The sequence below is a fragment of the Schistocerca piceifrons genome, chromosome 5, assembly GCF_021461385.2.
Source record: "Schistocerca piceifrons isolate TAMUIC-IGC-003096 chromosome 5, iqSchPice1.1, whole genome shotgun sequence".
Taxonomy (NCBI): Eukaryota; Metazoa; Arthropoda; class Insecta; order Orthoptera; family Acrididae; genus Schistocerca; species Schistocerca piceifrons.
The window spans coordinates 220310527-220454705 of record NC_060142.1 but is presented as its reverse complement, the minus strand read 5'-3'; positions in this window follow the sequence as shown (position 1 = coordinate 220454705).

Genomic DNA, 144179 nt, shown 5'->3' with positions numbered 1-144179 from the left:
CTTATTTGGTATGTGCCACCCTCTAGAAATGGTAAGTGTAACCCGACCTTCCTCCGGCGCCGGATGCTGAGGAGGGTGGATCAGGTGGAGCGTGTCCACGGCCACGGTCGTAAAACAATTCCGCCGGCGATGGTCCATCTCGTGGGTGCGAACGATATGAGGCGAGAAACAGATGCAATGCTTGATCCCTGGTGTGTGCGGAGCGAAGTTTAGCCAACTGCTGCTTGAAGGTTCTGACAAAACGTTCCGCTTCCCCGTCTGACTGTGCGTGGAACGGTGCACTAGTTAGATGCTGCATACCATTTTCAAATTCATTTGACATGAACTAAGGGCCGTTGTCCGACACCGTAATTTCAGATAAACTTTCGTGGCAAAAAATAGAGGACAACGCCTGAATTGTGGTACTTGACGTTGTTGAGTTCATTGGCACAGCAAAAGGAAACTTGCTATATGAGTCAACCACAATCAACGAAAGACTGTTCCAGAAAGGTCCCGCAATGTCTATGTGCACACGTTGCCATGGTGATTGCGACTTAAGCCAAGCAGAGAATATTTGTGGTGGAGCAGACTGATTTTCCGCACATGCGTGACACTGTGACGTCATCTCTCCTATTTGCGTGTCCATATCCTGCCAAGTACAGTGTCAACGCCCTAACTGTTTCGTACGAACAAACCCCCAGCGTTCTTGGTGAACTGTAACACTTCTTTTTCCAAAGCTTTAGGGATCAACACACGTGACTGTCCACTATGATATTGAACAAGAATCACACCTTTCTGTACAGCGAGGCTAAAAAGTTCTTTATGCTATGCAAGAAACGAGGCCAAGATGTGCGAACGTATTTTAGCAAATTGCTCAAATCTGAATCAGCTTCCGCGGCCTGTGCAATTTTCCTATACTTCAGCGGAAAAGATTGAAGCAATTCAGAATCCTGAGCATCGGTGTGACAACAAGATGCAGCAGAAGTGTCAAAGTCTGTAACAGGACCCATCAGCAGACGTGATAGTGCGTCCTCATTAACATGTTTAGCCGTCGGACGATACACAATCTCGAACTGGTATTGAGACAACAACAAAGCCCATCTTTGCAATTTTTGGGCAGTTCATCGGATGAAACAAGGACTGCAGTGGCTTGTGATCCGTTACTAAGTAGAATTTTCTGTAGTGCAAATAGTGGTGGAATTTGGTGACACCATATACAATAGCAAAAGCCTCTTTTTCAATGAATAGTTACACTGAGCTTTGGACACTTTTGATGCAGAAGCAATAGGCCTGTCTTCATCACCAATTCTGTGCAAAAACACTGCACCAATTCCGTAAGAGGAGGCGTCAACTTGCAATACAACTGGTTTTTCAGGATCAAAGTGAACCAAACGTCGATCACTAAGCAAGTCATCTGTAAAATTGTGAAAAACTACTTGGCACTCATCTGTACAAACAATGGGGTCATTCTTGCGACGCAAGCGATTCAATGGAGCTGCAATTTGTGCAGTATTCAGTATGAACCGAATATAATAGTCCATTTTCCCTAAAACTGAGTGCAATTCTGTGACACTGCAAGGAACTGGCAAATCACGTATGGCTAGCAAATGTGACTGAAGAGGATGCACACCTTGACTGTTGATGACTTGACCAAGATACTACAAATCATGTTTAAAAAAATCACAGTTGTCCAGTCTAACGCTTTAGTCCTGCATCAGATAACACACGAAACAAGGCACGCAAATTTGCAATGTGATGTTCAGGTGTTCGACCAGCTACGACCATATCGTCCAAATAGTATGAATAGTTTGGCACTTGAGCAGTCAGATGTTCCAAATACAGCTGAAAAATGGAGTGTGCGGAAGCACTGCCAAAAGGCAAACGCAAATATTTAAACGAGCCCAAATGAACATTCAATACACACACTTTCTGAGATTCTTCGCCGAGCGGTATTTGAAGATACGCATCGCGCAAATCAATTTTTGAAAAGTAGCGACAAGCACCTAATCTGTCCGTGAGATCGTCTGGGCGTGACAGTGGGTAAGTATCAATCACAATTTTTGGATTGACCGTAGATTGAAGTCAACACAGAGGCAAATGCGACCTGAAGGTTTGAGGAGCAAAACCAGTGGACTTGCCCATTGACTAGCGCGTATGGGCGCAATAGCTCTGCTATCTTGCAAGTTCAGCAGTGAACAGTTCTGGCCCGGTAAAATTTCAGTTGAGCATTGTCTTTCATGGTAATATGAGCAACAAAATTATTAGCCATGCCTAAACTTTCAGAAAAAAGTCTTCTACATGGAACGCAGAAGTGACAACACATTGTCTTGAATGTTAAAGTCAAACAAATCAAATGAATCAAGACCAAATATGTTCTCACAATTGCGGGATTGTAGCAGCGTAAAAGTCACTCTCTGCGAATGTGAGCGATACAAAGCAGGCAAAGTACATTTTTCGGGAACGGGAATGTCTTGTCCATTATAAGCCGTCAGGTGGGTGCTAGTTTCAGACAGGTGTGGGGAGCCTAACAGTTCATATGTGTTACGATTCAGCAATGTAACAGAGGCACCCATGTCCAACTGAAATTTCACACATTTTCCACAAAGAAGCAAATGAACAAGTTTATAGGACTGGCGTAGCACTGAAGAAACTATTTTCTTGCTGTTTTGCTAATGCTTGCAACAGGCTTTGAATACACTGCATTTATGACATGGGCCTTGTCAACAGAATTTTGTGACTGGACAGAATTCCTATACACGCTCCATTGCAAACAGACGGGTTGTACATGCTCTGCCTTGCCACAAGTGTAACACTGCGCTTGTCGGCACGGGTAGCCTTGGCGTTTGTGCCGAGAATAACACCGAGGGCATGACTTAATTCTGTTCGCCTGTGTAGCCGCCTATTTAGCGAGCTGCTTACGTGGCGTGGAAAATTGTTTACGTGGCGTGGTACACGCAAGCTCTTGCTTAATGGGCCAATCGCTACCAAGGTACGCCTCAAACTGACAAATTGCTGGCTGCTCAAATTTGTTGGCCAACAGGGCACTTGAATCGTACTGATCTAGTATTTGCAATACATGTTGAACTGATGGATTGGACTGTTTCAAAATCTGTTCTCTGAGTTTAAAATCCGTTACATTGTAGTCGATCGCTTTACGCAACATAACATATGAGTATAAAGCACCACAAACACATCTGAATTTGCATTTCCTGATCATATCCTGCAAATATGTTACCCATTAGCGATAAGTTTGTTCTGACCATTTCTTGCAATTAAAGAATTGGTACCTGGCTACTAACACATTCACTTGTTGGTCATAATAGTTAGCGAATCCACAACCTCATCATACGAAAATTCACCTGGAGTGGCCTAAGGAAAGAGTTTTTGAATGAGATGGAACACTGCACTTCCTATCATGGACAATAGATAAGGCAATTTCACAGTACCTGGTACGTTGTGAGCAAGTACATGGGCTTCAAAATGTTGCAACCACTCGAGCCATTCCTCTTCCTGTTCCTGAAACTGGCGGAAAGGCGGTATAGCATCGGAGCTACTGTAGGTGCTTGGTCTGTTGGGCGCACAGCGTTGGCCAATAGCTGCTGCACAAAGCTTAGCAGTATAGATATTTGCTTGGTCTGGAACTTAAACACATACGTGGCGCCTGAGAAATGAGTGAAATAGGTGGGGTGGGTATGTTGGAAGAGACAATTGCAATAAACAGACAAGGCAAGCAAGAAAAATAAGTACAAAAAGAAAGAAAATTTTTGCAAAGCTCACCTGAAAATACTGATTAGCAAAAACACGATAAGAGACTGTTAAAGCAAGTAACACCCCTGCAAGGAAAAGACAAGAAAGAATTAAGGCACCAGAAAAATAGTAGCACATGAAAAGTCAAAACAGGGAAGCAGTGGTGGCTGTCGGCTCGTGGTTCGTGACACACTTCGTCGCCAATGTTGTGTTCTGCCCACTCGTCTAATATTGCGTGCCTAGGAAGTCTGCTTTCTCGGATCGCTAGACAGCAACTCAAGCAAATAGTATTAACAGATTTTTATTACAGTTGGGTAAATGACTATACTTAACTTTGTGTATTCACAAAAGTGTGTCGCAAGCAAATGGCGACATGTAGATAATCAATGTGCTTCGATATATACAATTCCATTGCAAGCAAAACAATACAGTTCATAAGTCACTGCTGTAGCGTCCGGAGGACGGCTCGTCTTCAACTCGATCGCGGCTAGGAGGTGCGGCGCTTACATTCTCTTTGTGTAGAGGCCACTCCTGTCTCGGTGTCGTCCTAGACACGGATCCGTCGGCGTCCTATTGGCTGACGTCGTCTCACAGCCCTCTCTACTCTTCCGTTCTTGATCGTCGTGCCGGTGCTTGACGTTACGCCGGAACAGTAAGTGAGGTAATAGTGATCACCCTCACAGCATACCACAGGAGAGCGAAGGCCCTCAAAGTCAGAATATCCAACTTTGAGCACATGCACCTCGTGATCAAATTTCTTAAATTTTAAGAACCTTTTTACCTCAGCAGACGTATCCTGGTTCCTAATCCAGCAGTTACATAGCTCATCGCTCACTCATAGAAAATGGATTCAGGCATCTAGGGCTGATGGGATATGCACCATGATGTTTTGAAAATTGGGAGGAAATTAGGTGAGGCATGTTCTTTCCCTGAGGGGATAGCAACATATCTACATGCTGGGGACACTGACCAGCGAAATTAGAAAAGTAAAGGCGTCCAACGGCGTTGTGTGCAACAACACCATCATTTGACTTACTGGGATTCCATCTCACAAATTTAGGTATATCCTTGAGGTTCATAGGGTACCATCAGAGCTATAATGTCCACAAACATAATCCATTTGGTGTATACTTGTACGCTGTGCATGTTTTCTGTAATTTCTTTCAGAAGTGAAAAGTGACAAATCAAAGCAAAAGTTGTCATCTTTATTTATTTTGGACATTAGTAATGCCACACTTTATAGCTGTATCATCTGGAGGAAAGATATCAAAATCCTCACATTTAATGGGTCAAAAAAGTGTGAGTATATGTCAGGATTGAGTGCTCGGCTCAGGATCTTAGCAGACACTATTTCGTGCATTTCTTAAAACTGGCCCTCAATGACACACCAAGTGCAATCTTGGAACCATCCAGAAAATTAGGTACCAGTGATATCACGCTATTTTCCCTCCAAATTTCCCTCCAAATTTGAACAATGTTTTTTTGTTCACCATCACCATCCTGTCTAGGTGGGTACGTGAGTTCACAGCAAACAACTGCGCTGCATTTGATCGTGAGATACCAGAAATTTTGGGAAAGCTACCTTTCCAAACGGTTAGGCATGCATTTTGGAAACAATTTGTATCTCGGTAGATTAAAAGAGAGTTATCAATGTTGGCTTGTGAGATCCTGTCGCAAACGCCCTTCAGATTACTGGGTAATTTAGGTCCGGTACGCTAGTAACATAGAGGTGACCTCCACTACTATGATGGGTATTGAAACTGCTACTGGTCGGTTGATATTATAAATAGCCGACAGTCTAGGCTAAGGGAAATGTAACTGTGTGAGCTGATGTGAACGTGAAGATGTCGACGATTCAGGCTAAGGTGTTGTTGTTGCAAGACAGTCTCCTGATGGTTCCGACATTTCAGTGGGAAAAAAACAACGGCACAGGTAAGTATCATGATGATTCTAAACAAGAATGTATGCAGGCGTAAGGAAAAATTTTTCTTGTATCTTCATATGCCATACTCCCTGTGAGTGTAAGTCTATTTCCAGTGCATCTCTACATCAAGAGATTGAATGGTTGTCAATATACAGTGTGTCCCATTTATCTTGACCACCCTATATAACTGTTTGTTCAGATGCAAATTACAAAATGTTTCAGAGCAAATGTTCTTTAGCCGTCAGAGGGACATCAGCATTATTGCCTTCGTTGTAGATTTGTTTTTTACAAACATATGAGCATCGGTATGGCTTTTTTAAATGGTACCCTGCATTTTTTATTCGGTAATTCATTTCCTCTCCTAAAGACCTATTCAAAAATATATCACATTGTACCATTCACTGAAACACAACGTTTTTAATTACATAACACAACAATGGTGTTGACGCTCCCAGCGCTTAATGCAGGGTACTCTGGGTAATGGAACACATCCACTTGTTGATGTTGACAGATGACAAATGCAAACGTAAGTAGAATGCACACCCGTCATTCCATCAACCATCGTAAGTTGAAGTGTTGTGTGAGAAGAATTTACACCAACGAAGAGAAGGTAGAAATCCTACTCATCAATGGGGAATGTAAGTTAGCAGAACAGTAATTCCAATACTGTTTTCTTTGTACGGGTACATTTAGTACAGTAGATTAGTCCTTTTAAATGCTGTTGTGTAGAGAAGGCATACGGTAAAGGCTATCCATCCTACAAACTGCATCGACATAACGTTTCTTTTGTTGTTGAAGGTAGGCGAAATGCTATGCAGTCAGCGGAACAGTACAGAGAGCGATATCCTGACAAGAACCCACCTTCGCGACGGATATTTTGTCGTCTTGTTGCGACGTTTCAGGAAACGGGAAGTTTCAACCCACGACAACGCAATCGTCGTAGCACTCGCACAGACGAAACAGCACAAGTTACTGTTCTCGCTTCCGTTGCTATGAATCCACATGTGAGCACACGACAGTTTGAACACGAGACTGACATTCCTAAAACCAGTCTACATCCTATTCTTACACGTCACTGGTTACATCCTTACCATGTAGACCTACATCAAGAATTGCATGGGAATGATTTCCAGAATCGTGTACAGTTCTGTTAGTGGGCACAGCAGCAAATCCTCGCCAACCCTAACTTATTTTCCAGTGTTCTGTTTAACGATGAATTTTCCTTCTCAAACAAAGGACAGGTTCAAATGGTTCAAATGGCTCTGAGCACTATGGGACTTAACAACTGTGGTCATCAGTCCCCTAGAACTTAGAACTACTTAAACCTAACTAATCTAAGGACATCACACACATCCATGCCCGAGGCAGGATTCGAACCTGCGACCGTAGCAGTCCCGCGGTTCCGGACTGAGCGCCTGAACCGCTAGACCACCGCGGCCGGCCAAAGGACAGGCAAATACAAGTAACATGCATTACTGGTCCAGCGACAACCCACGATGGCTTATATAGGTGGAACATCGGTGTCAGTGGAGGGTTTACGTCTGGTGTGGGATGCTTGGTACTAAAATTATTGGCCCTTATTTCATCTATAGTAGTCTAAATGGCACAGTGTATGTCAACTTCCTTAGACGAACTCTTCTTCCTCTTCTGGATGAAATGCCACCAAGAACCAGAATGCTTATGTGGTATCAACACGATGGATGTCCAGCACATAATGCCTTGCATGCACATGGTGTTCTGAACCGAAGGTATCCTGTCAGATGGATTGGTCGAGGAGGTGCAGTTACTTGGCCTGCTAGGTCTCTTGATTTAAATCCTCTGGACTTTTTCTTTGGGCATGCATTAAAAACGTTGTCTATCGCGATATTCCAACAACTCCAGAGGACCTGCAGGAACATATCGTTCTTGCTTGTAATTCTCTGCAGCAGGCAACACTGGAAAAAAAAATGGTTCAAATGGCTCTGAGCACTATGGGACTTAACTATAGTGGTCATCAGTCCCCTAGAACATAGAACTACTTAAACCTAACTAACCTAAGGACATCACACACATCCATGCCCGAGGCAGGATTCGAACCTGCGACCGTAGCAGTCGCGCGGTTCCGGACTGCGCGCCTAAAACCGCTAGACCACCGCGTCCGGCCCAACACTGGAAGCACTAAATAACTCTTTCATTCAACGAGTGCACCAGCGTATCGGTGTCCAGGGTCACCGCTTTGAGCACCTTTGAATGTTCTGCTCCTGGGCAATGGTACTGGAGATTTAAAGTCAATTTTGAGTTATGTTTCTACTTGGTTGTTTTCTGACAACACCAACTAGTGGACGAGTTTGTAATCCTGAGCTCAAAGTTAATGTTGTGTTATGTAATTAATAACGTTGTGTTTCAATGAAGGGTACACTGTAATACATTTTTGAATAGGTCCTTAGGAGAGGAAATGAATTACCGAATAAAAAATACAGGGTGCCATATAAAAAAAAGATACGGCTTTTAATATCTTTGTAAAAAACAAAGCTACAACGAAGGCAATCATGCTGATTGATGTCTCCCTGAGGGCTACAGAATATTTGCTTGAAACATTTTGTAATTTGCATGTGGACAAACAGTTATTTAGGGTGGTCAAGATAAATGGGACCCATGTATAATTCAGCTTAGCATATTATGTAATCGACATATTCCAGCGTCACCTAAAAAAAGCATCTCATTAGCATTGTGTCCAAGCATAAATTATTATTATTGCAGAAATACGAATTATCACTTATGCATTCAGTCATCTATGAGTCCATTCCTGTGAGCGTGTCGTGGAGAATGACGTCATAAGTTGTGCTGGAAAATACTCATCAGCAGTCTTGCTAACTATCAGTGTTTCTAGAAAACAAAAGACCATCATGTGTAAATTTTTATTTGTATACACACTTACACAAACAGCTGGACAGAGTAATGTCACTTACATAGATCTGCAGTTGGCAGTCTGGTTTCATTTCGGATAGGTATGTGCACAGTAAATGGTGTGGGATCAGCCATAACACACTCATCCACGTCTCTATGACAAAAATGATTCTAAAATCCCAGGGAGGAAAAAAATCATAGTTTCAGACACCTATTGTGAATTTATTCACATTATTCACACACAAACACACACACACCCACACACACCCACACACCCACACACCCACACACACACCCACACACCCACACACCCACACACACACACACACACCCACACACACACACGCACACACACACACACGTGCAGGCACGCCCGCCCACCTGCCCGCCCGCCCACCCGCAGGCCCACACGCCCGCACACACACACACACACACACACACACACAGCACGCATATATATATATATATATATATATATATATATATATATATATATATATATATATATTCTGGCTGGCTTGATGTGGCCCACCGCAAATATCTGTCCTCCCCCAAACTCTTCACCTCAATGTAGCGCTTGCACCCTATGTCCTCAATTATTTGCTGGATCTATTCATACCTCTTTTCTCCCTTATAATTTTACCCTCTACAGCCCACTCGAACAAGGGGGTTTTCCCTGATATCTTAAACACAGCTTATCAACCTGCCCTTCTTCTGGTCATTGTTTTCATATAATTCAAACACATTTCACCATTTCTCAATACTTCAGTATCCCACTTCCTTCCACATTAAGTTTTCAGGATGATTCTCTTTAACTTCAATCTGGTCTTCATCATTACGAAATTGTGATCTGAATTCATGTCTGCTCCTGGGCATGCCTCAAGGTGCAAATCTAATTTCTAAATCTTTGTTTGCCCATGATGGAATCCAGCTAGAGTCTTCTTCCGTCTCTGACCTTCTTCCAAGTATATCTCCTTCTCTTGTGATTCTTTGACAGAGTATTCGCTGTTACCATCTTAAATATATTGCAGAACTCTATTAGTATTCTCCTCTCTCATTCCTGCTGCTAAGCCCACATTGTCCCTGATCCTTTTTTCTATTACTTCACCTATAACTGGGTTCCAGTCCCCCATGACTGTTATATTTTCATTTTCCTTTACATACTGAATTATTTGCTTATTATCATCATATATTTCCCCTATCTCTTCATGTTCTACTTGCCACATCGTTACTTATACCTGAACTGTTGTTGTCGTTGGTAGTTTGCTGCCGAATCTCATGAGAACAACCTTATCACTGAGCTGATCACAGTATTTCACTCTCTGCCCTACTTTCCTATCCATATTGAATCCTACTCCTGTTATACAATTTTCTACTGCTATTTATATTACGCTACATTCATCTGACCAAAAATCATTATTTTCTTTCCATTTAACTTCAGTGACCCCCCCCCCCTCCCACTTCAACTACATCTAGATTTAGCCTTTTCATTGCCCTTTTCCAATTTTCTACCTTTTCTACGAAGTTCAAGCTTATGACATTCCGTGTTATCTCTTCGTTGGTTATTCCCTCGTTTTCTCATGGTCATCTCTCCCCTATCATTCCCCTAAGGGGGGATTAATCAGGAATCCTTTTCCCGTGGAGGGAAGGGGTCCTCACGATACTTTTTTCAATCATAGGATATATATATATATATATATATATATATATATATATATATTTGTGTGTGTGTGTGTGTGTGTGTGTGTGTGTGTGTGTGTGCGTGTGTATTTTGTAACAAAGACGTCTGGGTCATGGTTGAGCAAGAGCACACACATATCAAATGTTTCAGATACGTTCCTGCTATGTAATCACAGTCTGAACAAGGACGCCTGCTCCATTCATCATTGTCACCAGATGTAGCACATGAAAGCTTCATATCTGATGCTGTAGTGATCAGAGTACCACTGAAGTGAATGCAAGATGTAGGATGTCCCCTATTTTTACATGTGGTGTCTTGGGTGCAGGGGGAGTGAGCTAGGATGCGCACACAACCAGTCCATCCATCCAGCCCATGAGATAACTTCCCGCCATTTTCTCAGCTGATAAGAACAGAGAGAGGATGCTGATGCAACCATCGTAAAGGATTTTGAGTGATACTGTATATATAGACCGTTTAGATCCATTGCATATGCCCTCCAGGAAGTTGTAAACTTAGCATGACATGTATGCACTGAATGAACCCGTTCTCTTCGTCATTATATGGAACATACATGCGTTGCAGCAAGTTATAAATTTTCCAAGTCGAAACCTTTGTGCATAAAGACTGAACCGAAAGTTTGATTAAATTATATAACACTCAAATAACCTGCAAGAAGTTAGAAATTTGTTTACGTCTCTCAGGGCATTGTTTGAGGGCCACTTTTCACGTATAGCATGCAGACATCATCTGTTTACTCAAGAGCACTGCACTTGTAAAATACTAAAACAGATGGCGTCTGGCTTGTATTATTATTATTATTATTATTATTCTGGCTGTAGCTGCTGCTGTGTGAGGAGTTAGAATTTCTCTATACAAAGACCAGGATCTGATATTTAAGATAAGATAAGAACAATCAGTGTGTGTGTAGGAACAAGTGAGTGTGAAGCTTCAGGGTAGCATTTGTGGTGAGTTGGCCACTGGTGCCTGGGGATGCACTTCACTTACTTTAAATGCAGTGGCGGCACTTACTAAGCTATACCACAATGAGGCATCTGTATGCAGCGCATTACCCCTATTCCTGCTACACTACTTTGATCGTGTCACAAGAAGCGCTGGAGGTGCCAGTTGTTGCACAACCATTTGTAAATATTGTGGTGGGCAGGCACTGCGTAAGACAGGAGACCACTTGATGAAAGGCATTGTGTGGTGCCAGGTGTAGCGAGTATCATATTTCTCAGTGCACTGTGATCATCTCGTGTCTCATATACAGTGTCAGCATCCCTGTGAAATGAAGAATTTGACTTTCGCTCCTTATAGTGACTGTATTTGCTGATTTGTCACTGACATTAAAAAGTAGTAACACATCACTAAGTGCAGTGCAAAGTATTCTAACATTAAGCAAAACAACTGATAATGGAAAAACAAGTTCCTTATAGTGACTACATTTTTCCTGTAACATTTTAACACGTCAGTAATTGTGCCTTCTATACTTAGCACAATCCTGGCTGTATATGCAGCACATTTCTGAACTTAATGCTGGTCATAGACCCTACTACATCATTTGGATTTTCTTAATATACCGCCGTTTTTATACGGTCACTGTAATGCCATGCTGTTCGACTTACCTTTCACAGCTTGATGGTGACATCATAGAGCGACAGTTTAAGTGTGGCGTAAATTATAGTAATTATTGTATTGGATTGTAAATATACTAGTTAAGATGAGGGTGACATAAATAGAGACACATCATGTTACAAATCCAGTGGACATTTTTGTGTCATAAATTATAGTAATAAAGCTAAAGATGCTTTGGAAAATCGTTCTGGATCATACATTATATTAATAAACATAAGACAGGTCATAAATTACAACCATTAAGATAACTGAAAATGTGATAACCTTAGCGGTGCGCTAATATACCCCAGCCAACAGAATAACAGCCCATCCCCTATTTTTCAATTTCCCGCAACTAGAACGGCACCTAATTGGCTTAGAAGGGCGGGAGAGGGGAAGGGGGATGGGAATGGGGTGAGCTTCACCTGGCGACAGTGCATCATGTGATTAAATGTACTTTGCCCCCCCCCCTTACACACACCAAATCTACATTGGTAGATTGGAGCTGCGCCAGAATGTAACAAGGAGGGCAGAGTCATCAGCAAGGGCTGGGCCCAATAAGGTGACAGGAGACATAGCTGCGTTTTGTAAGTATTTTCCTAATGAGAAACAGGTAATGAAAGTGAGAGTGGCTAGGAGTAGCCTTGGAAGGGACTGGGTTTAGGAAAAAAGGCAGTTACTTTGGCAGAATTGCTACTCAAACCTAGAACCAGTAATGTTCGCTTTGTGTGACTGTTCCAGAATTGCGATCAGCCCCCATCTTGTCGGTGCTGTGAGGCGAGTTAACATGGGACTGGAAATGGCGTTAATGACTGCTGACTGAGTACACGTTTCGGAGGTGCCAGCTGAAGGCATGCATAAGTTGGGGTATACTAGGCAGTCAGTCGGATAGGTCACTTGTGACGGTACAGTAGGTGAATGTGGACTGAGTCGACGCCATGTTACATGGATGGCGTGTCGAAGGGCTACATCTTTTTAAAGATGAATTCAATTAGAAGAAATTCCTTCCCAAAGAACGTTCCTTTTATAGTCGAAGTTGGTTAAAGAAATGGGGAATACAGACCGGAAGGTGCGGTAAATTTATTTGTCAAAATATTAGGTGGATTAAAGATAAAGTAGATTAATTGGTAACAGAGCTTTAGATTGGCATTATTTGTGTCTTATCACTTCCAGCATGCTAGATGACAAAAGACAACTGATTCAAAGAAATTACGAACCCATTAAAGTTGCACAGGAGTTTGTTTTTGTTTTAATGACTACCAGTTTCGGACCTTAGTCCATTATCAAGCCATTCCCATAAGTGCTGCCATAATGTATGACCCTGGCCACACTGCTTGTGTGAGAGGCTAAGGGGAGTGTACTATTTGCATACGACAGTCCAGTGGACCTTGTGCTTAGCCACCCACAGAAGCAATATGGTCATGATACACAGATTAGGGCAGGCACTTACATGGATGGATTGGTAATGGGCTAAGGTCCAAAACTGGTCGCCATTAAAATAAAAACACTTTTCTATGCAACTTTCATGGTTTCGTAATTTCACTAAATTATTTGTATCTCACAGTATCATTTACACAGCAAAGAAATACTAAGGCTTCCTTTAGAGGCTTACATCTTGCGCGATTTCTTTGCAAGGAGCTCATTACATGTGGGCGGAGTGGACATATATGCCAAATGTAATGTTTATTCCAAAAGAGTCGACAAACAAAACACTGTAAAGACCAAATATTTGAGGGGTGTGCCGGCCGGAGTGGCCGTGCGGTTCTAGGCGCTACAGTCTGGAGCCGAGCGACTGCTACGGTCGCAGGTTCGAATCCTGCCTCGGACGTGGATGTGTGTGATGTCCTTAGGTTAGTTAGGTTTAATTAGCTCTACGTTCTAGGCGACTGATGATCTCAGAAGTTAAGTCGCATAGTGCTCAGAACCATTTGAACCATTTTTTTGAGTGGTGTGCAGGAAAGTTTGAATTTTAGACCTCTACAGATCTCTAGTTCAGAATGCACGGTTTTCCTTTTGACTTAGTGCTATGGTGGGCTTGTGAAAGAAATGACGCTGATTTGGTATGGGGATTTCAGTGTAAGAGATATGACTAACTCATGCTATTGTGTAAAGGAGATACTCTCAGTAGATGAGAACTTTTCTGTGTAAAATGTTGTTTATCCTCCCGCAACTTTTTCGTGTTTTATTAGTTCTTTGATTCTTTCGTTTATGTATTTTTTTATCGGCGTTCTTTAATGTACTGACTCGTTCCAGGACCAAGTTGCTTTATCTCGCGTGGTCCCACTGAAAGTGATACATAAAACAAATAATAATATAAGAATATATTCCGATTCTGTCGAAAGGGCTACGGAGTCGGGTAGTCGGGTATCTGCCGGTAGCGGCCAACCAGTCCCCCTACTAACGCCACCCATGTATGCTCAGCTCTTTCATACACTGTCTGATTAAAAATATGCGACATCTACTAGAGGACTTTAATATGGAATGTGTGGCCATACTTCGGCTCTGTAGCAGTCTGAATTCTGAAGGGGACACTGTAAATTAGTTGTCTGAATGTCCGTGGAGGAATAGCAGCCCATTCTTCCCCCACAGCTGAAACCAAAGAAGGTAGTGATGTTGGGCGCTGGGGTCTGGAGCTAAGTTTACGTTCTAACTCATCACAAGAGTATTCCATCTGCTTCAGGTCGAGACTCTGAATACGTCAGTCCATTTCAGGAATGTTTTACCCATGAACCACTGCCTCACAGAAGTTGTTTTGTGATAGGGTGTATTGTCACACTGACAGACATCGTCTATTACCTATTGCTCTACATTACACAATATACAACGCTGTAAAATGTGTTCGTATCCTTCCCCATTTAACGCCTTCTTAAGCATAATAAGGGACAACGCTCTAACTACGGAAAGCACTTCACCTCCGTACTTCACTGTTGGTACTTGGCATGATGGCAAATAACTTTTACCAGGCATTCGCCAAACCCAAAGCCTTCCAGCGGATTTGCAGATTATATACCGCGACTGATCACTCAAAAGCACGCGTTTCCAGTCCTCCACTGTCAAGTGGCTTCGCACTTTACACCACATCAAGCATTGCTCCGCACTGACGACAGAAATGTGTGGCTTACAAGGAGCTGCTCGACCATTCTACGCCATTCTTTTTAACTACAAACGAACATTGTGATTGCTGGACTGTAGATAGCACTTCGCACCACACGAGTGTCTCTTCCAGATGATTTCATGCGATTTTTTACAACTACCCGTCGCAATGATCTACGAACCCAGTCCGTAACTACATGAGGTGCGTTTGGTCTTGGTTGTTCCTTCTCGTTTCCTCTTCACTGTCACATCACCTCCCAGGCGACTTGGACAACTTTAATGACTAGTTCACTTTCGAAGTCACTGAGCTCTACTGACCTCTGGTACCGCGCGCCGCGGAATTTGAATCCGCACCAGACGTCGAAGACCCCTAGAGGTCTCTGCACCATAAGCTGTGGCGGCGCGCGCCTCCTGGCCCGCTTTTAGCGTGAGGGCGCCACAGTGGAACACATGGTTCCAGCGGCCAATAGCGGCGCATGCCTCTCGCTCAGCCAGCCAGTCTAATCTCGCGTACGTCTGTGGACACATCGTCTCTCGTTAGACAGCTTACTTACTTTCTTGTTCTGTGTACGAGTGGACGTGTTTGTTAGGTTTCCTTATGACTCCGTTGTTCGTTCTGTCCTCCGTTGGTCGTGTCCGTCCTCTCCCGTTGTGTTGTTGTTCGCGGGCTCTCCGCGGGTCCCGCCGCCCTTTCCGTCACTTCAACCCCGCGACCGTCCCGGTCACAGTTACAACATGACCAACCTATTCTGCTGCTCTTGTTTCTCTGCTGACAACACAATGCTCCCCGCCTCCTTTTACACTACCGGACGTCTAGTGATCAATTCCATTTTACACAGCTGTGTCAGGATACTTCTCGTCGGATAGTGCCCATGTGTCACCCACACGATGTGCATCGTATGCACTTTGCAGTGCGTCCGTATCGGAGGGCTCATATTCCTCGTAGTGGAAGCAAACTTAACAACTAGGATTGAAAGAGAACGTAATCACCCTCCATTGAATGTACACCAACGGTACGTACTGTATCTTGCCTAGATGTAAAATCTGCAGGTATTCACAAAAAGTCAAGATTGTGACTGTCCTCCTCACCTGCAGCGAACTTCTCCCCATGAGGGGCGGGTAGACCGCTAGAGCGCTGAACGTGTTCCATTGTTCCCGTCGGAGGCGCCCTGGTCCGCTGCGCTAGCCGAGCCGGCCGCCAGCCAAGTTTCTGAGCGCTGCCCAGCCGGACGAGTGTTTCAATTAAGCCGCTGTTTGTGTGGCCCGCAGCGGCGGCGGCCCGGACCAAGTTCCCGCAAATTAAATACAGACCGCGCCGTGCCGGGCCGGGGCAGACCGCGAGAATATCTCCGTGTTGCCAAATGCCGAGATTACAACTATAAATCACGGTCGCAGATTAAGTTGCAGCGGCGAGTTAACTAATCCATCACGCCGCTGTTATCGGGGCGGCGGCCGCCCCGCGTGGCCGGCGATTTGTCTCGGCTCGGCTGCCTCCGCGCACGCAATGCCGGCCACGCCACACCGGACTAGACTAGACTAGACTAGGCCCTCTCCGGAATCTGGGGCACGCGGCACCGGTCGGCAACCGCACAGACCGAAACGGTGGCGGGAAAGGCACGCCCTGTCTGCTACTGTTCAAGATTAGCAAAGCACCTGTTTGACCTGTCTGTGTGAAGTATGAGCGGTAATCATCTTGGGGCGGAGACTTGTCACGCCTTACAGTTGTTCATCTGTGTCCGCACAATGGCACACACACACACACACACACACACATATACATAGGTTGCCCAGTCATTTTAATGTGCCCACCGCCTATGTTCCATGACAATGTGCAATAACCACTGACAGACGGCGACATGGCAGCACTAGCAGTGAAGGATATACAGGGTGTTACAAAAAGGTACGGCCAAACTTTCAGGAAACATTCCTCACACAAATAAAGAAAAGATGTTACGTGGACATGTGTTCGGAAACGCTTAATTTCCATGATAGAGCTCATTTTAGTTTCGTCAGTATGTACTGTACTTCCTCGATTCAACGCCAGTTGGCCCAATTGAAGGAAGGTAATGTTGACTTCGGTGCTTGTGTTGAAATGCGACTCATTGCTCTACAGTACTAGCATCAAGCACATCAGTACGTAGCATCAACAGGTTTGTGTTCATCACGAACGTGCTTTTCCAGTCAGTGCAATGTTTACAACTGCGGAGTTGGCAGATGCCCATTTGACGTATGGATTAGCACGGGGCAATAGCCGTGGCGCGGTACGTTTGTATCGAGACAGATTTCCAGAATGAAGGTGTCCCGACAGGAAGACGTTCGAAGCAATTGATCGGCGTCTTAGGGAGCACGGAACATTCCAGCCAATGGCTCGCGACTGGGGAAGACCTAGAACGACAAGGACATCTGCAATGGACGAGGCAATTCTTCGTGCAGTTGACGATAACCCTAATGTCAGCGTCAGAGAAGTTGCTGCTGTACAAGGTAATGTTGACCACGTCACTGTACGGAGAGTGCTACGGGAGAACCAGTTGCTTCCGTACCATGTACAGCGTGTGCAGGCACTATCAGCAGCTGATTGACCTACACAGGTACACTTCTGCGAATGGTTCATCGAACAATGTGTCAATCCTCATTTCAGTGCAAATGTTCTCTTTACGGATGAGGCTTCATTCCACCGTGATCAAATTGTAAATTTTCACAAACAACATGTCTGGGCTGACGAGAATTCGCACGCAATTGTGCAATCACGTCATCAACACAGATTTTCTGTGAACGTTTGGGCAGACATTGTTGGTGATGTCTTGATTGGGCCCCATGTTCTTCCACCTACGCTCAATGGAGCACGTTATCATGATTTCATAAGGGATACACTACCTGTGCTGCTAGAACATGTGCCTTTACAAGTACGACACAACATGTGGTTCATGCACGGTGGAGCTCCTGCAAATTTCAGTCGAAGTGTTCGTACGCTTCTCAACAACAGATTCGATGACCGATGGATTGGTAGAGGCGGACCAATTCCATGGCCTCCACGCTGTCCTGACCTCAGCACTGTTGGTTCAAATGGCTCTGAGCACTATGGGACTTAACTTCTAAGGTCATTAGTCCTCTAGAACTTAGAACTACTTAAACATAACTAACCTAAGAACATCACACACATCCATGCCCGAGGCAGGATTCGAATCTGCGACGGTAGCGGTCGCGCGGTTCCAGACTGTAGTGCCTAGAACCGCTCGGCCACTCCGCCCGCCTCAGAACTCTTGACTTTCATTTATGGGGGCATTTGAAAGCTCTCGTCTACGCAACCCCGGTACCAAATGTAGAGACTCTTTGTGCTCGTATTGTGGACGGCTGTGATACAATACGCCATTCTCCAGGGCTGCACCAGCGGATCAGGGATTCCATGCGACGGAGAGTGGATGTATGTATCCTCGCTAGCGGAGGACATTTTGAACATTTCCTGTAACAAAGTGTTTGAAGTCACGCTGGTACGTTCTGTTGCTGTGTGTTTCCATTCCATGAGTAATGTAATTCGAAGAGAAGTAATAAAATGAGCTCGAACATGGAAAGTAAGCGTTTCCGGCCACATGTCCACATAACATATTTTCTTTCTTTGTGTGTGAGGAATGTTTCCTGAAAGTTTGGCCGTACCTTTTTATAACACCCTGTATAAAGCGTTTTGGGAGGATGCATAACACATGGCAATCCTTGCCGTAAAGCAGCAACTATATACCTAACGTCCAAAAGGGCATGATCAATGGCTTTCAGCCAAGGGTGGATACGTTTCCGAAGGGCTAAGGTTATAAATTGTTCGTGTGCTGCTGTGGTTAAAGTAGTTAAAGTATACAGTCCGTCGCAAAATGGCACTACCCAAGACCAGCGACGAGACAACTGTGATGCACCAAGGTTCATAGACGATAGGGGTGAATGGCGGCTGCGGGGATGTGTACGGGCGAACAAAAAAATGGTTCTGAGCACTATGGGACTTAACATCTGAGGTCATAAGTCCCCAAGAACTTAGAACTACTTAAACCTAACTATTCTAAGGACGTCACACACATCCATGCCCGAGGCAGGACTCGAACCTGCGACCGTGGCGGTCGCGCGATTCCAGACTGAAGCACGTGGAACCGCTCCGCCACACTGGCCGGCACGGGCGAACAGATGAACAGTGGGGCTACCAACAGTGTCTCCTCAACGATCTTTCAGAGAAAGTTGCCGCATTTTGGCCTGCTTCATGTACCCATGGTGACTCCATCGGTGATGAAGGCTCCAACTTCACGCCAATACCGCAACTGCGCGTTCACTGAGTCGTGACAAGCGCTCTTTTCATATGAGTCACGTTTTATTCTTCTTCGGACGGGTGGCCCCTGGCGTGTACAGCCTTGCAACAGTCGTCGAAAGGGTCTAGACCAGAGGAGTCTTATAGTGTGGCGAAATGTTTTTGTGGCATTCCCTGTGTGATCTTGTCATTCTGTAAGGCACAACAGATAAACACAAATATGCGTCTATCCTTGTTGAGCACGTGCAAACGTACATGCAGTTTGTTTTCCTTGAGTGTCATGGCATCTACGAGTAGGACAATGCGATGTATCACGCAGATCATGGTGTACATGCATGGTTCGAAGAGCACCAGGATATGTTTACCATACTCCAATGGCCACCAAACTCCTCAAATTTAAAGCCAGTCGAAAATCTGTGGGACCATTTCGATCGGTATGTTTGCACCAGGGATGCTCAATGGATAAACCTAGCGTAGCTGGCCACGGTATTGGAATCACCGTCGCTACCTTCCAGAATCTCAGTGACTCTCTTGCTGCAATTGCATACTGCAAAAAAGTGGTGTATATATGTAGGGTGGTCCATTGATAGTGACCGGGACAAATATCTCACAAAATAACTATCGAACGAAAAAACTACAAAGAACGAAGCTCGTCTGGCTTGAAGGGGGAAACCAGCTGGCGCTATGGTTGACCCGCTAGATGGCGCTGCCATAGGTCAAACAGATATGAACTGCGTTTTTTAAAAATAGGAATCCCCATTTTTTATTACATATCATGCAGTACGTATAGAAATATGAACGTTTTAGTTGGACCACTTTTTTTGCTTTGTGATAGATGGCACTATAATAGTCACAAACGTTAAGTACGTGGTACCACGTAACATTCCGCCAGTGCGGACGCTATTTGCTTCGTGATGCATTACCAGTGTCAAAATGGACCGTTTACCAACTGCGGAAAAGGTCGATATCGTGTTCATGTATGGCTATTGTGATCAAAATACCCAACGGGCGTGTGCTATGTATGCTGCTCGGTATCCTGGACGACATCATCCAAGTGTCCGGACCGTTCGTCGGATAGTTACGTTATTTAAGGAAATAGGAAGTGTTCAGTCACATGTGAATTGTCAATCACGACCTGCATCAAATGATGATTCCCAAGTAGGTGTTTTAGCTGCTGTCGCGGCTAATCCGCACGTCAGTAGCAGACAAATTGCGGGAGAATCAGGAATCTCAAAAATGTCAGTGTTGAGAATGCTACATCAACATCGACTGCACACGTACGGTATTTCTATGCACCAGGAATTGCATGGCGACGACTTTGAACGTCATGTACAGTTCTGCCAATGGGTGCAAGAGAAATTACGGGACGATGACAGATTTTTTGCACGCGTGCTATTTAGCGACGAAGCGTCATTCACCAACAGCGGTAACGTAAACCGGCATAATATGCACTTTTGGGCAACAGAAAATCCACGATGGCTGCGACAAGTGCAACATCAGCGACCTTGGCGGGTTAATGTATGGTGCGGCATTATGGGAGGAAGGATAATTGGCCCCCATTTTATCGATGGCAATCTAAATGGTGCAATGTATGCTGATTTCCTACTCAATGTTCTACCGATGTTACTACAAGATGTTTCACTTCATGACAGAATGACAATGTACTTCCAACATGATGGATGTCCGGCACATAGCTCGCGTGCGGTTGAAGCGGTATTGAATAGCTTATTTCATGACAGGTGGATTGGTCGTCGAAGCACCATACCATGGCCCGCACGTTCACCGGATCTGACGTCCCCGGATTTCTTTCTGTGGGGAAAGTTGAAGGATATTTGCTATCGTGATCCATCGACAACGCCTGACAACATGCGTCAACGCATTGTCAATGCATGTGCGAACATTACGGAAGGCGAACTACTCGCCGTTGAGAGAAATGTCGTTACACGTATTGCCAAATGCATTGAGGTTGACGGACATCATTTTGAACATTTAGTGCATTAATGTGGTACTTACAGGTAATCACGCTGCAACAGCATGCGTTCTCAGAAATGGTAAGTTCACAAAGGTACATGTATCACATTGTATCAACCGAAATAAAATGTTCAAACGTACCTACGTTCTGTATTTTAATTTTAAATACCTACCTGTTACCAACTGTACGTCTAAAATTGTGAGCCATATGTTTGTGACTATTACAGCGCCGTCTATCACAAAGCGAAAAAAGTGGTCCAACTAAAACGTTCATATTTCTTCACGTACTACACGAATATGTAATAAAAAATGGGTGTTCCTATTTTAAAAAACGCCGTTGATATCCGTTTGACCTATGGCAGCGCCATCTAGTGGCCCAACCATGGCGCCATCTGGTTTCCCCCTTCAAGCTAGACAAGTTTCGTTCTTTGTAGTTTTTCCGTTTGACGCTTATTTCGTGAGATATTTGGCCCGGTCACGATCAATGGACCACCCTGTACATATATTGTCAGTGTGTGATTAGTTTCCGTGGGGAGCCCTCAAATCTAAGGTGCACAGTCTTCAAGAACTGCAGCAGAACATTTTGGATGCACGATACATAGAAATAACTGCTACAGTATAATATGTAAGGTAACTGAAAGACTTATCCTGTCCGGCCCCAACCTCTCCTTAACAATCCTGCCGAGCATCTCACCCTCAGCCTCTTCTTCCCCGCCCTTACCATCACCTGTGCCACCATTTATGTCCGCCCTCGCACCCCCATCCCGTATGATTTCCTGGCCCACATTGACCGCACCTTCTCCACCTACGTGATTGCCGCCGACCTCAATATCCACAGCCGCGATCCTGCCGACCTCCGGCGGTGGCATCAGTTTCTCACCACTCTCCAGGGAGACCTGGTTCCCCTGCCCCAGCACACCCGGCCCGAATCCAACACCACTCCTGATGTAGTCCTTGCCTCTCCCAACCTCCTTGGGCGCATCACCGCGGATGTCCTTGACCTCATTGGCAGTGACCATGCTCCTGTCCTCCTCACTATCTCTAACGGTCGCCATCCCCGCCACGCTCCTCGCCCTGACGTCCCTCCTAAACTTGTCCATGATTACTCCCGTGCCAACTGGGATGCCTACCGGGATTCCATTCACACCCAGGTTGACAGCCACGACCTTACCCTCCAGTCTCCTGATGACATCTCTCGCACTGCTGCCTTCCTGCACCAGACCTTGTCTGACGCCGTCGCCACCCATATCCCCACCAAAGCCGTCCACCCTCACCGCCCCGCCCTGCCTCCACAGGCCGTCCTTCTCCTTCGGGAGTCCCGCCGCCTCTACCGCTCTTTTCTCCGCACTCGTGACCGGGATACACTTACCCGCCACCGGCAATTACAGCGACACATCCGCAACCTGCTTGTTGCGAAGAAACGCCGAGCCTGGCGCCAGACATGTACCCACCTCAACACCACGCTCCCCATCAACTCTTCCAAGTATTGGTCTGCTTTCCACCGCCTTACTGGGAACCGCCCCACCCCCCAGTACCCTCTCCTCCTTAATGACCGTCCCTTTCCTGACAACCTCAGTAAGGCCAACCACTTTGCCTCCCACCTCTCTGATGTTTTTTCCATCCCAGATGATCCCCACTTTGATTATTCCCTCTTCCCTGATGTCATGGACCGTACGAATACCTCTGTTCCTCCCCTTGCTCCTAGCTTCCAGTACTTGGGCCACACCCCACCATCTGCACTTAACACTCCCATCACTACACAGGACATCAGCCTCACACTCCGCACTAAATGCAACACTGCTCCCGGCCACGACTGCGTTACCTACCGCCACCTCAAACACTGCCCTCCCTCCTTCCTTTCCCTCCTTGCCGCCCTCTACAATGTCATCCTTGCCACTGGCTTCTATCCCGACCTGTGGAAAACCTCCCGTATCCTGATGTTCTCCAAACCCAATAAGCCTCCATCTGATGCCTCTTCCTATCGTCCTATCTGTCTCACGTCGGTGTTCAGCAAGCTCTTGGAATCCATCCTTTCCCGGCGCATCCATCTCCACCTCCACCAAAACCACCTCCTCCCAAACACCCAATGTGGCTTTCGACCTTCCTTCTCTGCTGATGACCAACTCCTCCGCCTCACTCATCTCCTCTCCCTCCAGCTTAACTCCCGTCGCTCCGCCATTTTTGTCTCACTTGACCTTGAAAAGGCCTACGACCGTGTCTGGCATCCCGGTCTCCTGTTTAAACTCCAAACCTACGCCCTTCCTATCAACTACATCCGTCTGGTGGCCTCCTTCCTCTCCCGCCGCCCCTCCTACGTTACCATCCATCATGCCAATTCCCGCACCTTCTACCCCTCTGCCGGTGTGCCCCAGGGCTCTGTCCTCTCCCCTCTCCTCTACCTCCTGTACACAGCAGATATGCCCCAACCCCCCCCTCCAGTGCACCTCTTGCAATATGCTGATGACACCGCATTCCTCGCCCTCGCTCCTTCCCTCCAACGGTCCCAACGCCTTCTCCAGAATCACCTTGACCTTTTTGCTGCATGGTGTAACCAATGGCTCCTGAAACTCAATCCTTCCAAGACCCAGGCAATCATCGTAGGTCGTACCACTCGCTCCTTCCGGCTCCTGGATTTCTCCCTTACTGTCTGCGCACGTCCTGTCCGTCTCACCCCCACCCTCACCTACCTTGGCCTCACCATTGACCGTCACCTCACCTGGACCCCTCATCTCCGATCCATCCAATCCAAAGCCCACAACCGCCTCCGCCTCCTCAAACTCCTCTCTGGCCGGACATGGGGGTTGCACCCCTCTACCATCCTCCACACCTACAAATCCTTAATCCGTCCCATCCTCTGTTATGCCAGTCCTTCCTGGATATCTGCCCCCCCCAAATTCTATCAGTCCCTCCAGATCCTTGAGTGTCATGCACTCCGCCTCGCCTTCCGTATCCGCCTCCCGTCCCCCACACGGCTCCTCTATGATCTCATTCCTTTCCCCCATCTGCTCCTCTTCCTCGAACATATCCGCATCCTCTACACCTCCCGCCGTCTTGAACCCCCTCACCCCCTGGTTGCTCCTCTCCTCTCCCATCCTCGCCCCCTGCCCCGTCTTCACCGTTGTGTCCCCCCTACCCTCCATCTCTACACCCTCCATCTCCTTTCCCAAGGTGGCTTCCGTCAACTCCCCCTCCCGGATGATGCCCTCTCTCCCTCCATTTATCCTTCCTATCAACTCTGATCCTCCCTCCCCCTCCTTTCCTCTGTCCTTTCCCTGGGCTCCCTCTTCCCCCCCCCCTTCCGTCCTGTTTCCTCCCCACTACACATCTCCCTACCTCCCTTCTCCCCCCCAGTCCTTTTGTATTCCCCTCCTCTGCCTACCCCCCTCCCTGTCGCGTCTGCCCCCCACCCCTCTTATGGGTCCTCATCCTCCATCAGCTCCTTTCCCGGTTCCCCCCCCCCCCTTCGCTTTTACTCTCCTTTCCCCCCCTTTTTGTTTTCCCATCTCCTGTTCAGTTTCCCCCCACCTGCTCTCGACTGTGGTGTCACCTTTGCCGACTTTTTCGTGCTGTGTTCTAGTGACTATTCAGTGTTGTGTTGCGAACAGAAACCATGCTGTCGCTGGGTGTGCGTTTTATATACTTTGCGAACAGAATCCAGACTGTCGCCGTGTTTTTTTTTAATTGTCTATTGTTTCCCTGTCTGCTCCGTATGTATTTTTATTCGCTTCATCATCCCTCTGTTGTTTGTTTTCATTTCCCCATTTTCTTTTCACCTTGTTACTCAATGAGTCCCCGATTTTATCGCCTGTTTTTTATTATTATTTATTCTCCTGCTCTTTGTCAGAAAACCTGTAGGCTGCAGAGCGGCGTCCTAAGCTGCTGCCAGCCCGCCCCCTTCGGGGGGAATTGAAATTCAATAAAGGAAAAAAAAAAAAAAAAAAAAAAAAAAAAGACTTATGTAACAAGACGAAAAGAAATGGCCCTTAAATTCAAAGACAATAACGTTACACTCAAGTTATGGCGATTCGCGATGCATTCCTGGACTCTTCGAAGCGCAGGATGTGGTTCTTAATAGTGTGTTACCACCAGAGATGGTAATGCATGCTCCGCAAAGTGTTCCCAAGCTTACGACAAGGTTGGTAAGGTGCTCTTGCTGTTGAGCGTTCCTCTCTTCATTAGCACACTTGACAACTGCTAGTTCGTCAGAGCGTGGACACACTACAATATGTCTCTCCATCACATCCTGCATGTCACGTGGGGGACAGGGGCAGACTAGTCCATTTGATTAATCTCCTTTCGTTCAAGAGCTCCTACATCTGTGCAGTTTAATGCAGTCACATGCTGCCATCCATAAAAGTGAAGTCATAGCCAAGTGCTCCCCCAGAAAGACTTATATCGGGAAGGAGTACAGTGTCACAGTAATATTGACTGGTGAGTGTACCATATTCAAAGATTCGCTCAACCAACAAGGAGTGGTTTTGTGTTCTAATTTGATACCAGATTCAGTCTGCATAGTGGTTCTAGACAAACCCACCCATGGTTAGGGTTGGTAACACATAATGTGCCCAGTTACGTTGTAAAACATGAACGTTTTGGTGGTCCAGGTGTTATGGTGTGGGAGGCACATTGTTGCTGCGGCAGACTATCCTTCAAATCTTTGGACATGGTACTCTCATTGCTCAACGTTTTTGTGACACCGTACTCATTCCCCACGTGCATCTTTCCAGGGGTGCTGTCACTCTTAATGGCCAAAATGCGCGACCACATGGTACAGCATAAATGAAGGAGGTACCGTTATTAAATGATGAAAAGTGCAGTTCCGTGATTATCAGGTCTACGTTAACATCGTAAATTGCCTACTAGAGATACTGTCTGCGTGTCTGTGTGTTGTGTGAAAGCATTAATGAAAGCTATGCTAAATTTCGCTCTTTCATTTCTAGGCCTGTATGCCCGTTGCATCAAAGTGAGAAAACAGAACGCAGTTTCTGACGCATAGATTTTCTATTCATTTAGCAGCCAGAGAGAGACCTGGCCATGTTAACTCAATTCCATAGAACCAAATAGTTAAATACATCTACGCATCGCGTTTACGCTTGTAGTGGAGCCAATTTCTTCAGCTTTTGTTAGCCGGGAACATAATATGTGACTACAGGGCAGACCCTGTTCCGGCAGAACCCACTACGCTACTTTCGATGTTAAAAGACACAACTTGGCGCAACTTGTTTCAACTGAGAACGTAAAACGCAATGTAATTGCTGTCTCAGAGAGACCCCTACCTGTAACCACAGGAACTGACGAATTACAATTGCCATCAAGTTTTAGTTTCGATGCGTAAGGAAAAATCCACTTCAAGTTTCTATCTTTATTATTGCTGAAATTCTAGTCTTGAGAAATTGGGTGAATTCATTTGAAACACCCTACATTATGTTAACAAAGCGAACGTTAAATCACGTTGGACAGCCCGTGCTGCATTAATGAAATGCTGAGGAAACCCAGTACATCTTTTTCTAGGTCACTGGTCTTCCGACTTGTCTGGTGCAGGCCGCCACCCACCTGCATCACCCTCTCAGTCTCTCGTCAGCACTTGTGCAAAATGTGTGTTTCTTAATTACAGTCCAAGTTCACCTTCACCTACAGTTTTCACCCTATACAGCTCCCTCAAGTACTACAGAAGTTATTCCTTAATGCGTTAACACATGTATCATCCTGTCACTTCTACTTATCAGTGTTTTCCACATGTTGCTCTCCTCCCCAGTTTTACAAACTTTGTGTTATCAATTGCTGACTAGTTTGATAAGGCACGCCACCAATTCCTCTCCTCTACCAACATATTCACTTCAAAGTAGCATTTGCACCCAAAGTTGTTAATCATAATCCTGTCCATTTGTTTATCACCGTGTTCAAAATGTGATTCATACGTCCCACGCCTCACTGATAGTTCGGTGAAACTCTTACACTCTATGATCGCTGTTTGTGGCGTCTCCAGACACGTCTTCGGCCTGGAATCTCATTGGCTGGAGTAGAATTGTCCTCCGTGAGAGTCCCGCTTCGAACTGAACTCCGATGACCAGGGAACACATGTCTTGAGATCACCCAGACAGCACTGGATTACCAACCTGACTCTCTGACATACGGCTGGCAATCAGGGGTGACTGTCTGGGGTGCCATTTCTTTACATAGCAGTACCACTTTGGTTGTCATGCGCGGCATCCTCACAGTACACCGGTACGTCGACAATATTGTACGCACCGTTCTGTTGCCCTTCGTGGCAAGCCATCGTGCGCTCACATTTGAGCAAGATAATGCCTGCCCGCAGACAGCGAGAGTTTGTACTGCTTGTCTTAGTGCTTGCCAAACCCTTCCTTGGCCGGCAAGGTCACCGGATCTCTCCCCAATTGAGAACGTTTGGAGCATTATGGGCAGGACCCTCCTATCAACTCGAAATTTTGACGATCTAACGCGTCAGTTGGACAGAATTTGCCACGATATCCCTCTGGAGGAACTCGCAGAGCCTTATCAATTAATGCCAAGCTGCTTATATAAGGGCTAGAAGTGAATCATCGCTTTCCTGACTTGCTCGAATTACGAAGGTCTTTCTCTTGAACAAATTATCCATTTTTTCTGAAACTTTAAACATTTGTTTGTCTGCACATGAATACCATATCTACCGATTCCTGTTCCAGTCAGATTGTTCCTTTGCAGTATTTCGCTTTTTTACTTGTTTTTATTTTTGATTGTAATTTATTATCTTGTCAGTCCACCAAATTTCCTACATCTTTCTAAAGCACCATACCCAAAACCTTTTGATTCTCTTCGTATCCGGCTTTCCCACGGTGAATGATTCACTTTCGTACAATGGTGTGCTCTAGCCGTACATTCTTAGAAATTTCGTCTCAAGACTGGTGTATGATACTAATAGACTTCTTTTCGCCATACGTGCCTTCTTCGCCTGCGCTGGTCTGCTTTATATGACCTACTTGTTACGTCCATTATTGGCTTTCGCTACCTAGATAGAAGAATTCCTTCACTTCACCTACTTCGTGGACACCAGTTGGGTCATTCCATGTCAGTTCAACAAGGGGCTCCAACTCAGTCTCCGATTTAACTGAAATTCAGTACATTAATTCTACCATGTGTGGAACACTCGTACACAAAGTATTAGTTTCCCCTGACAGTTAGTTCCAGAATTATGACTTGTAAAAGAAGGTGGCGTGACCCGGAAATTGCAACCTACATCTGGCAATCTATCTTCAGACCCAACTTCAGGTCTTAATAACTTTCGAACTATTCCACACAGTTCAGTGAAATTCTTACAACCGAGTAACATCCACTTAGAGGACGCACTCCATGAATCAAAACACCAACAAAATATTTCTGAGGGAAAATAAAAAATTCCAAAATGTGATTAAAAAAATGTAATACTTTAAAAGGTACATATTGTAGGTGCCCTCTATGCAAAATATAATTCACCCAAAAAGGGTATAGGGCCTAAATTTTTTTGTGGTAAGCTTAATGTGGCCTAAACACACACAGAATTCCTCATGCCCATATCAGTCACAAAAACTGAGTTACATGCACACGAAAATAGAAAAATTTGAAAAATTGCCTGAAAAACATGGAATTTCTAAGTGTAGTAGCACAAAAGGGACAAGTGGCATCCAAGCCAAATTTCTCACACTGCTTAAGTAAACCATAATGATATATATCGCAAAATTTCAGCATGTTATTCCAAGACATTTGTGTATAATGGAAGTTGACAGATGTATTTGGTGATGTGGCCATTGTTCCACAACACAATTTTTGTAAAAACATATCGTAAACTGCCTTCTTGTCCTCTCCCACCACTGTTTAATCGCTAAGTAACAACATATAGACATATTAACACAACCTATCATTAATGTTTACTGCACGTTAACTGCTAAAAACCAGTCGATTGTGCTTCGAACAGTTCTCCCACACTTAAGCTACTTACTGTGTACATTGAGTGGCAAATTGTGGTAGGAACTGGAACTGACATAAGAATATGTTCAAAAGGAATCCAACACCCGTCTGCCAAACGTGGCCAAAGAAATGATCTTGCTGGTACTGCTGGTGCCATGAAGTTCACAAATACATCACCTTCTGCTTCACAGCACTCTGCAACACATCCTAAGTACCATTTGTCATCATAAACAGCAATAACATAGCAACCTAGTTGTATGTTATTGCTTTTGCTTCTGATTCTGAATCCTGAGTCAGACACACTGTGAAGACACATGTTGTGGATGAACCTATAGTTATAACCGGACAGTCTGCTCATCTGCACATTGTCAGAGTCCGCTGGAGAGAAGTGATGATTGCTCCTTGTGCCTGCAACAGTTTTAACGTGTTCTAGTCTGCTTTTTAGCAACTCTTCGACTGATTTCACCTCATCTTTCGAAACATAGAATGATTGTATGCCACAGATATTTTTCTGTACCCAGGTAAATAATTGAAGAGGTGTTAGAATGTGACCTTCTGTAGGGTGCTGCAGACTAACTCGTGATGCCATGCGCTTAATGGCAGCACCAATACCATCACAGATATTTTTACCATGACTTATTGCGAAAAAATTCCATTCTGCGTGAATCTGAAAATCATGGTAATGCATGCATAAATTTTTGAGATTTTTACAGTTTTTGTACAGACTAGCTGCCCCATCACTGAAGTATTTCGCAAAATGTATGTGAGGCAGCTTGTTTTCCACATATGCCATGACAGTGTGAATGTGGGCATGAACTGAAATGGCATCATGAATTAAACAGTCACCAAAAACGCATAGGTTGATGATAGGCACATCACCTGATTCACCTCTATAGTAAATCGCAAATGGCTGGAGAGTTGTTCCAATGATATCCTTGGATGGCATCTTGAATTATAAATGCATAATTTTCAGAGAAGTCTAGTATTACTGTAATTTCATCTTGTTTCAAATTATCCTTAAAAAACTGGAGATAAGCCGATTGTGCAGTTGCTGTGAAGCTGTGTGTGGTCAGTTTGTCCGTTTTTTGGCAACACATTTCAACTAAATCTTCCACTGTACTTCGCTTTGTTTCAAGACTTGTGCAATTCATGTGTGTCCATTGTTTATATGAAACAAGTTCATCGTCATCCATAAGGAGTTCATAATAGAGTTTGCCAGTTCATGTGTTCTGCAAAATTCGCCTTACCAGGACAGTTTTCACACCTGTTTATCATGCACTGACAGGAACTGATGTCACACACTAGCAGCTTCATTGCACCTTTGTAATCCAGACCAGAATCCTTTATAGCAGCAAACATCAGCTTAGCATTTTGATGGGTCTCACATACATAAACATTGTGTGTGCCCCTTGCACTTACAGGCACAACCCATTTTGGCCGAAGACTGAAAAAAGATCATAAACCTACTTTGGTATTGGGACACTTTTCCTTGATTTCTGCATATAGTTCTGATATGTTGCATAGCAACAGTCTTTTTTGCATCTGTACACGTACATTTCCCATTTTCACCGTTACATAATCTTTTTCTCCAGGCATTATTTGGTAGTAGTCATTATTTTCATAAAACTCCGACATTAGCACCTTTTTTCTGAACACGATTGCTTACCCTGAGCCTGTTGAAGTTGTGGAAGCACTCCTTGGGTTGCTTTCTTTTCCTAGCTTTCTTTACCATGTATGTAGAAACATTGAATTCCTTTGCAGTGTAGTCAATAGACCAGCTGGAAGGTGCAAGAGTAAGAATAGCTACTTTTTTCTGGTATGTGGATATGGCACATTTTTCTTTCAAATCATGCACAATTTTGTCCAAATCAGAGCACTTCTGCCATGATTTCTGTTCCTTTGGAGCAGATAGTTCTTCCTCTTCCACCATTAGTGAGTCAGCTATTTTGTGTTTTAATTACATTTGAGCTTCTTGTAGTTTTCTTCTACCATAGCTCAGCCTATCTTTTTTCCCAACTTTGTGTGTCTTGATGGGAGACAAACCAAGAGCAGTCACTGAAGTATTTAATTGCTCATCCGTTGTGGTTGTAGGTGGCTGATACTCTTCGTCACTGTCATGTAAATTATCAGAATATTTTTCATTTTTTAGCAGTGTAACACACTTGGAACATAACTTTTGTCCAGGTTTCATGTTAAGCCCCATGCACTGATTCACTTTCAATACTGATTTTATATCAATTTCTCTGAGGCTACACTTCAGTGTCTTCTCATGAATCCGAAATGGATCAAAACAACTTCTTTGCAGGAAAGAATACTTATCCAGAAAACTTTCATATGATGGTAACAAACACTTAAGTTTCCTGGAACTGTACTTCTTGTGCCCACAGGGTGTATCCCAGATCTCCATAGCAACAAATCTTGGTCCGATTCATCCAGATCACACAGTACAAAGCGAATGCCACATTTTGTTCCATATGTTGTTTTATGACATTCAGATGCTTGTGCTCTACCAATACTGTAACTTGTGTGAACAAAAGCACCACTAGTACACTCTTCTGCCTCCATACTGACTTTCCACAACAGTACTGACCAGTGTGAACAAGAATCTAAAAACATGAGTAACCTGTAATTGTTGCTTGTTTCCTTTGTTGTTCCTGCCTAACAATGACTCATTCTGTCCCTGAAAACTACCATTGTTTAACTTTTTGTTGCCTAATGGTTCCCAACAATTGCTGCAGCTTTATCTGAAACAAGCTGTTTGCATCATCACTATTACTTGCTAAATCGTATTAAAAAGAAACGTAACCAAATACATCTCTGTCAACTTTTATTGTACACAAATTCCTTGCAATAACAAGTTGAAATTTTGCCACATATTATATTATGGTCTACTTATGCAGTGTTTGAAATTTGGCTTGGATATCACTTGTTCCTTTTGTGCTACCACACTTAGAAAATCCATGTTTTTCAGGCAATTTTTCAAATTTTTGTATTTTCGTGTGCAAGTAACTCAGCTTGTGTGACTGATATGAGCAAAATGAGTTCTGTGTGTGTTTAGGCTACATTAAGCTTACCACAAAAAATTTATGTCCTTTTTGGGTGAATTATATTTGGCATAGAGGACACCTACGATATGTACCTTTTAAAGTATTACATTTTTTTAATCACATTTTGGAATTTTTTATTTTCCCTCAGAAATATGTTGTTGGTGTTTTGATTCATAGAGTGTGTTCTCTAAGTGGATGTTACTGGGTTGTAAAAATTTCACTGGACTGTGCGGAATATTTCCAAAGTTATTAAGACCTGAAGTTGGGTCTGAAGATAGATTGCCAGATGTGGGTTGCAATTTCTGGGTCACGCCACCTTCTTTCACAAGCCATAATTCTGGAACTAATTGGCAGGGGAACTTAAAATTTTGTACATGCATGTCCCACACTTGGTAGCATTGGTGTGCTAAATTTCAGCCAACTCTGAGACTATCAGGTGGAACATTTTCTCAAATTGGTTGAATTGACATGGAATGACCCTGTTATTAAGTTCATCGCTAATCTCATTTGCTTTGATCAATACTCTCGTCGCGCTTGAGTGTGTGCTCAGATTGTTCATTCCATTCGGCAACACTAGCAGTTTTACCTCACTTTCACTAGGATAACTATATTTTCATAAGCATGCATAAAATATTAACATGGACATGAAAAGTATAAAACTAGCCGTAACAACGTGTTAATTTTAACTGTATGGAAATAACAACCTGCGCTGCCAGCTGACTTTTAGCATGTTCTTGCTGCTCTAAGCTAGCGCCGTCAAGCTGCGGCTGGAGGATGAGGGATATCCATTACTGGCGGGTCCGCCGTGGGGTGACCTCTCGGTGTCGGAGCATAGGGCCCGCCGGCCTCTTGGCCAAAGCGGAGGACGTTTAAGGAGAATTGACTCTTGAGTTCGATTCCGGATGAAGACGGATGGACACCGGCTGGCCATTAGGGCGGCACAGCCTTGTATCGAACAAGGGTTTCCACTTTGCAAGGCGGCGCGGGGCGTGGGAGCGCTTTAGGGCGCACACAAAAGCGCGCTCGCACGGACACACGCACAGATACTCACGCGCACACACACTCACACATAAAACATAACACCCTCCTGTAATACTGAAGCAGGTATAAGACGGAAATGAAGGCAATTTCTGGACTCTCTCTCTGAAGGGAAAAATGTGCAGCATGCCTCAAGAAAGTTAGATATGACCGCCAGTGTTCACGACGTCTCTGTACATGCCAAGGTGTGTAGCGTCCGTAGTTTGTTATTTAATGGGATGAAGGTTGGTGGTTCAGAAGAGAAGACTGATGATAAACCTGTTAAATCTCTTTCAAGTGCGGCGGAAATTGTTAGTGTACCGTCAGAGTTACACAAATATTTACTAATAGCGTCCTGTGAACAGGTGCCCAATTTCAAAGCAGATAAAAAACTCATTATAAAGGGTGACAGAAGGAATGCTCAGTATTGAACTAAATGGCAGGAACGATCATTCGAAGCGAAAAGTCTAGTAAAAAATGATTTGAAGTGCAAAGAGTCTGGTAAACAAAGCTTTAAAGTACTATGAGAACATTTTCTGTAGATGAGATGTATATCACATTAGCGAAGCTCTTAAGGTATGTTTACTGGACATTTTTTCCCTTGCTTTGGCCCACACCACCATCTGTCAAAGTACGGAAATCAAAGAGCCTGCAGTAGAAGAGATATGCTCCACAGTATCGAAGATGAACAAGTGCTCACAGCTCGCCGGCCGCTGTGGCCAAGCGGTTCTAGGCGCTTCAGTCCGGAACCGCGCGACTGCTACGGTCGCAGGTTCGAATCCTGCCTCGGGCATGGATGTTTGTGGTGTCCTTAGGTTAGTTTGGTTTAATTAGTTCTAAGTTCTAGGGGACTGATGACCTCAGATGTTAAGTCCCATAGTGCTCAGAGTCATTTGAACCATTTTTTTTTTCACAGCTCTTGGGGGATGCATCTTAGATCTCAAGCTTACTGGACATTTTTGCTTCGAAGAATGATCGTTCCTGTCGTATCCCTGAATATTGACCATTCCTTCTGTGATACCCTGTAAGATGGGAAAGAGACTTCTTTATTTTTTTGTAATCGGTTTCCTGACTGGAGTGCCTCGCGCATTAAACTTCTGTAGGACGCCGCTACAAGAAATCAGTTTTCTGTTAACAACAGCAATGAATAAACACTCAGACAGTTAAATTACTATTTTTGCTTGTCAATCTTATGACTGATTTGATGCGAATCACCACGAATTCCTTTCTTGAATTAATATCTTCGTCTCAGAGTAGCACTTAAACTCTGCGTCGTCAATTATTTTTTGGATATATTACAATCCCTTTCTTCCCGTACAGCTTTCCCCCTTTACAGCCCTCTCCAGTACCATGGACCTTATTCCTAAACGTCTCAACACATGCCCTGTCATCCTGTCCTTTCTTATTGTACCTGTTTCTCGTATACCTTTCCTGGCCAGTTCTGTAGAAAAAGCCACCATATCTCAAGAGATCTTTAAATTTTAAACTTGTTTCTGCAACGCCACATCTCATACACTTCGTTTCTTTCCTTTTCCGGTGCTCCAACATACATTCTCAGAAATTTCTTCCTCAAATTGAGATCTGTTTTCACTGGTAGGCTTCTATTGGAAAGGAAATAGAAATCCCGCGGCTGTTTAAAAAATTTAATTCCCATGTTTAAAACAATTTCAAATTTCTGTTTGCTTTAAAAGTGAGTTAAAGCGTTAAATATTTGACTCTAAGCATATAAGCGAGAAAAGGGTTAAGAAAGCTTTGAAATTATGTTTAGAGTTTGCTTAAGTCACTAAGTGCTCTCATTATCGAACACTGGATGTGTGTATGAGTATTTTTTTTAACCAATAGCTGTTTTTGATTCATCCCAATGTTTATGGCATCATATGCCTAGCCATATGTTCTAGAATGATATAATTTTGGAGGTACATTCAGTGCTATATGTTAATAACGTCCGCCGAATGTGATGCGAACAGAATCAGTAATAAGGAATAAATAAATTACAGCGTCACGCCTGATGCAGCAGTTTTATTGCATGAACAACGAAAATACAGTAAGCTATAAATTATTTGTCTTTTAGTCGTTTTGTGGGTGGTGTCTGCGAGAAAAAGTTTCGCGAGGGTCTGAATTATTTGTACAGTTTGTTACAAATCAATAAGTGCTCTTACTCTCAAGTACTGGATAATTATACACTGGGTATTTGCGCCGCCTTCAGACATATAAACAGTTTATAACTGTAACACTTTCTCACTGTGTTGAGTCCTTCACGTTATGTTATACATCTTAATGAGGAGAGTATGTCAGCGTTTTAAGTTCGGTCGCTATTTATGTAAAATATTGGAAGCTTTCGATAGGCAACCTGCAAATGTGCCCAGTTTGCTTGTTGTGAGATAGGCGTTTAGATGCTGTCTTTGCCTGTGATAGGCTGCTCCTTACATCCTCCTACCTTACTCGGCTATGGGTAATTTTCCTACTAAGTTAGCAGAATTTCTTCAGTGGCTCGTGGTCCCCGATTTAAATTCTCCGTTTAACGCAACTCTTATTTCTAATACTCTCCATTGTATCCCTTCCTTTGGCTGACTCTCAGTCCACGTTCTGTGCAGCATTACACTCTTCATTACACTCTATAGGAACTGTAATAATTATTTTCATTTTCACTGAAAGCAGCAATGGCATGAGCGAATATTATCATTGATATCCACTCACCCCACGCTGTTTACCTACTCTTGAACCTGTATTTTATTTCCCTCACTGTTATCTACTGTAATGTGTGTAGTTCCTGTGTATAGTCAAGTTAAACAAGTGGGGTTCTATTAAGTACGTTTCGCACGTGTCTGAAAGAATTAGTTGACTGGACTAGTTGTGAACGACTGTACTTATGAGTACATTTATTCCGTAGACTCCAAAATGATGTTGGCTGTTCATTCTGTGTGTGATGATGTCTAAAAAATTTACTTTGACGTCTGATTCTGTCTCAAGAGTGAATATATTTTTAGGCCGAACTGTTTGTGTCACTGTGCTTCTGTAGTATCCGTGTGTCTGTTTCATCAGTTAAAAAATGATGCCACATTCGTTCTTATCTCCATTGCGTCTAGCTTTACGACACTTTTTATTTTGTTATTTTCTCTCTCATTTAGGGGTATTAGAGAACGCGTCAACTAACTATAAAAAACTTTTGGACAACCCTATGACAGAGATTTCAAATAAAAGTATAGGATTTTCGTTAACTTTGAGTTATTATTGTGTCTCAAATACATACAAATTTACATAGTCTAATCCAGTAAAGTCTTATGAAACACGTGCTGCCCTACCACACCCATACAAATGTCAGTTCTTCAACATGGACTGGAAAATAATGTTAGACACACAACCTGTTTGGTGAAAGAAATACCGACCTGTTCAATCCGATTGCTAGGTAACTGTAGTTCTTAATGGTTCAAATGGCTCTGAGCACTATGGGACTTCACTGCTGACACACAACCTATTTGGTGAAAGAAATACCGACCCGTTCAATCCGATTGCTAGGTAACTGTAGTTCTTAATGGTTCAAATGGCTCTGAGCACTATGGGACTGCACTGCTGGGGTCATCAGTCCCATAGACCTTAGAACTACTTAAACCTAACTAACCTAAGGACATCACACACATCCATGCCCAAGGCAGGATTCGAACCTGCGACCGAATTATTTCCAAACAGTATTTAGGGATGTAGCTATGCATTTGTATGACTTTCTATTATTTTGGCATAATAATTTATCCAAAACATCATTACACTTCTACCCACTCTTTTATACAATTAACACATTGTCAACATATATGGCCATCCTCGTTTTTAAATCTAGTGGAAGAATGCTGTTGAAGCCTATGACATTTGCACGTGAACTGACAGTCAGCTGAAAGGCTGAACTGACAGTCAGCTGAAAGGCTAAATTGCAAAACTTGTAGCAACAGACATGGTATAATAATGCTATGATGGATGTAGCTCAATCCTGAAAGTTTTGTAGTAACTCCTCTAATGTCAATGGTCTATTGATTTTGCTACAGCTATTGTATTAATTTGCGGGGAATACTGCACCAGCCTAATTTCATCTTCTTTCTTCGGCACAACTAGCAAACAACTATTGTAGAAGTTAACCAAAGATTTTATGTTTCTTTGCATGTACAGTCGCGCCACACGTTGACTTCAGTTAAAGCTTTTGAGTTATCAGTCCGCGTATCCGACTGCGGGAAACATCATCTGAGATGCAACGGTAACCACAACGAGGGCTCAAGGGAGCTCCGAATTTATTGAGCGGCATACAGGGTATCACCATTCGTCACGTGATGCCGATTGCGTGAGTATCCCTGGCTAGCGCCATCGATCTCAGTCAAAAGAAATGGATCGCCATTCTTTTGGAGCAGAATTGATAGCTATATTTTATCCAGCTTAACAACTTCTACGTTTCTGTTAAAATTATTGAGCTTTTCGTGTTATGCCCTCTGCATAAGTGAACGCGTGATAATGTGTTGCCTTTGCTAAAACACTCATCTCGTTCAATTTTATTTTGTAGTTTCCATCTCGGACGACACGTTCTGCTATGGCCAATTTGTCGATATGTGTCAGAAGGCAGTTCTCTTTATGTTCGGTTGAGCTTGTGTTTATATTTCTTAACCCGCCAAGAAATAAGAGACTGCTTAGAACTTATAGCATCCACTAGCGACACCTGTAGTTGTTGGCAAGTAGACATTGGCACCGCGAAAGGAAGTGTTGAAACCCGCTCAGCCGAACACAAGAGGAACTACCATCTGGGACACCCTGACAAATCGGCCTTAGCAGCCTATGGCTCCCTAGATGAAAACCAAGAAATAAAATTCAGTGCTACAAGCGGTTTAGCAAAGACAAATTATCATCAACCGCACATCTGTAGAGAGGCCATAGAGAAAAAAACTTCATAATTATTACAACAAAAAAGAAGAAGGCGTTAAGTTGGATACTTTCTAAAATCATTGGGGGAAGTGACAACACAACGACTATTAACGTTGTGCGTAGAATGTGTGAGTCTGGCGACATACCATGTGCCGCCTTTCGGGAAAATATCATCCACATAATTCTAAAGACTGCGAGAACTGACAAGTGAAGGAATTACCGCAATATCAGCTTAATAGCTCATGCATCCCAGTCGCTGACAGTAATAATATGCAGAGGAATGGAAAAGAAAACTGAGGCTGCGTTAGATGACGATTAATTTGGCTTCGGGAAAGGTAGAGGTACAAGAGAGGCAATTCTGACTGTGTGGTTGATAATGGAAGCAAGTTTAAAGAAACATCAAGACACGTTCGTAGGACTTGTCGACCTGGAAAAAGCGTTCGAGAATGTAAAATTGTGCAAAATGTTCGAACTTCTGAGAAAAATAGGGGCAGGCTATAGGAAGAGACATGTAAAATACAACATGTGCAAGAACTGAGTGGGAATAATAAGTGTGGACAACCAAGAATGAAGTGTTCGGATTTAAAAGGGAGTAAGACAGGAATCTAGTCATTCGCCTCTACAGTTCAATCCGCACATCGAAGAAGCTATAGTGCAAATAAAATAAACGTTCAGGAGTGGGATTAAAATTCAAGGTGACAGGATATCAATGATACGATTCGCTAAGTGAAGGTGAAAAAGAATTACATTATTTGCTGAATGGAATGAACAATATAATGAGAGCAGAATATAGATTGAGAGCAAATCGAAGAAAGACGAAAGTAATGAGAAGTAGCAGAAATTAGAACAGCGAGAAACTCAACATTAGGATTGATGATCACAAAGTAGATGAAATTCTGCTATCTAGGCAGCAAAATAACCAATGACGGACAGAGAAAGGAGGACGTTAAAAGCGGAGTAGCACTGGCAAAACGCCATTCCTAGCCAAGAGAAGTCTACTAGTATCAAACATATGTCTTAACTTGAGGAAGAAATTTCTGAGAATGTACGTTTGGAGCATAGCATTGTATGATAGTGAAACATGTACTGTGGGAAAACCGGTACAGATGAGAATCGAAGAATTTGAGACGTGATGCTACAGACAACTGTTGAAAATTAGGTGGACTGATTAGTGAAGGAATGAGGAAGCCCTACGCAGAATCGGGGATGGAAGTAATATATGGAAAGTGTAAGTAGGCTGTTTAGGTTTTTTTATTGGTAACGCCACCTCTGAATGAAAATCACTGGCTGTGCTGTGTGCAGTCTGTGGCTGCTTTGCATTGTTGTAATACTCGCCATTGTAGTGTTAGGCAGCTGGCTGTGAACAGCGCGTAGCGTTGCGCAGTTGGAGGTGAGCCGCCAGCAGTGGTGGATGTGGGGAGAGAGATGGCGGAGATTTGTAATTTGTCATGAACTGCTATATTTATATATGATGATATCAAGGTAAATACATTGTTTGTTCTCTACTAATATCTTTCATTTGCTAACTATCCCTATCAGTAGTTAGTGCCTTCCAAGGTCTGAATCTTTTATTTAGCTGGCAGTAGTGGCGCTCGCTGTATTGCAGTAGCTTGAGCAGCGAAGATTTTTGTGAGGTAAGTGATTTGTGAAAGGTATAGTTTAATGTTAGTCAGGGCCATTCTTTAGTAGGGAATTTTGAAAGTCAGATTGCGTTGCGCTAAAAACATTGTGTGTCAGTATAAGCACAGTCTTGTATAAATTGTTCAAAGGGGACGTTTCAAAAGCACTGACAAGGAGAATGGACAGTATGACAGGACGTTTCTTAAGACATGAGGAAATGACTTCTACGGTACTAGAGGTAGGTATAGAGGGCAAAAACTGTAGAAGAAGACAGAGATTGGAATACATCCATCAAACAGTTGAGGACGTAGGTTGCAAGTCCTACTCTGAGATGAAGGAGTTGGCACAGGAGAGGAATTCCTGGCGGGCCGCATCAAACCAGTCAGAAGATTGAAGACGCACAAAAAAAGATAATCATGCAGTCAGCATCACGAGGCGAATGGTAGTGTGCTTACGCTGTTCTACAAATTCGGGGACTTCTCGAGACCTGCGTACAGTTGCCCTTTTACCCACAAAGATATCTCTTGCAGTTGGTGACGAAAGGGAATAATTTTATATACTGACCACGGCGTCCTACCTCAGACTGTTCAAGTGAAATTCATAACCAAATTTATAAATAATTTTGAATGCTTGCTCAAATACTATGCAGATTATCACTTTTAAACTCAGTGAGTTCGCGAATATGACTGCACAGCACGCCACTTGGAATTTATTCTCCTCCAGAAGAATCTCAATTTTCGTTAAGAAAATTCAATATTTTCATATGCGTCGGTCAGGAATGATCACTAACTACTACTGATAAATCATGTTTCTTCAAAGAATTAATATTACCTAATTTCCACGAAAATGTGTAGAGATCCAAGCTACATATCTCGTGTAAAGAGCTGACCACGGTCTCTTTTTCGACTCGTCCACAAAGTTGCACTCCTACCACACAGCATATGAAAGCTCTCTGATTTTCACAGTAGGAAATCAAGTTCCCTATTTTGATTCACGTAACCCACTATTCTCCATCTCTGAGTCGGTCCCCGTTCCGAAATCAGTTTAGGTGAAATTATGTAATAAATTTCTAGAAAGGCGAGAACCAGCTGCGTTATTACTATGTTTTCCCCCTGCCTGTGACTCACACCATGGCTGTACTATCGTATTCCCATACCCATAAACAGTTATTAACAACTTGAATAATTCCTATTTCATATACACGCTGGATTAATTCCCTCTTTCACTCAGACAGCATAATATACCAAAATAACAATAAGAAACACACAAAAAAATTACTTTTTTGGAAAATGGGAACATAACTAAGCTATACTCTTGCACAAAATATTGTTTAGTCAGTTGGTTTGGTTATTACTGAGTTCAAGCCAACGTCTGATCTATTTACAAAAACATATGAAAGTTAATGATGTTGAATTTAACGAGGAGGTACAAATTTTCCCCCCCCCATGAACCATGGACCTTGCCGTTGGTGGGGAGGCTTGCGTGCCTCAGCGATACAGATAGCCGTACCGTAGGTGCAACCACAACGGAGGGGTATTTGCTGAGAGGCCAGACAAACGTGTGGTTCCTGAAGAGGGGCAGCAGCCTTTTCAGTAGTTGCAAGGGCAACAGTCTGGATGATTGACTGATCTGGCCTTGTAACAATAACCAAAACGGCCTTGCTGTGCTGGTACTGCGAACGGCTGAAAGCAAGGGGAAACTACAGCCGTAATTTTTCCCAAGGGCATGCAGCTTTACTGTATGATTACATGATGATGGCGTCCTCTTGGGTAAAATATTCCGGAGGTAAAATAGTCCCCCATTCGGATCTCCGGGCGGGGACTACTCAAGAGGATGTCGTTATCAGGAGAAACAAAACTGGCGTTCTACGGATCGGAACGTGGAATGTCAGATCCCTTAATCGGGCAGGTAGGTTAGAAAATTTAAAAAGGGAAATGGATAGGTTGAAGTTAGATATAGTGGGAATTAGTGAAGTTCGGTGGCAGGAGGAACAAGACTTCTGGTCAGGTGACTACAGGGTTATAAACACAAAATCAAATAGGAGTAATGCAGGAGTAGGTTTAATAATGAATAGGAAAATAGGAATGCGGGTAAGCTACTACAAACAGCATAGTGAACGCATTATTGTGGCCAAGATAGATACGAAGCCCACGCCTACTACAGTAGTACAAGTTTATATGCCAACTAGCTCTGCAGATGACGAAGAAATTGAAGAAATGTATGATGAAATAAAAGAAATTATTCAGATTGTGAAGGGAGACGAAAATTTAATAGTCATGGGTGACTGGAATTCGAGTGTAGGAAAAGGGAGAGAAGGAAACATAGTAGGTGAATATGGATTGGGGCTAAGAAATGAAAGAGGAAGCCGCCTGGTCGAATTTTGCACAGAGCACAACATAATCATAACTAACACTTGGTTTAAGAATCATGAAAGCAGGTTGTATACATGGAAGAAGCCTGGAGATACTAAAAGGTATCAGATAGATTATATAATGGTAAGACAGAGATTTAGGAACCAGGTTTTAAATTGTAAGACATTTCCAGGGGCAGATGTGGACTCTGACCACAATCTATTGGTTATGACCTGTAGATTAAAACTGAAGAAACTGCAAAAAGGTGGGAATTTAGGGAGATGGGACCTGGATAAACCAAAAGAACCAGAGGTGGTACAGAGATTCAGGGAGAGGATAAGGGAGCAATTGACAGGAGTGGGGGAAAGAAATACAGTAGAAGAATAATGGGTAGCTTTGAGGGATGAAGTAGTGAAGGCAGCAGAGAATCAAGTAGGTAAAAAGACGAGGGCTAGTAAAAATCCTTGGGTAACAGAAGAAATATTGAATTTAATTGATGAAAGGAGAAAATATAAAAATGCAGTAAGTGAAACAGGCAAAAAGGAATACAAACGTCTCAAAAATGAGATCGACAGGAAGTGCAAAATGGCTAAGCAGGGATGGCTAGAGGACAAATGTAAGGATGTAGAGGCCTATCTCACTAGGGGTAAGATAGATACCGCCTACAGGAAAATTAAAGAGACCTTTGGAGATAAGAGAACCACTTGTATGAATATCAAGAGCTCAGATGGAAACCCAGTTCTAAGCAAAGAAGGGAAAGCAGAAAGGTGGAAGGAATATATAGAGGGTCTATACAAGGGCGATGTACTTGAGGACAATATTATGAAAATGGAAGAGGATGTAGATGAAGATGAAATGGGAGATATGATACTGCGTGAAGAGTTTGACAGAGCACTGAAAGACCTGAGTCGAAACAAGGCCCCCGGAGTAGACAATATTCCATTGGAACTACTGACGGCCGTGGGAGAGCCAGTCCTGACAAAACTCTACCATCTGGTGAGCAAGATGTATGAAAGAGGCGAAATACCCTCAGACTTCAAGAAGAATATAATAATTCCAATCCCAAAGAAAGCAGGTGTTGACAGATATGAAAATTACCGAACTATCAGCTTAATATGTCACAGCTGCAAAACACTAACACGAATTCTTTACAGACGAATGGAAAAACTAGTAGAAGCCAACCTCGGGGAAGATCAGTTTGGATTCTGTAGAAACACTGGAACACGTGAGGCAATACTGACCTTACGACTTATCTTAGAAGAAAGATTAAGGAAAGGCAAACCTACGTTTCTAGCATTTGTAGACTTAGAGAAAGCTTTTGACAATGTTGACTGTAATACTCTCTTTCAAATTCTAAAGGTGGCAGGGGTAAAATACAGAGAGCGAAAGGCTATTTACAATTTGTACAGAAACCAGATGGCAGTTATAAGAGTCGAGGGACATGAAAGGGAAGCAGTGGTTGGGAAGGGAGTAAGACAGGGTTGTAGCCTCTCCCCGATGTTGTTCAATCTGTATATTGAGCAGGCAGTAAAGGAAACAAAAGAAAAATTCGGAGTAGGTATTAAAATTCATGGAGAAGAAATAAAAACTTTGAGGTTCGCCGATGACATTGTAATTCTGTCAGAGACAGCAAAGGACTTGGAAGAGCAGTTGAATGGAATGGACAGTGTCTTGAAAGGAGGATATAAGATGAACATCAACAAAAGCAAAACAAGGATAATGGAATGTAGTCTAATTAAGTCTGGTGATTCTGAGGGAATTAGATTAGGAAATGAGGCACTTAAAGTAGTAAAGGAGTTTTGCTATTTGGGGAGCAAAATAACTGATGATGGTCGAAGTAGAGAGGATATAAAATGTAGGCTGACAATGGCAAGGAAAGCGTTTCTGAAGAAGAGAAATTTGTTAACATCCAGTATTGATTTAAGTGTCAGGAAGTCATTTCTGAACGTATTCGTATGGAGTGTGGCCATGTATGGAAGTGAAACATGGACGATAAATAGTTTGGACAAGAAGAGAATAGAAGCTTTCGAAATGTGGTGCTACAGAAGAATGCTGAAGATTAGATGGGTAGATCACATAACTAATGAGGAAGTATTGAATAGGATTGGGGAGAAGAGAAGTTTGTGGCACAACTTGACCAGAAGAAGGGATCGGTTGGTAGGACATGTTCTGAGGCATCAAGGGATCACCAATTTAGTATTGGAGGGCAGCGTGGAGGGTAAAAATCGTAGAGGGAGACCAAGAGATGAATACACTAAGCAGATTCAGAAGGATGTGGGTTGCAGTAGGTACTGGGAGATGAAAAGGCTTGCACAGGATAGAGTAGCATGGAGGGCTGCATCAAACCAGTCTCAGGAATGAAGACCACAACAACAACAACAGTACAAATTTTGGTCTTAAGTAAGTTTACATGTATCGAAAGTTACATCAAATGTGAAACAGATCCTCCTAAAACAGTTTTCTTTTCTTTTTTTTAATTTCATGTCGATCAATGACAGAAGGCATGCTCTCCAGCGTGGGAATACATTCCACATGGCATCACAACTATAGAAACAAATTTATAGTTTTCTAAGTGTCAGTTCATTTCGCTACCCCGCACACTTTGCTATTCTTAAATATCTGTAGTAGCTTTTTAAATTTATATAAAAGACGCATATCAACAACATCTTAAAATTCGTACATGGAAATTGTTTACAACCACTACCTACACTTTCGAACTGTGCAGCTCCACAAATTAGCAAGGCACGTACTATACAAATATTTTTTGTTGAAATTGTTAATTTATTACAAAAACAAGTTCTACTGACATAAATGTTTTCTTTCTAGTAACAATCTTTTTCATAGGTGAGTTCAAATTATTTATTTTAATTTCCCCTTCCCTATTCCTGTTTCAACGTAGTTCATCCCTTATTCCTGTGCAATACTTCCCAAGTCTATGAAATTTTTCTTTCTAGCTCGCCCTTACCCTGAGTGTACAAATACTATTTACTTCTGCCGTCTCCTCTTCCTCTTTAAACACAATATTTGCCGTTTCCCAATATTTTTATGTTTGGTGTCCACAAAATTCTTTTTCTTTTGGATTACATCCGGGATTCTTTCATTCACTGCATGTTGCATGGCACATTTCGTTTTGTTAACAATTCAAATCCTAGGCCCTTACATACTTTTCCTGCAAACACAGTGCTATCTAAGACTACAATTTTTTATTACATGACCTGTAAAGATGGAACAAATTTTCTCTTTAAAAATATCCTTCTACAATTTGTAGCTTCAAAATTAAAACTTCTATTATTTTTCCACAGTGAAAAGGTTTTAACAGCGAATCTCATTCACTCGTGCTCTGAAGTGGCACGCAAAACTGAAGTTACTTGGAAAATATTAGTCTCAGAGCAACAGTACAAATAACTTTAGCAAACATTAGGTTGCTAATGAAAGCATTTTTTAAACTTATTCAGATAGTTCAGAATATTTGCTTTATGCTTTTTATATAATTCTGCACAAGCACTGAGTCGAAGAAAAATCATACTTTGACGTACATAAACCATAACACAGTTATCACTGCCTCAACTTAATACAGTAATGTATACAGTGAGGAAACAACAATGTCTCAAAAACATTTACGTATTTCTGAACTGGGATGTATGACAAAAATACATTATACATACAAAAAATATTATTTACAAAGCTTCTCAGAGTATTCTTTCATTCTTCACGTGGTTCACATCGTCCAGGTGAGTCACTCAAAAATTTCTTTGTCCTGTCTGTATTCTTACTGGCGCCCCCTAAGTCCGCATTCTTTAGTACAAATGTGAATCTTCCATTATTATGGCAACATCTTATTACGTTCCTACGCCATAAATCACTTACAAAAAGCCTTGGTTATTTCTTTTTCAAGTCAAATCTAGGTATCTTGAACCACTTATTTCAAGAATTGCTACACATTTCCACACAATGTTGTATTTCTCAGCACCAAGTGTTTTAACAGTTTTATTATGCCACCAATAACTATTTTTCCGATAAAACCATTCTTACTTGATTCAGAAAATCTTCTGCACTTTCTTATATTTGTTCGTAAATTACACTCTGTAGCTCATTTCCTGCAAACATACTCTACTGTAGTGAAGGATATTAAAGATGATCTATATAGTTCCAAATGACAGAAGAGGAAGATTGGCAACACGAAAAGAAAGTGGCACTGGCAATAACTTCGGCACCTGGCGATCATTGGTCACCTGACACTGTAAAGAGTGTAAGTCCACTGAGGTGTTTACATCTACATGGATACTCTGCAAATCACTCTTAAGCGCCTGGTAGAGGATTCACTGAACCACTTTCACAACAGTTCTCTATTATTTCACTGTCGAACAGCGCGGGAAAAACGAAGACATATCTTTCCGTGCGAGCTCTAATTTCCCTCATTTTATTTGATGATAGTTTCTTCCTACGTATGTCAATGCCAACAAAATATTTTCACTTCCGGAGGTTAAATCTGGTGCTTGAAATTTCGCGCCTTCTATTCCCGATGCCCGTACTTTTTTCCATTTACTTCATGAAGGACTACTTATAATTCCTCTTCATCCACTACCGTGTTATCCCACACTCATTATACGTTTCAATTATTTGTTTTTCCCTGCAGTATCTTATTGTATTGCCACCAATTTCTTTCTCTCCGAAAACGCTGCAATTAATTTCCTCCCATTTACATCTAAAATCAAAGATTTGTCACCAGACACATATCAACATTTCAACACTTAAACATAGAAGTATGAGAAATTAAAATGCAGCTGTATACTATTTATGCCAATAGGCAAGATTGCTTCATACTTTCATATTTTCTTGTGATGATAATTATTTGAATTCCAAAAACAGGAATTATTACTCTTGATTTGTTGTCAAGTAGAACCTCCATCTATTTTTTGTCCACTGTAAATAGATCACTCCCACTGTCAGCTAAACACTGCACCTCTTCTCCTGTACTAACAAATTAATAACCAGTTGTCCTGTCTTCGCCTTACAACTACACTGACGGGAAAAAACCAGAGCATCATAAAGGAGTTGTCAGACATAAACGAAAGTCGCTAGGTGTGTTTCTACGTATGGAAGATGTTCTCTGTTCAGATTTCCCTCCAGTCGCATTCGAGTGGCCCTAGTAGTGACACTATGAAAAGCAAATTACGTTTGCTTTAAATACAGGCTGTAACGGTCGTGAGCGTTAGTTACGTTTGAGACTGGACATGGTGAGTTGATATTAGCAAAGAATGCCTTTAAGGTGACAAAGGCGCCATTATCAACAACTTTCTGAATTTGAACTAGGTCATGTATTGAGCTGCGAGAAACTGCGAAACTGAGAAAGATTTTGCAGGAATACAGCCTCCGTACATGATGGCTGGCGGCAGTGGTCACAGGAATGTACGGCAGCAGGAAGACCAGTAAGACCAGTAAGACGGGTATCTGGATGACCAAACGGCGTTACAGAGAGGAAAGACCAATATGTCCGACGTATGGTTTTCTCACATTGTACTTCATCTGCATCAGCGTCCTGAGTGGCAGTTAGCACTAGAGTGACACAACGAACTGTCACAAATCGGTTACTTCAAGGACATCTCCGAGCCAGACGCCGTGTAATGTGCATTCCGCAGATCCCAAGCCACCACCATCTGTGACTTCAGCGGTGTCAAGCGAGAGCTCATTGGAAAGCAGTGTGGAGGTTTGTTTTGTGTCTGATGAAAGCTGCTTTTGCCTCGGGCCAGTGATGGCCGTGTGTTGGCTAGAAAGACGTCAGTTGAGGACCTGCATCCAGCCTGTCTGCATGTTACACACATTAGACCTACACCTGGTGTTATGGTCTGAGGTACGATTTCATGTGACAGCAAAAGCATTCTCGTAGTTATACCACGCATCCTGTCTGCAAAGTTGTACATCTATCTGGTGATTCGGCTTGTGATGCTATTCATGAACAATGTTCCATAGGGTTATTTCCAACAGGATAACGCCTGCCCAATTACTGCTTTTGTAACCCCACACACTCTACAGAGACTCAACTTATTGCTTTGGCCTGCTCGATTACCAGATCTGTCTCCAATCCAGCACATATTGGACATCATCGGACGACAACGTCAACGTCATCCAAAAACAGCATTAAGCCTCCCTATATTGACCGACTAAGTGGAACAAGCATAAACACCATACCACATACTAACCCACAGCCCTTCTCTATTTGTGCTCTCCCGTTCTTCCCAAGATTTCTCACCTGTTCCATTGTGCATACATCCTTATTTATCTCATTTTTAGTTTTGTTCAGAAGTCTCATCTGACTATGTATTGGAGTGTTTATACTACCATTTCTATTCAAAGAATCTCCCAAGTTGCCATTATTAAACATACATGATTTAATTTCACTAGTCTTGTTTGCCTCATTTGTAGTTTTGCATCATTTGTATGTATTCCCTTCCCATAACTTCTATTCTCAAAAGGTGTAGCTATCACTTTCAAGTTACTGCTTCTCATTCTGGAAACACTAGCAATTTCGTAGGTAGGATATAGTTTCCTATACCCTATGCTTCTGCATCAGTTTCAATTTGTAACCCCTTCTACTGCCCAGGATGTAGATTTGTATTGTCACTTATTGGTAATCACATCTGTTTTCTTAGTGGTGGATTACAGCAACAACTTATTGCCCCATTATTGCTATAGTTCTTCCAGAACACACACTCATTCTATTAACATTAACATTTTTTCTAATATATACATTATTTTTCTCACTGAAATTCCGGTTTGCCAGTGTTCTTCCTGAACTGATTTTTCCACTCCATCTAAATAATTAATTTTCAGTACTATCCAGGTGGTCAGTAATGATTTTGTTTCTCCAGTTCTGGGTACCTTCCCACCCAAATCCATTGTAATCTACTCTGCTTCTAATTTATTAGTCAAATATCACAGATCTGTCACCAACGATATAACGTACCTCTTTACACTTTAATTTCTAAAATTGAATTTTCCTCAACCGACAAATTGTTTTGCAATTCCATTTGTTCTTTTTGACGCCAGATTCCTGAAAAAATGTTAATTTTTTTCTAATCTATAATACTGCTTATTTGAAGTAATTCCCCAAGTTGTGACTTCTCCCCAAAATTTAGAAGTTATGGAAATGAGCTCTCGTCTAGCAGTCGGTAGTATAGGCAATATATTTTCACAAACGTCCAAAACTCCTTTGGACGAACGTTACCAGCAGAATAAAGTATCAAAACTGTCTATTAGTAACACAGGCCGCTTCAGATTTTTGATTGCGAAATACATTCAGCACTATTGTGCTTTTTCTAATGCTCTTTTCTGCATTAGACAACCGACAGTCTTGTTCATGCAAACTTTTTTCTAGAGCCTTAAGCAGTCAGCTGGTCTGAAGCAGACTCGACCACATCTACAGGAAGACATACGTTCTTTTTGAATTGTAATCATTTCTTTCTTTCAGCAGTTATTTGCAGTCAGAAATCTTACATTTATTAAATCACGATTCAACAGCGGTAAACTTCTGCTCCACGTTCTGTGTACGACAAGCGGAATTTGCATCCCCAACAAGAAAGTCTAAATTTTCTTCTATGAAGTGCGAATTTTCATTTACGTCATCCACAATCCAAACTTCTACCAATCAATCTTATTTCTACAAAGAATCACCTTACTCGGTTCCGACAACATATACGAGCTATGTGACCTTATGTCAAAAGAATTGACCATGGATTCCTCGACTCATGCGCAAAATGTCTCTCTCAGTTTCAAACCGCACGAAAGATCGCTTCTATGAGTGGCTGAATATATGTGTGGCCAATCAGATCCCTATTTTGATTCACATAATCCAGTAACAGCAACTGTTCTGAAATCAGTTTAGATGAAATTAAATAATAACACATTCCCAAAAGGAAAATAAAGCAAAGTATCTCCACCCTGAATTAATCTTATGTTTCTACTGGCCCGTCCTCCCCCCCCCCCCCCCCTGTATGTGACTCACACCAAGTCTACACAGATTCTCAGGGTCACGCACACTTATAACCAAGTCGGTGCAAGAAGAGCCCTGACAGTTGGAATGGGCTGGACGTCACTGTTTCGCACATCTTCGTCAACCACTCATGTAACTCGATTTCGTAAATATCTCTATGGTAACGTCTCGAGGTGCTCCCAGCTGTCGGGGATTATCTTATGCCGACTCGACAATAGTTATTCATAATTTCAGTTATTCGTACTTCACATACATGCCACAATCATTCCCTCAGTTAGCGTAACATACGGAAACATTAATATGAAACGCACTGAAAAATATTTTTTCTGAAACAGTGTTCTAGGAAAACACCTGTCTCAGATATGTCAATAACATTTTCTAAAAACGGTCTTGATCGCATAAATATTGTTTTGAAACTGCTGACCTGTTTCGATATGTTGTACTTAGATCAACTTCAGACATTGTACTCCTTGGCAGTGGAGTTGGGCTCGCTGAGCAGGCTACTGTAGAGATACATTAACACTATCAAGACTGGTTTTAGCAAATTTTACTGAAAAAAAATACTTTTTGGAAACTGAGAATATCACTTAATTTATTCTGATGAACAAAACATTATTTAATCAGCGTTCTTGATGACTGCTTAATGACTTGAAACCACGGCCCGATGTATTTACAGCAATATACACAGTGTGTCCCGGTTCCGTTAGGAATATGGTTATGAAAAATAAAAGTCGTGGGTGATGTTCACAAGATCCCATTTATCTGAAACAGTCTCTGCTGAATCAGTGCACAGGAAATTGTTTTAAAAGTGTTTTGCACCAATCACTGCAGTCCTTTTTTGTAATTACGTTTAGTACTGCAGTACGTTTTCTTGGATGTACATGACTGCCTCGTAACGGTGTCCTTTCATTACCAACTTCAATTTCCGGCGAATACGTCGGGTGATCGAGCACTGTGATCCGTTTGCTGGCCAGAAACTCACGCACGATCTTGCTTTCTGGGCTGTGGCGTTGATGTGGAGGGGCGATCGGGTACCTGTCTCTCGGTATTCGGGCCGAATTCGACAAACTCTCTTCCAAAACACGAAACTTGACTCAAAACTTGATTTTGCCTCGCTGCTCCACCGACATTTTCCAACGAATATCAGAGATTTACATTCACTGGTCAGGGCACCTACTGCCGGCCGTAGTGGCCGTGCGGTTCTAGGCGCAACTGTCTGGAACCGCGTGACCGCTACGGTCGCAGGTTCGAATCCTGCCTCGGGCATGGATGTATGTGACGTCCTTAGGTTAGTTAGGTTTAAGTAGTTCTAAGTTCCAGGGGACTGATGACCACTGCAGTTAAGTCCCATAGTGCTCAAAGCCATTTGAACCAGGGCACCTACTGCTGCAGGCTGTTATTGATCGTAACCACAAGACAGCATTGCAGTATAGAATATCATTCAAGTAGTCCTAAGGAAACTGCATGTTTTGTCTGAACGTCATACGTAATTAGAAGTTATAAATTATACGCTTTAAGTAATCATATATTTTCAAAATAGCTTCAAATATGGAACTGATACTCATGAAACAATTAACTATAGATATTTTGAAATGCTACGTAGAATTCTATATCTCTTGGTGTATAGCATAGGTCTGCGTGCGTAATGTAGACGATCTGGAAAGTGTACACGTGGGCCCAAGGTCTGCAATAGCGAGCGAGCACAGAACGGCAGACCACACGTTCCCCAGTGCATGCCATGAGAGCCACGGATGTGAATTTTACAGCCTCATAGGCCTACAAAAAGGAATACTTTTCTTAATAGAGTTGGTGTGGATCTATTACACGAACCGAGCAGTAAATCTAAAACGAAAAATACTACAAAAGTTGAAAGATTTCTTTTGGAGTGGCTTATAGAATCCATGTTTCATGAGAGACCTGCGTTTAATTACAAAGCCATGGAGGATTGTAGCAAAAACCTGAAAACACGTTTATCGATTGCAGCTTCATGTTATTTGGGCACAAGGAATTTATTTGTAAAGAAGGTTCCCCGTGTGGAACTTTCTTAATGGCTGCGTAAAATTTTATCATTTTGAAAAAAAATCTAGGTACATCCATGAAATTTCGTAATGATCTTAGCCCATCTCCACGTATTCAGCCTTCAAAGTGATACATATTTACCAGATGACTCGGCGGAGACTCTATAGAAGTCTGTGTTTTGGCTGTTCGGGATATGGTCCACTTTGAAAATCACCTCGGCGTCACTCAAAAAATGCCTACTACACAGTAGTTCCTTCACAGGAGGAAAGAGAAATAAGATTATAGATGACATGTAAAGAGAATGCAGGAGAAACGGCAACATTCGATAGCCCAAGTAATAGCATATGTGACCGTATCGCGAGCAAAATATGCTGAAGCATAGTCGTGCAGCAAAAATCACCCTTTGAACGGCTTCCGGCGACACTTCGACTTGACAGTCTCCTGAAACATCATCAGAAGATCTCGGCAGTACGCTCGTGTGACGGTTTGCCCATTAACAAAACACTCTGTTAGCACACACTATGCTGATCACAGGAAACTTGCAGCATCATCCTACACGGGGTCGTAGTGACATATCCACAGTAATACTGCACAGGACCCTAATTTATCAACAGGGCTTGTCATTTTAGAAGGAAAAATACAATTTCATGTTTTTGTGAATGAGCTTGGCCAAAAATGTGCCTTTTGGTGGTAATATCCTAATTTAAAGGCTTTTCCTTCATTGATAAACATTTAGCTTCGTAAATTTGCGCTTTATTATAATGTACATTGAAATTTCCAACAAAAGGGCACAAATTAATATAAACTCCACAACAAATTGCGGAAAAATGGCTTAATGAACACAAACAATTTTCTTTATGTTCTGTCTCTGTTATTAGACACTAAAAAGACATTGTAAAAATTGTAAAAAGCTTCAACTAACAATATTCTTCAAATTTTTCTTTGATTCTTTCCTAAACATCATTCTTCTGCTTGCTCCCTGGCCGTTGCCAGCAGTCTCTGTTACTTGCTTCACGCACCTCTGTATGGACTGTCCATGACATGGCCGCTTTTAAACTTGTAATGGCTCTTGAACAAACTTCCTTATTTATGATATTTTGAGTTTACGAGTAAGTGGAGGTTCATACACTTTTTCTGACCAGTCTACCAGTTCCAACAGTGAAGCTGCATTTGGATTTACTGCAGATGTTTTTCGAGGTCGAACAGATAGGTCTCTTGGTGTATCATCATCTTCATTCCTCAATTTAGTTACCTCCTGTATCCGTGCTTTCCTTCCTTCTTGATCTACTGAGCATAAAAGTGTCTGAAACATCATCCCACTAAATCTGAACCACGATGAACGTCGGATTGTTGGTGAAACAATACCTACTACTACATTCTTCTAGAACTTTAGTAACTTCAGCTGGTAAAGAAAGTGGCTGGGTCCTTTCACCCAAGAGGATTTCGATTTGATTGTAAACCAGTACGGACACCAAACGCCAACAGTGCGTTCCACAACTAGTTTAAAGCAGTCTTCAGGTTTTAAAATTGTTGCCTTTAAGATCATGTTTTGAAACTCATATGCGACAAATTCTATTTGTAGTTGTTAATGATCGAGAGTAGTATACAGGCCCAAGTTTTAATAATGCCAGATCAGTTGGAAGTGCACCCGTCCTTATAGCATAGCTTGTCCTGTAACCAGAAGCCTGACCTGTAGAGAGATCTTTAACAACAGTGTCCCTCAGTGGAACCAAAGGCTCTGTAAACCTTATTCTGACAAATGAGGGATTCTGTTGCACTATTAAGCATGTTTCCAGTCTTATCACTCCCGTTGTCGTTAGAATCAATTTTCCCATCTTACTGTTTGATCAAGTGGTGCGCAAGTGATCATTAGTATGAAGAGCACAAACCAACCAGATGAATTTACAATTCAGGTTTGTCGCAACTCAATGTATGACTTATCCTTCCCAACCCGTGTTAAAATTCGTTGAGACACCACCAATAGTCTCTAAACTTTTACCAGTGCTGTTTTTCTTTTTAAAAACCCACAAGATGGTTAGCAGTAACTTCAGCATCTTTCTTTTTCGTTAAGTCTTTCTCTGGAATAGAATGGCAAAGAAACCTTCTACATGGTTCACTGTAATGCTTTTCTTTCACAATACTTGGAAATTCACGACTTGATTTACTTGCTTTTAACATAACTATAGTGGAACCTTTGCAACCAACAAAGAAGATATATTCAATCTCACCTATATTGCATCAAGCATGAAATTCTTCATCAAGTGATTTCATGACAGTTTCTTGGACCCTTTTTCAATTCATTGCGATCAACCGCGAGTCTCCTCTCTCGCTCAGTAATTAATCCAGCATCTAAATATGAAGCTGCTGTAATGGCAGCTGTCCACGCGTACCGACACTGTACCTGATACTTTGCAATGAAACATTGCGGAGTTGTAATATATTAGAGTGCGACTTGTACTTGAAGTAGAAGCTACATCAGAATCATCACATGGTATCTGCAAACGATCTTCAGGATCTTCATCTGTAACATCAATTATCTTTTCATCTTCTTCGGAGAAATGAAGTGCATTTAGTTATAATGTAGGACTCTGATCTCTTAGCAGAAGTCCACATCTTAGAACATCACCCAGAGATCGTAGTTCAGCAGATAGCATTTCTCCACTAGTTCCTGTGAAGTTACTCTTGCAAGTGGTAATTGCCAGTCTTGTCTTTCTTTTACTAGTCGTTCTTCGGAATTTTCAGATATTACAAGTGGTAGAAACTATATACGGCTCGAAGAAGAAAGATGATATTAACAAAAAGACACTCTGTTCTGAATGAGTCTTCCTAGTTTAGTTAAAACTTCCTAGTTTAGTTAAAACTTTTACGAGTGAGATAAAGAAGTTCGTAGATTTTATGGTACATTCTTATCCTTAGAGCAGAAGTACGGACAGAAATAATGATAAATGTAAATGTAAATGCCGTGTGGCTAGGGCCTCCCGTCGGGTATACCGTTCGCCTGGTGCAAGTCCGAGTTGACAACACTTCGGCGACTTGCGTGTCGATGGGGGTGAAATGATGATGATAAGGACAACACAATACCCAGTTCCTGAGCGGAGAAAATCTCCGACCAAGCCGGGAATCCAACCCGGGCCATTAGGTTTGACATGCCGTCGCGCTGACCAGGCAGATACCAGGGGCGGAAAGACATAATGATAAAAACGTCCTTCTTGAAAGAAGACAGTTTGCTGTGAATTTTCCATGAAACATCAAAACATCACGAAATTGAAGTAGCTGCTTACCAAATAAAAGAATTTAATTGTCATGTCTTTTAAATATATGTCAAAATATTTGGCACGCCGTACTTTATCAATGGAATGCGTGCTACAACAATCTACCCTTTGTCAAAGATATCTGTGGATTCCCCATTCGAGATCCGTATCGTCACTAAACTGATCTCAAATTCATCTCTGGTCCGCTTATATACTTTCCTTGCCGCGTCACATACCTATAACGCTACCAGGCTCACCAGTCTCACCGTGGGCAGTGGTCACAATGTTTTGGTTCATCGGTGTAAACACTGATAATAATGATGATATTGCAGTGACAGCGTTATTCTCATTACGATGCACTGTTGCGGTCACAGCCGGCACTACAATATCGTATTTCTCTGCCGATACCGGGCAAGCGACTTTCAAGGACAACGTCTGAGCTGTAAGGGAATATACGAAATGGATGTAAGAGTACAGGTCGTGGACGCATGATTGACGACATATGGAAGATCGGGTGCGGCCGTGACTCGTGCACAGATAGCCAAATGGTAAGGCGACCGCTCGCGATAGGCGGGAAATCCGGGTTCGAGTTCCGGCCCTGCACAAATTTTCACTGTCGGCAACCCATTCTACAGCTGATAGCAGCCCTTATTCGCAGTTGCGAATTCATTTGATGTGTATGATAATAAAGGGTGTGTCGCAGGAGAATGGTGGGAGTGGAAAGTGGTTGGGGAATTTTGTGTAGGCATAGACTCTTAACCAAAGGAAAATCAATTTTATCAAACAGTGTAAACCATATAATGAATCAGAGCACGTGCATCGGAAATCACAGACCGGTTTATGAAATGTTCGTAATACCTAGTGCAATAAAATACACTACTGGCCATTAAAATTCCTACACCAAGAAGAAATGCAGATGATGATCGGGTATTCATTGGACAAATATGTTATACTAGAACTGTCATGTGATTACATTTTCATGCAATTTGGGTGCACAGATCCTGAGAAATCAGTACCCAGAACAACCACCTCTGGCCGTAATAACGGCCTTGATACGCCTGGGCATTGAGTCAAAGAGAGCTTGGATGGGGTGTACAGATACAGCTACACATGCAGCTTCAACACGATACCACAATTCATTAAGAGTAGTGACTGGCGTATTGTGACGAACCATTTGCTCGGCCACCATCGACTAGACGTTTTCAGTTGGTGAGAGATCTGGAGAATGTGCTGGCCATGGCAGCAGTCGAACATTTTCTGCATCCAGAAAAGCCCGTACAGGACCTGCAACATGCGCTCGTGCATTATCCTGCTGAAATGTAGGGTTTCGCAGGGATCGAATGAAGGGTAGAGCCACGGGTCGTAACACATCTGAAATGTAACGTCCACTGTTCAAAGTGCCATCAATGCGAACAAGAGGTGACCGAGATGTGCAACCAGTAGCACCCCATACCATCACGCCGGGTGATACGCCAGTATGCCGATGACGAATACACACTTCCAATGTGCGTTCACCGCGATGTCGCCAAACACGGATGCGACCATCATGATGCTGTAAACAGAACCTGGATGCACCAGAAAAAATGACGTTTTGCCATTCGTGCACCCAGGTTCGTCGTTGAGTACACCATCGCAGGCGCTCCTGTCTGTGATGCAGCGTCAAGGGTAACAGCAGCCATGGTCTCCGAGCTGGTAGTCCATGCTGGTGCAAACGTCGTCGAACTGTTGGTGCAGATGGTTGTTGTCTTGCAAATGTCCCCATCTGTTGACTCAGGGATCGAGACGTGGCTGCATGATCCGTTACAGCCATGCGGTTAAGATGCCTGTCATCTCGACTGCTAGTGATACGAAGCCGTTGGGATGCAGCACGGCGTTCCGTATTACCCTCCTGAACCCACCGATTCCACATTCTGCTAACAGTCATTGGATCTCGACCAACGCGAGCAGCAATGTCGCGATACGATGAACCGCAATCGCGATAGGCTACTATCCGACGTTTATCAAAGTCGGAAAAGTGATGGTACGCATTTCTGCTCCTTACACGAGGCATCACAACAACGTTTCACCAGGCAACGCCGGTCAACTGCTGTTTGTGTATGAGAAATCGGTTGGAAACTTTTCTCATGTCAGCACGCTGTAGGTGTCGCCACCGGCGCCAACCTTGTGTGAATGCTCTGAAAAGCTAATCACTTGCATATCAAAGAATCTTCTTCCTGTCGGTTAAATTTCGCGTCTGTATCACGTCAACTTCGTGTTGTTTTAATGGCCAGTAGTATAATGCTACATAAACCCGTTGCCCCGCCGGAATAACCTGTAACCTCCCCACAAAATTACATAAATAATAATACGAATATGATTCTAACTTTTTTGTAACCTCAGAATAAAATTGGTTCCCATTTATAACCTCCTTACAGAAATTCATTTGCATTTAACCTCCACACAAAATTTGTTTCCCATTTAATGTAAGCTCGAAATAGAAAAATTCCTAAACCTCGTAATAAAAAAAATAAATTCAGTAACCTGGCAAATTTTTGGACGACAGCAGTGCTCTGTCATGGCCCTGTAAGATCATTCTGAATAAAAAGCAAAAATTCTTACCTCAATAAAGTCGCCAACTATCTGCTCTTACAATAAATTTTTTCCGGCACAGCTCTGTGCAAAGCTGGCCGATAGATTTGTCTTTATGAAAGGAAGCAACTGATTTTTCTTTTGCAACAATCGGAATGATCATGGATTGGAGAAATTAGTAAATTCTTTAAATTGAAATGAATGCTTGTTGGAAATTACTTTATATGACAAAGATTATTATTAGGACATTTTTTAAAAGATTTAAATGGGAGTTCACACAACATTAGTAGATACGCGCGAGGCTGCTTTTACCTTATACTATAACGCTCAGGCTCCTCCATCGCTGCACCACGACCGGCCCAGCCATCACGATACACCAGACTGCTCGCTAGCAACAACTTACTGCTACAACCACACAGTTCCTACTGCATACAACACTGCTCTCTGGTCTGAGATTCTCTTATACCTTACATATCGCAGACAGCGCATACTTCTTACAAACCAACGATACAAAAGCGGCTGAATCATACAAAACCAGAAAGCCTTAACCTAATACACAGTATCAAATGTCAATATTCTTCACCTCTGAGATCAAAACTATACAGTAAAGGGGGCACGAATTATCACATAAAGTAATAACATTCTTATCAACAGGAGAACAGGAGGACACCCAACCAAGGATCTAGTTGCACAACCTAATTCTAAAATGCACCCAAGCAAGGTCGAAAAATACGAGACAGATTATACAAACAGGCAGACACAATCTAAAGAGGACCACTATCCAAATATATGTCTTATAGCAAGAACAGAAAGAAAAGCAACAACAGTAACAGCTTAACGATCACTCACATATAAGTCTATGAGATAAAACGCTGCTCTACGAATTCCAGGCCTAACAGCGTCCTCGCCATGTTCCACCAATGTAAACCTTTGTTTACTTAAGTGTGCCAGCATAGACTCAACGGTTTCCATGACAAGTCGGCACAAGACATTACTGCACTTTGCCTTCCAATTGTCATATCGGATACTACATTTCAGCTAGCACTTACTTTCAGATGCGGCATGTCCCCTGGACTACGAAGGCAGACAGGCTCTGCTGCTCCAGCTGGAACAGTGCCTCTTGTAGACAGCGAGCCACACCCAGCCTTGGCCATCCATCAGCCCAGCTGCCTTGCAGCGCTGCCACGCTTCCAGCTCTCGTACTCCAACTTTCTGGCTATTTCCACTTTTTATGGCCAATTCCATATAGTGTTTCTGGTGATATAAGATGATTCCTCATCTTGACAATAATATCGTCTCGTTTTACGACGAGTATACAACATAATCACTTTTATGTGAACACTGCGAAGGAAGTACAAATGCTTTATGCTTTGAATAGTGTTTCTTTATCGCTTCCTCAACGCGAAGAACTTTTGCGAACTAAATCCGAAGGAGGATTAGTAGGAAAATCGTCTCTTTCGAAGCGATTTACTTTTAGTCTCGTCTCTCTACTGAGCTAGAAATGTCAAGCGAGTTTTTCAGCGAGTTCTCTTGCAAGCAAAGAGTTTTTCTTTGAATGAATTTTTAGAATGTTTTACTACTACGGCGACATTATCCACAATTAATTTATTTACAAAAAGTAACATAGAATTCAGATTCTGTTCTTTTGTAACGTCGACACAGATCAGGGTTCAGTTTTTGTTGTTCATGAGGTCATGTTAATTTTTAGAATTTGGTTTAAGAAAATAAATACTTCGTATTTAGTTAAGCTAATTCATGTGATGTATTACGATTTCACGTTAGTAGTGCCTATTTTCCTCTGTCGCGCTGCCCCTCCGTATGTGCGCACGTGCGCGCCCGCGTGCGCGGCGTGCAAATGGCCGGAGATGTGAAATGCGTTACGTATGCGTGATTAACCTCTGGTGACCATCTTCGCTCTGGGAATCCGTTTCCAAACGAGTGCCAGCGCTTAAATTTCGTGTCGCTACGCCATTACGGCTATTGGCGAGGGAACCTGACTGATGGTTTTTTAATAGGATTTGCTGAGAGCTGCGTCGTTCCATCAGATAATACGCTTCCGGTTCGATTAGGGGTAATCTAGTCAATTACTTACTTACATTTTTCCTAAAGCTAATGTTTCCCATCGTACGTAATTCCTAAAACACTCGGGATATTTTTCAGTTTATGATCAAGGCAAAGCGAAACCAAACACCAGTATTCCAATGTTTCATTTCCTCGTAATTTTGGAGATCATATCTCATTAAGCACTGTTACCAGTAAAGTAACAGACCGGTCAACTATAAAACTCATAAATCGTTTCGCAGTATCATATTTAAGGAAGAAAAATGATACAATATTTTGAAAAGAATTTCTATATAAATGTTGCATTTCCTGAGTGGTTTATCTCGCATGAGGAGAGCTACTAAGTGAAGCATTGTAACAGTTCATACTACGATTATTGTGTGTTGATATACTAATGAGGGGTTAAGAATATGGAACAAGGAATTAGAAAAAATGATAAAAGAAGCATATCTAAAATATCTACAAAGAGAAACGCCAGAGTTACGAGCAGAATATAATCGAAAAAGAGCAAATGCTGAACGAGAATATAAAAGGGCACACAGAGCAATCTGGGGCAGATATATAAGTAATCTACAAAATGACGTTCATGGACTGCAAGCAACTGCCTATAAAACAATCGAACATCTAAACAGATAATAAAAATGTACATTAAACATTAATTCTATCAACGAAAACCTTATAAAAAGTTTTGGTACAGTCAAAACTTAATGGAACAAGCGGACATGTATGAGGTGACATTAGCAGAATTAGAAGAAGACTTAAAACAATGAAAAACAGAAAGGCAGCTAATATAGATGGCATTAACAGCGAGTTATTAAAATACAGCGGAATTCATCTCAAACTAAGATTTTGACATCGTGTAAATTTATGCTGGCAGAAAGCGAGAATACCTCAAAGCTGGTCGACAGCTACTGTATGTTCAACTTTTTTAAAAAGGATGACGAAAAATCTGTAATAAATGTAAGGGAATAAGAGTTTTAACAACTGGAAATAAAGCATATGGGAAAATTATAGCTCCAAGGGTAATACCAATACCCGACAATTTTATCTGAAGACCAGAGTCGATTTGGATTCGAAAAACTACAATGAATAATGTATTTACTTTGAACATACCAATAAATAAAAGAAGAGGATTTAATAACCAGAGACATGAAGCTTTTATCGACTATGTCAAGACATCTGACAAATTAAGCAAGTCAAAACTCTCCTCATTATTACAAGAAAATGGAATTCCACGATACTTGATATGGGCCATAAGAAGCTTATACAATGAAACTTAAATTTGTAATAATAACATGTAACAATGTAACTACGACGGACATTTTAACTAACCAAGGCGTTAAACAACGTTGCGGTCTTTCTTCGATTTATGTATGAATCTCATGATTAAGAAATGGAATGAGGAAACAAAAAAACGTCGACGGAATTAAACTGGATAAGGACTATTATGTAAAAACATTAATATATGCTAACGACAGACCATAACTTCAGAAGAAAAATTTCAAAGAAATATTTTTAAATTAAACCACACTGATCAAAGTATTAATTTCAAAATATCCATAGTGAAGACAAAAGTAATGACACTGTTAAGGAAACAACAGGTGTGCTCAAAAATAATAACAGAAAACAAAATTATCGAGCAAGTATGTCATTTTAACTACCAGGGTTGTGACATTTCTTTTGATTATGATAAAGGTATAAAAGTTAAAACAGCCACGTTTCAAAGTGTCTGTGGAACAATAAGAAGAACATTAAACAAAAAAGGCAACTAAAGAAACGCAAATGAAATTTTATGAAACACTAGCTGTTCCAGTGCTATTTTATGAATCTGAGGCTTGGATAGCGAACAATGAAGACATATATGGGAAAAGGCGTTAGAAATTAAATTCCTCAGATTGGTTAAGGGATGTAATCTACAAAGTATCATAAGAAACGAAAATATTGGAAATGAGTGTAAAATATTTGCAACAACAGAAAAAATCGACATATTTAAGCACCAATGGAAGGAACATGTAGACAGAATGCAGCAAGATAGATATCCTAAAAAAGTTTTGCAATATATACCCGAAGGGCTAGTAGACGTAGCCAGCCTAGGAAGTGTTGGAGCTAAGACGCTGGAGCCGGAATAGGTTCCTCCAAACTAATCCATGAATGTAGCTGGTGATCTGATATCAAAATCAAAGCATGTGGAGCCACTTCGTGCAAGACTTTCCTCTAAAACCACGGAGTTGGCAGCTTTCCGCAATACACCCTATTGGTTGCTCCTCCACACCACAGTCACACTCAGCACTTTCACAAGACCACCATTTATTCAAGATCTGGCCATATTCCATTGTCACGTTCGGGTGTGGTTACGCCTCGATCATTCGGAAAAGATTAGACCACGCGACCTTCATCGTTGGGTTTTGATATAGGTAGGCGCAATCGGGTGGATATTCATTCCAGAATTCTTCCCACTTCTCTGCGACATCGAAGACGTCTGTGAGGCGAAGAGCGGTATAAAGTGGCTTTCGCGACGACTTCAGGTGCGTAGTTGGTAGATTGTGGAAAGCACAAAAAATGGTTCAAATGGCTCTGAGCACTATGGTACTTAACACCTGAGGTCATCGTCCCCTAGAACTTAGAACTACTTAAACCTAACTAACCTAAGGAGTTCACACACATCCATGTCCGAGGCAGGATTCGAACCGGCGACCGTAGCTGATGCGCGGTTCCAGACTGAAGCGCCTAGAACCGCTCGGCCACACCGGCGGCTGGAAAGCACAGTTTAGACCTCAGCTCAGATGGAACTCTGTCTTGTTAAGAATTTTCACATTGGCAGCCGTTCTTTTGAATTCTGGAGGAGCAATAATGGATACAACAAGCAACCATAATGGGAGCAGGATTTGTCAGTAGCAGAAATGGTCCCCATGCCCTCATTCTGACGTAAATATTAGTGGTATGTGCACTGTTTCCCCTTCCAGGGGCACCGCAATCAGCAGTCGTGCACACAAGTGCAATTGCAGTATTTCGTAGCATATCTCCAGTTACTCCCCAGTTGTCACCAGTTATTTCGTGGAGTAGATTTACTCTTAATCCAAATTCTTTGATATCTTCATGTAGTGCTGCTTAAAGGACGTTGCCGATCGAGGACGATACTTATATATTTATGAAAGCTGTTATGAGAAACTCGATCAGACACTGCCATTTAAGCGGCACTCCTTTAATGAGCCAAAGAATTGTAAAGTGTCATCATTAGCTACTGCCAGACTCTGCTTGCTTGCTGAACCGGTGCGATAGCCGTGTTCCAGTGCCAGTAAGTGTAATTTCTTTGTTTATTCACTTGCACGAGCCTGTAATGCGTTCTGTTGTTCACTCATTATAGATCGTTTTCTTTTAATATATCTTGTGGAACATTATTTGCGCATGCGCCAAAACTGCCTAACGAGTCGAAATTCTAATCTTGAACGCTGTCTTGAGGGGAGGGGGAGAGGGGCGGGATAGGGATAAGCCTGCATTTACGCTGATCAAGAACGTCCCATGGAACGTCTTTACAAAATGGAGTAGCCTCATGATATACTCAAGATTTGAGTAGAAAGCGCACCGCAAGGATCTCGACTCCAGTACCAGTGTATCCCATGCCTTTAACATGTTACGTACAGTCCTTGCGCAAATATAGTGTCTATTGTCAATGCAAGAGAATTCATTCTTAGACACACATATATTTCGCTAACGCCTTAGCTCTTGCACGGAAAATCAAACCAGAACCTTACTTTTAGCGTGGAATATCTTTACCGACTGAATTACGTGTACACAACTTACAAACCGCCTTCAAAGTTTCACACTTTCTGTAGATTTCTTTTCTTTTCAAATTCCAAAGACGTGCATATTTGACTGTACCAGCACCACGGGGATGAATTCTTTATTTATTGGCCTTTAGTATACGCCATACACCAATCCAAGTAAATGAATTAGAACTGCATTACCTGGCAAATAAAACGTAATCAGATACCAATGTAAATCCAAACTCGGCCGTCAGTCTGGCAGTCATGGCCGGTCCTTGCGGCCGGCCGCGAAGCCCTGACGAGTAGGAGGGTCGCGGCGGTGGGCGCAGAAGGGTCTGGGCGTGAGCCTGCCTGGAGCCGCCGTCGGTGCAGATCTTGGTGGTAGTAGCAAATACTCCAGCGAGGCCCTGGAGGGCTGACGCGGAGAAGGGTTTCGTGTGAACAGCCGTTGCACACGAGTCAGTCGATCCTAAGCCCTAGGAGAAATCCGATGTTGATGGGGGCCGTCATAGCATGATGCACTTTGTGCTGGCCCCCGTTGGGCGAAAGGGAATCCGGTTCCTATTCCGGAACCCGGCAGCGGAACCGATACAAGTCGGGCCCCTCTTTTAGAGATGCTCGTCGGGGTAACCCAAAAGGACCCGGAGACGCCGTCGGGAGATCGGGGAAGAGTTTTCTTTTCTGCATGAGCGTTCGAGTTCCCTGGAATCCTCTAGCAGGGAGATAGGGTTTGGAATGCGAAGAGCACCGCAGTTGCGGCGGTGTCCCGATCTTCCCCTCGGACCTTGAAAATCCGGGAGAGGGCCACGTGGAGGTGTCGCGCCGGTTCGTACCCATATCCGCAGCAGGTCTCCAAGGTGAAGCACCACGGGGATGAATTCTTTATTTATTGGCCTTTAGTATACGCCATACACCAATCCAAGTAAATGAATTAGAACTGCATTACCTGGCAAATAAAACGTAATCAGATACCAATGTAAATCCAAACTCGGCCGTCAGTCTGGCAGTCATGGCCGGTCCTTGCGGCCGGCCGCGAAGCCCTGACGAGTAGGAGGGTCGCGGCGGTGGGCGCAGAAGGGTCTGGGCGTGAGCCTGCCTGGAGCCGCCGTCGGTGCAGATCTTGGTGGTAGTAGCAAATACTCCAGCGAGGCCCTGGAGGGCTGACGCGGAGAAGGGTTTCGTGTGAACAGCCGTTGCACACGAGTCAGTCGATCCTAAGCCCTAGGAGAAATCCGATGTTGATGGGGGCCGTCATAGCATGATGCACTTTGTGCTGGCCCCCGTTGGGCGAAAGGGAATCCGGTTCCTATTCCGGAACCCGGCAGCGGAACCGATACAAGTCGGGCCCCTCTTTTAGAGATGCTCGTCGGGGTAACCCAAAAGGACCCGGAGACGCCGTCGGGAGATCGGGGAAGAGTTTTCTTTTCTGCATGAGCGTTCGAGTTCCCTGGAATCCTCTAGCAGGGAGATAGGGTTTGGAATGCGAAGAGCACCGCAGTTGCGGCGGTGTCCCGATCTTCCCCTCGGACCTTGAAAATCCGGGAGAGGGCCACGTGGAGGTGTCGCGCTGGTTCGTACCCATATCCGCAGCAGGTCTCCAAGGTGAAGCACCACGGGGATGAATTCTTTATTTATTGGCCTTTAGTATACGCCATACACCAATCCAAGTAAATGAATTAGAACTGCATTACCTGGCAAATAAAACGTAATCAGATACCAATGTAAATCCAAACTCGGCCGTCAGTCTGGCAGTCATGGCCGGTCCTTGCGGCCGGCCGCGAAGCCCTGACGAGTAGGAGGGTCGCGGCGGTGGGCGCAGAAGGGTCTGGGCGTGAGCCTGCCTGGAGCCGCCGTCGGTGCAGATCTTGGTGGTAGTAGCAAATACTCCAGCGAGGCCCTGGAGGGCTGACGCGGAGAAGGGTTTCGTGTGAACAGCCGTTGCACACGAGTCAGTCGATCCTAAGCCCTAGGAGAAATCCGATGTTGATGGGGGCCGTCATAGCATGATGCACTTTGTGCTGGCCCCCGTTGGGCGAAAGGGAATCCGGTTCCTATTCCGGAACCCGGCAGCGGAACCGATACAAGTCGGGCCCCTCTTTTAGAGATGCTCGTCGGGGTAACCCAAAAGGACCCGGAGACGCCGTCGGGAGATCGGGGAAGAGTTTTCTTTTCTGCATGAGCGTTCGAGTTCCCTGGAATCCTCTAGCAGGGAGATAGGGTTTGGAATGCGAAGAGCACCGCAGTTGCGGCGGTGTCCCGATCTTCCCCTCGGACCTTGAAAATCCGGGAGAGGGCCACGTGGAGGTGTCGCGCCGGTTCGTACCCATATCCGCAGCAGGTCTCCAAGGTGAAGCACCACGGGGATGAATTCTTTATTTATTGGCCTTTAGTATACGCCATACACCAATCCAAGTAAATGAATTAGAACTGCATTACCTGGCAAATAAAACGTAATCAGATACCAATGTAAATCCAAACTCGGCCGTCAGTCTGGCAGTCATGGCCGGTCCTTGCGGCCGGCCGCGAAGCCCTGACGAGTAGGAGGGTCGCGGCGGTGGGCGCAGAAGGGTCTGGGCGTGAGCCTGCCTGGAGCCGCCGTCGGTGCAGATCTTGGTGGTAGTAGCAAATACTCCAGCGAGGCCCTGGAGGGCTGACGCGGAGAAGGGTTTCGTGTGAACTGCCGTTGCACACGAGTCAGTCGATCCTAAGCCCTAGGAGAAATCCGATGTTGATGCGGGCCGTCATAGCATGATGCACTTTGTGCTGGCCCCCGTTGGGCGAAAGGGAATCCGGTTCCTATTCCGGAACCCGGCAGCGGAACCGATACAAGTCGGGCCCCTCTTTTAGAGATGCTCGTCGGGGTAACCCAAAAGGACCCGGAGACGCCGTCGGGAGATCGGGGAAGAGTTTTCTTTTCTGCATGAGCGTTCGAGTTCCCTGGAATCCTCTAGCAGGGAGATAGGGTTTGGAATGCGAAGAGCACCGCAGTTGCGGCGGTGTCCCGATCTTCCCCTCGGACCTTGAAAATACGGGAGAGGGCCACGTGGAGGTGTCGCGCCGGTTCGTACCCATATCCGCAGCAGGTCTCCAAGGTGAAGCACCACGGGGATGAATTCTTTATTTATTGGCCTTTAGTATACGCCATACACCAATCCAAGTAAATGAATTAGAACTGCATTACCTGGCAAATAAAACGTAATCAGATACCAATGTAAATCCAAACGCAATCGGCACGCGTGAAAACAATTACAATTGCGATTCTCTGTGACAAGTAGAATGGCCACCACATTGCGTTAGTGTTGTTCATATGTAGTCGTTAGCATGCTTGGCAGAGTGTATAAGGTGTATTAACAGCGTCAGATGTTGAGTGATCACTGTGAACGACACGGAGATGCCACGTAATTCTGTGAAATAGAGTTACTAGTGACTGATAGCTTGAGGGGGCTTTGTGGCTCTTCATTCGTCCGGCTGGTCGAATAGCGCAGTATGCAGATTTGTGAACAAAGCGGTTGCAACAATTGCCCGATGTTGGTCTGCCTGGAAACAAGAGCGCAGGCATCTCGTCGCCAAGGTTCTCTTCCACCACATCTGACCACTATAAGAGAGGAACGCGCTGTGCGCCAAAAACGTCGCAACCCTTAACATCCGTGCCTGCCCTCTGAAAAGAAGTAAGGACCTCCGTGCAACAATGGTCGGAGTCAAGCAGCAGCCAGACGAGGAAACTACCGTCCTACAATAAGCTGCCGTTAACTCCATAACACAAACGGTTCGTTATTAATAGTGATCCGACCGGGACGCACGGACTGCTGATGAATTAGTCGCATTTTGTTCAGTGATTAGTCGTGGTTCTCCACTACTCCAGATGACCGTTGTCGACGAGAATGGGGCGGTTTTCACATAGGACACTGCGTTCCGACTGTGCTCCTGTCGCGTTGCATCGTGTGCATTCCCACATAACATAACGCGTGCGAGCTGTGGTGAGTTGCCAAAACTAGCAAACAAATGTGAATGTTGTTGTAGCCCCCGCGACTTATTTACACTCAAGCGACAAAGAAACTGGAACAGCGTGCGCATTCAAATACAGAGATATGTAAACAGGCAGAATATGGCGCTGCGGTCGGCAAGGCCTATATAAGACAACAAGAGTCTGGCGCAGTTGTTAAATCGGTTACTGCTGCTACAGTGGCAGGTCATCAAGATTTAAATGAGTATGAACGTGGTGTTATAATCGGCGCATGAGCGATAGAACACAGCATCTCAGAGGTAGCGATGAAGTGGGGATTTTCCCATACGACCATTTCATGAGTGGACCGTGAATATCATAAATCCGGTAAAACATCACATTTGCGACATCGCTGCGGCCGGAACAAGATCCTGCAAGAACGGGACCGACGACGACTGAAGCGAATCGTTCCACGTGACAGAAGTGCAGCCCTTCCGCAAATTGCTGCATATTTCAGTGCTAGTTCATCAAAAGTGTCAGCGTGCTGATCATTCAACGAAAAATCATCGATATGGCCTTTCAGACCCTTGATGACTGCACCACACAAAGCTTTACGCCTCACCTGAGCCCAACGTTGGACTGTTGATGACTGGAAACACGGTGCCTGGTCGGACGAGTCTCGTTTCCAATTGTATCGAGCACATGGACTTGTACTGGTATGGAGACACCCTCATCAATCCATGGACCCTGCATGTCAGCAGGGGATTGTTCAAGCTCGTGGAGACTCTGTAATGGTGTGGGTCGTGTGCAGTTGGAGTGATATGGGACCCCTGATACGTCTAGATACGACTCTGACACGTACGTAAGAATCCTGTCTGATCACCTGCATCCATTCATGTCCATTGTGCATTCCGACGGACTTCCAATTCCAGAAGGACACTGCGACACCCCACACGTGCAGAATTGCTACAGAGTGGCTCCAGAAATGCTCTTCCGAGTTTAAACACTTCCCCTGGGACGCCTTGCAAACATGCTGTTCGAAAGAGATCTCCAACCCCTCGTACTCTTACGGATTAAGGGACAGCGCTGCAGGATTCACGGTGTCAGGTCCCTCCAGCACTACTTCAGACATTAGTCGTGTCCATGCCACGTCATGTTGCGATATTGCTGCGTGCTCGCGGGGGCCCTACACGATATTAGACAGGTGTACCAGTCTTTGGCACTTCAGTGTAGTTTTGTTGAGGAGAAAACAAGAACGGGAAAGAAAGGAACGTCGGTATTTGGGTTAACCTGCTGTTCAGAGCTAGAGAGTAAGAGCGAGAATACAACGTCATATTTAATAGGCCCGATAATGATCCTACGAAACTCATACAGTATTTTCGAATGAGTTTCAGTAACTTCAAGAATTTACTGCAATCTCTTCTTTCTCTGCTTTACAAAATACATACGAAATAGAGAAAGTGTATTTCATCTGAGGGAAGACCGGCTGTAACACTATGTTAAGAACTTCTACTTGTACTTACCATTAATTTTGTACGTAATTACATGTTATTTATCTACAAATTTACCATATCTTTTCTTTTCAGGCACTTGGGGTGGGTGCCGCAGCTCTCTCCTGGCTCTTAAAAAATCGGTCAATGCAGTTTACCGATTATTATTAACGTTTCCATGCGAAATCGAAGACCCTTGGTCTCTTTTTATCTGGCCAGCACGCCTTAATCTTGTAAAAATTGTAGAAGAGGAAGTATTGCGGTCCACTGAGGGTGGACCTACCTCAGCATCCTCGTTTTTTTCTCCATTTACATGATCACATAGGGACTTTTGAACGTTGGTAAAAGTCTCAAAGTTTTGAAGAAACGGAATTCAAAACTGCATTTCAACTTGCAGTCTCCATTGCTGATTTTCTTTGCAATCTGGACAGACGTGGTTTTGTGTCTAGCACAAGCGCGAATAAAATCAACCTCAGTAGCACCCATTTGCTTCTGCACTGATCACCTACAAGTAACCAAAATTAAAGCTGCATGTGGAAAATATTATCACTGTTACCTTCAACAAGTACAAGAAAACGTAACACGAACAGAGAAATAAAACCTATAGTTTGTGGATTTATTAAACTTTTCACCAATGTCCCTCCACACATTAAGTCTTCGACAAGAGTATTGTCGTAACACACATGTGAAAAATCGTAGAGTTCTGGACGCTGCTGAACAAGTATTACAAGCTCCTCGTCCATGTTAACGGAAATCACACAGTATCTAGCGTGAGGTCAGACAGGACACTTGCGTTCGAGAGAGATTTGTAGCAGTTTGGGCAAAGCCGGAAAGAGCCGAATACCAAACATCGCAAACAGCCGATATAACTAACAGGCGCCTGGATGTTGTTTCCACATGACGTACTGTGCACCCTGTAAAGACATTGCTTTCCCCGAAAGTCGATAATATTTTTTTTCTTTTGTGCATTACCTTGTCATAGTTCGTACGTATCATTTATTTCAACTATTCTTAATTTGTTAATATGTCACATTGTTTCTTCATTCATTTTGCTACTGTTTTATATTTTATATTGTACAAATATGAATGTTCCGGTTTTATATGCTTTGTAAATCTTTGGTTAGGCTAGGATAAGTGCTGTGTCAGAGAGAGAGCGAACGACTATCGATAGAGAGCGTGCGAGTTATTGTGGTATCGTGGCCGGTTCGCGGGTGGAAAAACGTTGCAAAGTTCGGCGTGAAAGACGGTGATACGCGGTGGAACAATCAATTACAGTGCGTCCGCTGTGTTAATAGGAGATCGTGCATCATTAAGTGAACAGTAAAACCTGAAAAGTATATCGAGTGTTTGCGGTGACGATTTTATATACTGTGTAAACTTGTGACAATTAGCCGTGAACCAGACACCATTGGCGTGTGGAGACACTAACTGTTATAATTGCGTGAAAATGGAACAAACCAAAACGTTAAGTAAAAAAACAGTGCTGTGATTTGATCAAGAAACATTTATTATATCATCCAAACTGTCTTAAAGACGACGACGTAAATTGAACTGATGTTTAACGGACTGTTATAGTGATAAACACATGTGACTGTTTTCCTGTGGCAACACGGCGAAAGAACTGGGCGAAATATTGGCATTAACCGGCTATATATCGTAAATACTAAAGACATTCCATAATTCCGACCTACCCGCACCGCGTGATTAATAAACTTTTAATAATAAAACGTCGCGCGCGTAACGACAACGCACACACTGGAACTATTATTATCGCGCCAGTGTTGACAGATGATTCGATTACAACAGAGACGTGGACCACCGCCGTAACTGGAATATTAATGAAACAGGAGGCTACATCATCATCTTGACACCACGAACCAGGATTGACTTCACACATCGTCCGCGCGGACCACCGCTGACGTCATCGCACTACCTGCAGCAACAGTTAAGACATTAAAAGAAAATTATTACGCTCTCTCTCATTTCAAAATGAAAGACAACTGCAGTTAAATTATCTATTTTAAAAATACCGTAAAAATATCGAGGCTCAATTTTGTTTAGTTCTAATAAATATTGTTTCTATTATTTCGTCTTGTTGACAGTGTTGAAAACCCGCCAAATTAAAGTTCAATCAATAATTTTCTGTCAAAATTCTTCTCAGACACTTTGCTGCTCATCATAATTTTATTTTGATGTTTGTGTGTAACTTCTTTTGAAGGGAGGACATATTTTATTTTTTGTGCAGTAAAATTAACTACCATAAAATTACGTATATTACCAGCTGATGTTGTCCGCCATTACTGCTTGAAAACTGACCAATAGTATTTTTGCACCTATTTTCTCATTGGCTGTCACCATCAAACCAAAATTACATATTTCGTGGGCATCTAGCAGATGCGCGATATCTATGTGGGTCCCTACAATAATTTTTTTTTTACTTTTGCAGGTTTACTGGAATTATATTGACTTTAATTGTTCGTTTGGCCCCCGTTAAAGTGATTTATCGCATCTATATAATAATTGTACTGAGTTACCTAATTTATTTTTTTATTACGTAAACATTGGCTTACCATATTTCGATTAAAATTGTCGCCTTATTGGCCTCACATAAGATTCTGCACGTTCTGGCGAAGACTATGCCAATTTTTTTTTTCGTCCATGACTAACAGGGGTAGTCAGATTCCTTGTATAGGTCATGTTTTATTATTTAAAAGGTTTTTTTTCAGAAGTAGAGAATCAGTTTCTTTACAACCCACTGCACGTCTGTCATCTGTAGTGGAATCTCTCTCCCGATGGATAGCCCACAGCACGGTAAGCGCATGGCGTGGACGCAGCACCGACACAGCAGGATATGTGGAAAAGTGGTACTTGACCCCGACGCAAAGTGAATAGAGAGAGTCCAGTCGCGATTGCATGCTTCATGGCACAGTCAGAGTCTGAACACGATATCCTATGTAGAAAACGGCCCTATGTCAGCGACTTGGGGGGAGGTCACATACTTCCAGTGTTTTGGAGAGGCACAGCGGTGTTACAACTGGCGTCATGGTGTGGGGAGCCATCATGTATAACATCAACTCTCGACTGGTATAGAGCACGCAAAATGCTGTGGTCGCTAGATGCACAGTAGTCTGGGGAAGCGTGGGGAGAGCGGCAGAGGGGAGAGGGGTCGCTTAGAGCGCTGTAGGGAAAATTCCTAAGACTGGAGGTGATGTGCCATTCTAAACTGCAGCCTACGCTCACATTTTTTGTAAATACAGTATTAAGTGGGGCCCCTCCAAATCCATCTTTGGATTGTGACCATTAAAAAATATCTACTATCACCTCTGCATTCGTTAGGATCTGAAAAGAATTCCACCAAAAATGCAGCGATTTGCTTTCGCCTGGCTTGTTAACCATTTTTACCTTTCAGAAAACCGTCATGAGTGGAAAATTTTGAGTAAAACCTACACATTTCTCTGGAGGCCAAGTCAAAATTTGCTTCTTTTGCCAAAAAACAGCTAAGTTAATACTGTCTCACCTCACTCACAAGATGTGCAGACACAACGGCTAGAGAATTCCGAAACAGAGGTTTATTACGTTCATGAAGTGAGGAACTGAGGAAAAGTAAAGTCAGTAGCACATGAAAAAGCACATCCTCAGTACAAAAAAACGTGTAATTTCTTCACATATGTTGTTCCAAAACCCATAGCACTTCTCGTTTCACCAGCTATCGATAGCCCTTAAAAATTACATTCTCTCACCGAAAAAGTCTGTCGTTATTGGAATAACACCGTAGGCAATGAATTTTTACATAATAAAGATATGGAAAAGTACTCTCCTCTCTGCATGCTGTCATTTTCCAAAATATCATTTCGATATCTCAACCCTTTAATGAGATATGCGGAATGTTGTCAATGTTTCACTCTGGCTTTATCGCTGCCATGGCGCGAGCGCAAAGAGTGTGCTACATCAGATCTATTTTTTCGAGATTAGTAACAGATAGGTACCTCCACGCAAATCTAAAGAAAAGTGCAGCATGTTAACTGAATTTCATACGCAACAATATACTATGTAATATTCATGAAATGCAAAATCATGGCGACCTCTACTTTTCATTGTACACTTTTCTGCATTTCACGCATCGTCTTATTTTTATGTAAATATCACATAACTATTACCATTGAAGAAATGATGGACACATCATCATGAACGTGACATATAAAGCTCTAACTAAAACAAAAATAAAATTTTTTAACAAATAGTCTCTGTAAAATTGTTTGAGAAAGATTGCAGTGTGCGTGTCTAGATTCTCCCATTGCTGATCAGCTGAAAAGTGGGAAACACTCAATCGGCCTCCCCTTCCAAACAAACGAATGAACTCCCCCAGCGCTTTGGACGAAAACTGCTCACTGTGCATGTGCCTCCTACCCTGGGCGAGCTACAGTGATTGACAGAACTAACAGCACAGCCACAAATCATGCACGTGCTGTTTCCTCACGTGTTGTTCCTCTTGCGACAGTACCCTGGTATCACTTTCAACAGGACGATTCTCGCTTATACATGGCACGTATCTCTGTAAACAGTCTGCATGAGACTGTAAAGGAAAACCAACAGTGCTTTTAGAACATTTTTATGTGTCACTCCTGTTCATACTCACTCTCTCCCCTAAGAGTAGTAGGAGTATTTTAAATGGTTCAAATGGCTCTGAGCACTATGGGACTTAACTTTTAGGTCATCAGTCCCCTAGAACTGAGAACTAACTAACCTAAGGACATCACACACATCCATGCCCGAGGCAGGATTCGAACCTGCAAGAGTAGCGGTCACACGGTTCCAGACTGTAGCGCCTAGAACCACTCGGCCACCCCGGCCGGCGGAGTGTTTTACTCTAATAACATTTTTATACAAATAAAGAGATAAGTATATTGCAAATCTTGCTGAAATTGCTCCAGACTTTCCTGGATTATTGGATTCTGGTTTTATGCCACGCTTTTGACCCCTACCCTCTGCAGTAGGGATTTTAGGGGTGTCTTATTGTCACAGTAGTTTTTCCAGATAGCAACTGATATCTACAGCTAGTTTGGTAGAAACTTGTTTAAGATGAAGAATCCGCACAAGAGTTGCTTAATCCAGAGTCTTTTGTTGTGTACACGACCAGTTTTGACACACTTGAAGTTCCGTTATCTGGCGTAAAAAATGAAATCATTTAACCATCGGAGGTCACCCTCATCCCAATGTTGTTATGGATTCAAAGGTTCCATGTCAAAAGGGTAAAAGGAATATAAGTTCTCAATTGCACAGCATGGGGGAATGGTTTTTATGGACCTCAGATGATGCAGCTTCAAATGTTCCGTAACCGGTCATGTTCACAATAAATGATTGTGCACTAAACAGCAACTTCAAAATGGACTGATACAGTTGGGACTGTCCCCTAAGAAGAACTCTTTGGTAGAAACTGTCTCAAGCGTTGCAGAGGTGTACTGGCATTGCCCTGTCTTTGCAACACCATCCAGAGGTGTGGGATACGTATACTACCCAAATAGTATTTTTATGCAAAAAATGGATCATGCATATACAAAACTGGGTTGAGATGGCTACAGATGTTCATAAGGTAGGTGGTTCTTACCCCCCACCCCCACCCACATTGCTTCTTCCCAGATAGGAACATGTGTACGAAGTGCGGTTGAAATAGATGCAGTGGATCAGGAGATGTGGAACATACCCTGTACATATTTATCTATTCGTACGGCTTACATGATCATTTGCAGTCTTATTTAAGGAGTTCATATATAAAACGTTAAATATATGCAGAAATAAACTAAGTATGTACAAGCAAACAGGCAATCCAGAGAAAAATGTTGTAACTGAATTCTAAGTCTCTTAACCATTCTACAGCTCCTTGTGATGCCAAATGCAGCTCGCTGAATCCACCAGGGAATTTATCAGGTGCTACATAGTTTGCACAGGATCACTGCAACAAAACGCCAGTGCATTTTTGAAGCCCCATTCATACAAACAGGCACCACATCTCCCACGCACTGTATGGAATCGATTCAGGGGTATCCATAGTTTTCTGCGAAGACCAAACCCATTCACTCGTTTGTTAGGGCTGTTGTAAGATGGGAATTAGTAGGAGAAAACTTCTACCAAACCCTTTTTCATTCTTGACAAACATCATACATAAGAGGCGCATCTTACGTTGGCCATTGTGGTTTTCTACATTTGAGACTGCTAGCAGGTGTATTCTGTAGTTGATTATATAGAAGTACGTTCTTGTGAGTGAAACACTTTTTGGAACTCTCTTATTACTGCTGCTTCTCGTCATATTGATGGATGTGCAATACTACAAAATACATGCAGCCATTAAAGTGATATAGATTTAGTAGTGCCACTGATTATTGTCATTAACTGATGCAATTTGACGTCAAGTATGCGTACGTGTGTTCTATTTTTCCATTCTGGAGCACAGTGTTCTGCCGTAGAGCAAACTATTGACAATGACAATGTAGCAGTACGAAGAGTACCTGCATTTGCATCCCTCCTGACCCAGCCAGTTTTCTGACGGTATCAATTTCGGTGTTCACTTTTTTTGCTACGTTTTCTAAATGTTCTCATACTAACAGTCCACTTTAAAATGACCCCCAAGTATTCTGGGTACGGGTTATGTTCCCTGCGAACATTATCGAAGACCAAATTTATTTTTCTATTTTCCTCGCGGTTATTTAGACGGTAAGCATTTACCTCCGTTTTAGATGGATTTAACTTCCCTCTCCAGTTCTTGAAATAGTCGCCCATTATTTGTAAATCTGTGGACAAAGATCCTTTACACTCTTCCATCTATTTTGGTTGATAAGCTAGTGCTAGGTCGGCAGCAAATTCTATCATTTTAGCGTTAGTGTTGGGCATATCGCTGGTACAAAAGGTAGTCCATTATTCAGCCTTCGCCATCTGCGCCCTTTGTCTCCAAGCAGTACTTGAAATCGTCTGTTGCTAAGCATGCTGTCCATTAAATTAATTAACTTTTTATATACTGCAAATTTAAGTGGCGGTCTATGGGGCCATAGGGTGTTAAATGCGGCCGTAAGGTCAACAAACGCCACTGCAGTCTTTAATTTACATTGGAACCCTGCATGGGTCAAAGATGATAGTGCCAATTCCTCATCACAGCAAGTGCGATTCTTTCGAAAGCCGGCATAGGTTTGTAAATGTTGATAACAGTAGTTCCGAATGGCATAACTGCCAAGATAAAAATGTCTGTAGATCCTTGGAAACCACTATGCAATCAGCTATGTCTACCCCAACATAAATTGCTATTTCGCACACACGGTGCTCATCGTGAAGAGCATCTACGAGTCCATCCTGGGATATTTCCTCTGCTTTGGAAACCACTGTCGTTTTTTGTGTGTATTTCTTGTAGAGTAATTATGTCCACACAGCAAGGTACACATGTTCTCACAGCACTGACGTGAGAGATATTACAGTTCCTTTTGAAGATTCCTTCGATATTCAGCTCACAGATCTTCAAGGCTGTACCACTGTCAGAATTTTGGGGTCTTGAGGAAGACAATTTGAATTTAATTTATAGTGACCATCTTTGCTGCCTTGCACCACCGGTTGGAAGGGTTTGCCAGTGAACCACTGTTACTCATGAGACGCCAGAATGTGATAATGATGTTTAGCAAATTCTTCAGGGGGGCTCCTTCCTTGTAAATATGAGTGCACACATAATTATTTTTATCTATATTACACAAAACAATTTGCCACATTTACTTCTAGATATTTGCCCTGACGATTTCTGTATGTTTTCCTCTTTCCATATATTAAAAACAGGAACACGTAATATTCGTAGGAAATTGGTTTTCTTGTTTTATCGGACTTTGTTATATGTCCACTTTTCTTTCTACCTTTGTTTCACGCATGATCTGGCTTCAGTTCGCACTTATAGCATGAGGATTTAATAGTTCTGAATATAGAATCATAGGTTTGCATGGCGCTAGTTCTCTCACTTTTGAGTGAAAATGTTGCAAAAATTCTGTCTGAAACTGTACGTTCTCTCTCTCTCTCTCTCTTTGCCTCCACGCGGGTTGTGTGTCTGTGAGTTAGTGAGTGAGAGCGTGCGCCTTTGTGCGTGAGTGCGGACGTGTGGGCACGCGTTCACATGACTGTGTGTGTGGAGACAGGTGGGTGGGTGTCGTGATTCATATTTTTTATTTTAATTAATTAATTAATTTTTAATAATTACCGCTACATGCGAAAATATTTGCAAGTGGAGCACAAAGGTGACTTTCAAACAGCGGCCACATCGAGAGAACGCACGAAAAGGGCGAAATATTTAAAATAAAGTGTCATTTTGTGTGCAAATTAGGATGCGAAAATTTATAATTTATAATTAATACGTTTAGAACTAAAATGGAAAAAATTACACACAAGGAGAAAGGCTTTTGGACGATAAATATCAACATTGTAGTGCACATGAACGTTTTTTTATAAGAAAATATTTAGAAATTGGATAACACGTGACGTACAAAAGACTTACTGATAATCTATACAAAATTCAGCATTAAGTAGAAGTCCCCGATAAGGCTTTTTTTTCTATTTACTTCACAAATGGCAGTAGAATGAGGAATCAAATGGATAAACAACCCCTCCATCGTCTCCATCCCTACCTGTCAGCTAGAGTATCTGCATATTTTGTAACAAATCGTTATCTCCATTGCGCTCGATAAAACTGCATAGCCGCTAAACACAAAGAATCTGACTGATTTGTTGCCCACTTGGCATTTTTTCTCGCCAGACTGATTGACAATGATATACTGGAATTTATTGATTATTTATTGCAACAATAAAGTTTTGAATCTCATCTAGGACCCAGACATGGACCGACCGTCCACAATTATGCCTATGATGCTCGAGACAGGTTAAGAAAGGAAAATTACGATGAATAGTACACAACAGTCAGTAACATAATCACATGATGGAACGAGACAGTGGGTAAAATCGTGTTAAGTTACAAAGAAAATTGACTTAAAAAGCAGACGGTTTTGAGACAACAAGGACAAATCATCTTTTTGTGTAATTTTGTGCTTTTTTAAATAACTTCACGTTCAAAAGAATGAAATGTAATATTTTGCATCTCACGTCTAATTTCATATATCCAGTCATAATTAATAAAAAAGATAGACAGATAGCTTTCAGCTGCAAAGAAATTGAACAGTTCATGCATATCATTAACATAAATATAATTTGTTAATTTTCTTGTAATGCACGTTAAATTTTTACTTTAGGAAAACAGTTCAAATACTTTAGTAACTGCTGCAAAAAAAAATGGACAATGTCTTTGACTAGTGGTCAAAGCTCCCTCGATCCCTGGCTCATTCCCAGCCACTGCTTGAATTTTGAAAAAGACTTCAGTTATGCGACCGACGACTTCACCTTCGTTCTGCGAACGGTCTTGTCAAAGCTGTGGAGGAGCGGACATACATTCGGAATACCTTTTTGCCCTTGGGGTTTGAAACTGCTCATACAAGGCGGAAGACTCAAATATGATCAACGACTTCCGGATGCAGGAGACAATAGAAACTAATGCATTATAGACATACATGTGCTCTGTAATTGAAAAAGTGACATGATGATCTCATGCCGGCCGCGGTGTCCGTGCGGTTCTAGGCGCTGAAGTCCGGAACCGCGGGACTGCTACGGTCGCAGGTTCGAATCCTGCCTCGGGCATGGATGTGTGTGATGTCCTTAGGTTAGTTAGGTTTAAGTAGTTCTAAGTTCTAGGGGACTGATGACCTGAGATGTTAAGTCCCATAGTGCTCAGAGCCATTTGAACCATTTGATCTCTTCACAGGCAAACATTACGGATTATCCCCCTATTCGGATCTCCAGGAGGAGACTATGAAGTGAGTGGTTATCATGAGGAAAAGACTGAATATCCAACTAGACGAGAACATTCTACGAGTTGCCCTGTGGGCTCTCAGAGTTCTGAAAGAGGGAGGGAAGCTAAAGAATCTAAAAAGGAAAATGAAAAGCTCAAACTAGATGGCTAATGAAATAAAATGTCTGGCAGGTAGAGAAGCAAGTTTTAAATCTAATTTAAAATCATTTCTCCTGGACAACGCCTTCTGTTCCACTGACGAATTTCTACTTGAAAACTACTAGCCAAAAAAAAGTTTGTTTTTAAGTGTGATTGGATGAACAGGACTATAAAAATAATGTGTTCAATAATGTTAACACTAATCATATACACATATACGATAAACTCAGTCGTTCCACATCGTTCGATAAAAGTGTCGTTCACTCGCTAACTAACAATGATCGAGGTTAGTGAAATGGAATGGAAAGAAGATGATGATTTATCGTCTGGATATAAACTACACTACTCGCTATTAAAATTCTTACACCAAGAAGAAATGCAGATGATAAACGGGTATTGATTGGGCAAATATATTAGACTAGAACTGACATGTGATTACATTTTCACGCAATTTGGGTGCATGGATCCTGAGAAATCAGTACCCTGAACAACCACCTCTGGCCGTAATAACGGCCTTGATACGTGTACAGGTACAGCTGTCCATGAAGCTTCAACACGATACCACAGTTAATCAAGAGTAGTGACTGGCGTATTCTGACGAGCCAGTTGCTCGGCCACCATTGACCAGACGTTTTCAATTGGTGAGAGATCTGGAGAATGTGCTGCGAGGGCAGCAGTCGAACATTTTCTGTATCCAGAAAGGCCCGTACAGGACCTGCAATATGCGGTCGTGCATTATCCTGCTGAAATTTAGGGTTTCGTAGGAATCGAATGAAGTGTAGAGCCACGGATCGTAACACATCTGAAATGAAACGTCCACTGTTCAAAGTGCCGTCAATGCGAACAAGAGGTGACCGAGGCGTGTAACCAATGGCACCCAATACCATCACGCCAGGTGATACGCCAGTATGGCGATGACGAATACACACTTCCAAAGTGCGTTTACCGCTATGTCGCCAAACGCGGATGCGACCATCATGATGCTGTAAACAGATCCTGGATGCATCTGAAAATATGACATTTTGCCATTCGTACACCCAGGTTCGTCGTTGAGTACACAATCGCAGGCGCTCCTGTCTGTGATGCAGCATCAAGGGTAACGGCAGCCATGGTCTCCGAGCTGATAGTCCATGCTGCTGCAAACGTCGTCAAACTGTTGGTGCAGATGGTTGTTGTCTTGCGAACGTCACCAGCTGCTGACTCAGGGATCGATACGGTGTTCCGTATTACCCTCCTGAACCCACCGATTCCATATTCTGCTAACGGTCATTGGACCTCGACCAACGCGAGCAGAAATGTCGCGATACGATAAACCGCAATCGCGATAGGCTACAATCCGACCTTTATCAAAGTCGGAAACGTGATGGTACGCATTTCTTCTCCTTACACGGGGTATCACAACAACGTTTCACCAGGCAACGCCGGTCAGCTGCTGTTTGTGTATGAGAAATCAGGTGGAAACTTTCCTCATGTCAGCACGTTGTAGGTGTCGCCACCGGTGCCAACCTTGTGTGAATGCTGTGAAAAGCTAATCATTTGCATATCACAGCATCTTCTTCCTGTCGGTAGCACGTCATCTTCGTGGTGTAGCAATTTTAATGGCCAGTAGGGTAATATCAACACCAGCAGTAAATGCCTTGAAGGGAGCAGGATTCATTGTGAATAGGAGGGTAGAGCAGAAAGTAAGTCATTGTGTACAGTTCAGTGGCATGATTCTTCTCATCAGAATCCACAGCAAACCACCGCCAATAAAAATAGTTTTTGTAAAATACCGATGTCGTAAGAAGAAAATGAAAACGTAGAAGAAATACGTGAGGATACTGAATGTGTAGTTCAGTATGTAAAAGGAAGACGATAATCTTATAATCATGGGGGACTGGAAATACGTAGCAGGTGAAGAAAGAGGAGATATAGAATATTCACTATCCTATCAAAACTATTCAGACACGTATAAATGGACATTAATACGGTATGTTTCCACACTTCCTCTTTCTGACAGCCTGAACAGTGCTGGGGACACTTTCGGTGAGATCTCTCACTGTCTGTGATGGAATGGCAGCCCATTCTGCGTCAAGAGCCAAAACGAGAGAACTTAGTAATTCTGAACAATGGCACCTGGAGGTAAGTCTACGTTCTAACTCATCCCAGTGGTGCCCCACTGGGTTCAGACCAGGACACTGGGCATGCCAGGCCCTCCAGGAACGTCATTGTCCACAAACCATTGCCTCACACATGCTGCTTTATGACAGGGACCCGAACTGCGTGCGATTTTGTACGGTCACCCTCCGCAATGTTCGAGGGTCACTGTGCGTCAATAGATCAGGTCAGTCTGGTTTAACTGTGGTTTTTCCATCGCATTTCCGCTTCACAACCACATCACCAACAATCCACTGGGCAGCTTTAGAAGTGTTGTGAAATGTCTGTGAAGGAATTGTTACTCTGGTAACACCCAACGACTAGTCAATGAGCTCTCCTGACGGAGCCATCCTTTCGAAAAGCAACCTGCTAGGTCTTATCTTGGGGAAGAAATTTCTGAGAATTTACAGTACGTTCGAAGCACAGCATTGTACGGAGGTGAACTTGGATTGTGCGAAAACGCAGATTATAATATAAGCATTTGAGACATAGTGCTATAGAGGGATGTTGAAAAATGGATTGATACGGAATAAGGGAATTCCGCACAGAATCGACGAAAAAAGGAACACATGGAAAAGACTAACAAGAAGAAAGGACGGGATAACAGGGCATGTGTTAAGAAATCAGGAACTAACTTCCGTTTTGCTAGAGGAAGCTTTTGGCACAAGAGAGCAATTCGCGGAGGTTCGCATGTAACCAATTAGAAGAATCATGACCAAAAAAATTGTCATTTACATCATAATTAAAATAAATCCTCTTGTAATGTAGATATATAGATAGTATAACAATGAGGTTGCTCGTATACAAGAGTTGTGACTGAGGTCTTCACTCTTAAGACAAGTTTGATTCTGAGTGCTGAAGCAGCTGGACAGAAGCAGAAGTGATTAGCGAACATACACTACTGGCCATTAAAATTGCTACACCACGAAGATGACGTGCTACAGACGCTAAATTTAACCGACAGGAAGAAGATGCTGTGATATGCAAATGATTAGCCTTTCAGAGCATTCATACAAGGTTGGCGCCGGTGGCGACACCTACAACGTGCTGACATGAGGAAAGTTTCCACCTGATTTCTCATACACAAACAGCAGTTGACCGGCTTTGCCGGGCGAAACGTTGTTCTGATACCTCGTGTGAGGAGAAGAAATGCGTACCATCAAGTTTCCGACTTTGATAAAGGTCGGATTGTAGCCTATCGCGATTGCGGTTTATCGTATCGCGACATTGCTGCTCGCGTTGGTCGATATCCAATGAATGTTAGCAGACTATGGACTCGGTTGGTTCACGAGGGCAATACGGAACGTCTTGCTGGATCCCAACGGCCTCGTATCACTAGCACTCGAGATGACAGGCATTTGATCCACATGGCTGTAACGGATCGAGCAGCCACGTCTCGAACCCTGAGTCAACAGATGGGGACGTTTGCAAGACAACAACCATCTGCTCGAACAGTTCGACACCGTTTACAGCATCACAGACTATCAGCTCGGAGACCACGGCTGCTGTTACCCTTGACGCTGCATCACAGACAGGAGCGCTCAACGACGAAACTGGGTGCACGAATGGCAAAACGTCATTTTTTCGGATGAATCCAGGTTCTGTTTACAGAATCATGATGGTCGCATATGTGTTTGGCGACATCGCGGTGAACGCAAATTGGAAGCCTGTATTCGTCATCGCCATACTGACGTATCACCCGGCGTGATGGTATGGGCTGCCATTGGTTACACGTCTCGGTCACCTCTTGTTCGCATTCACAGCACTTTGAACAGTGGACGTTACATTTCAGATGTGTTACGACCCGTGGCTCTACCCCTCATTCGATCCCTGCGAAACCCTACGTGCCAGCACGATAATGCACGATCGCATGTTTCAGGTCCTATAAGGGCCTTTCTGGATACAGAAAATGTTCGACTGCTGCCCTGGCAGCACATTCTCCAGATCTCTCACCAATTGTAAACGTCTGGTGAGTGCTGGCCGAGCAACTGGCTCGACACAATACGCCAGTCACTACTCTTGATGAACTGTGGTATCTTGTTGCAGCTGCATGGGCAGCTGTACCTGTACATGCCATCCTAGCTCAGTTTGACTCAATGCCCAGGCGCATCAAGGCCGTTATTACGGCCAGAGGTGGTTCTATGCACCCGCACCCAATTTGCGTGAAAATGTAATCACATGTCAGTTCTAGTATAATATATTTGTCCAATGAATACCCGTTTATCATCTGCATTTCTTCTTGGTGTAGCAATTTTAATGGCCGGTAGTGTATAAATGCAGTAAGCAGAAGTTTTAATTAACTTGTAGCTTTCTACAAGCGTTGCGAAACATCTTTACAGGAGAGCAAACAGCAATAAATTCCAGCTACAACACGAAGGTAACGAGCGTTCTGCAGTGAGAGGCTCCCACTACTATATAATGCACGAGCGGTCGAAGGCCGAATAAGACTGATGACTATCGAAAACGGCGACTGGGACTGGGTCGTGCAGCTTCCGCCGGCCATGTTATATCGTAACAGCAGAGGGCGCCCACAGTTGTAGCTATTGATTGCTCAGTGGACACGCATAATTGGATGCACGGTGCCCACACGAGAGTGCTGCCGGTGTCTGTCGGAAATGTGGGTTTCCGTTGTGAGACGCCAGTGAGGGTGGCTTCGATCTATGGTATCACATATCTTCAAGCCAATCCATCCTACGCAAGTCCTTTCGTTTCCGCATAATTAGTGGAAAACGTATCTTCTTGAAACTGCTTACTATAGACAAATCCTAGCTCCAAGGTGATTTTTGGAAAGGGAATTAAAGCCAAGGGATAAGAAATAAAAACTTTACTGTTGTTCGTGACTTTTTAATTCTGTCAAAGACCGAATTGTATTTCGAAGATCAAATATGTGGAGCTAAAAGATGAACTTCAACAAAAGTAAAACATATGTAATGAAATGTAGCCACATTTAATGAGAAGTTGCTGACGAAATTAAATTTTTCCCCTGTTTGGGAAGTAAAATATCCGACAATAGTAGAAATCGGTACGTATTATAAAAATAGATGTATGAATGTGTGTATGTTCCCCATCTCCTTACCGAGCGAGGTGGCGCAGTGGCTAGCACACTGGACTCGCATTCGGGAGGACGACGGTTCAATCCCGCGTCCAGCCATCCTGATTTAGGTTTTCCGTGATTTACCTAAATCGCTGCTGGCAAATGCCGGAAAGGTTCCTGTGAAAGGGCACGGCCGACTTCCTTCCCCGTCCTTCCTTAATCCGATGAGACCGATGACCTCACTGTCTGGTCTGCTTCCCCAAACAACCAACCAACCCATCTCCTCCTACACCAGCGGATCGATTTCAAGAAAACTTGGTACACATATCCCTTACTGTCTGGCAAGAATCGCTGTGGGAGTAAGAACTTCCTACTTACCACAATTCAAGAAATATGTCATCATAAACGAAGAGATGCGTGAAAAACTGCCGCATTGTGCATGACATTTAAATTTATTACTTCTTCGTAATTAATTCTATTCCCAACATATTTCGCAGATAATATACACATTCGCCGCTGAATGTACCTACACAAATATATCATTTTACGACACACAGTTCAAGACATAGGACGTCATGAACACTGATATGCACGAAAAAATGCCGCTTCATGCCTGACATTTTAAAACGTTAATTTTTTACTGCTGAGATACTACTTTTGTCGAGTCAACTTACGCAAATCCCTTACACCTGGCAGTGATTTTGACAACTTTCAACTACGAAACGAAAACGGCTGTAGGGGAAAAGAACAGCCATCAATAGCGCTATGAAGAGACGTTGGCACAGAGACATTTATAAAATCGCTTTGTTGATAAGCAAAGTTGCTGCATGCAGTTTAAAGAACTGTCTGGGCTACTGTACTTATACATTTGTACATTATGATTTTGCCTTAGTCCGATTGCTTCATAATTTCAAAGGTGTTTTCACGAATATGTGGAAATGAAATTTTTTTCGATATTACACTATGAACATAGTTCATTTTTTGTTTTAGTTTCTAATAGAAAATACGCAAAATGAATATCCAGGAAATTCCGCGTTTGTCTCCTAGTAGGAATAAAGTTCATTTGCAAGAGCAAAAAAAAACTTTAACGAAAAAGATAAATGATCAACATCTATTACAAATTTAAGTCTTAGGAATCCTATTCTGAAAGTGTCTCCTTGTTTGGAGCACGGTAATGAAGTCCAGTATAGATTATTACAGACCCACACAAGGTAGCTGGTGCTCGAGATCGACTCAAAGCCTGTCTGATTTTACTGCTATCGCAGCAGGTGAGTTTTTTGCTAAGTATTGCCTCTTTACATTGTCGTTAGCCACCAGGTTAGATAGTACTGGATGGATTAGCAGAAGGTGAGTCATCGCCATTGAGATACAGGCACTTGAACGCCGGTCAGAATTGACAGGTACAGTTGGTATTGCACGTATCTGTGACGCGAAATGCAGTTTTTGTACAGTCGGCTGTAAATTTGCGGCACGAGCCATCGATGGCAGGTGTCCTTGGCAGCCGTTGCTCCTGCTGCCGGAGAATAGCCATCTGTCTCCAGGTACAAATGAGCTCGGACCCTCTCGTGCCTACTTCAGTAGGTGGACCAAGGTAGCCACGCCCTGAGGCTGACTAAGCTGTCAATAGGGCCTTCATCTCGCTCATACCCCGCCTCCCGTGTTCTTTGTTTGTCTTTCAACAGTATTACATAGCTGTATATCAGAAAAACAACAAATAAATTTTACCGAATAACCATGACAGTGTACACGAGTTTTTACTGAAAAAAAAAATTTAACGTGAATTAAAAATCGAGTGGTGTTTTCAACATTTGAATCAAAACATTAAAAGCTGTTTCTTCTATCAGCTGAAGTGAATAGGAACAATACTTTAACACACAATATCCCCCTCATTGTCGCCTACACATTTATATTTCAATTATCCTGACTTGACTGACAGCCACAAGCATAGTAGTACACATTAATAATTAATACCTTATTCTTATATTGAAAGTGGGTGAGGTACATGGGGTATCTTTTAGTAGTCATGCTACTAAGATTCAACGCATGCAAATACAGTTAACCCCTGAGGTTTCCGTCGATACTTAGCAGATCCCTCAATATTACATTGATCAAGCACAATTTCAGTACTTATTGGTACACTATATGACTAACTACTGCACATGCAGTATACATGACTCTACTCCCTAGATAGCGGATCCTACTCATTATTGTGACTTTCTCTTCTTTTTTTACATTTGTAATGCATATTGTTTGCTGTAAGCGATAATTCAGTTTCTCCTAAACACACAATGCATGTGCACATAACATATCGTGGTCAGAGCAAATCAACACAAAACACTGCACGATGGCCATCAGTTCAGTAATTCTACCTTTGTAATTCCGCCTTTCTACCTGTGGACTCATAACAACACCTTTCCTACCCTCTAAACTTTATAGTTCTTTATTTATTGATCACCTCCACGGAATTTACCTCTGTTTCATTCATTCCATCTTATTTATTTACTCTTGCTCATAGGGACTTCTTCTGGGCATCAGTTGTACTCTCTGTAAATAGCATAATAATAATATAAAAAATCCTGGTTATTCCGTTTGTCGGACTCACGTACCTGTAGTAAAGTGGGGTGTCTGTATCCTTTCACATACTCTCAATGGCTCAATGCATACCGCCACTGGCGCAATAAAAATTAGTAAGAAAATCTGTAAAGGCACGGCATTGTTTTGGAACCGGCAAATCAGTAAAGACTCGGTGCGTCCACGATACTGGCAAATGTGATACACTGGATCTCACAATTCATCTACATCTACATTTATACTCCGCAAGCCACCCAACGGTGTGTGGCGGAGGGCACTTTACGTGCCACGGTCATTACCTCCCTTTTCTGTTCCAGTCGCGTATGGTTCGCGGGAAGAACGACTGTCGGAAAGCCTCCGTACGCGCTCGAATCTCTCTAATTTTACATTCGTGATCTCCTCGGGAGGTATAAGTAGGGGGAAGCAATATATTCGATACCTCATCCAGAAACGCACCCTCTCGAAACCTGGCGAGCAACCTACACCGCGATGCAGAGCGCCTCTCTTGCAGAGTCTGCCACTTAAGTTTGCTAAACATCTCCGTAACGCTATCACGGTTACCAAATAACCCTGTGACGAAACGCGCCGCTCTTCTTTGGATCTTCTCTATCTCCTCCGTCAACCCGATCTGGTACGGATCCCACACTGATGAGCAATACTCAAGTATAGGTCGAACGAGTGTTTTGTAAGCCACCTCCTTTGTTGATGGACCACATTTTCTAAGGACTCTCCCAATGAATCTCAACCTGGTACCCGCCTTACCAACAATTAATTTTATATGATCATTCCACTTCAAATCGTTCCGTACGCATACTCCCAGATATTTTACAGAAGTTTTCTGTACCGATAACGATTTCAGCTTCGGTGCTTTCTATCAGTGCTTGAAGTTCCGGTACTTTACCAATGCAGCTTCGACAGTTTACAATTACAATACCGATTGCTGCTTGGCCCCCGAATGTCCTGACTTTGCCCCGCACCCTTTGAGGCTGCTGCCCTTTCTGTACTTGCCCGAGGCCATGTAACCTAAAAAACCGCCCAGTCCACGCCACACAACCCCTGCTACCCGTGTAGCCGCTTGCTGCGTGTAGTGGACTCCTGACCTATCCAGCGGAACCCGAAACCCCACCACCCTATGGCGCAAGTCGAGGAATCTGCAGCCCACACCGTCGCAGAACCGTCTCAGCCTCTGATTCAGACCCTCCAATCGGCTCTGTACCAAAGGTCCGCAGTCAGTCCTGTCGACGATGCTGCAGATGGTGAGCTCTGCTTTCATCCCGCTAGCGAGACTGGCAGTCCTCACCAAATCAGATAGCCGGCGGAAGCCAGAGAGGATTTCCTCCGATCCATAGCGACACACATCATTGGTGCCGACATGAGCGACCACCTGCAGATGGGTGCACCCTGTACTCTTCATGGCATCCGGAAGGACCCTTTCCACATTTGGAATGACTCCCCCCGGTATGCACACGGAGTGCACATTGGTTTTCTTCCCCTCTCTTGCTGCCATATCCCTAAGGAGCCCCATTACGCGCCTGACATTGGAGCTCCCAACTACCAGTAAGCCCACCCTTTGCGACCGCCCGGATCTTGCAGACTGAGGGGCAACCTCTGGAACAGGACAAGCAGCCATGTCCAGCCGAAGATCAGCATCAGCCTGAGACAGAGCCTGAAACCGGTTCGTCAGACAAACTGGAGAGGCCTTCCGTTCAGCCCTTCGGAATGTCTTTCGCCCCCTGCCACACCTCGAGACGACCTCCCCCTCTACCACAGGTGAGGGATCAGCCTCAATGTGGGCGGTATCCCGGGCAGCCACAGTCGTAGTCCGATCGGGGGATGCTTGGGACGAGCTGGCCGTCCCCGACAAACCCCCATCTGGACCCCCACAGTGATGCCCATTGGCAACAGCCTCAAGCTGTGTGACCGAAGCCAACACTGCCTGAAGCTGGGAGCAAAGGGATGCCAACTCAGCCTGCATCCGAACACAGCAGTTGCAGTCCCTATCCATGCTAAAAACTGTTGTGCAAAGAACGTCTGAACTAATCTACAGAGAGCACAAACAATTCGACACAAAATTTAAACGGTTATTAAAATACAAGATTGCCTAGTAAATGCAGTAATGCTGCTACTTGCGCACTGCTGACACACTGCTCGGCGGCGGAAGGAGACTACGCGATTTTACACTATTCAGGTACTAAAACGCGATGCTACAACTCTCAAATACTACAATACGCCCGAAATTTATGAATTAAACAACGCAAATACCAAAAACACGCAAAGAAATTAAGACAATTGGCCCCCTAATGAAAGCCCGACACGCAAACTAGCATTATTGAGTAAATTCGTCCAATATTTCGTCCAGTGCTTTCTTCCTTGCCATCTTCCACGTGGTTACAGTAGTTCCAACTTTTGTGGGAAGTCACCTAAATGTTAATTTACGAAAACTCAACTCCTGTCTAAACATAGATTAAATAAATTTTCCTGCTCTTTTGAGTGTACCTCCTTCCATAGATATCTGACTTGCTGTGCAGTCTCAGACTTCCCTTATTCAATAAACCGTTTGAGGTGGGAAATGTTGTGCTGTCCCTTAGATTTACGGCTCCTCAGCGTTTCAGTCTCTACAACACTGAAATGGATTATTTTCTTTACACGATACAGTCCACAATAGATGCAGATAAATTTGTAGCTAAAAAACTCGGTATTCCTTGATCTTCTCGTCTTCAGTAAAACTTTATCGCATTCAGCGAACTTAATCTGCCGTATTGCACCTTTCTGACGCTCCTGGTGTCTCTTCGATTTCTCTGTTACTTTTGTTACCGCCAACTTTACAATCTCCTGGTGACATTTGCATCAGACAGGCGGATAACCAATGATTTCTGTTATACTCTATGTGGGCTGTTGGTTAACCAATACTAATCTTGGCGCCATATCTGTCGTTTTGTGAAGCAGATCGATAAGGATATTCTGAAAATCTGTTATACTCGTGCCAGTACCTGTGTTGTTCGTGGTAATACAAGCAGCAGAATTTCAAGACCTCTCTCGCCATTCTCTCACTGGGATCCAACTGCGGGTGGTAGCCGGAGTTATACACTGCCTGTAGCTTCTTACTTGACATGAAACTTTTCCAGGTTCGAGAAAGATATTGTGGCCCATTGTCAAATAGGATCCTCTGAAGTCATCCGACCACACGAAGAAAGTGCCTGTCAAACACCTTCGACACTTTCCAGCCAGTGGCACTTCTCAGTGTGTGAGAATAAGAAAGTTAAAAGTAAGCTTGACGGTTATTAGAATGTATTAGTCACCTCGACGCGTTTGTGAAATATATGTGGTGGCGATATCTCGCAAACGCTTTCGTACTATAGGGAACATAGGTGTTCGCTGAGTGACTATCGCTCGTTTGGCCTCTTGGCAGGGGGGGACATCTATTTCCCTAATGTACCTACCCACATTATTAGAATATACTAATTCCCTCAATATCTTGAAACATTTTCGTGGCACGAAGTGTGCGTGACTCATGTGGGTGTGCCACATGAGCTTGCTGACAAATCCGTCTGGCACACACACTAACCAACTGCTATCATTCAATTTGATTCCCCTGAACAATAGGTTGCTCCTAATCATGTAGTACTGTCTGATATTGACTGCTGTGCCATCAGGCCACTTCCATTTGATGTCTTTCAAATTGAGATCCTTGTCTTTTTCTTTATCAGTATCAGAACCCGAGGTTCCCACAAATCTTTCATACATTATTCCCTTCAAAATTTGTCATTTTAAGTAAATTAACCTTCTCACCTGGTAACCCAGTGGATGCTTGTGATGACATGACAGCCATGCGTCAGTTTCGTTCTCATTAAAATTCCAGAGCTTTGTGATCACTGTAAACTTTTTCATTCTCCTCCACTAATACGTGGAGTCACTGAATAATTCCTTGCGGCCTTACTCAGAACGTGACTGATAAATCTGATTGTCTGTTTGACCACTTGTAGATGGCAGGATGTAACTCGTATGCATGTTAAACATATCATTAAGGTATCTTGAACACTGAGTACTGTTACTCATTGTAGTTACGGGTGTAAGATTGGCAGTGTACTCAAAATGATTAGAAACTATTCTTGTGATTCTTTCGAGGCCATAATGAATTTTTCAAACCTAGCGTTTTTTTTAAAGCCAGTGAACTTAGAGAAACGGACTGTGTATTTTTGGGATTTGTGCCTTCCACGGCGCGATTTTCTTTTAAAAATAACATCCCCATTTCATCAGAAATCAGCTGTCGCAATTTTCTGTGTATTACTGTGGGCAGTGTGCAGACAAGTACAGTTAAAATGTGAAGTCTGCAATCGATTCTGGATGTTCTAGTTTTCGTTCCTGTACTCCTTTTCCTTTGAAAATTCAGTAACAGCGGGTTGTGAATCGGAAAATTGTTCCACGCATGCCCCTTTACATACTTTGTACTATTATATGAAGGGCTTATTTCAATAGTGGTATACGTACTTGAATATTTCTGGTATCTCAACTGCAAATTTTTCAGCGCTCATTTAACTTTAGGACTCTGTATCTCAGAATGAACAAAAATGGACTTACACCACTATTGAAATAAGCCCTTCATATATATGAGTCTCCATACTCTTCTTTCCATTCCATCGAAAATGTTGCATCTGACAGTGGAATAATGTGAGCGACTTCATAAATTGTACGACGTACCGCCAATAAATTATTCACATGCTCCATGCCTGCAAATTTAACACGAAGTGCTTCTTGATGCACATAACGATAAAATTCTAAAGTCGTTTCATAGCAAATTTTGTAGTACCCGTTGAATATGTGACTGCATTACAGATACTGAGAAATCTCATCCCTCTATTGTGTTATTTCCTTTCAGTTATAAAGGTTTGTGATGACAGATCGCGAGACTAGCTCTATTTATGCAAATAGCCACTAGTTCTGTGAACGTCCTTCGTACCACGAACAAATAGCGCACATTAAACAGCCCTGACGCCACGATTTTGCCGACTGAAGAGAGATGTGCCGGCCGAAATATACAGCATTGAAATACTAAATGAAATGTCGCACTGTACTGTTTACTTTCGGGAAGGACCAAGCAAAGCCGAGATTGGCCAAGCCTCGGCCAGCACGCGGTCTGCACACATAGCCCGTAAACCAGGGCCAGCCAAACGCTGCACAGTGTGCAGACGTGCGGAAGTGCTGCACACGTGCGCACGTGTGCGACAGCGACATCTGTTATTAGACATGTGTCCTAAATGAACGGCGGCGGCTCCACTTCCCTGTTTATGTGGTACAAGCAAGAGCGCAACATACCCACTCTCGTTTACCCCTGGTGACCGTAACCTTAACAGAGAAGTACTGAGAAATGGCAGGTACTGTGAAAAAGCAAAGGACGGGAGATCTATGTTCTCAGCCGCTGAAAAATGACTGGAACTGCAATTCTGTTTTATAGCCATTGGTGAAAACTCAGAGTGTTTGCTATGCCGCCGAATAGTAGGCGGCCAGCGTAAGTTTTCAATTGAAAGACACTACAATACATATCACAAAGACGAGTGTAGTGTACTCAAGAGTGAAGAACGGCAAGCAAAATTAAATGTCCTTAAGAAAATGGATGAGACACATCAACTCGATTATCATTTCTCATGACCAGTGATAAACGTGTTTGGATTTATTCCTTTCATAATTAAAAATTATTGTTTACTAACTGTGCATTAGTACCTCATTCTGCTCCATGTTGCATTAGTATCAGGAAAGTCGGTGATTAAACCGATTGTTCCAATGTATACTTACATTTAGGTTTTTTTTTTTTTTTTAATGTGTGAAGGGCTACGCTCAGCTGAAGTCGATAAAACGTAACGTTCATCTGATTGTCGGTTATTATGCAGATTTCAGACGGAGCTGATGAAAGATGTAGCAATAATGGTATTGAAATAACAGGTGATCATAGAGGTCTGCGGTTATCATTCTGTTCAGAGGTCAGTGAGACAGAAATTATGTGGGCTCAACTGAGGGCACCGAGAATTAGTTATAGGAAACCTTGCATTAGTTTAATGTTATTTGAATAAGGTTCGTTGGAAGTCGCTAAGTGCTCTCTTTCTTAAATACTAGATCAAAAACATTACTCGTTACGGTATATTGATAATTTTTACGTATGGACCACCGAGCGAGGTGGCGCAGTGGTTAGCACACTGGACTCGCATTCGGGAGGACGACGGTTCGATCCCATCTCCGGCCATCCTGATTTAGGTTTTCCGTGATTTCCCTAAATCGTTTCAGGCGAATGCTGAGATGGTTCCTTTGAAAGGGCACGGCCAATTTCCTTCCCAATCCTTCCCTAACCCGAGCTTGCGCTCCGTCTCTAATGACCTCGTTGTCGACGGGACGTTAAACACTAACCACCACCATCACCACCACCACCACCACTTATGGACCGTCTGACAGCAACTGAATAAAACACAATTTTAGTGCCATACGCGTTTCGTATTTATTTTCTGCAAGGCATCATTAGTGGCCTGGAATATGTACATATGTTAGCTATTTTCTTTACATTTTTGTCGCTGTGCCTATAGGTTATAAACAGTTCTGGTGGTTGGTAGCCGGCCGAAGTGGCCGTGCGGTTAAAGGCGCTGCAGTCTGGAACCGCAAGACCGCTACGGTCGCAGGTTCGAATCCTGCCTCGGGCATGGATGTTTGTGATGTCCTTAGGTTAGTTAGGTTCAACTAGTTCTAAGTTCTAGGGGACTAATGATCTCAGCAGTTGAGTCCCATAGTGCTCAGAGCCATTTGAACCTTTTTTTTTTTTTTTGGTGGTTGGTATTTCCTATTAAGTAGTAATGTTTTCAACTGTACTTACAGGTTGCGTGGACAATTTCTTACATATTACGCTCCTGTTGCATTTTTGATGTTGTTCCTCTTCTTATGAACGCCAATTTGCGGTTTTTTCCACATTCCACAGCACTATGCACTGAACGCTTGTTTTAATGCAATGTTTTGGTTTCTGTTGCCGACTGTCAAATGTTTTTGCCAAAGACCGAATGTTATTGCCAAACTTATGAGTGTAACTATTGAAGTATATGTGGTCTGTTCGTGTATGCATTTGTGTGTGTGTGTGTGTGTGTGTGTGTGTGTGTGTGTGTGTGTGTGTGTGTCTCCAGATGGTGTGGGGAAGAGGTTTTTTTTTTGTTTTATGATATCATTTCCTTTATTAAGTGTAGTAGGGAGCCTGTTCTGATGTGTGTTTGTTCATTTAACACATGTTTGTTTTCTGCTATGGCTTTCTGGATGTGGAAGTTTTCTTGCATTTGTATAAGATGTTTGCCATGGTTGCTTATTCTCATTATTTTCATTTCTTGTTCCATGTTTGTAGGATGATGGTTGTAGTGTTTTAAATGCTCTGCAAATGTGGAATGGTTTGTTTCATACTTCCAACATCTGATATGTTCTTTGTATCTTGTTTCAAAATTCCTGCATGTCATGCCTAAGTATACTGCATCACAACTTTGACATTCAAGGTTATATATTCCTGATTGTTGGAATTTGTCCCTCTTGGTAGGTGGCTGGCTTACGTGTGATTGAAGGGTTTGCCCAGGCTTATATGCTATTTTGAAGCCCTGTCTCTTTAGGATGTTTGCAACTCTGTGTGTTAGTTTATGTGTGTACGTCATGGTGTGCCATCTGGTTCTTTTCTGTGTGGTGTTGTCATTGTGTGTGTTTGTTGAGTGTGTTTGTAAGTTTTCAGCTTGTGAGTTCTTTTGTATTGTGGAACTGTTGTGTTTGTTTTTTATTTGTGTTTTTTATTTTTTGATTGAGCCTGTGTACCTCATGCGTGTCATACCCGTTGTTCCTAGCTATTGGTATGATTGTACTCATTTCTTGTTCATAGTTTCTCTTGCTGAGTGGGATTCTGTTTAATCTATGTAACATGTGCCTTAGTGCTGCAAGTTTCTGGCTGTGGGGGTGGTTGGATGTGGAATGTATTATTGTGTCTGTGGCTGTTGGTTTTCTAAAGATGTTAAATGTATGTTTACCATTTTCATTTTTAATTGTAATGTCAAGAAAATTTATTTGATTTTCTTTTTCTTTTTCTAGTGTGAATTTTATGTTCTGATGAGCTTTGTTTATTTCTGAATGGAGTTCATCTATTTTTTCACTTGGCTCATCTACCAGACAAATAATGTCATCCACGTATCTGTACCAATATATGATTTTCAAACTTTCATTTGTGGTTATCTTATCAAATATCTGAATTTCTAGGTGACTGATGAAAATGTTTGCTAGCGTTCCTGGTATTGGGGATCCCATGAGCAGTCCATCAGTTTGTAGATAATATTCTTTCTCAAACTGAAAGTAGTTTTGTTTTAGTTTGTTCCAGGCCACTGATGATGCCTTGCAGAAAATAAAGGCGAAACGCGTACGGCACTAAAATTGTGTTTTATTCAGTTGCTGTCAGACGGTTCATAAGTAAAAATTATCAATATACCGTAATATTACACGCAACTGAGGAAGACAGGACTATAAAAGTTGAACATTACTCGTATTTACGTGCCGTCAGTCAAGCTCCTTAATAAAAACCCACGGTTGTTAACTGTATTACTTTTCTTACTGGGTTAAACTGTTAACATAAAAGTAGACGTCTCAATCAGTAGACTGTGACAGTATTTTAAATGTTTAATACGCGAAATACCTTCCCATGGTTGGCTTGCAAGCTGTGGAACGAGCACTACAATGCGCCGGTACAGAGTATCCCAGCAAGTGGATAAAGCGACATCTGTGGGTAGAAACATGCACTACATGAACGCTGACGGCTGCGGCGTGCACGCTGTGACCCGGAAGTTGCACATGTGCAGGAGCACCGCACGCGTGCAGAATTTCTGGCCGGCCCTGCCGTAAACCGTGTGCGTTTGACACGCCGTGGCAGCCCTGATCTACAGCTTATTGTTTGTATATATGAATAACAGCAGTTTGTGGCTGTTGGAAAATACTGCGGTGTCTGTTATCTGTGACCGACGACATCATGTTTGTGCATTGCTTTATAAGTAACAACACAGTCAAATATTCACTGCCGATCAGAGTGGCCGAGCGGTTCTAGACGCTGCAGTCTGGAACCGCGCGGCCGCTGTGGTCGCAGATTCGAATCCTGCCTCGGGCATGGATGTGTGTGGTGTCCTTAGGTTAGTTAGGTTTAAGTAGTTCTAAGTTCTAGTGGACTGATGACCTCAGACGTTAAGTCCCATAGTGCTCAGAGCCATTTGAACCAAATATTCACTCAGTCGCCGAGATGCCTTTACAACATGCCATCATGTATATGACATCCTATTGTCTGCAAACATCTTTAGAAGATTTAGGTAGCCTTTAATATGGCTGAAGTCACTGCTACCTGTCAGCAATTAACCATCGTCATGCAGTTTTAGGTGGTATTGAAACGGATTTTGCATTAACGAGTACTGACGGAATTACAGCAGTGGAAAACTTTCCTGCCTGAAGTGTTGTCGCTTTCAAGGCATTAATGTGCCTGAAAACTTTTGTGGACCTGTTCTGACTTCAAAAGTGGACTTCTTGATCTTGGCAAACTACTGTGTATTCGTTTCAAATGTAATTATAAATTAAATCCTGATGATAAGTTAGTTTTATTAAAGGAGATAGAGGTACTGGTAAATTTAAAATTATGGGTGGCTGTACTGTGTGTACATCATTGTAATAAATAAAATTACACATTCATTCTGCCAATAGCCGAGAAGCTATTGTATTATTTGTATTTGAAGGTTGTATCAGTGCTATAATGGACGCTACAAAGGTACATGAGAGTCGAGGTTATGTGGCCACTACCGTCTTTAATGATGCATTTCGATTTACACATCAGATTAATCTGAAAAAATCCTAAAGAGCTCCAAATAATACATAGTGCATCATAGTAGGTAAATGACCATTCAGAATAATCTAGAAATAAATCAAAGTACAACCTGAAAATATAAGAAGGATAAGATGAATATGTCATACATAGGTAAAGGACCATGTGTGTCATCCATAAGGCAATGCAGAATTGAATCATTGTGGTGGTTGTGCCATTCAGAAACACAACTAGGTCACCAGGCGACTATGATAGGAAACATTAACACTTAAGACTTGAAAACAATAATCATACCGAGCGAGGTGGCGCAGTGGTTAGGCACTGGACTCGCATTCGGGAGGACGACGGTTCAATCCCGCGTCCGGCCATCCTGATTTAGGTTTTCCGTGATTTCCCTAAATCGCTCCAGGCAAATGCCGGGATGGTTCCTTTGAAAGGGCACGGCCGACTTCCTTCCCCATCCTTCCCTAACCCGATGAGACCGATGACCTTGCTGTCTGGTCTCCTTCCCCAAACAACCCAACCCCCAACCCAATAATCATAATCCCATGAAGATACAATCTGGAGGTCATGTATAATTACAAAACAAATGTACATCAACTCAAAACTCATAGAACAACAACTGTATTAAACACAAAACCCAATTTCATGTTATAGGGCAGGGAAGACAATAGGGGATCGTCAGGTGAATGTGGGAGTGGCCAGTCCATGGGTCACCACGATGAATAACCTTTTTATTGTGGTATCACATATCGATACTACCCCAGATTGGCGCGTTTCCGTTAGAGGCCGACAGGGTACGTGTGGAATCTGGTGAACCCAATGGTGTGTGCATCTGCAGAGTCACTTCTCCAGCAGCTCCGTACCATAAGCGCCTTCGGTCGCCGCGATATAGGACGGCTGGTGGCAGACGCTCAATCCATTTGCACTTGAGCCAATGCGTTGTGACACCTTCGTTCGTGTTTCTGCCTTGTCGCATTATGATAGCTGGACTCTTTTTCTTGCTGCAATTAAATTCGTATTGAGTCTTTATTCGCTCTGAGAAATCCACGCCAAGTAAATCATCTATTTGTGTGTTAACTTGTTTACTAACCATTTCTGCTCTGGTCCAGCTTCCCTACAACGACCGTTACTGCACAACCCTGTATCCTACCTTCACTTACCATTGTGTACCAAGATGTACATCATTAATCACAAAACACTTAAGGTTGAAATAGATATGCACACACTTATCGCCTGTACGTAACACCAGGCACAGTAAATGTTCTTGTTTTCAATTTTACAATGTAGACTTAATAAGCGATACTGGACATTAGTGTAAAATAACAACATTAAAATGGAAAGAATTACAGCATACAATAGCAATGACATAAAAACGTGCAATAGTAAATCAGCTAAGAGCATACAGGTGTACAGGTGAGGGAAGCTGCGGCTGGAGAGCGGGCGGAGGGGAGAGGGGTGGACAACAGAATAAGTCGAGAAGGAAGCTGGTAAACGTCAGACATAAAATAAAACGCGAAGAGAGCAACATATGTAGGGAAATTCTAGAAACATGACCATAATTTTATGTGCAGACGGTAACTGCACATGATAAAAAACTTTGACCGAAATGATTACATAGAAATAGAGCAATGTAGGTTGAAACACTGGTCATTAATGTAAACTAACAACATTAAATGGGAATTATAGCACACAATAACAATGACAAAGTGAACATGCTGTCGTATATCAGCAAGAGGGGCATCCATACGAGAGACGCTGAGGCCGGAGACTGGGCTGAGGGGACAGCGAGGGTGGACGGGGGTGGACAGTGCGACCTGTTGAGAAAGAAGTTGACAAGTGACAGGCTTAAAATAAAACCTAAAGATACCATATGTACGGAAAATTCCAGAAACGCGACAACAATTTCATGTACTCCTCTATTCTCACTCTCCAGCCTGAGTTTCCCTCACCTGGATGGTCTTAGCTGATTTATGATTGCATGTTCACTTTAGGTAATTGCTTTTGTACGCTATCATTCCTTTCATTTTAATGCTATTACTTTACATTAATGACCAGTGTTGGTTATGAAGCCTACTTTAAAGGCACATTTTTAGCCATAGCATGTAAATCTATTCTTTCTTAATCAGAGAACCCTGTTTAATAAAGCATGAAAGCCAATGCAAGTTATCTTGTGCGCGGTCGCATGTGATCGCTAGTGAGACACAGAAAGGATGTCTAGTTTTTTGTTAATTACTTCTTCTGTTATCTGTTCTGGAACGGAGTTGAGGGAGACTAGCCGCTCTAATTTAAACTCTTTCATTTTATAACTGCGTACTGCAGGGAGCATACTCGCGCATACTAGTAATTATATATGGAAATTTCCACTGCGCACGAACGAGATACCGACGTGCGGATAATCAACATATCAGTAGTGATTAATATTGTATTCCCAATGTAAGTAGCATAGTGGACTTCAGTAATTGTAGTTATGATTAACGCTATTGTGATTTCATTATTTGTTTAATCCATGATCCTAAAATTTCAACATTATATGTAAACTGTATTTTCAGTATTTATCTCATTTTAGCTCAGAAATAACGTGGCCCATGAACCTTCTTCTTACAGCGACGAAATTCTCAAAGTATATGTCCGATGCCACATGGTTTAAATACATTCACTGATTTTTAAATATTTCCATCCATCTCAATTCAGTTCAACAAAAAGCATTTCCTGTGCTTGATGTTATGCACAGGCGATCAATGTATGTGTATCTACTTTGATCTTGAGTGTTATTTTAATAAAAAAAATTGTCGTCCGACGAATGAATTGGCCTCTCTCACCTTTACATAGCGATCCCCGGTTGTCATCCCTCCCCTACAACAAGAGATTTGATTTTGTGTTTAATACAGGTGTTATTTTATGATTTTTTATTTTATGTACATTTGCTTTGTAATTATACACTACTTGCGGGTCATATCCTCGTTATTCTTCGTAAGATTATAGCAGCCGTATTCAAGTCTTAAGTATTAATGCTCACCAGTACTGTCACCTGGTAGCCTAGCTGTCTTCGTGAAGGGCGCAACCGCCATAACGATTCAGTTTCACATCGACTTATGGGTAACATACATGATTCCATACCTACGAATGACATGTTCATCTTATCCTTGGTATGTCTTCAAACTCAACTTTGATTTATTTGCTGTTTGTTCTTAATGTTCAGTTAAATACTATGATTCACTGTGTATTATTTGGTCCTCTTTACGTATTTTTTCAGGCTAATCTGATGATGTGTAAATCGAAACGCATCATCAAAGAAAGTAGTCACAGCATAAACTAACTCCCATGTATTTTTACAGCTTTTATTATACTACTGATACAACCTTCAAATTACGGAAGAATGGGCACATACCCTTACGTGATTTCATGTCATATATTGTATGTTTTGTAGTCACTCTAGGCCTTCACCACATTATCCTGGCCTCTGGAGCCCTCTCTGTATACTCAACAGATTGCTTCAGCTATTGAAAAGGCCTTTGCAACGTACTGTTACCCAGCGCTCACTGTGCGCGTCTGGAGTGTCTTCTGCATGTGCAGTTACAACAGCAGTCTGCGTCATAAAGTAGTTTATCTTCATGAAGGCATCTTTGTAACTGAGTAACTACGTACCTCTGTGGTTATTTGAATATCAACGTGCGAACAGGATGACATCAGTCACAGATGATAGAATAATTTCCAACCATCGCGAACTGCTATCACCCCGTACACTCACACACACACACACACACACACACACACACACACACACACACACACACAAGACTGTCATGATGCATGTGCTGAGTGGTTGGCGACAGCAGCTTAAACAATACCGGAAATAATTTATTGACTATCCAGAGACGGCGCCAGAATACGAGATAATCTGTTGGAGACCCACTCACTCCGAGCAGTAACGTCACATACGTATTAGAAAACGATAAAAAGTAAAGGAGAACGAATAATATCAGTAGTTCCAAAGTACTTTACACAGAAAATGTTCCTTTATGGCAAACAGGTGGCTAACTACTTCTGTACCTGTTCGAACGAGAGGAACGGGCAAATGCAGTGGCTCAATTATAAGTTGAGAAGATCTGTTGTCGAAACGAGAGGTTGCGCTACTAGCCAAAGGGTTATCACACATGGGACAGAACATTATGAGAGGTACACTCGTCTCTGAAAATTAATTACGGGTAAATGACATGTCTCGTGATTCGGGAGTGCACCTAACTTCACCGTGTTAAACGGAATTATGTATGCGGAACGTGCGACAGATGCCCGCACACCGAATACGGGGGAGAAAAGGCATATTTTTTTTACTCCCTTATAACTGTAAAAGACAATGGAGAATAAGGATCTACTCGAGTCTAAATTTTCTTTCACAAATTTTGTGCAAAGGAAGTGCATCTTCGTTTGTCCCAGCCAGGAGTTTAAGTACGGGAAAATCAGCAAGGACGTCACCATGGCTAGTGATTCTTACTTGTAGGATTGATCCACTCTATGATTAGTGAATAAATTTTCTGAAACGAAAAGGGGAGAAATGATCATCACTATAAAATTTATTACTCATACTCAACAAGGAAAAATGTACGAAGAGGGGTTAACAAAATAATACTTGGAAAACGGGCTCCTACTTTACACATGACTACACCAAATACACGTGCACATGGTCTACTGAATTTGGTAAGATGGCAAACGTAACAGTGGGAATAAAATCAGAGCAAATGGGAACACGAGGTAGCCTTTTCCTCTGTACATGCATTACCAATAAGGGTTTTCCAAGAATGTTCCACACACTATCTATGAAAGGGAGCAGTTAAGAAGGAGAAAGGGATACCAACGCCTTCTGGCTCAAAGCCTAAGAAATACCATCACACGCTTTGTCGTTACGCTAAATGGAATGTATTAAGAACAATCAACAAGAGGGAACGCCATTCAGCGTCTGTTGGATACTCAAACTACACATGTGGGTTAATCTGTTTACACAACGGTAAGAAATGCCTATAAAGATTCATTGGAAAAAAATTTGGAAGAGGAAATAAATAAAAGTAACTGATAAGTTGAAAGCTATATCTGAGCACTGAGATTAACACTGGTGCCAACCATTTGCACGGAGGTTGTAGTATGGCCCAACGAACACGCTCACGTCTCATTAACTGCGTTACTGAAATTCCCATCAAAATTTCACACGCAAAATTAACATTAACAAAGAGGTGGCTGCTAATGGTGCTGATACCATCAACATAGACTGATTCCTAACTCAATCGCGAAAGGCCTAAACTGGTGGTGCTCTCAGCATACGATACTCACCCAGGGACGAATGACATAACACTGTCTTAAAATGGCCAGTCCTTTGTCTCCCTAAAGCATGAAGCTGCTCTTCCCCCTGTGCAGAGAGGTCGTTGACAACCAGTCAGTGACGGCGCAAGAGACTTGGGTACCAGAAACCGAATTTTTGCCAACTGCTTGCCCCACACGTCATCTGATTCGTTATTTCTGTTAGAGCAAGCAACCTAAAGTCAGTAAAGGTTCAGCAAAAGGATAGAAACTGAGTTTGACAATGTTACTTAGAAGAGGAGGAAAAAGGTTCTCTCTGGCTAAAGGAAGTAGTTTGAAGCTAACCTCCCGTTAACTCTGCAGACACAATGGAGGGAAAAGGCATTAGTTATGCAACTTCACTGCCAACAAAAATAAATAATAACCCAAAATCTTTTCTAGTGTGAACAGAGACTAACAAAGGTCTCGAGCAGAGACTAACAAAGCTCTTTAACTGTAGAAAATAATATTAAGCGATGTTATACAACCCAATAAAAATTATATGTAAGAAGGAATCACAAAACTCTTCTTGCAACCTAACGTGAAGAAACTGAATTTTCCGCAGCCGCATGACCATTAACGGATTGGGATACAAGCTCAGTATATTGTATCTTAAAACAAATAAACAGAAAATATTTGTCTTAAAAGCAATCTTCAATGGCGATATGTACTTTTGTAAAGAATTTGAGGACTGTCAGTGTAGGTATCTATAGGAACCAATCAGTCTGTTGTCAGACGTCTTTGAACTTCCGTTGAAACGTGATATATACAACGGTGAACTGTGACTGTGCTGGTTACTCTGCATATAGCAAGTAGCAGTAAATCACATCCGCTGTTGTGAAAGATTGTCGGGAGTCACAAGTTGCAGTTAAACCTCTCGGTTTCCATCTGTTCAACAGTCTGTTTGTCAAGCACAAATCACGAATAACTTTTTCACTCATCCATCTGTTTGCAAACGATGGTTTTAACTCTGTCATTGCTAATCCCCAGTGCCTTTGACTTCAGTCTCAGAGACAATTAAAGATTTGTGTCAAATCCTGTCACGTCATTTTGTTAATATTGTGATTCTTGTTGGTGGACGAAGCGATGTGATGTTTTAACAGTTAGTAAACACATTTTTACCCACAATAATGCGCTCCGTACATTTGCAATAAAATCGCAGTCTTCTTTCCCGCCTGTGTCTCCTGATTGTAACCATACTTCCAACACGTGTGACCCATTGCTCTACGAGACCAGCCATTACACCCACAACATGTCACTGGTGCCAGCAGACAAATGTGATTCAGCTTAGTGTGTTCGATTCCACGTCAGGCTGTTCGACGTATCTGTCTAGGCATATGCGCATGCACGAAATGCTAAGGGAAAAGTTTCCGTTGCGATATCGGTGCACTCATCAAACCTTTTAGGCACACCTTGCATTTTACTTCTGACAAACGTTTCGATAAAAAGAACATTTGTGACATGTATAGCAGTGATTCTGTTAGCGACCCCACTTTCTTATGAGTAATTAATTCGTCAGAGGGTACTGGACGCCTCCCTATTATTTTCGTACTCACTTTTTACCTGATAAGAACATAGGCGTGAGGTGCACTCCTCTATTGAAGGGTGAAAACTGGCCACGCCAGGGATTTTGAGGTGAAAGATTAGCTTAAGAACTTGGTGATGGCCCATAACGCGGTGTCTTTTCAAGGTGACCAAGTGTAAGGCGACTACGGAAACAGTGAATTAGTAAACCAAAGAGGTTTTCCCCATTAGGTGGGTACCTGGCTGGTGCGACAGATTCCCAGTGACAAGCAAGTCTCTCTAAAGTTAATTTGCCGCCACAGTTACAAGCTGCGCAGTGATGAGATCAATAGCTCTCTTGCCAGTGGAGATGTCTAGAAACTAGAAACTCTACCTAATATGTTATTAGTGGTCAAACCCCGCGTTGCACAGGTATTTACACTACTTGCCATTAAAATTGCTACACCAAGAAGAAATGCTGATGATAAACGGGTATTCATTGGACAAATATATTATACTAGAACTGATATGTGATTACATTTTCATGCAATTTGGGTGCATAGATCCTGAGAAATCAGTACCCAGAACAACAACATCTGCCGTAATAACGGTCTTGATACGCCTGGGAATTGAGTCATACAGAGCTAGGACGGCGTGTACAGGTACAGCTGCCCATGCAGATTCAACACGATACCACAGTTCATCAAGAGTAGTGACTGGCGTATTGTGACAAGCCAGTTGCTCGGCCACCATTCACCAAACGTTTTCAATTAGTGAGAGATCTGGAGAATGTGCTGGCCAGGGCAGCAGTCGAACATTTTCTGTATCCAGAAAGGCCCGTACAGGTCCTGCAACATGCGGTCGTGAATTATCCTGCTGAAATGTAGGGTTTCAACATCTACATCTACATTTATACTCCGCAAGCCACCCAACGGTGTGTGGCGGAGGGCACTTTACGTGCCACTGTCATTACCTCCCTTTTCTGTTCCAGTCGCGTATGGTTTGCGGGAAGAACGACTGTCGGAAAGCCTCCGTGCGCGCTCGAAACTCTCTAATTTTACATTCGTGATCTCCTCGGGAGGTATAAGTAGGGGGAAGCAACATATTCGATACCTCATCCAGAAACGCACCCTCTCGAAAACTGGCGAGCAACCTACACCGCGATGCAGAGCGCCTCTCCTGCAGAGTCTGCCACTAGAGTTTGCTAAACATCTCCGTAACGCTATCACGGTTACCAAATACCCCTGTGACGAAACGCGCCGCTCTTCGTTGGATCTTCTCTATCTCCTCCGTCAACCCGACCTGGTACGGATCCCACACTGATGAGCAATACTCAAGTATAGGTCGAACGAGTGTTTTGCGAGCCACCTCCTTTGTTGATGGACTACATTTTCTAAGGACTCTCCCAATGAATCTCAACCTGGTACCCGCCTTACCAACAATTAATTTTATATGATCATTCCACTTCAAATCGTTCCGTGCGCATACTCCCAGATATTTTACAGAAGTAACTGCTACCAGTGTTTGTTCCGCTATCATATAATCGTACAATAAAGGATCCTTCTTTCTATGTGTTCGCAATACATTACATTTGTCTATGTTAAGGGTCAGTTGCCACTCCCTGCACCAAGTGCCAATCTGCTGCAGATCTTCCTGCATTTCGCTACAATTTTCTATTGCTGCAACTTCTCTGTATACTACAGCATCATCCGCGAAAAGCCGCATGGAACTTCCGACACTATCTACTAGGTCATTTATATATATTGTGAAAAGCAATGGTCCCATAACACTCCCCTGTGGCACGCCAGAGGTTACTCTAACGTCTGTAGACGTCTCCCCATTGATAACAACATGCTGTGTTCTGTTTGCTAAAAACTCTTCAATCCAGCCACACAGCTGGTCTGATATTCCGTAGGCTCTTACTTTGTTTATCAGGCGACAGTGCGGAACTGTATCGAACACCTTCCGGAAGTCAAGGAAAATAGCATCTACCTGGGAGCCTGTATCTAATATTTTCTGGATCTCATGAACAAATAAAGCGAGTTGGGTCTCACACGATCGCTGTTTCCGGAATCCATGTTGATTTCTACAGAGTAGATTCTGGATTTCCAAAAACGACATGATACGTGAGCAAATAACGTTCTAAAATTCTGCAACAGATCGACGTCAGAGATATAGGTCTATAGTTTTGCGCATCTGCTCGACGACCCTTCATGAAGACTGGGACTATCTGTGCTCTTTTCCAATCATTTAGAACCTTCCGTTTCTCTAGAGACTTGCGGTACACGGCTGTTAGAAGGGGGGCAAGTTCTTTCGCGTACTCTGTGTAGAATCGAATTGGTATCCCGTCAGGTCCAGTGGACTTTCCTCTGTTGAGTGATTCCAGTTGCTTTTCTATTCCTTGGACACTTATTTCGATGTCAGCCACTTTTTCGTTTGTGCGAGGATTTAGAGAAGGAACTGCAGTGCGGTCTTCCTCTGTGAAACAGCTTTGGAAAAAGGTGTTTAGTATTTCAGCTTTACGCGTGTCATCCTCTGTTTCAATGCCATCATCATCCCGGAGTGTCTGGATATGCTGTTTCGAGCCACTTACTGATTTAGCGTAAGACCAGAACTTCCTAGGATTTTCTGTCAAGTCGGTACATAGAATTTTACTTTCGAATTCACTGAACGCTTCACGCATAGCCCTCCTTACGCTAACTTTGACATCGTTTAGCTTCTGTTTGTGTGAGAGGTTTTGGCTGCGTTTAAACTTGGAGTGAAGCTCTCTTTGCTGTCGCAGTAGTTTCCTAACTTTGTTGTTGAACCATGGTGGGATTTTCCCGTCCCTCACAGTTTTACTCGGCACGTACCTGTCTAAAACGCATTTTACGATTGCCTTGAACTTTTTTCATAAACACTCAACATTGTCAGTGTCGGAACAGAAATTTTCGTTTTGATCTGTTAGGTAGTCCGAAATCTGCCTTCTATTGCTCTTGCTAAACAGATGCACCTTCCTCCCTTTTTTTATATTCCTATTAACTTCCATATTCAGGGATGCTGCAACGGCCTTATGATCACTGATTCCATGTTCTGCACTTACAGAGTCGAAAAGTTCGGGTCTGTTTGTTATCAGTAGGTCCAAGATGTTATCTCCACGAGTCGGTTCTCTGTTTAATTGCTCGAGGTAATTTTCGGATAGTGCACTCAGTATAATGTCACTCGATGCTCTGTCCCTACCACCCGTCCTAAACATCTAAGTGTTCCAGTCTATATCTGGTAAATTGAAATCTCCACCTAAGACTATAACATGCTGAGAAAATTTATGAGAAGTGTATTCCAAATTTTCTCTTAGTTGTTCTGCCACTAATGCTGCTGAGTCGGGAGGTCGCTAAAAGGAGCCAATTATTAACCTAGCTCGGTTGTTGAGTGTAACCTCCACTCGTAATAATTCACAGGAACTATCCACTTCTACTTCACTACAGGATAAACTACTACTAACAGCGACAAACACGCCACCACCGATTGCATGCAATCTATCCTTTCTAAACACCGTCTGTGCCTTTGTAAAAATTTCTGCAGAATTTATCTCTGGCTTCAGCCAGTTCCGGTATTTTACCAATGCAGCTTCGACAGTTTACAATTACAATACCGATTGCTGCTTGGTCCCCGAATGTCCTGACTTTGCCCCGCACCCTTTGAGGCTGTTGCCCTTTCTGTATTGCCCGAGGCCATCTAACCTAAAAAACCGTCCAGTCCACGCCACACAACCCCTGCTACCCGTGTAGCCGCTTGCTGCGTGTAGTGGACTCCTGACCTATCCAGCGGAACCCGAAACCCCACCACCCTATGGCGCAAGTCGAGGAAACGCAGGGTTCGAATGAAGGGTAGAAGCACGGGTCGTAACACATCTGAAATGTAACTTCAACTGATCAAAGTGCCGTCAATGCAAACTAGAGGTGACCGAGACGTGTAACCAATGGCATCCCATACCATTACGTCGGACGATACGCCAGTATGGCGATGACGAATACACTCTTCCAATGTGCGTTCATCGCGATGTCACCAAACACGGATGCGACTGTCATGGTGCTGTAAACAGAACCTGGATTCATCCGAAAAAGTGACGTTTTGCCATTCGTGCACCCAGTTTCGTCGTTGAGCGCTCCTGTCTGTGATGCAGCGTCAAGGGTAACAACAGCCGTGGTCTCCGAGCTGATAGTCTGTGATGCTGTAAACGGTGTCGAACTGTTCGAGCAGATGGTTGTTGTCTTGCAAATGTCCCCATCTGTTGACTCAGGGATCGAGACGCGGCTGCACGATCCCTTACAGGCATGTGGATAAGATGCCTGTCATCTCGACTGCTAGTGATACGAGGCCGTTGGGATCCAGCACGGCGTCCCGTATTAGCCTCCTGAAACCACCGATTCCATATTCTGCTAACAGTCATTGGATCTCGACCAAAGCGAGCAGCAATGTCGCGATACTCTACTCCGCAATCGCGATAGGCTACAATCCGACCTTTATCAAGGTCGGAAACGTGATGGTACGCATTTTTCCTCCTTACAAGAGGCATCACAACAACGTTTCACCAGGCAACGCCGGTCAACTGCTGTTTATGTATGAGAAATCGGTTGGAAACGTTCCTCATGTCAGCACGTTGTTGGTGTCGCCACCGGCGCCAGCCTTGTGTGTATGCTCTGAAAAGCTAATCATTTGCATATCATAGCATCTTCTTCCCGTCGGTTAGATTTAGCGTCTGTAGATCGTCATCTTCGAGGTGTAGCAATTTTAACGGCCAGTAGAGCATTGATAGCTGTGCGTCCACGCCCGTGCCACGCACCTTCTGGTCTTAGACATAATGTTTATGTCGTCATATCTCCTGAACTATGTGACGTACATCGATATAATTTTATAGCCACATGTAGCAGCCTGTTTGGATGCCATCTGCAAAATGTGTTGCGAATGGAAGTAATAGCAACGAAGTGATAAATTTAATCATCAAGCATGATGCGGCAGTTTTTCACGCTCCTCGTTTATGACGTCATATCTCCTGACCTATGTATCGTATATAGCTTTACACATACCTAGAATGGGATTTGTGACAAACTGTTTTAAATGGGTTGGAAATACAGTTAGTAATAACGAAGCAATAAATTATGAAAGTCGTGCTTCATGCAGTACTTTTGCTGTATAAGGGGGGGGGGGGGGGGGAAGTAGTGAGCGACAAACTCTTTCTTCTTTCATCTATATTTAGGGGCTGTCAGCGAGAAAAATTTCTTAGTGGTTTGAAATTAAAGGTATGGTTTGTTGTAAGGTTCAAAGTGCCCTCATTCTCAAATAGTGGATGAATAAAGCCAGGGAATCCACACATTAGGGGGCAACGCACCTTTTTCACCTGCAGCCCAACTATTTTGATAGTTAGGTGGTTCTTATACCATGGCGATTCTCGCTCGACAGTATGGTATACAGGGTGGTCCATTGATAGTGACTGGGCCAAATATCTCACGAAATAATCATCAAACGAAAAAACTACAAAGAACGAAACTCGTCTGGCTTGAAGGGGAAAACCAGATGGCGCTATGGTTGGGCCGCTAGATGGCGTTGCCATAGGTCAAACGAATATCAACTGCGTTTTTTTAAATGGGAACCCCCATTTTTTATTACATATTCGTGTAGTACGTAGAGAAATATGAATGTTTTAGTTGGACCACTTTTTTCGCTTTGTGATAGATGGCGCTGTAACAGTCACTAACGTATAAGTACGTGGTATTACATAACATTCCGCAGTGCGGACGGTATTTGCTTCGTGATACATTACCCGTGTTAAAATGGACCGTTTACCAATTGCGGAAAAGGTCGGTATCGTGTTGATGTACGGCTATTGTGATCAACATGCCCAACGGGCGTGTGCTATGTATGCTGCTTGGTATTCTGGACGAAATCATCCAAGTGTCCGGACCGTTCGCCGGATAGTTACGTTATTTAAGGAAACAGGAAGTGTTCAGCCACATGTGAAACGTCTTCCACGACCTGCAACAAATAATGATGCCCAAGTAGGTGTTTTAGCTGCTGTCGCGGCTAATCCGCACGTCAGTAGCAGACAAATTGCGCGATAATCGCTAATCTCAAAAACGTCGGTGTTGAGAATGCTACATCAAAATCGATTGCACCCGTACCATATTTCTATGCACCAGGAATTGCATGGCGACGACTTTGAACGTCGTGTACAGTTCTGCCACTGGGCACAAGAAAAATAACGGGACGATTACAGATTTTTTGCAAGCGTTCTATTTAGCGATGAAGCGTCACTCACCAACAGCGGTAACGTAAACCGGCTTGATATGCACTATTGGGCACCGGAAAATCCACGATGGCTGCGACAAGTGGAACATCAGCGACCGTGGCGGGTTAATGTATGGTGCGGCATTATGGGAGGACGGATAATTGGCCCCCATTTTATCGATGGCGATTTAAATGGTGCAATGTATGCTGATTTCCTACGTAACGTTCTACCGATGTTACTACAAGATGTTTCACTCCATGACAGATTGGCGATGTACTCCAACATGATAGATGTCCGGCACATACCGCGCGTGCGGCTGAAGCGGTATTGAATAGCATATTTCATGACAGGTGGATCGACCGACAAAGCACCATACCATGGCCCGCACTTTCACCGGATCTGACGTCCCCGAATTACTTTCTGTGAGGAAAGTTGAAGGATATTAGGTATCGTTATCCACCGACAACGCCGAAAACATGCGTCAACTCATTGTCAGTGTATGTGCGAACATTACGGAAGGCGAACTACTCGCTGTTGAGAGGAATGTCGTTACACGTATTTCCAAATGCATTGAGGTTGACGGACATCATTTTGAGCATTTATTGCATTAATGCGGTATTTACAGGTAATCACGGTGTAACAGCATGCGTTCTCAGAAATGATAAGTTCACAAAGGTACATGTATCACATTGTAACAACCGAAAAAACGTTCTGTATTTTAATTTAAAAAAACCTACCTGTTACCAACTGTTCGTCTAAAATTGTGAGCCATATGTTGGTGACTATTACAGCGCCATCTGTCACAAAGCGAAGAAAGTGGTCCAACTAAAACATTCATATTTCTTTACGTACTACACGAATATGTAATAAAAAATAGGGGTTCCCATTTAAAAAACCGCAGTTGATATCCGTTTGACCTATGGCAGCGCCATCTAGCGGGCCAACCATAGCGTCATCTGGTTTCTCCCTTCAATCTATACAAGTTTCGTCTTTGTATTTTTTTCGTTTGACGCTTATTTCGTGAGATATTTGGCCCGGTCACTATCAATGGTCCACCCTGTATATGTACTAAGTTTTGTTGAGGAGTTTAGGAGTAGTTGTGGGGCACACACACACACGCACACACACGCACACACACACACACACACACACACACACACACACAAACACACACATTTTTACAATACTTATGGATTTTACGCAGCCGGCCGCTGTGGCCGTGCGGTTCTAGGCGCTTCAGTCTGGAACCGCTGACCGCTACGGTCGAATCCTGCCTCGGCCGTGGATGTGTGTGATGTCCTTAGATTAGTTAGGTTCTTGGGGTTCGTTATTATTTATTTGTTAAGCGCTTCCCAAATGCCGTTTAATGACACTCTGCGGATTTTTATATCTGCATTGGTTCAGCAGTAATAATTAACTCTCTACAGTCAATTTCTCAAACAAAAATTTACGTAAGGCATAACATAATAACATTAAATTATGTATATTTTTCTGCGTGAAATCAAAAAAGGTTGAAATGGCTCTGAGCAGTATGGGACTTAACATCTGAGGTCATCAGTCCTCTAGAACTTAGAACTACTTAAACCTAACTAACCTAAAGACATCACACAACACATCCATGCCCGAGGCAGGATTCGAACTTGCGACCGTAGCAGTCGCGCGGTTCCAGACTGAAGCGATTAGAATCAATCGCTCGGCCACACCGGCCAGCTCGGGTAATGGTACTGGATTTGGTTTTCTGATAGGCATACAGCTGCAGGTGTGTAGAGTTGGGATATTTATAAATTCAGGGAATAAAGCTAAGTTACACACTTATAAAATTTCAACTACCTTGGCGAAAGACTGAGAAGCAGTCTAGCTTTGAAATGTAATTTCTAATTATAACAGGATAGTATTTCAGTCCCCACTTACCGGTTGCAATTTTCGAGGGCTGAACATAGTTCTTAATTTCCATAAAATAAGGGATTCATTCATTAAGAAACAGTTAAACTTAACCCATGGTTGTTGCTTAATGGTAATTCAAAATCGCTCCGACTACATTTTGATAAATGTATGCAGTTCAGATTCTGCAATGAACTATGTAAACTATACGTTGTAGTTGAACTACTTTGCACCGATGTACGATCGTGCCTAGATTGACAAATAGATGGGCGAAACGTTTATAAAAATCGATCGTTTAGTTCCACGTCCCCATTCTTGCAAGCAAGCTGTGGTTTACCTTAAAAGAGGGGTCTCAGGCCGCAACATCTAACGCGAATTAGTCATTTATTGATTAAGTTCCGATAATATTAAATACTAAGTTACTGAAGTAAAGTAAGAATAAACTGAACTAAAATACAAAAAGTGTGATTACTACTATTGCTGCAAGTTGTGCTGCAAGCACTGTAGCGTAGCGGTTAGCGCTGCTGGCTGGCGTCGGGCGGGTTGTCAGTTATTCAGTATTTATCCTTTTTGAACTCAAACTCCGCCCAACTAGGTCTCGGAGCGGCCAGCAGTACCGACCGGCTGAAGTGCCGTTCTCTACCGGTAGACATCACTGGATGCAGATATGGAGGGGCATGTGTTCAGCACCGTGTTATCCCGGTTGTTGTCAGTTTTCATGACCGTTGCCGCTATTTCTCAATCAAGTAGCTCCTCAGTTTGCCTCACAAGGGCTAGTGCACCCCGCTTGCTAACAGCGCTCGGCAGACCGAATGGTCATCCATCCAAGTCCCAGCCCAGCCCGACAGCGCTTAACTTCGGTGATCTGACGGGGACCGGTGTTACCACTGAAGCAAGAGCTTCGGCATCCTTTCAGGAAGGTTGCTGAAATTTCTTATGTCTGTAACGTTTTTACAGTGTGTTTGAAAAAGAACTCCCTAGTTTTAATGTGTCCTAGTATCTGTACAAAGCGACATACACTATGCTAATTTGTGGGTTTTGATTCACCAACTCTACAAATTTGGCTCTCTTGCAGTTGGCAGATCTGCTTGACCTTGAGAAGGCACCAGTGCTGTTTTTATTTCCCCTCTGTTCCTTCAGCTCAGTCCAGGTGTGCGTGCAGTCCAGTGCAGTGCAACTCAGCAACAGTGTGCACTTCGCAACAGAAAGCATAGTCTGTTATTTGGCTTGTGAAAACAGAGTCAGTTATAATAATGCAATAATTTTAGACGTCAGTATGGTGGTGAACCACCTACAGCAAAAACTATCCGTCATTGGCTAAAGTCTTTCAATGAAACCGGTAGTGTTTTAAAAGCAAAATCACCAGGTAGACCTAGAACTTTTGAAAATATTGTTCAACTGATACGTTTTTCGTGTGTTCGGAACCCAAAGAAGTCATTGGCCACACGTAGTCTACAATTATGAGTGCCAAAAGGTACTTTGTTTGCTGTTGTGCGTAAAAGACTTAAGTTGCGCACCTACAAATTGCAGCTGTTATATGAAATAAAACCTACTGATGAAATCGAAAGGAATGGGTTTGCTGTTGACTTTCTACACAGAATTGATGATGATGCCAGTTTTTTAAAAAAAAAGATTCTCTTTCCTGATGAGGCTACATTTCATGTCAGTGGAAGAGTTAACCGTCATAACTGCAGAATTTGGGGGGGAGAGCATCCACATGAAGTTGTTCAGCATCAACGTGACTCTCCCAAAGTTAACGTCTGGTGCGATTTCATGGAAGATAGTATGATTGGTCCTTTCATTTTTGTATAAAAACAGTAAATGGGGACGTTTACTGTGACATGTTGACAGAGTACGTCTTTCAACAAACGAACGATACCGAGGCGGAAAAGGGGTTGTGTTTTTCCACCATGATAGGTCCCCACCTCATTACAGTAACCCTGTGTGTGCGGCTCTTGACACTCGCTTTCCAGGAAGGAGGATAGGCAGGGCTGGCCCATTACCTTGTCCACCAAGAAGCCCAGACTTAACTCTACTGGACTTTTTCTTTTGGGGCCACATAAAAAATGTGTACAGCAAAAATGTCAGCGACATCAATAATTTGCCGGAAAGAATCGTCGCGGCGGTTGGGACAGTTACACCTGAAATGTTGGTGAATACATGCGAGAAGTGGAATATCACCTTGACGTGTGCATGACAAGAAATGGAACCCACGTTGAAGTCTACTAACATTAAACAAAATTTGAAGGAATTCTCATTCATGATATGTACTCATTGATGTATTTTTTTATTAATTTCGCCATTAAATTTATACTTAAAACTAGGGCGTTCTTTTTCAGACTCCCTGTTTATTCTACAATATTCGATTTGTATGTAGACTGTAGCACTCTCCATCCAGGAGTTCAGTCCTGTTCTGGCTGTATGTTGGTGTTCATCATAAACGTGCTTTCAATGTTGAGTGTTGTACTTCACTGAAGACTCTGCCTTCTGGTTTGGATTTGAGCGTAGTTACGACGTGACAATATCAAGGACAGAAATAATAATAATAAGAGTACATATTGTTTTGTGTAAACGCTCTAAGGTATCAATGTGCGTCGAAAAAGCAGAAAAACCATACGACATAGAGGGACACAAGGAGCAAGAGATGAAGCGTAGAAATAAAACAGGTAAAATGGAATGAACTGCTTTTGAAACATATGGGTAAATAGATGGCCAAAGTGAAAATTAGGATAAATGTAATGAGAGAAAGAATGGGGCGATTTTTCTCCTTTGAACTATTCTAAAAGATCCTTTTATCGTCATCGTAAATTCCTTATCAAATGCAGCATGATGTGGAAATTATTTTCAGTGGTGAACAGTAGAATTGGGAAAGGGACTTAATAATTTTGTTGTGTAGATAGGTGCATTCAGAAAGTTATACATCTCGGTTCCATTACGTTTATAATCAAATGAAGAAAACTGGAAGTGGTAAACACGGTGCTTCTACTGCTGCATCCATCTTAATTCAACGCGATAAATACAGATATAGCCAAACCAGTAAATTGTGCATGTTCATCGCACATAATGATTTGCCGTTAGCACGAGTGCTTGAGAAAGTTCACAGAGCCGAAGATACGACTGACCAAGTGAAAAGAGGAGACTCGATATTCGTAGCAAATTTTTGTAAGGACTGCTGCGTAGCCAAATGGACAGTGTGCTTTCGGCAGTGTAGCGGCACAGACGTCTTGTCTACGCCTTGTCGCAGAGTTTTCCGTGCACGCATGTGAGCGTTTGTTTGTCCCTTCGATCGTCCACGCGCGATTTGTGATAGTCGATATAGAATGGCATATTTATACCGTAAGTCGACCACACAGGTCAGGTTTTCGAACGAATATGCTCGTCCTAAACCCCATGAAATTGTAAGATTCATACGAGAGGTGAATGACGTTCAAGATCTTATAGGAATCCAACTCTCCTTTGTGTGTAGTATGGTCTGCGTGAAACTGACAAATGTCAGTGTGTGAGAATCATTCAAGATACTAAGCATGTACTAAAATTTAGACACTCCACAAGCCGTACTGGTGATGTGGTTATTGACCATGTGAGGGTTGGATTCAGAACAATCTGCATTTTCGTATTCCCTTTGAGTTCCAAATGACCTAGTGATTTATGCACTGCAACCGCATGGCAGAGTGCTTAGCCAAGTCGCTGAAAAATTTTCGGACTTCGTGACAGATCCCTTTATTAGTAGTGTGAGACGGATCTGGACTGAACTGACAAAACATGTCCCATCCCACTTGTTCATCGGTGGATGCAGAGCGATAGCTATCTACGACAGACAGCCGAAGACATTCTCTGCTTGTGGAAAGGAAGGTCACATCTGTTCAGAATGCATACAATGGAGAATTGTGAAAGTCCAGAAGCTGTGCCTGCATCCGTGCCAATGTCACTCCCGCTAACTTATGTTGACGCGCTCCGGACAGCCGCTGATCCAATGAATGACCAGCTCCCCGCCCCTCATCAAAGTTCTATGGAAATGCTGCGTCACTGGACGCCGATACGTCAATGTCGTCGATTATACCGCCCACGAGTGCGCCATTGACAAATGACTGAAGAGGAGGAATCGAAAGGTGGATAGAAATTGATACAATGGTCGTGTTGAGGTTAATGGAATACAGCGATGTGCACGGCGAGGACAATGGGCATATTGACGCACAAGAGGAGGCTTTTTTCACCTCTTGGCAGTATGATGCGGATCACGCTTTGCAAGTGCAGAACGTGGAATCATATGAGGGAGATCCTCCGGCAGGTTGTTACTGCTCATCCGTTGCAGAACCGTTGCCTCGGATCTGCCCAGCGGGAGAGTCTTGGAGAAAGATGTAACCATTTCATGGAACTGGGCCGGTGATCGTGATGCGACGCCCAGAACGACGCCGCGGATGCGACAGCTACTGCGACGTTGTTAGATACTCAAAGATGCAGAAAGACGCGACGACATCCAGTAGACGGACGACATCACACATTTAACTTAAGCATTCATGAGTGCCTTACACCCTACCATTTATCAAATCATAACTTTTTAAAGACAAGTCCATAAACTGGAAATCTTTGGCGTCAAATCACGACCAAACGTTATGATTATTTAGACCACAGACTGCACTTTTTTTTAACAAAGGGCACAGCGTGGGAAAACAGTAAGAGGTGCAAATAAGTTAAATACAATTTTGCATTACTTTTGACAAGAAAGTTACAAACTTGCCCCATTGGGCTGACTCAACCGTTAAACAACCATGAAACCTGAAGCGCATTTGTCTGAATTTTAGAATTAAAAAAAAAATCTCATGACTAGACGCTGCCTCTGTATATCCGGAATTCAACGAGTGAAGAAGCAAATTCCATATTTGACACTGTGGCCTTTTCTTCTCTGTTTTTATTTTGGTTTTTTTTGTTTTTCAAGAGGAAAACATTCAGTATCAAGGAGCTCTGCAGCGTGCAAGACCTGTCACAGGCCAATGTACGGCCAAAATGTTCGGGAGGGTAAATCCCTTAAGTACAAGGCTTAAGCCACGCAAAGCAAGTTATATGCTTTTCCTCTTACAAGGTTGGCTGGTACCACCAAACACAATAAACAGAACCCAACAGGGCGATTACCCGACAAAATAAGGAAAAACTAAAAACGATCTGTTTGCATCTAGGCATCGCGCCTACGAAATGTTGTCAACTGTGCCCAAAGCAAACACGAGATCCACAAAACCACTGCCGTCACAGCCCCTGACATTAAAAGAAAAAAAGGGGGGGGGGGGGCGTTGCCTCATTAAATAAACTATTAACTCAAAAGAATAAGCAGTTTACAAGAGAAGTAGCTTCCCATAGTAATTAAAAACAACTTTTCAAAGTTTAAAAACACTTTACACTGTTAAAAAAAAGGGGTACGAAACTGGCGTAAAAAGCTGGCCTCGTAGGTCCTTAGAATGAGAGAAACAGTAGTTGCATAAAAGAGCTACTAAATTACAATTACAAAAGTTACCGAGTGCTGAGCTCCACTGACCTCTTAGGCCTTCAGAATGAGGAAAACCGCAGTTACACGGAACAGTTAACAGATTACAGTTACATAACTTGGCAAAAGGCCGCCTCCTCGGTGAAGATGGTGCAGGCCGGCGTGACGTGTAGAAGCACAGCTGCGAATGCATTATGGCCCAAGAATCCCATAAGACGGCATACCATACCGTCCGTGACGCTGGAACAGACTAAAGGCAAGTCTAATTCTGGGCTACCACTACACGCTCAACACCGCCACACTTACTGTGCTCAGCACCTTGTATCACAAAAGGTGGTAGAATAGAAAAATAATTCCAGGACCACCACTGAGCATGGACTAAGAAACCTAAACAGTTAGAAATTTGCAACTCAACTCGGTTCCACTCCGATTTACAAAGGCGCCTGGAAATAGAATTTGGCAGTCCGCTCCTGAATTAATTGAAAGAACCAGGTCTTTCTGAAGAGTAGATGATGGATGATTCGGAAAAAATGAATGGTAGGTCATTTGATTTCAAAATTCGTCTCTATTGGCTGTAATGAGCGGGACGAAAATTCTGCATAAGGCTGCTGCAATGGTGTCCCAAAAAAATGGTTCAAATGGCTCTAAGCACTATGGGACTTAACGTCTGAGGTCATCAGTCCCCTAGACTTAGAAAGACTTAAACCTAACTAACCTAAGGACATCACACACATCCATGCCCGAGGCAGGATTCAAACCCGCGACCGTAGCAGCAGCGCGGTTCCGGGCTGAAGCGCCTAGAATCGCTCGGCCACAGCGGCCGGCAACGGTGTTCCATCGCACACCCTTAAAAGCACGTTTCCTAAGCTACAAAAAATGTGCTATAGACCATAAGCACATCTGGATTTGCGTACCTTATTAGTACATGAAACTTTTCACATCCCTGATAACAGAAAATAAATAAAGTTTCTTTTCTTTCAATTTATTGGCTTTTGGGCAGTACCCATTCAGCCATATCAATAGCAATACTAATTATGACGATATGAATGTAAACACAACACAACACCCAGTCTCTGAGTGAAAAAAAAGTCTTCACACCCACTAGGAATCGAACCTGGGCCTTTCCGTTTCATAATCCGCTACACTGACTGCGCAGCTACCGAGGCACACACGACGTTAGTGCTTCATTACAATACACTTCAAGCAGACAACACTTCAAGCATCGTTTATCCACTTTTGATTTCAAAAAAATATCTCAAGTTTCAGAAGCTCAACAAGTTTTTACGTACGTCTGAGTGAGCTGTTACTTCTTATCCTTTGACTTAGCATCACGCTCGGAATGTGTTGTCAGCAATCATAAAAGCTGCGGTCCTCAACCACTGTACGGTCAGAGTGTATCGCAAAGAGATCCAGGTACCACTTCCCTCCCAATAGCTCAGGCTCCCGACCACACTCTTACTGATCGGACCGTGGACAGTCTCAATAGCTCACTGCTCCCCACAACTCTCAGGCGTCAGACTGCAAGGTAGGTCACTACCTCACTACTCCCCACCAATCTTACTTATCCGACGGCAAGCTAGCTCACTGCTCCCTGCCGCTATCGAGGACAGGATCGCACGGAGCAGACCACACGGCGACTTGAGGTGTCACTGTGCTCTCTGCGCTCTTGGCACAGTGATACATATTGCAAATCGCTTTTTTGAATGAGTACCTCTCCGTCTGAGTTCAGCTCTTTATTCTTTATATCCTTACTTAATATGTCCCAGTCGTCATTTCTTGTGTAGTTGCTCTTCTGTTTTCTTGCTGTGTGTGTGTTCTTCTTAGGTGCACTATTATGTCTTCTCCTACGTCTGTTTCATTTATAGTTGCTGCTGTTGATGTGCTGGTAGCTTTTATACAGATTTTTATTACTCTGGGTAGATGTTGTTGTTGTGGTCTTCTGTCATGAGACTGGTTTGATACAGCTCTCCATGCTACCCTATCCTGTGCAAGCTTCTTCCTCTCCCAGTACTTACTGCATCCTATATCCTTCTGAATCTGCTTAGTGTATTCATCTATTGGTCTCCCTCTACGATTTTTACCCTCCACGCTGCCCTCCAATGCTAAATTTGTGATCCCCTGATGCCTCAGAACATGTCCTACCAATCGGTCCCTTCTTCTTGTTAAGTTGTGCCACAAACTCATCTTCTCCCCGATTCTATGCAATACCTCCTCATTAGTTGTGTGATCTACCCATCTAATCTTCAGCATTCTTCTGTAGCACCACATTTCGAAAGCTTCTATTCCCTTCTTGTCCAAACTATTTATCGTCCATGTTTCACTTCCATACATGGCTACACTCCATACAAATACTTTCAGAAACTACTTCCTGACACTTAAATCTATACTCGATGGTAACAAATTTCTCTTCTTCAGAAACGCACTCCTTGCCATTGCCAGTCTACATTTTATATCTTCTCTACTTCGACCATCATCAGTTATTTTGCTCACCAAATAGCAAAACTAATTTACTACTTTAAGCGTCTCATTTCCTAATCTAATTCCCTGAGCATCACCCTACTTAATTCGACAACATTCCATTATCCTCGCTTTGTTTTTGTTGATGTTCATCTTATACCCTCCTTTCAAGACACTGTCCATTCCGTTCAACTGCTCTTCCAAGTCCTTTGCCGTCTCTGACAGAATTACAATGTCATCGGCGAACCTCAAAGTTTTTATTTCTTCTCCATGGATTTTAATACCTACTCCGAATTTTTCTTTTGTTTCCTTTACTGCTTGCTAAATATACAGATTGAATAACATGGGGGAGAGACTCCAACGCTGTCTCACTCCCTTTCCAACCACTGCTTCCCTTTCATGCCCCTCGACTCTTATAACTGCCATCTGCTTTCTGTACAAATTGTAAATAGCCTTTCGCTCCCCGTATTTTACCCCTGCCACCTTTAGAATTCGAAAGAGAGTATTCCAGTCAACATTGTCAAAATCTTTCCCTAAGTCTACAAATGCTAGAAACGTGGGTTTGCCTTTCCTGGGTAGATAGGATACTAAATATAACAGTATGTATAACACATAATTATTTTAACATGTATGATAGTCCACGCATAAAGGTTGTCTCAGGAGAAATGCTCAATATTCAGAGATATGGGAGAAACAATCATCTGAACCAGAAACCTAAGAATCGACATTTGCAACTACCACCAACCGCCGTGCACGGGGTGCTATACAGGTGAGTGAAGCTTCATGCCCGCAAGCTGCAGGTGTTGCGTGCACTTCAACTTGATTACAAGCCAAATCGCAAAGCACTTTGAACTGAAATTCTGAGTAACATCGATATTTATAGTATTACAAAAAGGTAACGTTCGCGGAGAAGCCTGTTTTCATGTTTCTGGGAAGATAAACAGCCACAACGTGAGAAAATGAGGCTCTGGGAGGCCACCACTTGACCACGGAAATTGTGCCCAGCATTTCAAAGGCAACGTTGGACATGGTCCGCTTTCTGACCGCGTGGTAAGACAGTTTTTCACTGCACAGATATCAAGAACCTTGACTGTTCAACTAATCGTGTTGGACCAGTTTGCATATCCAAAAATGGAAGAGGTGCAACCTGACGTCATGACGGAGCAGGTGGTATCTCCCCTCACTGAATCACAATCGTTAGAAAGGCTTTTAACGACTCTTTTCCAGGTCAATATATTGGCAGAGGAGGATCCACTTCCTGTCCCACGAGATCTCCAGTCGTTGACTTTTTCTTTCTTTGCTGCTTTGTGAAGGATGCTGTCCATTGTGTCAGCTTCTGTGGGAATCAGCACCGACACAAACAAGGAAGGAGACATGTCGCGATGGCCGGTGGCAGGAATCCAAAACCATCTATACATAACACTTTCTACTTAATAGAAAACTTTATTTAGGAAGAAACAATACTTCCTGAACTTCCTGTGACTTCTGTATGCAATTACATTGATTATCTATTACGGCTCGTAGAACGCAGGCTAAGTAACTCATCCTGTTACTCACAAGGGAACCTCCCCATCGCACCCCCCTCAGATTTAGTTATAAGTTGGCACAGGGATAGGCCTTGAAAAACTGAAGACAGATCAATCGAGAAAACAGGAAGAAGTTGTGTGGAACTATGAAAAAAATAAGCAAAATATACAAACTGAGTAGTCCATGCGCAAGGTATGCAACATCAAGGAGAGCGTGAGCTTACGAGTGCCGTGGTCTCGTGGTTAGCGTGAGCAGCTGCGGAACGAGAGGTTCTTGATTCAAGTCTTCTCTCGAGTGAATAGTTTAATTTTTTTATTTTCAGACAATTATCAAAGTTCAGGCACTCACACATAATCAACTTCGCTCTCCAAAATTACAGGGCATGTTCATATTTGCTTGGACATATGCAGGTCTTGACGGTCTACACACGGAAACATTTGAAAACGTAAAAAAACATATGTTTTGACAGAGCACAGGGAAAACTGGGCGACTGTGAAACTGTTGCATTCACTTGTTGCAGTTTATGTGACAAACTCTTATGTTTTCATCACTTTTTTGGGAGTGATTATCACATCCACAAGAAAACCTAAATCGGGCAAGGTAGAAGAATCTTTTTACTCATTCGCCAAGTGTGCAAGTTTGGTGGGTCGACAACATATTCCTGTCATGTGACGCACATGCCGTCACCAGTGTCGTATGTAATATATCAGACGTGTTTTCCTGTGGAGGAATCGGTTGACCTTTGACCTTGAGATCAAATGTTTTCGGTTCCTATTGGAGAGGCACGTCCTTTCGTCTACTAATCGCACGGTTTTGCGGTGCGGTCGCAAAACACAGACACCAAACTTATTACAGTGAACAGAGGCGTCGATGAATGAACGTACAGATCGTAACTTTGCGAAAATAAAGAAAGTAAAATTTTCACTCAGGGGAAGACTTGAACCAAGGATGTCTCGTTTCGCAGCTGCTCACTCTAATCACAGGACCACGGCGCTCCTCAGCTTACCCTGTCCTTGATGTTGCCTATGTTGCACATGGACTACTCAGTTTGTATATTTTGCTTATTTTTTCATAGTTCCACATAACTTCTTCCTGTTTTCTCGATTGGTCAGTGTTCAGTTTTTCAAGGCCTATCCACTGTGTCAATTTATAACTAAATCTGAAGGGGGTGCGATGGGGAGGTTCCCTTGTCAGTACTGACACACTCTATACCTGTGACCGAACTGGTGCCGATTAGTGATGGGCGATTGATTCAGTTAGTTTGTAAGCAGGTACCAAAATCCGCTGGTGCTGCATAAATTAGCTTTGACAGAGGGCACTGAACTCTGTCTTCCTGGAGGTGTGGAGCTGCCCGCTCTTTCCGTTGGCGCATGGGTCAGCGCCTTCTTGGCTCCGTTTCGCAGCCCTGCGCTGGTCGATATACAGTCGATGCTTTAGGACTGTACACTGTCTACTGTGCGGTGTCAGCTGTGGTTGGAGCGTACTCCTATGACGCACAGTAGCCGGCCGGTGTGGCGGAACGGTTCTAGGCGCTACAGTCTGGAACCGCGCGACCGCGACGGTCGCAGGTTTGAATCATGCCTCGGGCATGGACGTGTGTGATGTCCTTAGGTTAGTTACGTTTAAGTAGTTCTAAGCTCTAGGGGACTGATGACCTCAGATGTTAAGTCCCATAGTGCTCAGAGCCATTTTGATTCACAGTACCAAATTCTGGTGACCAACAGAGAGAGTGACAACCCCAAAAGATCATGCAAATAACTGTCCTACAACGGAAAGTCTTTTTTAAACGAATATTAATTGCGATGCACAACTAAGGATAAAACAAGTGGGTAAGACACCTCTCACGTAGAAATAATAGGATGAGGGAGCTTCTAGCTTTTAACAGAAACAAATGGCCAATATAATAATTAGATTTATTGTCTTTAAACATGAAGATTATCCACAGATATTTTAAAAAGAACCGTTAAAAAAAGAACAATGGATTACAACACCACGGCATAAGTTTGGCACAGGTGGGTGGTAAGTATGAAACGCAGTTACGCTAATGACACGCGGATAAGGCCAGTGATTGCATAAGTTGTTAGTTAAACTCAGGAAGCACACGGAGATATACGAACGAATACCATAATATTGCCAGAATGCTATTGGAGAACAACAAGCTGGATGCATGACTTTTAAACTGCATGCATGGCGTCTGAACAGGATCGGCAGGTGCAACGATGACACCTCTTACCAACCATGCGGAGCGTAAATAAGAAAGGTAACAGCAGCATCTTCTGAAGAATGTGATTTTCGTGCTCTCTATGTACTTAGTGCTCAAATGCATACGTCCTTGTAGTGGCAGTAGGGCTTGTGCCATCAGTCATCTCTTAAAGAAGTCTTCTACCGTCCTAAATTCTGCAAAAGCCTAACACGAAGTATACACTCTGCTGAAGTCTATCATGAATTGTACTCTTCAAAATCCTAATGAGAAGTGTAAGCTCTGCCGAATCTAAAATCGAAGTGTCTATGTGAACGCTCTACATCCCGGCGGTCTTTCCGCCAGAGCAGAACTAACATCCCACTGAGCGCCGAGATTGCGGGTTCTGACGAATGAAAAATACGTGAGTAAATGAATTTCCTACTCTTTTTTGTCTCATAATTCTCAAGCCAACCGAGCAGAAGGGGACAAAACGGAGCCAGAAGGCTCCCCCACTCCATGAAATGACTCTGAAACTGACGAATGGCAAACTCGGCTTGTAGGCCCCCAGCCATAAGCTGGCAAAATCTTGAGAATGAGAGGGCAGCCAACAGGAATTCAGTATTCCGAAAATTTTGAGCAGAACGTTAGCTGGTGTGGTCTTGGACTCAACTGCGTCTCCCACGGAGGGCCAATAGAAGCGATACATATTTCAAACCTTTCATCTCTTTGTAAAGTACGTCCTCCCAGAATGCTACCTCATTCGGAAAAACAACTCGCGTTCCGCCCGCCCGACGTAGGGGAGGGGGCGGGGGGGAGGGGGGCGGAGGTGGTTGGGTGTTGGTGGTTGGGGGTTGCGTGTGCCTGGTGTATGGGTTCTGGACGCTTCATGAAATCTACTCTACACCTGAATAAGTTTACAATTCTGTTGTGTTATCTTCCGCTAGCCAGCTTTTCTCTCAACTTTTGGAAGCCTCCACCGTACAACAGAGAAAAAGGAAGAAAAACATTGAAATGAAAACAGCCACTGGAGATGCTGACTCAGATCTGCAATAACAGAGCAATGTAACTTAATGACTACTCAATTAAGGGAATTTGCGTAACGACCCCTGCAACATGTTAGTAGACAGCTTCACAAAAAATGATCGCCTAACAGTACCACACTGCGGTCTTTCAAAAAAAATATGTGGCCCTCAACTACGTACCCACAGGCTCGGAGTTGAAATATTAAAAGTTTTGGGTTTCGTTGCCTAGGGGGTGGGATACATAGTTGCCGCATTACATGTCAAATACTGCTGAGTCTACAGTATACAATATGAATACGCACATGAATCGAATGGTCGAAGGTTCCTATCACTTGGCAATTGCGAATTTTGGATGTAACATAGAAATTTATAAATGAAATATTGCAGTTAAATAAAATCTGTAGGTCCTATTTTAACGACTTTAAATGATGAGTGCGAAAGCAGAAGTAGTTTTAACAATACCGTTTATTTCTGTAAAACAATTATTGGTGTCGATGGTCCAGCAATTAAATAAAATAAACAACAACATAGCTCACGAGATATTCACTTCTAAACACATACTACGTTTTCACTGCAGAAGCCACGGAAATCTCACAAGTGCACAAGTCGGCACTACGAAATATTTCTATTTCCCGCGACCACTTGCAAACTGCTCAACACTCTCCAAGTATTTCCTGCGACCGTCTATCGTGCTTTCCCGTCCAGCACTCCCCCCTGTCCTGTGCCACCCGATACTCCTCCCCCACTTCCATACAGTCTCTCCATTGACTTTGGTAGTCGTCTACCGTAGTAACGAGCGCTGTGATTGGTTAGTGCGCTCCCACCATGTCTCCAAGCCAACACACACTCACAAACATATTGAAACTCGTACGAAATATTTGAAATTAAATAAATATTCCTACAGCTGGAGCATAAACACGCTCTAACACACATTATTAAATACATAAACAAATAAAATAAACATACGAGGGCAGTTCAATAAGTAATGCAACACATTTTTTTTCTCGGCCAATTTTGGTTGAAAAAACCGGAAATTTCTTGTGGAATATTTTCAAACATTCCCGCTTCGTCTCGTATAGTTTCATTGACTTCCGACAGGTGGCAGCGCTGTACGGAGCTGTTAAAATGGCGTCTGTAACGGGTGTGCGTTGCAAACAACGGGCAGTGATCGAGTTTCTTTTGGCGGAAAACCAGGGCATCTCAGATATTCGTAGGCGCTTGCAGAATGTCTACGGTGATCTGGCAGTGGACAAAAGCACGGTGAGTCGTTGGGCAAAGCGGGTGTCATCATCGCCGCAAGGTCAAGCAAGAATGTCTGATCTCCCGCGTGCGGGCCGGCCGTGCACAGCTGTGACTCCTGCAATGGCGGAGCGTGCGAACACACTCGTTCGAGATGATCGACGGATCACCATGAAACAACTCAGTGCTCAACTTGACATCTCTGTTGGTAGTGCTGTCACAATTGTTCACCAGTTGGGATATTCAAAGGTTTGTTCCCGCTGGGTCCCTCGTTGTCTAACCGAACACCATAAAGAGCAAAGGAGAACCACCTGTGCGTAATTGCTTGCTCGTCATGTGGCTGAGGGTGACAATTTCTTGTCAAAGATTGTTACAGGCGATGAAACATGGGTTCATCACTTCGAACCTGAAACAAAACGGCAATCAATGGAGTGGCGCCACACCCACTCCCCTACCAAGAAAAAGTTTAAAGCCATACCCTCAGCCGGTAAAGTCATGGTTACAGTCTTCTGGGACGCTGAAGGGGTTATTCTGTTCGATGTCCTTCCCCATGGTCAAACGATCAACTCTGAAGTGTATTGTGCTACTCTTCAGAAATTGAAGAAACGACTTCAGCGTGTTCGTAGGCACAAAAATCTGAACGAACTTTTCCTTCTTCATGACAACGCAAGACCTCACACAAGTCTTCGCACCCGAGAGGAGCTCACAAAACTTCAGTGGACTGTTCTTCCTCATGCACCCTACAGCCCCGATCTCGCACCGTCGGTTTTCCATATGTTTGGCCCAATGAAGGACGCAATCCGTGGGAGGCACTACGCGGATGATGAAGAAGTTATTGATGCAGTACGACGTTGGCTCCGACATAGACCAGTGGAATTGTACCGTGCAGGTATACAGGCCCTCATTTCAAGGTGGCGTAAGGCCGTAGCATTGAATGGAGATTACGTTGAAAAATAGTGTTGTGTAGCTAAGAGATTGGGGAATAACCTGGTGTATTTCAATGCTGAATAAAACAACCCCTGTTTCAGAAAAAAAATGTGTTGCATTACTTATTGAACTGCCCTCATATATCAAAGGAATAGAAACAAAAGTAGGCCATTAGCCTAAAATCGCTGTGCTTTCTAAAACACATTAAATATTTCACCAGTTTCTTCATGAATAGTATATATCGGATATAAACAAAGACATAGACGAATAAATATATTTATAAGCAAGCTGCTACCGTTTTATTGTGTAACTGTGGAGTACTTTCGGCCTGATGCGATCAATAGTAAGTGACCACTTTGACCTCCAATAACTCATGTACTATTCAAGTTATACGCCTGTTACCAATTTAGGTTTACACAGATAGCTTTCTAAAGACAGGTCAATTGAAAAAACGGATGAATCGTTTAGATTTTGCAAATTCGTTGCTGGGTGTTACATGTGTAATTTACAGTCGGATACTAAACTTTAAACTAATAAAGATATTGAAAATCTGATTACACCATCAGAATCGTCGTTCAAATAATGGTAATGTACATGTTTCTTTTTAAGGTATCATAATTCCTTTGGCTATTATTAATTTCTACATGAACTGTGAAATGTCTGCCATTATGGTTTCCCAAAGTCCGCCATCTTTGGCACTCCCGGCACACAAATCTCCTTCATCGACACAAAGCCCATTCCTCGACACAGCGTCAACATGGAAATCCCAGCCACGTGGTCGGCGTCGACAATGCGCTGGGGCTACCACTCCTGCTCCCACTAGTGTTCGACACGACACCATGCGGTTGTTGACGACCCCCGGCTTGCCGAGTGACCCGTGCGGCCGCGCCAGCTCCGAACTTAGAATATTTTCAGAGTGTCACAACTCGCCCGTTACCTCACAACACCCTGAAGCGGGACTTCATGAAGTGTGAGCTTGCATCAAAGCAGCAACTGCACACATTAATGGGGACATGCTACACCAGACATGCGACGACCTCAAATATGGCTCAGATATCATTCATGTTACAGATGGAATAGACATTGTTCAATGGCTACTAAAACTTACAGATGGCTCACACAGTTAAGTCTGTTAAATGACTATCAAGACTTCAAGTATGTGTGAACATTATGCAAAAACTGCACCTTTATACCTACCTCCATGTCTGAAACACACACGGTCGAAGTTGTAAAGACCATTCTGAAACACCCTGTATAGTGCAGTGTCCTGCATGACGTTTCAGATGGCCCTCCTCCAGTACACATGGACTGCTCGAACTCTGAAGGAGGAAAATTTTAATCCGATTTTTGCTAATGAGAAACACTGATCTAGAGTTATATTAAATTTCAGAACGACTGTTTCATCCAGTAGTTGCAATGTTAATTAATTAAATTAATTAATGAATTGTTTTATCCTCTTTAAGAACAAAAAAATGTTCAATTTTTATCAGTATTGTCGTCTTGCCCCAATACTAGTAAATGACATTTTTGCAATAGCTTTTAAAATAAGCTAAATGCCTGTTAGTGTATTACAATAAAAATTTATACAACTAGGTACAATCAAATAAAAATTTATACAACTAGGTACAATCAAATGAAAGTATATTCTAATAATCCGTGCAAATAAGAAATAGACGATCTCCAAAAACGAATTTACTGTCGATATTTGGCCGCTAACATCATCAACCTGCTCCAGTCCCTACTACGTGAAGACAATGTTCTATGACAGCACTTCATATGTGACAATAGCGTTGTGGATGAGCAACTTGAAACTTAATAACTACAGACATTTTTTTCTTAGTGGTCCTGACTATCCACATACACTAAGGAGACAAAAGTCGTGGGATACTTCCTAATACCGTTTCAGGCCTCCTTTTGCCCAACGTAGTACGGCATCTAGACATGGCATGCACTCAACAAGTCGCTGGAAGCCCCCTGAAGAAATGATGAGCCATCCTGCCTCTATAGCCATCAATAATTGCAAAAGCGTTGTCGATGTAAGAGTTCGTGCACGAACTGACCTCTCGATTATGTCTCGTAAATGTTCAGTGGGATTAATGTCGGGTGACGCATGTGGCCAAATCATTTGCTCAAATTGTCCAGAATCTTCTTCAAACCAGTCGCGAACAATTGTGATCTGGTAACACAGTGCATTGTTATCCATAAAAATTCCATTCTTCTTTGGAGAACATGAGGTCCATGAATGGCTGTAAATGGTCTCCAGGGGAGGTAGCTGAACATAACCATTTCTAGACATGACTGGGTTAGTTGGACCAGATGGCCCAGTCCATTCCGTGCATTCCGTGCAAACACAGCCCACACACCATATGCAGCCACCACCAGCTTGCACAGTGTCTTGTTAACAACCTGGGCCCAAAGCTTCGTGGGGTCTGCGCCATACTCTAACCCGACCATCAGCTCTTACCAACTAAAATCGGGACTCATCTGACCAGGCTAACGTTTTTCAGTCACCTGGGGTCCAACCGAAATGGTCACGGGCGCAGGACAGGCGCTACGGGCGATGTCTGCCGTTAGTAAAGGCATTCGCGTCGATCGTCTGCTGCCATAGCCCATTAACGCGAAACTTCGTCTCACTGTCATAACGTTCGCCGTACTTCCTACATAATTTTCTGCTGTTATTTTACGCAATGTTGCTTTTCTGTTAGCACTGACAACTCCAGGCAAACGCTGCTGCTCTCGGTCGTTAAGTAAAAGCCGTCGACACTGCATTGTCTGTGATGAGAGGTAATGCCCGAAATTTAGTATTTTCGGCACAGTCTGGACACTGTGGATCGCGGAATACTGAATTCCTTAAGGATTTCCGAAATGGAATGACCCATGTGTCTAGCTGCAACTACTATCCCGAGTTCAAAGTCTATTAACTACTGTCGTACGCCATTATCACTTCGAAAAGCTTATCACATGAATCACCTGAGTACAAATGAGAGTTCCACAAATACGCTGCCCTTTTATACACTACTGGCCATTAAAATTGCTACACCACGAAGATGACGTGCTACAGGCGCGAAATTTAACCGACAGGAAGAAGATGCTGTAATATGCAAATGATCAGCATTTCAGAGCATTCACACAAGGTTGGCGCCGGTGGCGACTCCTACAACGTGCTGACATGAGGAAAGTTTCCAACCGATTTCTCATACACAGACAACAGTTGACCGGCGTTGCCTGGTGAAACGTTGTTGTGATGCCTCGTGTAAGGAGGAGAAATACGTACCATTACGTTTCCGACTTTGATAAAGCTCGGATTGTAGCCTATCGCGATTGCGATTTATCGTATCTCGACATTGCTGCCCGCGTTGATCCAGGTCCAATGACTGTTAGTAGAATATGGAATCGGTGGGTTCATGAGGGTAATACGGAACGCCGTGCTGGATCCCAACGGCCTCGTATCACTAGCAGTCGAGATGACAGGCATCTTATCCGCGTGACTGTAACGGATCGTGTAGCCACGTCTCTATCCCTGAGTCAACAGATGGGGACGTTTGCAAGCCACCAACCATCCGCACGAACAGTTCGACGACGTTTGCAGCAGCATGGAGACCATGGCTGCGGTTACCCTTGACGCTGCATCACAGACAGGAGCGCCTGAGATGGTGTACTCAACGACGAACCTGGGTGCACGAATGGCAAAACGTCATTTTTTCTGATGCATCGAGGTTCTGTTTACAGCATCATGATGGTCGCATCCGCGTTTGTCGTCATCGTGGTGAACGCACATTGGAAGCGTGTATTCGTCATCGCCATACTGGCGTATCATCCGGCGTGATGGTATAGGGTGCAATTGGTTACAGTTGGTTGTTGAACAGTGGACGTTACGTTTCAGATGTGTTACGAACCGTGGCTCTACCCTTCATTCGATCCCTGCGAAACCCTACATTTCAGCAGGATAATGCACGACCGTGTGTTGCAGGTCCTGTACGGGACTTTCTGGATACAGAAAATGTTCGACTGCTGCCCCGGCCAGCACATTCTCCTGATCTCTCACCAACTGAACACGTCTGGTCAATGGTGGCCGAGCAAGTGGCTCGTCACAATATGCCAGTCACTACTCTTGATGAACTGTGGTATCGTGTTGAAGCTGCATGGGCTGCTGTACTTGTACACGCCATCCAAGCTCTGTTTGACTCAATGCCCAGGCGTATCAAGGCCAGAGGTGGTTGTTCTGGGTACTGATTTCTCAGGATGTATGCACCCAAACTGCGTGAAAATGTAATCACATGTCAGTTCTAGCATAATGTATTTGTCCAATGAATACCCGTTTATCATCTGCATTTCTTCTTGGTGTAGCAATTTTAATGGCCAGTAGCGTATAGCGTCATCTGTAAATATGCATATCGCTACCCCAAGATTTCTGTCACCTCATTTCACTTTACCAACCACGCATTAATATAGAACCAACTAGTCATCGATGAAGCTATTAAAAAAAAAAGCAAACACAGAACCGCTTCGTCAGCTTCAGGCGCTTTTACAGTACACCACTCAGCGACAGGTAACCCTTTTTTTTCTCCTTTGTGTAGACGGGCAGCATAAAAGCCTAGAAAGGGGCGAATTCGCCTGCGTTCGCATCGCTGCGTCAGCGAAATATCGGGCGAGCAGAACAGCAGCGAGCGCCTCTGCGAGGAGGCCGGGAGCGTCTCGGCAGATGGGCATTCAATAAGTCGGGCCAGCAGCTCGCTGGCGCAGGTAGTACAGGGGGCGCACGCCGTGGGGCGCCAGGGGGGGGGGGGGGGGGGAGAGGAGAGGAGAGCAATCTACTTTGTGGCGCGGAGGACCTTTTGCGGGCCACTTCAGCCGGAAACAATTGCATTGCCTGGACGGGCCTGCCGCTGCCCTCTCAGTGGGGCCCGGGGGCCCGCATCAGCTCCGTACGGGGACCCCCATATCCACGAACGAACAATACAAGCACGAGGGTCGAAAGTAATCTCTGATAGGCTACACAAAATATTAGAAATATCTTGATTTTGTTTTATTTAATAGGTATTTACCTTCCCCCCTCAGGGCGGGCTAGCAACAGCCAAATTACAACTATTTAAGCCATTGCACACATGGAATCTGCCACTTACTAATCTACATCTACATACATACTCCGCAATCCACCATATGGTGCGTGGCGGAGGGTACCTCGTACCACAACTAGCATCTTCTCTCCCTGTTCCACTCCCCAACAGAACGAGGGAAAAATGACTGGCTATATGCCTCTGTACGACCCCTAATCTCTCTCATCTTATCTTTGTGGTGTTTCCGCGAAAAATAAGTTGGCGGCAGTAATCTTTCAGTCAAATCTTATTACGAAGCCGGTTTTATCTAGTAAAAAAATCAAGAAAAATGTTTGTTTCGTAAGTAACTCACCTGACTTCTCGACACAGTCACCTTACACGCTCTCTCAGTTGTCTTCAGGCGTGTGAGACAGCGTCATTGTTTGGCTCACCGCGAGTGAGGTGGGAGTGATTGAATGAGTTTCATTTAGTAGATTTTCTCCTCACTGTGTGCAAGCTTAGCAATTTTGTTCACTTACTGCAACCTACATCCTTCTGAATCTGCTTAGTGTATTCATCTCTTGGTCTCCCTCTACGATTTTTACCTTCCACGCTGCCCTCCAGTGCTAAATTGGTGATCCCTTGATGCCTCAGAACATGTCCTACCAATCGATCCCTTCTTCTAGTCAAGTTATGCCACAAATTTCTCTTCTCCCCAATTCTATTCAATGCCTCCTCATTAGTTACGTGATCTACCCATCTAATCTTCAGCATTCTTCTATAGCACCACATTTCGAAAGCTTCCATTCTCTTCTTGTCTAAACTATTTATCGTCCTCGTTTCAATTCCATACATGGCCACAACCCACACAAAGACTTCCTGACACTTAAATTTATACTCGATGTTAACAAACTTCATTAACAAACTTCTCTTCTTCAGAAACGCTTTCCTTGCCATTGCCAGTCTACATTTTATATCCTCTCTACTTTGACCATCATCAGTTATTTTGCTCCCTAAATGGCAAGCCTCATTTACTACTTTAAGTGTCTCATTTCCTAATGTAATTCCCTCAGCATCACCCGATTTAATTCGACTACATTCCATTATCCTCGTTTTGCTTTTGTTGATGTTCATCTTCTATCCTCCTTTCAAGACACTGTCCATTCCGTTCAACTGCTCTTACAGGTCCTTTGCTGTATCTGACAGAATTACAATATCATTGGCGAATCTCAAAGTTTTTATTTCTTCTCCTTGGATTTTAATTCCTACTTCGAATTTTTCTCTTGTTTCCTTTACTGCTTGTTCAATATACAGATTGGCTGAGGGATATACACGTGGTTAAATTATCCTACAAGTTTTTCATCCCATCGGGAAAGTATGTTCTGCCAAAGTCTGCAAAATACTCGTTGACTGCAACTATCACTTCCTCATATGATGAAAATTTCTTCCCAGGAAGCCAAAAGTTTCAAGTTAGTGAATGGGAAGAAGTCACTTGGGGCTAAGTCTGATGAATAGGGTGATGAAGAACTGACTTGGGGCTACGTCTGATGAATAGGGTGATGAAGAACTGACTCAAAGCCCAGTTCATGCACTTTCGCCGTTGTTATTGCTGATGTTGGTAATGGTACATTATCCTGATCAAGGACCTCTTTTTTGGGTGGCAACCTTGGTCTTTCATTCAGCCAATGCAAGTTTCAAACGATGCAACAACGAAGCATAATAGGGTCAAGTTATGGTTCTGCCCTTCCCAAGTAACCTGTGAGGATTCTTCCTTGAGAATCCCATAAAACACCTTACCAACTGGCAAAAGGGTCTTTGCCTTCTTCAGTGCACTTTCACCAGCCTTTGTTCATTGTTCAAAAATGGCTCTGAGCACTATGGGACTCAACTGCTGTGGTCAGAAGTCCCCTAGAACTTAGAACTACTTAAACCTAACTAACCTAAGGACATCACACACGTCCATGCCCGAAGCAGGATTCGAACCTGCGACCGTAGCGGTCATGCGGTTCCAGACTGTAGCGCCTTTAACCGCTCGGCCACTCTGGCCGGCGCTTTGTTCATTGTTCTGGCTGCCCTTTTCACTCTTGTAATTATGGACCCAGGTTTCATTAACAGTCACAAATCGGTGCCAAAAGTCTTGCGGATTGCTGTTATATGTTGCCAGACATTGTGTTGAAATTTTGTGCCAGATGCTCTTTTGGTCGATTGTGAGCAGAGCTTCTTCACAGCCAATTCTCCACGCAGGATACTATGAATTCGCTCAGTTGAGATGACTACAGTCTCAGCGATCTCCTTAATTTTAATCTGACCCTCTTGAGTTGCCATATCATGCATTTCGTCAATGGTTTTCTTTGTGGTGACATTGCACGGTCGGAGCACGATTCTTCTTTGATCCTTCTCCAACTACGTTTAAATTCATTGATCCAGAAGCAAATGGTCTTCAAGGATGGTGCAATGTCCGCGAGAGCTTCATTCAGTTCTGTTTTGATTTGTACAGCAGTAAAAACCTTCAAATGAAAATGTTTAGTAACAGTAGGAATCTCGGATTTTCCCATTTTCAGTGACAGTCGACACACTGACCAGTTCAGACGGCTGTCAAGAATAAATTGTATGCTGTAAATTGTTAAAATTTTGTATACGATCTTTGGAATAATCAAGCTTACCAACCGTGAAGGGACAAAAAAGTTCCATTCGTGTATGAAAATTTAGCAGACATATCAAACCACCCTCATATACTGTTGATTCTTCGAACAATAAAACGGCCCCAATAACTGGAAGAAAGCACGAGTAACACCCATCAACAAGAAGGGTGACAGAAGTGATCCACAGAACTATCGTCAAACATCCTTCACGTCCATTTGTTGTAGAATGTTAGAACATATTCTGAGCTCAAAAACAGTGAGGTGTCTCGAACAGAAACGACGAAACGACCTCCTCAGTGCCTTCCAGCATGGATTCCGAAAACATCATTCATGGGAAACCAAAACAGCGCTTTCTTCACATGACATCCTGAACGTTGTAGATCGAGGTAATCCGGTAGATGTAGTATTTCTTGACTTTCAAAGAGCATCTACTCGGTACCATGCAAACACTTGTTAGCAAAAGTACTATCATATGAGGCTCAAATGGCTCTGAGCACTATGCGACTTAACTTCTGAGGTCATCAGTCGCCTAGAACTTAGAACTAATTAAACCGAACTAACCTAAGAACATCATACACATCCATGCCCGAGGCAAGATTCGAACCTGCGACCGTAGCGGTCGCTTGGTTCCAGTCTGTAGCACCTAGAACCGCACGGCCAATCCGTCCGGCTATCGTATGAGGGATCAAGCGAAATTTGTGACTGGATTGTAGACTTTTTGGTGGTCAAGATATAGCATGTCATCTCGAATGGGGAGTCATCGAGAGATGTTGAAGAAAATCCAGATGTACCCTAGGAATTGTGTGGTAGCCACTGCACTTAGTGTTACTTATTAATGACTTTGCAAAAAAATATATATATAAATAACAGCCTCAAAGTTTTGGCAGATAATGAGCTTATTTACAACGAAGAACTGTCTGCAGAAAGCCATACAAATATTCAGTAGGACACTGTTAAGATTTCAAAGTGGTGCAAACATTGGCAACTTGCTTTAAATGTTTAGAAATTTAAAATTGTGCAACAAACGAAGAACGCGTTGCTTCCCAAGACTACAGTACGAGTCGAAACGGAATCTGTCAACTCATACTAATAATATATGTGTGTAACAATTCGAAGTTGTTTCTGAAATGGAACGATCAGTTAGGCACAGTCGTGAGCAAAACAGGTAGGAGACTGCGGTTTATTGGTAGAATGCGGGAATTTGCGATTCATTCTACACAAGAGATTGCTTAGAAAATACTCCATCCTAGAATACTGATCAACTGTGTGAGACCCGCAAATAGAATTAACATGATATATTAAACGCACACAGAGATGGGCAGCAGGAATGGTGACAGGCTTTTTGACCCATGAGATAGTGACAAGGACATGGTATGGAAACTGATCTGGCACACGCTTGAGGATAGACACAAAAAAAAAATCCCGAACAAGCTTACTCACAAAGTTTTAGAAACCAGCTTTAAGTAATGAATTTAAAAACGTACTACATTCCCCCGTGTTTCGCTCCCGCAGGGATTATCAGGGCTAGACCTATTACAGTGAGCACAGAGGCGTTTAAACAATCATTCTTTCCTAGTTCAATATGCAAATGATGGAACGAGCAAACCCCTAATAATTAGTACAATGGAGTGTACGCTCTACTATTCACTTCACAGTGGTTTGCAGACTGTGCAGCTAGATGTAGATGTAGATGCATTATACCTGATTTTGGTTAATTATAGTTAATTGCGAAAATTGACGTAGCTGAAAGTATAGTAAACAGAAGAAATAAGCACTATTAAACCTGGGACTCCGATCTTACCTCATGTCTTTCCTTCTAGGTCAGGGTTTCCCAAACTGCGTTCCGCAGAACTAATTTTTTTTTAATTTTATTATGATTTGCCTGTTATTAGTTATGATCGAAAACTGAAGTATTAACTGAATAGTCGGCCGTGGTGGCCGAGTGGTTCTAGGCGCTTCAGTCCGGAATCACGCGTCTGCTACGGTCGCAGGTTCGAATCCTGCCTCGGGCATGGATGTGTGTGATGTCCTTAGGTTAGTTAGGTTTAAGTGGTTCTAAGTCTAGCGGACTGATGACCTCAGATGTTAAGTCGCATAGTGCTTAGCGCCATTTGAACCATTTTTTGAATAACTGAATAAAACAATGTCATCTCATTTTTAATATTTTGTAAACCTTCGAAATGAAGAAGATATTCCATCAGAGTACCAGGATTCTCGAAATGTTCTGTCACAGAAAAAGTTTGGGAACCCCTGCTCTAGGTGTGTAGAATTTGTCGTGGAAGTCTACTTTCACAGATTCTAGCTACATGTTCCTGCCATCTGTTTCTGTTTAGATTTGTTTTCTTGTGCATTGAATGAACTTGCAATTCATTTTTAATATCTTCATTACAGAGACGTTGTTCTCTGATACACCCTTGAACACTACAGATACATATCGTTCCCGCAGCCTGGATGCTGCTCATATCCTTTTGCGTGGGACTCCCCTTTTCAGACCCACAAAATGTACTAGGTACTGCCATGACTTTCCTAGAGGCTTTGTATTTACTTTTTAAGCGTATTTCTAATTCTTCCGGGCATTTCATTAAATTTTAAGATTTTTTATTAGTTTTGCTGTCGAAATTTCGTCATACGTTGCCGCTGAGATACTGAAAGTGGGTGATCTGTTGTAATATTACATTATTTATTATAATGTTAGATCTTACAGACAATTTTCCATTGCAACCAATAACCTTTGCTCTATTAGTGGACTTGTTCATGTTATATTTAAAAGCCTGCAAATTAAAGTGATAAACGGCTTAATGAATATATTTACATTTTCTTGAATTATTATTTGATCACAGGGGTGTAGTAGAGATCTTTATGCTGTAAGTAACATTTTGTTTCCAATCCCTGACTACATCATCTATATAGGTGTTGAACATAGTTGTAGACAGACTACAACTTTGCCTAACTCTCTGTGTTGTTAAGTGTTTAGACAAGTTATCTCCATCTTCGGAAGTTATTTTTTGTCTCTTTGTAAAGCTGTTTAACAGAGTTAACTACATGTGTCTGGAAGCCCCTTTTTCCCGTAATCTACCATGATAGGTTCCTACTGACTTTATAAAAAGCTGCAAACCCTATGTACCTCAAAGTTAATTTCTTTCTTTTTCACACTGAAAGTGCAGAAACGTCATTTTCTAAAACCTGTTTGTTCTTCTAACAAAATTTTGTCCGATATAGGGCAGAGCATATTATTTAACGTGGTGCTGTAAGTTTCATACCTTGTGTGAAAGAGACTGATTACCCGCCCAGAAAACCACTAGTGTACCACAACGCTTCCGAAATTGCAGCATGCGCGCCGGCCCCGGATCGAAGCTGCCCGGTGTGCCGGCCACACAGGATGTGGTTTTTAAGCGGTTTCCCACATCTAGCTGGGTGAATACCGAGTTGATATCAACGTCCCATCAATGTCAAAGTTTCGCAAACATTTAAAAAAATATTCGCTCATCTACACGTGAGTTAACACAAGATGCAGGCACTGACCCTTTCCCGGAGGTTGGGGGAAGGTGCGCCTACAGAATAAAGGATAAAGGTCAGGTAAAAGAAGCAAAAAAGAGGTTAACTTCTGTATGGTTCGCTTCTGTTGCCTTTCTTGAATATGGGGAAATTTTATCCAGATTCCACTCCTCAGGTACCATTTATTTATTTAGAGTCTCTTCGGTCACTCTCTCTCTCTCTCTCTCTCTCTCTCTCTCTCTCTGTGTGTGTGTGTGTGTGTGTGTGTGTGTGTGTGTGTGTGTGTGTGTCTTGCTTCCCCTTTCTTTCTCTCTCTCTCTCTCCTCTCTCTCTCTCTCTCTCTTTCAAAGCACCAACTGCCGCTATACTCTTAGATACGCAATACTATGAAGCAGAGCAACTGCAACGCCCTTTTCTTCGTGTGAAAGTTTTACGGAGAATTATTATGGTTGCAAATACTCCATTTTAGTGATACTTACTTCACACAGGGTGAACACGAACTCCATCGAGTAACTTCTAAGATTGTTCATTGATACATTCCGAGTAATTTGATATAGGAGACGCGTCGCCTACGGCAGTTCGCTACAGTGTAGCTGCATTTCGGTGCGTTCTCGCCCTATTTATCTTTGTATCTGGGTTGCATTGAAAATATCAGCACAACATATATCTTCTTTCACTCTCGCTCTCTCTCTTCCTTTTTGGTATGAAATTTCTTTAATTTTTTAAATATAAGATATGGAGGGTATTGCTGGGATAAGAGGTAAAGGATACTTAATATCCTGTTGGTGTAGCGTACGTTTTGCACAATCGTAAATGCGGCTTACATATACGCTGACGATAGTCAAGGTTGCTACGCAGGCACAAATGTTAGTAAAAATGGCTACAGTTTTGCTTGTAATGGTTTAATTTCGTTATCTAAACTCGCGGATAGCTCAAAGATAATCAAAAGTAACATGCACCTATTACTTTTATTGCCCGTTAAAGTATCTGTTGCGAAGAGAGAGACGATATAACCACCTACGGTCATTAAGGATGGTTACTCACGATAAATAATTTTCGTCGATAGCAAGTTGACTTTATTTTAAGTTAAGCATTTCCTTGATAGAAATAAATTAATAGTTAAGGCTCACCGGCCATTTGACCATCTTCTTCTGTGCGGATGCACAAACAGTGCTCGAACTCTTGCGGGAACCGCCAAAAAGCCACGAGTAATGAGTATAATGGGCAGGGGCACTATGAATATAGTGCGGGATAATAAGTTGTGAATGTGGGTCTCACGGGAGGCGTGCCAGAGATAAATCCGTGCAGTTGCACTGTCCTCTGTGTCTTCGGTGGCTCAGATGGACCAGGACAATAAAAAAAAAAAGGATGGATAGAGCGTCTCCCATGTAAGCAGGAGATCCCAGGTTCGAGTCCTAGTGAGGGCACACATTTTCAACTGTCCCCGTAGACTTACGTCAACGCCTGTATGCAGCTACGGGTATTCATTTCATTGTAATTTCAATAAATAAATTTAACTATAAACTCAAAGATATAGCAACGGAAACCTAAGCCTTTTTGCCTACTGCAGTTAAATCTATGTGTGCAATTCCGTAAAAACTGTGAGAAAATGAACTTGCAGATATTAACACTCGAAAATTACTATCAATATTGAAAGTGTATATAATGTTAACTTGAAAGTGAAGCCCAATATGTAATATTTAATTGAATACTACGTAATGATCGCCTGTGAGCCATTGCGATAAAAGAAAGCCAAATGGGCAATCTTCTACCCAACTCAATTTAAATAATTATTTGTAAGTTAAGTAATTCCACAGGGAGGGAGAGGTTTTGAATAAGAACGGGAGAAATTCACTTTCCACCGTATATTATAAAATGAAATACGTACCTCAATTACTAAGTGCGGCAGAACAGCTAAGCGACTTAATTCTTCGACGGCAGAGACAAAGATAGTAGCCGATCTTTGAACCAAATCCTTTTTAACCTTAAGGAGATAAGACGTCCGTGGCTACAAAGGATGTCTTTACTTTGTATAGTTACTATTTGATACTAAAATACATATTTTATTTACACATTTAACACAAAAAATATCATATTGGCGAGTTATAGGCTTTATAACTAGCTGTCGTATTTGCTAAGGTTTTTATCGACAGAAACATACTTAGTTTTGTACCTTTTTCAGACTTCACATTTGCACGTCTGGTATACGTTTAGTTTAATTTTATTGGGCTTTCCAGGAGACGTCACAAACAGTGCAAATGTCGACGATATGCACTACGTGTCTTGTTGGGAACCGAACTAGTTCCTTACTCCTCGCTCTCAAGCTTGCATCAGTACTGTCGGTTCTGTCTCGTGTTTGTTATTCTGGCTGTCTGATTTGTACGTTAACAGCGATAAGCAGGGGTGTGTACAGGTTCACTGATGAAGAGTTGGCCGATATGCACCTCACTGAACGCAGTAGCAGATCACAACGACGCTCTGCTCAGCTGTTCCGACAGTGGCAACCACGTTACTGCATCATCACTTTCCATCCGCAGATAGTCGCCAACGAGGGACCGAATCTGCTTTGGTGATTGCCTATTAATGGGCTCTTTCACAGAAACGATGGTAATTGGGGTAGCAGCCCGAATAAATCGTAAATATGTTATTACTCCGAAGCGAGCCACCAGACGCCACGTGTGTGTTACGCTAAAACACTCAGAAAATATACCTGAAGAACCTGCGAAATTGTTACCATGAGGGTCATGCTTACCCCGTTTATTCCAAGTTGTAGATGTTTTTTGAGTAACCCATAATTTTCAGTAACGAGTTTATGTCCTTCCGTAAACCATACGTTTCTGCAAGAGTCACTTCATTACCCGTTATTCGTAATTTGTTTTTTTCTGGCATATTTTATAATTTGTAGCCTCTGACCCAAACAGTGGTGTGTTCTACGTTTAACGTGTGTATCTGCGTATCTGTCTGTGGCATCGTAGGTATCAAATGAAAGGTTCGACTTTAATATATTCTTTTTATTTCAGAGTTCCTTTAATCGGGATGCCGACCGCTGTGGCCGAGCGGCTCTAGGTGCTTCAGTCCGGAACCGCGCTCCTGCTACGGTCGCCGGTTCGAATCCTGCCTGGAGCGTGGATGTGTGTGATGTCCTTAGATTAGTTAGGTTTAAGTAGTTCTAAGTCTAGGGGACTGATGACCTCAGATGTTAAGTCCCATAGTGCTCAGAGCCATTTGAACCATTTTAATCGGGATGGTTCTTAGTCATGTTCCACGAAAGTCTATTCAGCCGTATCATCTTCGCCAGCTAAATTAGGTAAAAATGTTTTCCTCCAACGCTCTCTCTTGATGTACGCTACGTAATACATAAGAGCTACATCATGTTACTTTAGAATAAGACTGTAGAGCTCAAAAAGATACGCGCGGCTGCCCCCGTCGGAGGTTCGAGTCCTCCATGGGTGTGTGTGTGTTGTCCTTAGCGTGAGTTAGTTTAAGTTAGATTAAGTAGTGTGTAAGCCTAGGGACTGATGACCTCAGCTGTTTCGTCCCATAGTAACATGTCACACATTGCCAAACTTTCCTTAAACAGATCTGTTTATCTTTTATCATTGAGTAACAATGGTGATTTTTCTCTTTTGAGGTCACCCGTTTTCAGCATCTACAAAGCAGAAAAAGAATGACTGTGACTCAACTGTGAAAGATAAATGTATGCCCTAGCAGACTTTTTTGCAGTCCTTTTTGATCTCTGGAATTCAGTACTAAAACAAATCGTTTTGCTCTAATAATTTAGGTAGCCTGCTACAAGACTGCGCAATGGCAGCCAACTTTCTTCCGTCTTGATTTACATCTATAGCCACTGCTTGTTGTTAATGTTACCAAAATTAGCTGAATATATACTAAAACATAGTATTTGTGTGAATGTGGGGAAATAGTGTAGATCGTACCGTTCTGCCAGGAAAATATTAAGTTTAAAAAGCATGAAATAAAACTTAAATTAAAAATTAAAAGAAAAACAAAAAGCCTCTAACAAGTAAAAAAGAATATGCACTCCTCATTTAAGTTTAATATAAGTACTAACGTTTAGATCCAAGCGTCATCGTATCGGGGGACCTCTAAGTAAATAAAATAAAAATATAATACATCTAAAAATGATAAAGTATTAAATTTAAATAGAAGTATGCTACCAAGACAGTAGGCAGGAGGTAAATATAAAAACAACAGTACCAAACCATTGAGTCTAAGTCTTAATTTCGCAAAGTAGACACAGCCGTCAACAACGCCTACCCTCCCGCGACTCCCTGTTCTGGTCGCTGCACTCGGTCACTTCCCAAGCGTGAGGTAGTATGCTATCATCAAATCACTGCGGGACATAGGCGTCGTAAGATAGATTAATGCATGAAACTAAGTTCGTACGTAATTATGAAAAGGTAACACTGCTCTTTAACGATGTTAGACTAATTAAAAACGGATTTGCTTTCAAATGTTATATAACAAATAAATATAACATCACTAGCTGTTTCGAGGTGTACATGCGGAACACGCAGGACAGGAAGAGATGACGACAAAGACAGAATCTTATTCATCAATAATAAAACTATACTATTCTAGAAAGGATAGCTGCTGCTTGGTTTTTCTTTTATTATTTACTTAACAGCCCCCGAGGCCATGACTCTTGAATCAAAATATTACCGCTTCTATTAAGCTTAAAGAGGCAATACACTTTTTTTTTACTTTTTAGGAGTATTCTGTGTAAAGAGGTTTTTATTTTTAATTTTCGTTTCATCCATACAGAAGTTTTTATTTAATGTAGAATGTCCAACGGCGTATCTCAGGGACCCCTGTTAAGTAGAGCTCCACGAAAATTGTTCCAAACTTTGGTAGTTCATCCAACGAAACGAAAATGTTGTTAGTAAACATTCAGAACAAATGAACGTCTGCAGTTTAAACCAAAGAAGATGTTAATGCTATTCAATAGTTGCAGGAAGGAGGATTAGCTTGGAACTGACATTATGTCGAAGAACTATGTACCAGTGCTATAAGCGATCCCGAAACTCATAAATTTTAGTTCTTCCTTGTTATTTGAAGTACTCCACACACAACTCTACAGAAACCTTCTACAACTTCCCTTTTCAGTGCTGAAAATATTTGCGGTAAAGTCTCATTTATCTGCTACTGTCTTACACGTTTCGGTGTATTCACCAGCATCAGGACCAGTGGTACATACAAATAACAATACTTGTCTATTAAGCACAAAGTTGTTAAAAGAAAATCGTAAATCAAAAAATAATTAACGTGAGGGATACAGCACCTTAAATCAACATTAAGCAAATAAATTGTTGAGAATTCTATATTTCAAGCTGTATTCATTGCAGGATCATCTCACTATAGCCTAATTTCTTGATGTGTTTTATTATTATTATTTTTCCCAACTCATGTAAGTTAGTTTGTCCATTACGTTAACGCTTCTTTTTTTTAAATTTCGGTTTTCATTTATCTACTGTTTGCTGACATTCAGCGTGTCCGATGTTCGTGTTTACATCATTTGTCCCACTAACAACTATTTCCAAATAATTAAATGCTCTGTAGCCTTTAATCATCTCTGTATCACTTTCTACGTCATGCATCTTGTTCCCTGTATGCAAAATGTTTCTCTGCTGCGATTTTTAGGCAGAATGTTTCGTGCACTGCTTCTGCGCTCGAGGTAAATCTAGGCTTTTCCACTAAATTTTCTCAATGCTTTCACGCCACCCGTCATTACTTCCTCTGCTGTGTAAATTCTTCATCCCAGAACATCTCTTACACCATACTGCCAGACGTTAATTTTGCGCGATTGTCACCGCCCGGAATACGCCGGACACTATGCGTTAGGTAAAAATAAAAAGAGTGAAATAAAACCAGTTTCTTGTTGCTATCTATCACCATGAATAGTTAATGTGTAAGGTCTCCAGTCGGTCGAATCTTTCACCAATTTTCGACCTGAACACTCTCACCAAAATGTTCAACTACCAAAGTAAGTTAGCCTTTACACACGGTTTCCCAGGTTGTTTCGATTTTTGCCGCTTTCGCAACTGTAAGTCAAATTAATTCGCACAGTAAACAAAGAAGTTTAAATACGTTTCTGGAAAAAGAGTACAGCAAACAGAGCGTCGCTAGTACAACGTTTCCACATCTGCGTAAGCGGCGAATACAAACATTGTGGACTTTATGATTTCATTTCGCAGAAAAACCCGAGCGGCAATGGATGCATTCTCTGAACCTAAAAATTTAAAATCTCGACCACATATTTAGTTACTACCTATGTAGATATTTGCTTTTCGGAACTTAATTTTCGTTAAAGATACGATCTCGTTTCAGGATTTGTACTGAGCTGCAAGAGACCTGAACAAAGGAAGAAGAAGAGTTAACGACAGTACGACTCAGGCTACACGACGTCATCGAGGGAACAATGAAAAAGTGTAATCGAAGTT